General features: G+C 41.6%; 3 protein-coding genes and 1 long non-coding RNA gene across 12 annotated transcripts; 2 read left to right on the plus strand and 2 right to left on the minus strand.

Annotated features, from left to right (window-relative positions):
* Window positions 1-7,261: 7,261 nt before the first annotated feature.
* Window positions 7,262-16,901, plus strand: Ube2a (ubiquitin conjugating enzyme E2 A). Its single transcript, XM_003467610.5, has 6 exons — window positions 7,262-7,501; window positions 7,629-7,709; window positions 8,107-8,132; window positions 14,247-14,336; window positions 15,251-15,339; window positions 15,707-16,901. The coding sequence occupies exons 1-6, from the start codon at window positions 7,458-7,460 to the stop codon at window positions 15,833-15,835; spliced, it is 459 nt and encodes a 152-aa protein (XP_003467658.1). The 5' UTR covers window positions 7,262-7,457; the 3' UTR covers window positions 15,836-16,901.
* A 3,027-nt stretch (window positions 16,902-19,928) lies between these two features.
* Window positions 19,929-34,930, minus strand: Nkrf (NFKB repressing factor). Its single transcript, XM_063246327.1, has 4 exons — window positions 34,913-34,930; window positions 34,249-34,569; window positions 24,299-24,429; window positions 19,929-22,882 (listed from the first exon to the last, which is right to left on the minus strand). Exons 2-4 carry the CDS (start codon window positions 34,512-34,514, stop codon window positions 20,925-20,927), a joined length of 2,355 nt encoding a protein of 784 aa, XP_063102397.1. The 5' UTR covers window positions 34,515-34,569; window positions 34,913-34,930; the 3' UTR covers window positions 19,929-20,924.
* An 11,369-nt stretch (window positions 34,931-46,299) lies between these two features.
* On the minus strand, window positions 46,300-114,266 carry Septin6 (septin 6). Of its 9 annotated transcripts, none has more exons than XM_063246329.1 (11): window positions 113,479-113,769; window positions 98,025-98,139; window positions 88,124-88,319; window positions 75,963-76,149; window positions 72,378-72,539; window positions 65,557-65,653; window positions 62,841-63,009; window positions 59,729-59,861; window positions 56,713-56,903; window positions 54,449-54,493; window positions 46,300-47,385 (listed from the first exon to the last, which is right to left on the minus strand). In XM_063246329.1, exons 1-10 carry the CDS (start codon window positions 113,506-113,508, stop codon window positions 54,490-54,492), a joined length of 1,284 nt encoding a protein of 427 aa, XP_063102399.1. In that variant the 5' UTR covers window positions 113,509-113,769; the 3' UTR covers window positions 46,300-47,385; window positions 54,449-54,489. The 9 variants fall into 9 exon arrangements, with proteins under 9 accessions (XP_063102399.1, XP_005002755.1, XP_013005615.1 ...); XM_013150161.3 differs by lacking the exon at window positions 46,300-47,385 and adding an exon at window positions 47,581-49,438; XM_013150157.3 differs by lacking the exons at window positions 46,300-47,385; window positions 54,449-54,493 and adding exons at window positions 49,921-50,317; window positions 113,962-114,266 and having other exon boundaries at window positions 113,479-113,578.
* LOC134475488 (uncharacterized) lies at window positions 56,899-62,038 on the plus strand. Its single transcript, XR_010046637.1, has 2 exons — window positions 56,899-58,087; window positions 61,515-62,038. It is a non-coding gene; the product is annotated as an uncharacterized LOC134475488 (long non-coding RNA).
* Window positions 114,267-144,179: the final 29,913 nt, after the last annotated feature.

Below are 144,179 nucleotides of genomic sequence, written 5' to 3' on the forward strand. Positions count from 1 at the left end.
CAGGACTGGAAATTTAAAGCAGTCCACCAGCCCTTGAATGAACATGAATTTATAAGACTGTTCTTTTTGTTTTGACTTTTTCAGTGCAGGGGATTAAACCTAGCATCTTGCATGTACTAGGAAAGTACCATTGACTGCACCCCCTACCTTTTAGCATGTCCTTACATTGCAGATTAATCAACTCTGAATAAAGTTCAGCTGTACAGTTAAACAGATTTTTTTTTGAAATATATAAATTTTGGTACATTTACATCAATATCTGAAAAATGCTGCTGGAACTTTAATTCAGTGTGAAATTCCTATAATATATTCACAGCAGATGGGTATAGGAATGTAAATCTTGATTTTTACTTTAACTTTTGACAGTGCAAGAAACAAAGTTGACATGCAGTAGCTTGTAATTCAGTGTTGCTAAATGGAGTAATTTTACTGCAGTATAAATGTATATTTGCACTTTTGTTTTGTAATTTTAAGTTAAAACAATGAATAAACATTATCCCCAACGCTAATACCCAAAAACATTTGGTGTTCAATAATGTAGTTGAGGGTGGTTCTTACCCTTCAGAAATTTGAATAAACTTTGCCTTTGTTAAGCTATTGAACTACTATTGTAGGACAAGTCAAAAATATTCAACTTTATTATTCATGTGGATTGGGGGGGGTCATTTTTGATTTTTGTTATTTTGAGACAGGGTCTCTTACCATGTAGTTCAGACTGGATTTGGTTATGTAGCCCAGGCTGATCTCAAACTCACAATGATTCTCATCCTCCTGCCTCAGCCTCCTGATGCTGGGATTACAGGTGTACACAACCCCACCTGGCTTCTCAACATCTACTTCTGATAAAATTCATGGACCTGACAATGGTTCAGTCCATGAAAGTGAATGAAGCTCACTATTGACACTACTCATTCAATAGCAGAAGATAGAGCCAGGCATGGCGGTGCACACCTGTAACACCAACATTCTAGGAGTTTGAGGCAAGAGGATCCAAATTCGAGCCCAGTCTTGATGATTTAGTAAGACCCTGTCTCAAAATAAATAATAAAAAAATTAAAAGAACAGGGGAAGTAGTTCAGGGAGAGCTGAGGTAAATCCCTATTACTGCGGGGGGGGGGCATTTTAAACAATAACACAAGATAAGGTAGATTCAGTTATTTTCCTGCAAAAGACCTGCTGCTTAATACTGTAACAAACAGCCACGTGACCTAACTGATTTACATTCCACAGCCCATGTATATTTGCCCAACCAAGTCTTTCCCTGCTCCACACATATTTGTAATGCATCTTAGCAGATTCTGCCTCAGGCTGTAGACAGTGTTTTCTTGACTTCTTTGGAAATATTCTGACCTGCAGTTGTTTCACCCAGACTGTACATACAGCCCAGTTCTTCATTCCTTTGAAATTCAGTACTGGCTCCTTGGGCAAACCATTGATCAGTGTAGATCATATCTGTTAGCTCATCAAGTACCCCCCCATCCACTTGAAATCATTTGCCTTGTTTTGGTTTTGTTTTTGTTTAATGGGAGAAGTTAGTGTGGGGGATGGAGCCCAGGGGCTTGGCATGCTAAGCACATACTTTACCACTGAGCTGCGTTCCTAGCTCAGGCCTTCTTTTTAAATTGCCTATTGATCTTGATTCTAGTGTCCTCAACTCTTTGTGCCACTGTTTCTGCTGAAAGGCTAATATAATCTGAAACAACCTCAAGCATACATCTTTGACTTCAGCAACCAAATATGATTTAATGAACTCAGCAACAGTAAATGGCTCTTCTTGCTTAGCTAACAAATGAACCACTCAGAGTTACTTCAATGGCAGCCTCATTTTCATTTTTTATTTCCTTGAAAATTGTTGTTATCTAGGGGCTGGGGATTTAGCTCAGCAGCATAAGCACCTGCCTTGCAAGTGTGTGGTCCTGAGTTCGATCCCTGGTCCCGGTTTAAAAAAAAAAAAAAAAAGTTAAAGGAAGAAAAGTGTTGTTATTTTAAGATAGTCTATATTAACAAATTTTCTTTCTTAGCCTATTCAGCTTCTTTTTAAAAAATTTCTGGTTGTTCCAACCATTGCTGTCCTCTGAGGTGAGACTATTGTGGTGAGTACAAAATCTTGATTCAGCAATTCAACAAGTAGTGAATCCTGCTTTCTCGGCACTAACTTCCAGTGTCTTTAAACCTTGATACACCACACCTCATGTTCCAGTGTCTGTAGTTGGTAACAAACTGCTACTTGTGTTAAAAAGAGCACACATTGAAAATTGTTGCTTTTTACAAGTGGTCCTTTGAATTTATCTCCTGAGATTATTGGAGTCAAGAAAGACCTTTTGATTTTATGTTCTGCTTTTGTTACTTGAATAGCATTTGTGCAACATTTTATCAGTAGAAGTGGAAACAATTAGAACATAAACTGAGTGTGGTGACCTGAAATCCCAGCTACTTCAGAGGCAGAGGCAGAAAGACCAGGTTTGAGGCCAGCCTGGGAAATTTAGTGAGACCTTATTGTAAAATAAAATTTTAAAAAGTGCTAGGAGAGGGGCTGGAGGTTTAGCTCAGCGGCATAAGCGCCTGCTCTGCAAGCAGGCAGTCTGAGTTCGATCCCCGGTACCAATAAAAAGGAAACAGACAAAAAAAAAAAAAAGTCACAAAAAAAGTGCTAGGAGATAACTTAGTGAGCATTTGCCTAACATATGCAAGATCTCAAATCCCAGAGAGAGCAAGAGAGAAGAGAAAAGGGAAAACAATAGGGAGGGGAAGCGGGGGGGGGGGGGGGGGGGAGAAAGGGAAAGGAAAAGGGAGAGGAAGGGGAAGGGGAGGGCAAGAGGGATGGAAGGAAGCTAGGTGGGTAGGTCTGTGGGCTTCATTAGATAACAGAAATAAAAACTCACAGACTTATACTGTGAGACATGAAAGTTTATCTGGTATCTTCTACTGACTCAAAATAGTTTAGGAAAATTGAAATCTGTTCTGTATAATGAAATCTTCAGAATAAAATTTCATAATTTTCCTACTGAAATATTCCTATATTTCACAGTCTTTTAAGAATTCTCAAATCCTTGCCTATGGACAATTTGGAATTTCTTTTCTTCCATGGTGTTGCTAAGACCTGCAAAAGGTATGGGTACATTGCCAACACACTTCCTTTACATTTAACAGCTTCTCATTCCTCAAACCCTGCTCTTTGATGGGAGTGTGCCTGGTTATGAAGAGGGTATTATTTAAGACGACAAGGTGAGATGGGGACAGAAGAAATGCTTGGCCAGCTGTGCTATAGTTAGTATGTTCTAGCCTGACAATTATCTGTGCTGGAAAACTATCTTCTGTGTTACTGCTTGCTATGACAACCCTGCTTCTGATGAGGAGTATGAGGCACAATGTTCCCTGCAACATAGTTCCAATATACACAGAATGCTATTCCCAGATGGATGTCACAGGACCTACACATTGTTTTGATTCATGTTCTTGTTTGTGGAATTTTGGGGGGGGTACCAGGGAGCAAACTCATGACCTCGCACTTGCCAGGCAGGTGCTTATGTCACTGAGCTAAATCCCCAGCTGATTCATGTTCTTGAGTTGTCTTATTTATGTGGTCCCAGGAAGGGAGAAAGACAGGGTTTCAGAAAGAAATAAGCCCATAACAGAGTCAAATATGCCTAGATCTTGCAATGCATTTCTTTCTTTTTTTTTTTTTTTTTTTTTTGTCTTTTTCATTTTTATCGGTACCGGGGATCGAACTCACGACCGCCTGCTTGCAAGGCAGGTGCTTATGCCGCTGAGCTAAACCCCCAGCCCCTTGCATTTCTGATATTTATATCTAGTAGTAGGAGCTCCCTGGTTGTCTTAGTTACTTTTCTCATTGGTGAGACAATATAACCAATACCCAAAGTTACAAGAGGAAAGATTTATTTAGCTCACAATTTGTAGAGGTTTCAGTCCATAGTCAGCTGGCTCCAAGGCAAGGTGGCTTCACAGAGGAGAGCTGTTCATTGGTGGGCAGACTATAGCAAAGCAACAAAGAGGAACAAATCCATTTTTGTTCCTTATAAGCAGCCAGTCTACAAGGATTAGGGCAGGGCTGATCTAGTAATCACCACCCTTAATCTTAGCACCCTTAATCCTAGCATTACACCATGAATCAATCACAAACTCTATTTCAGCCACCTCTGAAAAAGCTCCACCTACGACTGCATGAGGCTTTGGCGGGGGGAATATCTAGACATAAACATAACACCGGTGCATTTCATACTTTCCAGGGCACTCAGTGCTCCTCAATGGGAGACACTCAGTACATCTCTCATGCTCAACATCCTGTAATCACTGATGACTGAGCCTAAATTGCCCACCCTTGCATTTGAGGGTATTTAATCAACTTCTGTCACCCTCGGGTTTTTTTCTTTCTTTTGTCTGTCTTTTTAAGACAATATTTCACTAAGCAGTTCAGGCTGGCCTTGAACTCACTTTGTAGGCCAGGCTGACCTCGAACTTGCAGTGATCCTCCTGCCTCAGCCTCCTGAGTGCTGGGACTACAGGTGTGAACCACCATGCCTTTCTTTCTTTTTTCCTTCCTTCATTCCTTTTCTTTCCTTTATATTTTCTGTTTTGAGAAAGAGCCTTGCAGTGTATGAAGCACAGGCTGGCCTTGAATCCACAATCCTCCTGTGGCAGCCTGAGTGCTAGATCACAGGTGTGCACCACCATGCTCAGCTCTCATGCTCACTATTTCAAGCTGAGGGCTCATTCCCCACTGAAGAACCTCTCAGTTAGCCAAGCTCACCTGGCTACTTCCCCAGACTATGAGTTAGCTCCATGTCCTTGTTCGCATTGTTCTTGCTCTTACTTAAAGTACTTGCATTTTTCTCTCTCAAGATAGGCTTTCATCAACTTGAAACAAAACAGAGATTGACCCATTTCAGGAACCTTGTCCTGACCCCATCATTCTGATGATTCTTCTGCTGTGCAGTACTTCAGCATTTGGGAGTTCATGTACTGTTTCTATATGCCCAGCTATTGCTGTGGTAGGCAGAATTCTAAGATGCCACCCTTCTCGATGATCCTGGTTTCTGTTGTATACATAAACCATCTCCCATTTATTAAAACAAATGCTAATTTAGGTTCTATTGTGAAGAAATTTAGTTTGTTTGCCTGTTTTTTTGGTGCGAGGCTGAAACCCAGGGCCTTGCGCGTGCTAAGCAAATTCTCTACCACTGAGCTACAACCTCAGTCCAAGTAGCAGATTTAATTATCTCAAATTAGGTAGTTGAAGATAGGAAGATTATTCAGGGTGTGACAAACCTAATTAGAGAAGTCCCTAAAGTGGACCGGTCATCTTCTGCAAAAAGATTAAACATGTGAGAAAGATTTGATAGAGTTTCTCTCTTGCTGACTTTGAAGACATAGTAGGCCAGGAATGTAGGTGGCCTCTAAGTTAGAGTGGTACTTGCTTGACAGGTAGCAATCAAATAGAGACCTCAGTCCTGCATCTACAAGGAAATGGACTTGGCCTACGTCTTGTGGTAATTTGTTTCTTGCCTGTTGTTAGTAACATGTCAAGCAATGATAGAGAATCAATGCACTTGTTTTTGAAGATCTTTTGTTGGTTTCATATTTGTATTAATATACTGGATTTTCCTAGATAGGAGGAAAGAAATGTTTGAAATTGAATTTTGTACCCTTTCCCCACCACAGCCATCACATGCTATTAGTGAGACTTGCCTTATCTGAGATGCTGGAGATAATAAGGAACAGAAATCCCTGGTCATGAAGGTACTTGTTGTTAAGCAGCAGCTAAAATCACTACCCATGTTAAGTGCCTTGTGCCTCCTATGTTAAAAACAAATCTCTGCACATCAAATACCTTCTGGACATCGTCACACAAATATCTCATCAGTTCCAAAACTGAGTAAGTCCCACTCAAAATTTACCCTTCCAAACTTGTCCCTTCCTCTGTATATCATAATGGTACCTTCAAATCCCCACTTAACTTGGAACTTAGTGCTTCAGCCTTTGTTGACTCCTGCCCTCTTGCCTCCACATCCAACCTGTTGCCAAGTCCTGTTCATCTTCTCCCTTCTGTCCTTTATTGACATTGCTGGTTCAGTATCTCTCACCTAGAATACCATGAGAGTCACCTACCTGCTCCCCTGGAACCAGTCTGTCATGAACATAGCTCTAATGATGTAACTTCCCTGCTTACTTACTTTTCAAGAATCCACTAGCTTGGCATTTAAAACTCTCTATGAGGGGCTAGTGATTTAGCTCAGCAGCATAAGCACCTGCCTTGTAAGTGTGCAGTCGTGAGTTTGATCCCTGGTACCGATAAAAATGAAAAAGACAAAATAAATAAATAAATAAAACCCTCTATGATTTAAACCTACCTTGCTCAGATTTTCTATAACTCTTAAAATAGGTACTTTATCTCCAGTTATTTTGGATTGACCTTTAAAAATTCTTCTTTCATATTGTTATTGTTTTTCAGGTTCACATACTGTGACTGACACAAGCAACTTTTCTTTGTGCACCTTACCGTCGCTTTGGCTTCAGACCCACTGTCCTACCAATTCTCTGCATTGGGGATATTCTCATACTTTGGACTCTTCAGCACGCATACTAGCCGCTTGGCTTGAACTGCCAAGGGGAAATGTGGTTCCAGAGCCAAATTGTGAGTGACTAGAGCTAAAAAAAAAAATCCTATTGTTTGCCTTAAACTCTCATTCCTTTCCCCAAGATATCCACCATTTTATTTATCACAGCTTTGGGGTGCTCACTGGCTCAAATGTTAGGCTCCAAATCTTTGACGTCATCCCACAAAAACCGGACTCAGCACCCTTTCCTAGTCAAGAGCAATTTACTCGGTTTGCTTTTTCGAGATTGTAATCAGTCACGTCCCTTCCCTAGTTTCTGGTGTCCGCAGCTGTGGGTACCCTAGAGTTCCCGCTTTTTGAGAACTAGTTTTGCCTCCTTCGGCTCCTTCTTGGATTAGTTTGGCACTTCCATCTTCCTGTCCCCTCTCTTGCTTCCCCCATCGCAGTCATAGTGTCCACATTAATAAGGGATCTGGTGTCAAAAGTAAAACAAGAGGGCAGAAAACTTCCCAGGCTTCTAGTAAGCTTTCCTTTGCTCTGAGACTTGCTTTTCACCCCTGGACCAGCCAGGCACCACTCCCTGCCAGCTTGCTGGGCTTTAATGACCTAAGCAACTTTTGCTCCCCTCCCCCGGCTCCGTCTTGGTTCGGCCAGTCCGACATTCTGCATTCCCCCCCCCCTTCCTTTCAGGTTGGTTCAGCCCCTGTCTACTCCGGGGTGGTGCTTAGCCGGCGCCAGACAGACCCTCGACTTCTGAGGGGTAGCGCTGTGCCTCTAGGGGCTTCCTCCTCACCTTCGGCTTCTCCATCCTCCTCAGCCACCTCACCGTTTGCGGGGACCCAAGACCCTGGTGTATGCCCCACCCTTGACCCTGCTAGAGATATGTCCACCCCGGCTCGGCGGCGCCTCATGAGGGACTTCAAGAGGTAAACCGTCGGGGCGAAGGAGGCCGGGGGCACAGGGCGGGTCCCCAGCGGACCCTGAGGGCGGGAGTGGGGGCGTCAGAGAGCGGCGGCGACTGTCGGACTGAGCGGCCTGTCTGTTTCTCTGAAGGCTGCAGGAAGATCCTCCAGCTGGAGTCAGTGGGGCTCCGTCAGAGAACAACATAATGGTTTGGAACGCGGTCATTTTTGGGTGAGTTTACGTTCAGGGCGGCGACGAGGGCTGCGGGACTGGAGCAGGCTCGGTCTGCCCTCTAGGGCAGGGGCCTGGCGAAAGCTGAGGTGGAAGGGAGAATGTTTGGGTTTGGCTGGGCCTAGGCGCCTCCCCGGAGCCTGTGCCTCGATTAGCTCAGTTCCCGTTGCCAGGGGAGCCCGTGGGGGCTCTAGGGGGGCGGAGTAGGGAGTGGTGGCGCTTGGGCGCGGCGGCCTACACCGGGTTCCCGAGCCTGACGTGCGCTGCCGGTGGCCTTTGGGCCAGGCCGCGGTGTGATCGGAGGTAGCGGTGGCGGCAGGGGAACAGCCCTCTCCAGAGGGGAGCCGAACAGAAAGGGTCTCTGTCCCCAGGAACTGATCATTTGTTTCTTTTGCAGGCCTGAAGGGACCCCATTTGAGGATGGTAAGAAAGAGTTTCTCTACCCGCCTTTCAGGAGCGTGACAATCTGGGGAAGGGGTTCCCATTCATCTTGCAAGTACCTCCTGCTTAGTAACCTGCTTCTGCCCAGCTTCTGCTTACTAAAGGCTTGAGTGGAATCCAGTGTGTAGCAGGTCGTTCTGTGTATTGTCTGCTTGACTAGAAAGGCACCTGTTTCTTTGGGTTTGTGAGTGTGTGTGTGTGTGTGTGTGTGTGTGTGTGTGTGTCTGTGATTTAACCATTCTTGATGGGGCAGTGACTTTCAAAAAGGAACATTGTAGCACTGGTGTTAAGGGTTCTTGAGGTTTGATCTGTGATGCTGCTAAACTCCCCACCCATTGAGATATTGAGTTAGGATGAAACCAACCAGTTCTTGACAATCAGCAGAGACCCCAGAGATCATCTGATTCAGAATTCTATCCCAAGGACAGGGATTGTGGTCAGCAGGTGCTTAGCAGGTGTTTACTGGGCACTAAATGGATGCAAGAGTCCCTTCCACACAACTAAATGGTTTCTACAGTCTGAAATTGAATGCCTGTTGGTTTCACTACTCTGAGGGTCTTAAATGCCTAATGTGAGTGTATATTATTTCTTGGTTTTAAATGAATTTTCAGTGTGTGCTTTCAAGACTTTATGATCAGTAATCTCAAAGAAGCTTTAGAATTGAGGTTTACAGCTTTCGACCAGTGTGCAACCTACTTGGTACTACAAATAACAGTAGGCATAGAAATTTTAGGTAATTTAGGTTTAACTTTTAAAACACACATTATTTGCTGTTCAGAAACTTTGTATTGTAGGGTAATTACAGATTCATGTGTAGTTGCAAGAAGTACTAGAAAGAGAGCCTGTATACCCTTTACTCATTCCCCCTCCCACATAACCTTTCCAACTTGGTAGCATCTTGGATGTCTACATTGAAGCACCACAACCAGAAAATTTACAGTAACTTAATTTTTAAATGCACTCGTTTGAGTGTGTGTTTAGTTGTCCATTATTTTTTGACAGTTTTATACATTTAAATGATGGTTAAAGGGATTTGAGCTCATAAAATTCTCTAATATTTGAAGTATTTAAAAAATAAAAAGATATTCCTGTTGTTTTTTCTCAATGATTTATCTTCTTTTGGTCACATGGAATTTTGCATATGTATATACACTCACTCCCTTGAGTTTGAAGGTGGGAACAAAAACAGTTTTGCAACTACTTAATATTTATGTTGCTGAGTTGGATTGCTTTTTGATGCTGTCAGTCCCCAAACTACTGTGCGGTAAGTAAAGATCAACCAATTCTTTTCTTTCTTTCTTTTTTTTTTTTTAGATCAACCAATTCTGTACTTTGTCTAAAATCCCCAGATCTCCTTAGGAAATTGTAGACCAGTGGTGGCAGGCCTGTGGCATGTGTGCTGCAGTAGGGTTAGTTATCACTGAAAACTAAAAAAATTGCCATCACTGTGGTAAACAATTCACCTGAATATCTTTGGTTTCCTCTCTGTTCCCCCTCTGGGTAAATATCACTACTCTTTGGTGCTGTAATAAAAAGAAACAATAGGAGAGAGTGATTCTAAGGGCATACCACTTTGGTATAGTGAATCATTTGAACTGATAGCAAGAGCTAGCTAGACTTACTTTTCCCTACTAGATTGGTGCTAATTCTTTATCACTAAACTCTATTAGTGCTGTAATTGCTGTAGCTCTAGTACACTTTGTTTTCATTGGCTTCTTTTTTCCTCAGACTATTTTTTGCTAGGTAGAGCTGTATTAACAGTATATCACTTTGCTAGAGGTTGGCTACTTAAAATTTCAAGGGTACTTGTCTTGTTCTGAGTGGCACAAATTGAAAAGGTACTTATGGAATCCATTATCTACCTGGACCTGTCCCCTTTGACATTACTGCTGGCTGTATTTTTGATGATGTGAGACTATTCTGGCATTACTAAAGAGAATTACTCAGGCTAAATAATAGTACCCTTCTCTGATTCATTTTGTCAAACAGTATGCTATCTATGGATGTTTCCCCAGGTCCCTGGAACTCTTACTGAGGCTACAAGAAATAGTTTGACCATTTTTTGAGTACTCATAGTTGTAGTTGAGGAATTTATTTATTTATTTATTTATTTATTTATTTTTTTTGTCTTTTTCCTTTTTATCGGTACCGGGGATCGAACTCACGACTGCCTGCTTGCAAGGCAGGCGCTTATGCCGCTGAGCTAAACCCCCAGCCCCTAGTTGAGGAATTTATAAGTTAAGGAAAAAATTGGTTTAGGAACAAACAACATAGGTAATGCTGCTGCTTTCATTGTATTGTTATAAATCAAGAGCCTTCTAACTACTTTTGCTTCTTCATTGTAAACGATTCATGGTACAGGTTTTGGACCTTATAGAGGGAATTTTGCTGGGAATTTAGCTCAGTGGTATAAGTACTTGCCTGGCAATCACAAGGTCATGAGTTCAATCCCTGGCATTAAAAAAAAGGGAAATTTTAGGAAAAGGAATTCTCAAAAGTAGTTTAAATTCATTTACTTGAAGTAAGAGGAATATATCCTGATGTGGTTATATTGCCAAAATGTGTATGTGTGTGTCTGTATGTGTATGCCAAAATGTGTATGTGTATGTGTATGCCAAAATGTTTATGTGTGTGTCCTTGTTAAAACATATTAGTATATATGCTGAATACAAAGGTTATAAGGAATATTACTCATAACATCTAAAAATTGTTAGTAGACATGGTAAGGTATTAATATTTGCTTTTTATAATAGATGTCTTCTTAAGAACTTAGAAGTGTAAATCTTTTCTGTTTTAAAAGGATTCAAAGTCCATTAAGGATGATCTTAAAGTAAATAAATCCTTTGAGTTTTGGTGCTGTCTTAGAAATCAGAATTTTCAGTTATCAAAAATTTATAAATTATATGTACTTTGCTTTTTCCTCAGGGGTCACAAAGTAGTAGCGCAATGGCAGAAAACACCTGCAAAGGGGATTTCTTTAGGCAGCACAATATTTTCAAAAATTTGAATTTGTGTATAACTTTAAGCAGAATATACATTGTCTAGTTCAATCACATCGGTTCTTATTGCCATGCACCAGCCATTTAACGTGTTATGTAATTACTCTGGTCTCTGTGGATAGGACTAATGTATACTCTTGTTACATTGGCCTCCTCAGGAAGATAAACAAAACCAGTAGAGATTGTGTACAACAATGGTGAGAGTTACATTTTTAGTTATTTTAGAGCTTAACTTCTCAAATACTTTGAGTGTAAACTCTAGTAGTAAATCGTATAATTTTTTATAACTTATTACTTGGTTAGATCTCAGAAATTGTATTATACTAAAGAGATTCTGATTGGTTAATGTGTCTAAAAGTATGAAATATTCCCTTTTTAATGTGTACATTGAATAAGGTTTGGCAAGTCTTAATTTATATTCGACTAGACATAGTTTGCTTTACTTCTAAAGATATTAAAAACTGTTTTAAAAGATTAACTTCATTAATTTTTGGTAGCTAGGAAATCATCTTGTTGAAGCTCTGGTCAAGTGTTAAGCAGAAAGCTCAAGTAAGCCACCAATATATATGCTAAGTTTATATTTAATCATGAGTATTTGATGTGTGCCAGAAATCAAGTGCTACTTGATATCTGAATTCACTAGTTGTATATTTCTTACCTGATAGTTAAGCTTTCATTATATTTGATTCCTTTTTAAGGAATAAGCTTTCATTATATTTGGTACCTTTTTCGGATCAAAAGGTGTGAGGTTTTAGAATTATAGCTAAAATAATTGCCCCTATTTATGGAGTATTCATTTTGTGACACTGTGTATGTGTCTCTCACTTAAGCCTTGTAACAATACTGTGGTGGGAATATTATTAACCTCACTTTACACATGAGGAACTTGAGGTGTGGTCATGTTGAGCACTTTTCCCAAGGTATCACAGCTAATAAGCAGCAAAGCAAGGATCTGACTGAGCCCTGGCCTAACTTCGAAGTTTGTATGCTTACCCAGCAGTGTTCTACTTTTTTTTTTTTTGCTGCTGCCCACCTTTATGTGTTGCTTTACAACTTTTACATTCTTAATGTTTTTAATTTAAGGTAGCTGGCATCTTGGTGTGTGATTAAGCCTGCCCAGTTATTTCTTGGTGATAAATCATGCACCTATAAATTTAATCATATTTTAAAAAGACAAAAAAAATTTAATCATATTGCAGCATTGGTCCCAATGTATTTACATTTGAGACTCATAAGGAAGCTCAAACTTTTGAACACTTTACCACTCCCATTTTTTCTTGCATATTAAAGTGTGAATAATAATGAAAAGGAAGAACTATGCTTTCTTCTCAACAAAGTTTTTGACCAGATGGTAAGGTGGAATATGTTCTGAGACTATAGTATAGTATGTTTATCCACTCCATAATATTTTACTTCTTTTCCTTAGATATGATATATAGTATCTGCAGATGTGGCTTCCCAAAAGAAAATAGTGTATAGAGTGCCAAGTTGGGGGAATATAACATGTCTCTACATTTTATTTTAAGCCGGGTATGGTGGCACATACCTGTAATCCCAGCACTCAGGAGGCTGAGGAAGGAGGATTTTTGCGAGTTCAAGACCAGCCTGGGCTTTAAAGTGAGCTCAAGTTAAGCCCAAACTGCATAGTGAGACCCTATCTCAAAAAGACAAAAAATTTATTTTATATTTATTTTGTGGTGCTGGAGAGGGAACCTGGCACCTTGTGTGTACCAAGTATACTCTGTAACATTTAGCTTAATCCCTAGCCCTGTGCCTCATTTTTAAATTAAAGTTTTGGACCACATGGTCATACTAGCTTTTAACTTTGTTAATAAATTGATCCTAGGAGTTTCATAGTAGGACAAAAACTTTTTAGTGTTATTATGTAACATAGTAGCAGGATGATTGCAGTATTCTTTTGTTTCTATACAGTAGTTAACTTAATGGCAACAAGGAAGAAACAAATTGCAAACTCTCAAAGAATCAGCAATAAATTATACTCTTATCAGATGTGTGCCCTATTGTATTACAATAAATAATTTATTAAATGACCAGAGTAATACAGTAGAACATGCATCACCTTATACCAGATAGTAACTGATTCCTTTCTTAGGTTTACTTGAAGAGATTTGAGTCAGGTAAAAGAATTGCTCAATTGTTTTTTTTTTTTTTCATTTATTTAACACAAACATTTTGAAGGACAGCATTCCCAGATCTCAACATCTGATGATCCCTGTATGAGATCCAGTTTCTCTATATCCCAGTATGCTTTATAGTCTCCTTGTTATCTTAATTGTCATTATGTTCAAGAAAAATAATTTTTTCAATAGCAGCCTAAACAAACATCATTAGAAACATAAATTTGGAGGAGTCATGAATACAATATAAGCTAAAAGTAGTTTTTAAAATTATTTTAATGATTAATTCCCTCCATTAGTGTAAATAATTGACAATTTTATAGTAAAGTACTTTGAGTCATACTTGGGGTTTTTTATCTCATTTAATTAGTTTGAATACTTAAGGGTTTTTAAGAGAGATTATTTTGTTTCTGGCTTACATTTTTTCATTATAAAATCTATTCCTTGAAAAAAATTGTGAACATTTTCATACTTCTACTTTAAAAATGTTATTGACTTATAGTCTAGGATTGGTTTTTGAACTTCTGTGCTTTTATGTCTACTTCCTTTAAAATCACCTGAGAGTTTAAGATGACAACTGACTGAAATAGGCCTTTGAAATCTTAGTCTCCTATAGGATGAAGGCCAGATTTTGGGACTATTGTATCATAAAGACATTTTCAAAATGCACAGTACCTAAAGTTATCCTAGAGGCAGTAATTTTGAGTTTATGATGGCTGCCTTTGTGTTTGGAGAACAATGTCAGAACAAAAAAAAATCACCTTCAGATGGTGGTTCTTAGAATATCTGTCCATCTTTAGAACAGTTCTAACATTTATTTCTTACCTGCTGTCTTTTCTCTCTGTGTTGTAGCTTTGCATTATTTCATTTAGTACTTGAAAAAACTCAAGTAGCATTAAAAACAAAATTACTAATAAAGTGGTAAATAACATTTTCTTAACGCTCTTTTCCAACTACAGGAACATTTAAACTTACAATAGAATTCACTGAAGAATATCCGAATAAACCACCTACAGTTAGATTTATCTCTAAGATGTTTCATCCAAATGGCAAGTATCACTTTTAATATAGTATTTTAAGCTGCTACCATATTTATTATGCTGGTATTCATACTTATTTATTTATATGTAGTACTTGAGTTTTTGCTTAGACATCTTGCTGTTTCCAGAAATGTGAAACTTGTTCATAGTGATTGTTGCCATCTTTATACTATAGTTTTAGGACTGAAGCAATAAAGATACTTTCCCTCTGCTTGGATTCAAAGCCTCCTGATTTTGATGATCTCTGTCACTTATTAAACAAAAAAAAAAGTACAAACAACATTTTTTTTAATGCTGTGCTAGATTGTAGTAGTCATATGTTGTAATTATCTTCACTAGCATTTAGAACAATAGTTTTCAGCTTTGCATGTAGATCAGAATTCCCATGGAATGTTTAAAAATTACAGATGCCTTGATCCCATTCTAGACCTGCCAAGTATCAGATTCTGTTATTAAGGGCCATGCATACAGTATGTTAGAAAAGTGCTATAGCTGTATAAGATTCTAAATTTTGCTTTTTTCTGCTTTTAATATTTCAAATAGGAGATAGTTTACAAATTGGGTGCACTGAATTTCTCACAATTGTATGAACAGGGACCCTGTTAGAAAATATGTATAAAAAAAGGAAATGTGTATAATTTTCTGGAAAATATGGTAGGTCTTTTTAAAAAAAATGAGCACTAGGTATCCTCCCGTTATATACTAATCACATTTCATATTCTCTGATCATCCTGATTATTTGACTAGTAACAGTTATGATCTATCTATCTTTTTAGGCAAGTACTGGGAAGCAGTACTTTTTTTAAAAAGATACAAAGTATCTTAAAACTTCAAATGCGAAGTATTGTTGACTATTTTTGTTTTGACTGTATTAAAATCTTAGCAATCTTGTTTTTAATATACCTACTTCTGTGCTCTTTCAGTCTACGCAGATGGTAGTATATGTCTGGATATACTTCAGAACCGTTGGAGTCCAACTTATGATGTGTCTTCCATTTTAACATCCATACAGGTGAATTTTCCTTAATGTGACTCTGGCCTTTGATATATTTACATAAATGATTATTTTTAAAGTGGTAACTAAGAACTTCTTATTTTTAGTCAGAGTGTTTTACAGATAGAAAGTGGTAGACATTATGACTCTAACCACCAGAATACAACCCAACCCAGACACACACATTGTGTGTGTCTTTGCCTAGCCACTTGCACCTAATGTAACTGTAGGTTAGCATAGTTAGCATATTAGTTTAATAGGCTAAAGACAGCAAATTTAAACTGTTACTTACAATTCTGTTGTCACTACCTGATTAAATAGGTGTTTGTCCCAAACATGTATTTTTTGCATTGGAGACATGACATTTAAATATTTTTCTCTGTAGTCTCTATTGGATGAACCCAATCCCAATAGTCCAGCAAACAGCCAGGCTGCTCAGCTGTACCAGGAGAACAAGAGGGAATATGAAAAACGCGTTTCTGCAATCGTAGAACAGAGCTGGCGTGATTGTTGACCTCAGGTGGAGCAGAAGAAGCTGGCTATAAGAAAAATATGAATTGATGTGTTTATCACCTTCTTATTCCTCAATGTTATTACATTTACTTTATTAAAAGCAAAATAGCTGTTGTGCTGTTTCCATCTTCCCTTGACGAGTTTTTCCTACCCCTTCTACCCTCTTGTTAAACATCAAAAAACACCCTCTGAAATCAAATGTACTGTACCTGGGTTACTTGCAAAAATTACTAATGCTTAATATTTTGTTGTGTAGCTCATCTCAGCTTTCAGGCAATTGTGTTACTATACTTTACACTAAATTTTAAAAAATGAATGTTATACAGTGGTTCTTATGCATACTTTGATGACCAGGATATTATTTTTAACAAAATAATTTGCTAAAGTGTGTTTTGTCCTGGCCGGTTTTCCCTTGTGTGGCAATTAGAAGTGACTGTGTGGCCTGTAGAAAACCAGGAAACAAATCGATATAAACATCCATTTTGAAAAGGTAATGGAGGCTAAAAAATTTCATGATACTAATTCCTAAGCAATACAAATGGCAAGATGGTATTTATTGGTAGGAAAGGAGAATGTTAAAGGATCCAGCAAAGGGAGTACAGCAAGAGTAACTGAGAGTTTCAGAATACTGGTCTTTTGAGTTTTTTGATTTTTAAAGAGGTGTGGGAGCAAGGAATGGAAACAATCATCAGTTTTTGAGTTAGGGGAAGTGGAAGAGATCCTTTCATTCTTTGAAGTATTGCCTGAGATAAACTTACAATCTTTCATTAGTTTTAATGAAGGAAGGGAACATATCTGGCAAACTTTTTCATTCAAATCCTGAGTTACTGTTGCATGCTTTAGTTTCTTCTTCCCCTTCTGTGTTATGAACTTTAAATCCAACAATTACAGTCTTTCTTTGGCTATTTATACTTTTAGCTATACAGTGTGAGACAAAGCTTGTAAATGTTTTGTCTAATTTTCATTGTTGCCTTTATGCATTTATCGCTCTTCTAACTTTGCACAAGTAACCCATGTAAAAAATGTACATTTTTCAAAAGTTGTAAATAAAAATAACCTTAAAATTTTGTAGTTGAAGTATAATTACATGTTAGCTGAGTATGAACTTTTTGGGGGTTCTCATACCTACTCATCTTCCCCCTTTAAATTAAAAAATTTTAAAAGTTTTAAGGCAAAAATACTGTTGCTGGGAGTGGAAGAGAAGCTAGTAAATACTATTGGAGAGAACTTTTTTTAGACTATTTATGATTTTTTAAAAATTTTTCAGAGTATAAAATTATTAAGTTACTTCAGTATACCTTGTGACCAATCAAGGGAATGAAGTTGAGATAAGGAGAAAAGAAAAAACCTAGGTATTTATCAGTGTCCTCAAAGTCCAAGATTTGTTGATCCTGACATTCCACTTCCTAAGAAGCCCTATCTGAAGTGGTACCAGACTATGATTTAAAATAGTGTTTTCAGTCCTATGCAAAGTTTGTGAGTACAGGTATCCTCTATTATCTTGCTTAATTTTAACTTCTGAGGAGCAACCCATCTCAATTTGGTTTTTGTTTGTTTGGAGACGGTCTCACTATGCAGCCCAGACTGGCACTGAACTCAAGAAATCATGCTGCCTCAGCCTCCTAAATGCTGAGATTACAGGCATGTGCCACTATGCCCAGCTCCCATCTTAAAGAGAGCAAAATAAAGAAAATTCTCATGTCTTGGTACTTGGGACACCAAATAAAATGAAGATACTCCATTGTCCTTTTAAGACATGAGTGCTTAAGCCTCAACCAGAGGAGTGGGGGTTCAATCTGTAACCAATACCACATTAACTGGATTATTTTACCTCAAGTGCTTTTCTGCTTCAAAATAAATCCCCATTAATTGAGTCTTCCTTTGGTGGACTGTTCTACGTTAATTTTTTTTATCCTGCTGTGGTGGGGTACCTGAAATAGGACAATCATACTTGAAGAAATTTAGGATGAGACTGCCAATGGGCAGACCGGCTAACATTTTAGTTTGTACACCTCAAACTATTCCCAGCCTTTCTCCCAAAAGATCCCTTGTCAAAAGTGCCATTAACTATCCCCTGGAACTCTTAATGCTAATTGACTTTTTCCACTTTACAATGTTTAGCAAACCCCACAGGCTGCCTATAGTAATAACTAAGAAAACTAAGGCAGCCACCTTCAATTCTGTACCTGCTTATGTGGGAGAGGGGGTTCACTGAAGGCTCAAAGTTGTAACTTGAGACTCCTCTACTTAGGACCCATCTCAAACCCTGGAGTTTACTCAATAAAGTGAATGCATTGCTCCTAAAAAACTCCAACAGAATGAGTGAGATTTCCATTCATTCTGCAGTCAAAGGGAAGGGAAAAAAATGCAAAAAAAAATAGATCTCTGAGATTCAATGTTTTATATATGTATTTTCCATTTCTTTGAAATAGCAATCATTGTTTTAAAATTTTGTTTTGTTTTTTGAGACCAGGTCTCACTATATATTTCAGGCTGGCCTAGAATTCACCAGGCTGGCCTTGAACTTGGTGGCGGTCCTGCCTCAGCCTCCCGAGTCCATATATACATGTATATATATATATATATATATATATATATATATATGTATATACATATACAAATGTATATCTATGTATGTATATATACATATATATATGCACACATGTGTATATATGTATAAAATTGAAGAGTTCCTCAGTATAATAATTTAAATGATCCAAATAAAACTTGAAACTATTTGTATACTGTATAGGTTTTATAGTAGATTGCTAGGCTAAAAATGACTGCTGTCAGGTGCAACAGTGCATGCCTATGCTGTGGACTCGGGAGGCTGAGGCAGGACAGCCACCAATTTCAAGGCCAGCCTGGTGAATTCTAGGCCAGCCTGAAATATATAGTGAGACCTGGTCTCAAAAAACAAAAATAAAATTGTAAAACAATGATTGCTATTTCAAAGAAATGGAAAATACAGCGACCAAAAACAAAATAGAATAAAGTTTTTAGTAGTGCATTCTTGCCAACCCCATTTCTTAAAATCATTTTATTCTCAAGTAGTTAAGTGACTGCTCTAATTTTGCATCTACCACAGCTGATCTGTGAAGTTAGGGAACATGGCCCCCTCAAAATCAGAAACCAAATTTGTACATACCTGACCTAATTATTTGAGAACCTTAACTACATTCATCTTCTGTTGGGCTCATTTAAAGAAATCTGATTTATATGTAACATTTCCCTACCTTTCTTCTAAAAAACCCAATTTGGGAAGGAAAAACCAAAGAGAGAAACAAATACAGCTTTCACATCCCATGATTTTCAAAGCCACTGTTAAGAGAATCAAAGACAGGTTTTACTAACTCACTAAATCACAGCTTCCCAAGGTTGGTGATAACCCTTGTAGGCTAAAAACAAATTATAAAGCAGATGTGGTGGCACATGCCTGTAAATCACAGTACTTAGGACTGAGGCAGGAGAAACATCAAGTTCAGGGGTGAGCCTGGGCTACATAGCAAGCTGAAGGCCATCCTGGACTACATATAAAACCCTGTGTCAAACAAGGACACATACTGTTGGAAGAAAGTAAATACCACACACTCTGTCAGTCACTGTAAGTGCCTATGGGAGATCCAAGTATAAAGGCTAATCCTTTCATATTTTTAAAAGTCATTTAACTATAGAATCTTAGTGTAAAATATTTTTAAAAAGAAAATTACTACATATTGTGGGCTACTTATTCATCAAGCACAGTGCTTAGTGTTTAAGACACTACAAACATAATCATCTTCAACATTATTCCATTGATGTTTAACTATCACTATTAATATTCATCAGTGCTGTTACAGGTGAGTTTACACTTGTTTACCTGAGATACAAAACCAAAATCACGTAACAGTGATCAGCTCGATTTGAAGCTGGCATGTAGATGCACAGGAAAAAATGTGATGGGTAACTGATAACTATTTTTTCCCATCTCCTAAATCATTATGCTGATACACATGTGCTCTGGGGTTGAGATATTTTCTGCAAATACCACTTCCCTTCTCCAAACGCCCGAAGTGTTTCTACTAGGCTGCTGCCCAGAAATGAGCACACCACCATTTTGATTAACTTTGGCTCTTTTTTATTCAGGAAGCATACACTAATTCTTTTTATACACTTTCTTTTTACATTCCAGAAATAAGCGAAAATAGCGGTTTTAAATATGTTACAAAGTTGGCTTTGGGGGCTTAATAAGCTTTTTGAGAGAGGGACCAGCCAACTGACCTTTTTTCATCAAAGCACCAATGTATCTTCAGTCTTTTACCAAGCTCCACCACAGCTGTGGTTGCCCTGGATGTGCTGTGTATCCAAACTGTGTGAAAGCTACAAGGAAGAGTTGCTGTGAGTCTCTCTGCAAGGCACCAAGAACAAACAGTTCCAGCTTCCTTTCTTCAGGTTGAATCAAAGTTTTTGAAACTTTTCAACCGCTCTCTCAAGTAGTGCTCTCTCAGCATGAAGACTAGAATTTGTTAAAACCCATATATCACAAGATACAGTAAATCACTTCCAATATTCTGGAAATCACATGTAGAAGTTATAAATAAAAGAACACTAAAATTACTTTAAGAAAGTTTTACATCATTTAGTTGTAAGGACATTTACACATATAGTTTACTGTTAAACATTCTATACTGGCTTCACACAAAGATGAAAATAGATAATACAAAATGATCTGACGTTTTCAGTAGGTGTGGAATTAAAACTGTTGTTTTACTGAAGTCAATAGCGACTTTACATATTGTAGCAGATTGCTGTGCTATGCCCTTTAACATGAATTTCTTGGGGTGAAATTCCATTTGGATGTGTTCTTACTTGTATGAACCTCTAAAATCTGAGGGGCACAGCAATGTCAAAGACACAAACAGTGACTGCACAATATCATCTGCTGGATTAAGCTAATACAAGTGGATAGAATTCTTTAGCTTCCACTATCTAATAGAGCACTATATGAAATGGACAAGGTGAAACAGTTTAAGAATATACTCTGCAACCAGAACATGTAGCATTTAATAAATCTGCCTCATTAGGCATTTACAAAATAAATTAGTAAGATCTCAATTTGCTTGGGGCATAACAAGCTCATAATGCCCTACTTGGCCTTCCTGTTTGAGTTGATCTAGTAGATCTTCCTTCCGTCTTTTTCTGCCTACTACCAGGTACCTATCATGGCCCACCCCATGAGACTTACTCTTGAGCCCATACTTCTGAGCAATCTGATGTATTTGCTTCCGCTCATCATTCGTCAGCTCTGTAGAAAAAGTCAAATCTGTGTGGCTCTCTGAGCGGGCATAATTTCTGATGATCTGTTCAATATCTCTCTTGGCAATTTTATTGACCCTCTCTACATCAAGACCAAGCCCTTCCCGCTTATGCTGCTCTTTGACTGAGATAGGCTCCCGTATGCCCTCGCCAGATTTCCCTAAACCACCACCCGTCCAACCCATCTTTCTCAGTAGTTGATTTCCTATGTTATCTTCTCTGATTTGTTGTTTGTAAGCCTCTTCAGCAGAGCGTCCCTGGATTTCATTTCTTGAGATCACATCTTCAACAGTTCCTTTCTTCAAGTTGTTAATGACAGTTGGCTGGGTCTTTTTGAGGGTTTTCACAGCTTCCCCAGCAGCTTCATATTTGACTGTTTTCTTCACCCCAACTGCTTCTGCAATGACTTCACTCTCTAGGATCACCTTGCATTTCCAACGGAGGCCTGTCATCCTTTCATAGACATATTCAACTGTCATTCGGTTAAACTGAGCTGTGTCATTCAGTGTGCACACAGGATTGGAAGAGTTCTCATAAACTACAAGATCCTTTATATCTTTCTTTTTCCCAGATCCTCTGGGTGAAGAGCCTGAATGGCACTGTGAACTTTTGACAGATGGGTAAGTAGGTTGTGTTTTTTGAAGAATTTTCAAAGCCTCATCAGCAGCTGCATGTTTACTTGTTTTCTTGGTTCCATAACCTTCAGCTAAGCAATGATCTTGCAAAAACACTCGGCAACGCCATGTGCGATTTGGCATCATCTCATATTTGTACTCAACTGACATTTTGTTGAACGAGGCAGAATTGTTAAGGATGCCAATCGCATCATTTGCGTTTTCTGTAATAACAAAATTGGTCCAGTGTTTGGCAGAGTTATTAAAAATGGGTTGCCCAGAAGCATCTTTGCCCATCACCGCCAGGTCTTCTGGTGGTTTCAGAGCTGGAGGAAATTCATAGGAAAGCACGCCAATCTGGCACACCACAAGGTCCTCTCCAATTGTGTGCTTGAATTTTCGCCGAATAACTCTAACCTCAATACGCTTTTGCAGGAGTTTTACAGCTAGCTCAGTAGCTCGATCCCTGGACCCATTCTTGCTGCCAGCATAACCTGTAGTTAAATAGATATTCTGGCATCTAACTTCACAAGCATAACCATCTGTCAAAAGTTTTTTATTTTTGGGGATGTCGGCAGGAGGGATTTCTTTTAAGGGAGCATATATATACTCGGGATTTGTCTTACATGCCTGAATACAACGAGTTAGCATATAGGTATAATTAATTTTATCAGATCCAGAAGTCATCTCTGGATTAGAAAGGTTCTTCCAGATAGTCGCTGTTAATTTTTCAATAAAATACTGCTTCTCGGCTACCACTGACTCAGGATATGTCTGTGATGGCGAAGGCTCAGGAGCTGTCTGAGAGTTTGCCTGCTGTGAAGTGCTGCTTGGGGCAGGGTTCCCACTGTCAAAATACATGTTGGTTGTTACAGGCTGGTCTTTCGTGAAAATAAATCCTGATGAATCACAGTACTGAGAATTCCCATCCTGGACACTGAAAGAGTCTTGTGTATAATCTTGGTACATGTTTCTTGGCACGCTGGCAAAATGGGTTTGTTCATTTACCTCCTTTGGTTGAGGGCCATAAGGATCTTCCTGTCTTTCATCTTTTGCACTACTAGCTACAAAGTGTACAGGCTCAAAACGAGGTCTCACATGGAATTTGGAACCGGCTTGCTTTTTAGGAGGATTCTGACCTATAGAATGAGTGAAATTTACAATTCATTAAAATGGAAATATTTCAAATGAGCCAAGCAGGAAAACAATACCAGCCCTATTATTTACAATATGCACCATTGGACAATGTGTCCATCACAAAAACTGCAAGTCACTTTGGTGAAAGGACTCACATCAATGTAAAAATCTACCATAATGCAGGAGGTTCCCTGTTCTTCCATGCATAAGGAAAGACCTTTGTACGAAATACACCTTGGAATCAGTTATGCGGGTAACCACCACACGTGACTGGTAGATTCCTTTACATAGTGAGCTAAAGAAAGCACAGGTGAAATGTACTCTGTACCTGTATTAGAAAAGGTCTTATTATCTGTGCAGAAAAGGTCATGGAAGGAATGTAAATGGTACAGATTCTAATGCAACAATAACCAGAAACATTTACAAAACCTTTCTCTTTTGTATGAGGTGAGCAACTCCATGATGGTGTTTTGCATAGTTGTGACTAAAAAATAAAAGGCAGTGTGTGGTGGCGTATGCCTGTAATCCCAGCACTCAGGAGGCTGAGGCAGAAGGATCACTGTGAGTTTGAGGCCAGACTAGACTAGTGAGTGAGTTGAAGGCCAGCCTGAACTACATAGTGAGACCCTGTCTCAAAAAAAAAAAAAAAAAAAAAAAAAATCAAAGGAAAAAACTATCAAAAAATTCCAACTATCTAGGCATGGTGGCGCACTTCTGCAATCCCAGCACTCAGGAGGCTGAGGGAGGTGGACTATTGCAGGTTCAAGACCAGCCTTGGGCTCCAAAGTGAGCCCAACGGCACCTTGAACAAAATAGTGAGACCCTCTTTCAAAAAAAGACTTAAACAAATTCCAACAATTTTCAAACTCAAAATGTTAGTTTTGTACTATTCTATATGAAAAGATATTTGCTATATTTTATTTCAAGAACATCCAGAAACCAATGATTTGTGGGGGAACGTCAAATCTAAAGAAGAACTTGCTGAGACTCTATCAGCCACTAGCACTTCCTTCCTCTAACATGGCTCAGTAGAAAACTGGTCTATCCTGGACCTATCTGAAGGAGTTGAATTACTGAGATACTCAAATGATCATAGTATAAGGTTTTTCTAGTTAAAGGGAGGTTCCATGGCACAGACTTTAAGGATAGCATTATAGTACAACTTCAGTATTCTTAGTGTTCAGTTCTGATTAGCATCCTCAAAAAAAAAACACTGTACCTTGTGAGCATTATGTATACCTAAAATTTACCAATAAACATAATTAATTAAAAAACCATACCCAAATTAAAAAAAAACTTTTGTCTGTGTGTAACAACCAATGTTACCAGTGTTATGAAAGCCATATACCAAACTCATATCATTTTAAAAAGGTGCACTGTTTCTTCAAATCCCACTTTACTAAAACAAGTATACTCACCGTCATATGTTGAAAGGTGGCGTTTTTGACCTTTGGAAGTTTTGGACAGCATCAGATCATATGAAGGCATCTCTCCAATATCAATACCTTCAGCCATTTGCATAATTTTTTCCATCAAGCGAGGGCTGTACCTATTTAAGTTAATATAACCTACAGTTAAAGCAGGTGAAGATGTAGTTTTTGAAAAAGCTTCTAAAAGAATAGTCTTATCGTTGCTTCCATAGGACCATCAGCAGGTTATCTTGGCTATAAAACTAAATAAGTCACTCTAAAATATTTACCTATCAAGTGAGTAATTATGTATTCATTAGCAATCAAGATTGATTGATTGATTGATTATGTATTTCTCAGTCAAGGTCTCATTATGTAGTTCAGGCTGGCCTTGAGCTCACTTTGTAGCACAGGCTTGGTCTCAAACTTGCAATGCTCCTCCTGCCTCACCTCCCAAGTGCTGGGATTATAGGCGTGCACCACCATGCCAGGCTGCAATCAAGATTTTTAAGCATAAGACATACAAAATATCAAAATCAAGAAATTTTACACGAGGCCTTATTTTTAGTATGAGCTGAAAATAACAGTATAAACTCGTGATTTACCTTTTCCTTTCACATACATACTATATATAAATAATTATATTTATATATTTGTAGAAATACTGAGAGTGTTAAATGCTCCTGAGTTGCTAAAATTCAGATTGTGGTCACCATTATTTCTTTTTTTTTTGTCTTTTTCATTTTTTTTTTTGTCTTTCTCATTTTTATTGGTACCAGGGACTGCCTGCTTGCAAGGCAGGCGCTTATGCCGCTGAGCTAAATCCCTAGCCCCCATTATTTCTTATGAAAAAGAATCAGGGCCCTTCAAGAAATCAGTCCTTTCAAACAGGGGTCAGGAAATGTCTAAGATGAGCCCAAAAGATCCTGAGCCTAGAATCAAGGAAGTTGTCAAAGATTATAGTACTTGTGTCAAATGGACGCAGAAGCTAATCTGAATAGACTTCTACTGGCAATGTGAGTCAATTGGAGTAGCAATAGACAGTAACCAAAATGAATTAAAACACGTCAAATAGATTGAAATCTAGTAGTTCATAATACTTACTAACCCATTATTGGTCACCTTTGGAGGATGAAGGAAATCAAGTCATTATTATGCAAGTAAGTAAATATTAAAGGAAGAAAGGAAGAATTTATACTGTCTATTCCCATACAAACTGTATCTCAAAGCAACCAAAGAGTCGAGGAAGATCTCTTTTCTTTTCTTTCTTTCTTTTATTAGTCTTTTTGAAAAATGGTCTCCTTGTACAGTTTAGGGTGCACTGGGCTCACTTCGTAGACCACGTTAGTCTCGAACTTATAAGGATCCTTCTGCCTCAGCCTCGAGAGTGCTGGGGTTACAGGAGTGCACCACCACACCAGCTTTAAAATCTCTTTTCTAGAAGCATTCCAGCTAATGAATGAATGATACACTATTACCATTTTGCAATCTATAGTCAAATAATAAATGGCTGCTAAATCTTGGGTGAGCTGGTATGGGGGTGCACACCTATAATCCCAGCACTTGGGAGGCTGAGGCAGGAGGATTGCTTAGAGTTAAAGGCCAGCCTGAACTGCATAGCAAGACCTTGTCTCAACCAAGAAACCCAGAAATAGATCTACACAAATATTCTCAAACTGATGGCTGACTATAAAGCACAAAAGTAATTCAATGGAGGAAGCATAGTTTTTGCAACAAATGGTCCTGGAGTAAGTGGGAAGTTATAGGCCAACCAAATCAAATCAACCAAACATAATCTCTCATACCTTGTACAAAGATGAACTCAAAATGCATCATGAGCTTAAATATAAACTTAGGAAACTTTTTATTTAAAAACGTAAGAGAAAATTTTCAGGATCTAGGGCTAGGCTAACAGTTCTTAGACTTAACACCATAAGTATGAACTATAAATGGAAATAGTAAATAATGGACCATATCAAAATTTAAAAAAGAAAAAAAACAGACTTCTGCTCTTGAAAGAATCTGCAAAAACACAAACTAAGACCAGGAGAAAATATTTGTAAACCACACACTTGACAAAAAAACTGGTCATCCCCAAACTGAATAAAACAAACTTTTGTATACGTGTGGTGCCACGGCTTGAAGTCAGTGCCCTGTACATGTAAACAAGTGCTCTAACACTAGGCTACAACCGCAGCCCCAAAACAAAATTTAAAATTTATATAACATTTCACCAAACAGTATATAGGCACTGCACATGGAAAGATGCTCAGTATCATTAGTCATCAGGGAAATCCAGTATAAAATCATCATGGACCTATCAGAATGGTCCAAATGAAAAACAGTGACAACATTAAATGCTGACAAGGATACAGAAAAACTGGATCCCTCAAGACACTGCCTATAGTAATATAGAATGGTACAGTTCAGTGATGGTGAACCTTTTAGAGCTTTCGATGACTAACAGCCTACTGTGGCATGCGTGCCATAGGTTGCCATCACTCTGAAAGCAATTTGTCACCATCTTATAAAATTAAACATCATTTACACACCTAGCAAGTGCATTTTGGACATTTCAGAGAAATGAACACTAAGGTTAAAACACGAACACTCATGACAACTTTGTCTAATAGGCCTCATCAAACTCAGCCCAGACATCCTTCAACGGTTCAGCTCTGATACACACACACACACACACACACACACACACACACACACACACATTGGAACACTAATCAGCAACAAGAAGGAATTATTGATACATACAACAGTGTGTATGAGTGTGGCAACAGACAGATATAGTCATAAAAGAACATTAGGGATCCGTGTGCTACAAGCAAAACCAAATCAAACAAACCAACCGCAATCTAACTCTTATACAAAAATTAACTCAAAAATGTAACACTGTAATGCTTAAATGTGAAAGTAGAAAACTTTTATTAAAAACATGGGAAAACATATTAAAAACAGGAATATTCAGTATCTTCACTATGGTGGTGGATACAATAATCTACACATGGCTGGGGAGGAACACATGTGTAATCCCACAGCACTCAGAAGGCTGAGGCAAGACAATCCTGAGTTCAAAGCTTCTAGACTGTACAGCAGAACCCTTTGTCAAAAATGAAAATTTATCCAGGTGTGGTGGCACATGCCGATAATTTCAGCACTCAGAAGTCTGAGGCATGAGGTAAGTTTGAGGCCATCCTGGACTTCATAGTGAGTTCAAGGCCACATTGAACTATCTAATGAGACCCTGTGCAACCCTAATCCTACACACTGTTTGGGGCTGTAGCTTAGTAGCAGTACTTGCTGGGGATGCATAAGGTCTTGAGTTTAATCCTTTGCATTACCCAAACAAACAAAGAAACGAACAACAAAAAGCCCTATAAAAATTACCAAAAATCTACGTATGATTAAATTGTTATAGAATGAAATGCACATGTATAAAATGCAAGAAACAGGAGTAAGATCAGTTGATGACAATGCTATTATCTTAGATGTGAAATTAGAATAATTTATACAAAATGTTACCACTGGGAAAATTGGGTAAAGAGTACTGAATATTTCTTTGTATTATATCATACAACTGCATATAAATCTATAACAATATCAATAAGATTTCAATTAAAATTTTGATGTCGGAAAGCTGAAATTATCTCAATATCACTGAAAATGGGACAACGAAACATGCATCCTCTGATGTGATACAAGGGAACATGCACAACAATATTTATAAAGTACTTTTGCCCTCCAAATAATTGAACCTGAATCCAGTCAAGTTCCTAACTTGCAGAAACATATTAAACATGATCACAAGAAAATAATCAGTCAAATCCAGAATGAGGTAACACTGTGAAAAACCTCTAACAATGCAGTATCTTTATCAACTAAGTAGTATGAAAATAAAGCACACGGGGAATGATTATAGGTTAAGAAATCAATCAAATTTAAGAGCAGACTTTGCTTAGATTGTGAATCAAACAAACCAACTATAAAAAGACATTTGAAACAAATGGAGAAAATTGAACATGAACTAGATATCTGGATGATTTTAAAGAAATTACTTCTGGGGGCTGGGGATTTAGCTCAGCGGCATAAGCGCCTGCCTTGCAAGCAGCCAGTCGTGAGTTCGATCCCCAGTACCGATAAAAACGAAAAAGACCAAAAAAAAAAAAAAAAAAAAGAAATTACTTCTAATTTTTTAGTATGAAAAATATTGACTATTTAAAAAACGCTTATGTAATATGGAAGCAAGATATTTATGTACTTATAGGTGAAATGATGTTAGGATTTTCTCTCATATACTCCAGACTAACGCCAACAAAACACTAGGAACACAAGAGGTGCAATGGGAAGGGTAGCATGACAGACTGCACCATTGCTGGGTGCTGGATAGATGGGTGCTGGATAGATGGAGATGTGTTAAACTCTACTTCTGTGTGTTTGAAATTTACCATAAGAAACTGCTTATATATACAATTTGTTTTTTAAAAAACAGCTCTTTATGAACAGATTGGCTGACAGGAACATTTTACTACAGAGAAACTAAAGCATGGGCTCAAGTGTGTTTTGTTATCCCAGGTAATGCTTCTTCTTCTTCTTCTTCTTTTTCTTTCTACCTTCTAACACTTCCCTGGCCTGGGAACAAAAAAAAAGATAGGGGTATGTATTGATTTAGTCTTGGGTTGCATTTGGGAAGTTGTGAAAAGAAAACCAAAACTTCACCTGAACAGGTTCTGAACTCAAAAGAAAGGTAACAGTTTGCATTTCCAGCACTATAATTTCCACAACCAGCAGACATCTTTCTTTGCAAAGGTGGCCTTAACTAACAGATTATCAGAAGCTGGCTCAGTAATAACCTGCACTTCCTACTAACTTCTGCTGCTAACATCAGCATTTAAATATCAAGAGTAATTTTATTCTCACTCTTATCTGAAAGTCAGAAAGTATAGTCTAAAACATCATACATTCTCCATATCACTTCCATTCAGATATGGGAGTCCAATTTCCAAAATAAGAGATGAAAGCAAAGGACTATGAAAATAAGATGAAGTGAATTCCAGTCAGTTTTCTAGAACCTCATTTAGAGACTCATTCCAAGTATGTAACTAAAAATAGTACAAATGCCACCTGGCACATAAGAATGATGCACTTGGTACTCGCTCCATTCATACTCTTCTCCCAAGTTTCTTCCAACACTGGTAATTGTTATATCTATGTATTGCTCTCTGTTCATTACAATTGTCTCCAAATATTTCCCATAGGCTATAAAAATAAATCTTTGCGTAGGCTGCCAACACAGTCAAATTCTGTCCTTTATTAGGAAGTCATGATACCAAAGCCCAGATACTAGGAACGAGAATGGAAAAGATCACACAGTGTCCAGCATTTAACTATTCAAAGACTTATGCAAATATTAAACTAGGGCCTTTAATAAGACCACTCAGATATCATCTCTATTTCTAAAATTATCCAGAGAATGACTGATCAAGGATAAAGTAGCTTTACAAATTTGAAATAAGCCAAGGCAGAAAACCTTTCATTAGTCATCCCCTTTGTTTTTTCCATAGTGTACTTAAAACTCCAGAAAAATATTTTTTAAGAAAGAAACCCACTAAGAAAGCATCTAAAAAATCAATTATTGATAACTAACACTATAGTTTTTTTTTAGTCCTTTTCCTGTATTTTTCCATACTTCCTCCCAACATCAATTGTTCATCTGTGATTTGCAATCTGGTGGTGGTGAGCATGTTGTTCTTAAATCTACTGTATCATATACATTTTTTCTTCACTCATTGCCATGAGTTTGGTTGTTTTGTTTTTGCAGTGCTGGGATTGAACTCAAGGATTTGAGCATGCTAGGCATGCTAGGCATGCTGTACCACTGAGCTATATCTTGAGATCACTACCACATGAGATTTTTTTCCTTTTTTATTTGAGACAGGGTCTTGCTATGTAGCTCAGGCTGGCCTTGAACTCACTATGTAACTCAGGTTGGCCTTGAACTCACTGTAATCCTTCTACCTTAGCCTCCCAAGTGCTGGGACTACAGGCATGCATCACCATGCATGCCTGGCTCCCACATGAGTTTGAATGGCTATACAGTGTTCAATATTATGGAATATAATACAAAGAATATTTAAGGCAAGTCTAATATAAGCATACAACATTATACAATGGCATTTGAATTTTTAACAAATATTCAATAATAGATCATTATAAACTATCTAACAAATCTATTAAACTACTGAAACTTGAAATCAAAGCAAAGGTTAGGGTTTTAAAGTATAAAATTATTTACTCAAAACTGTTCATAAAATTAAATATTTATAAAGATAGAGTAGGAAAGTTTGAAGGATTCATCAGTAATCTGGTTATGTTATTAAAGTATAATATTTAGAGTTTTATGAACAGTTTTGAGTAAATAATTGATGTATGCATGTACTATACAACTATGGGCAAAGTCAGTTTGATAACATAAACCCAATTTGCATCTACTTTCTAAACACTAGTCTTCTATCAATAAGGGAAAAAAAAGAAATAAATAATCAGGGGAGAAAAGATAATTTCATGTTAAGATACATTTTCTCTATTAAGCAACATTTCATCAAAGATAAACAGGCCATTTTTCTCCTAATCCTATTGGTCAACAATGGAAAACTGAATGCTCCGGGTAACCAAAGAGGGATGTAGTTCAGTGGTAGAGCACGCTCCAGCATGCATGAGGCCTGGGTTCAATATCCAGCACTACTGAGTAAACAAACATACTACGATTTGTAAGTAAAAATCATGTATATCCTCAGGCTTTCTATGGACTATTAAGTGTTGTATATGTAGTCGAATAGAAGACTACACTAATTATTCATTAGCTGTAAGACAGCATCATGGAGATTGCTTGCAGAAAAATTGTTCATTTTTATGAAACAAAAAGTGAAGAGAAATAATTTCAGTTGGATACTTGGACAATCAGGGAGGAAATTACTAAAATACAGCCTGGAAATAAATTTTATTTTAACCTATAGAGCAATGGGTTTCAGAGTGTCTTGTCTGGAGTAGCAGCAACACTAACACCCCCTGGGAACTACTTAGAAGTGCAAATTGTGGGGCCTTTCCTTGAACCTGAATCATACACCCTGGGGGTAGGCCCAGGCAACCTGTGTTTTAACAAGCCTAAGAGGTGATTCTGAGGCCTGCTAAGTGTGAGAACCACAATTATAAAGTCAAGAAGATACTCAAACTTGTTCCATAGAAACTGCCACTACTACCAACAAGAGTGAAATAACAGGGTCTTAAGATTTATAGCTCAGTGGCACAAGTGCCTGCCTGGTAAGCTTGAGGTCATGAGTTCAATTCCCAGTACCAAAACAAACAAAAAAACAAATTAACAATTTAAGTTTAGAAAGGATGATGTCATAATGCATTCTGCAGTTTGCTGGAGAGAAAAGTATTTCGACACAGAAAACAAGAGCCCTGCAAACATCAACACTAACACCAACCAGGAGAATATAGATTTTACTCATCTCCAAATGAGAATATGAAGTCTGAGAAAAGTGCAAGATTGCACTGTTTTTCTAGTTCCCAAGATTATCAGACCTTCTCTTTCTCCTATATCTTTTTTTTTAATCACTACCGGGGATCGAACTCACGACCGCCTGCTTGCAAGGCAGGTGCTTAGGCTGCTGAGCTAAATCTCCAGCCCCTCTTTCTCCTATATCTAAATTATCAATATAATGCAAACATTGCTTTTCAGTTGTGCTATATGATAATGTTATGGCAATCCTTGTACCAAATGAACTGACTTAGCTGCAATGTAATATGAAGTTAGTAGACATACTATCATGGATGCATAAGCATGCACACAAAAAACATCCGGATGCTTCAGTTTTTAATGCTAACAACCACTGGCTTGGTTTGTGTTGTTGCTCTAGCTGTCTGTAAGGCTGCTGTTCTTAGAATGAAATCCTGAGATAAAATGACGTGGTTTATGTCAGTACTTGCTTTCATTTCTGGTCCATCCTTCCCAAATATGGCAGCTGTGTCTCAGTGGAAAGAGTATCAGACAGGATATCAGAAGACCTGGTCCTAGTCCTAATTGTAGGACTTTGGACAAGTCAGTAAACTTTTTAGCTTCCATCGATTTAGCTAAAAAAATGAGATACCAAATTCTCAAGATTGCTGTTAAATGAAATCACAAATATTTAGAATGTATTCTATGTTATTAAGCTATATACATTTACGCCTATTTATTGTGTAGCTATTCTAGGCACTGAGGATGATGATGTGAACAAGAAAGTAAAATCCTTTTTTTCCTCGAAATTGTCATTCTAGAGGGAAGGTCAATTTTATTATCAGAACAAAGGGTGGTTATTCTCCTCTATTTAAGATTTAAGGACTCTGACCAGGCATGGTGGCACATCTAATCCTAGCACTTGCGAGGCTGAAGCAGGAGGATCATCGAGACCAGCCTGGGCTATAAAGTGAGCTCAAGGCCAGCCTGCACTGCATAGTGAGACCATCTCAAAAAGACAAAAAAATAAAAAATAAAAAAAGATTTAAGGACTCCAATTCCCCATGGTCTTCTGTAGTATTAAGTAGACTACCATTATCATAAAGGCACATTTTCAACTGTAAGAATACTGTTAGGTGAAGGTCAACTGGATTTAACTATTAATTACTGAGGCTTCCCCAACAGCAACCAGCTCCTCCATTGAAATGCTCATTATTTCTAGAAGTACAAATTATACTACTACTCTACAGCAGATAGGAAAAAATACATTTCTGTAATGAGATCAAAGTGTCACACTGGATGTTACCATATTCAACAATTAATTGTAGGTCTGGACAATCCTATTTTTCTGCATTTTTATAGTCATTCCCAGAATTGAACTGGATCTGATATTTTCCATACTTCCCAATAAAAAATGACCATTAGGCAGGAATGTAAAAAAAAAAAAAAAGGTCCTAGTCTGTCAAAGGAATGATTAATCAAGTGTAAAGGAAATTTGGGAGTTCTGAAGGACAGAGGTCCAAATAGCTTGTCCAAAAAGAAAAAAAAAAAACTGCGTTTGAACCATACTGCAGTCTCCATTGAAGGCTAAGAGCTTTCAAGGAGGCCTGTTCAGGAGCCACCAGGTTCCAGAAAAGGGGAAAACAAATACACGCACATACACATACGCACACACACTCCTCTAAAAACCTGACCAAATGCCAAATGTTAATCTTTCTTATTCCACTTACGGTAAAAAGAAAGCAATCTATGTTTTCAACAGATATATCCATTTCTTTGTTTGAGTCCAGACACATTATGCGCAAATCTACAAGCAAGGCTGGCACACAGCCTCAGAGACCTGATACATGCCACCTCCCCAGGAGCAGACAGACAGTAAGAAAGACCCAGCTGGGGAATTTCAAGTAGAGGGGTATGTTTTATCTAATGAAAGTGGAAGAAGATAGTGGCCAGAAGCCTAAGATTAGAACTGCGGGGTCCCCCTCCCCCGCAGCCCCATGGAATATTCTCTGCGGATGCTGCATCTTTGGAAGTTCCTACGCAGGTCTGAGGATTGCTATTCATTTCTCACGCCTTCTAATACCGTCACCAACCACAATGACTACCTCTTAATTACCGTCTCCCAAGAGCTGCTTTATCTCCATCCCTGGTCCAGGAGGGGCCGTTGATCTCTGCACCCTTCTAGCTGTTATGTGTCATTCCCTGCCACCACTTTCAGTCACTCTACCCCCCGGGCAGTAGTAAAGCGTTGGGTATCTTGAGCATCTTCAAATTTCCAGCCTCCAAACCATCATCTGCATCCCACTCCCTTCCTTACCCCAACCAGCATCACTGATCTCCCCCATCCCTATTCCTAACCCAGCCTCCATCCATCACCGATCCTTCACCTTCGTCCCTACCCCCCCCCCCAAAACCGATGCTTCTCCCTATCCCCTAACATCTTTCTCACCTGCAGCCCAGGAAAACGTGGTTGGTCCAGGCGGCGGAGAGCGCAAGGAGCTGGTCGAGGGCAGCCCCGGGATAGCTGTGCAGGTGCCGACAGATGAAGCTACGCCGCAGAGCCCACTGCCAGTCACTTTCGTGGCTATAGCGCCACTGCTCCAGCACAGGCTCGGGCGGGGGCGGCGGGAGAGGCGGCAGCGGCGGTGGCGGGAGGGGGGGCAGCGGCGGCGGCGACAGGAAGTCGCCCCCCAGCAGTAGACGTCCTCCAGCCATCTTCTCCGCCTCCAAGCAGGGACCTCAGGGACGAAGCTGACTGCCTGCGATAGAGCTAGCCAGCAGGAACCAGGATCAGTTGGGAGGGGCTGGATGAGGAGGGGCGCGCTTAGGCGCCAAGACCAACTCTAGGGGACTGGAGTGTGTGCGTGGGGGCTACCGTTAAAAGGCAAGGGAGCACAAGCTCACGTCCAGACACTGGGGTGCGCGACTGCTGCACTCCGCCAACTCGTGGAGGAGCGGCAAGGCTCCCTCCGCGGTTACACGCCAGCCGTGAAAGTCGAGTAAGGCTGGGCGCTCCGCACCTTCTCGGACCGGCAGACCCACGTACTGCTCGAGCAGCGGGAAGAAAAAAAAAGTCTCCAGCACGTTCCGCTCCCCCTCTGGGCTCTACCTACCCGCGTGCGGCCCTGAGGTGGTGAGACCAGTGCGCAGGCGCCCGGGCTGTTCCCTAACTTCGAAATCCCGTCGCAAAATCTCGCGATATCTACCTTTTTCCCTTCCTCTGACGGCTGCAGGCCTTTGATCAACTACCGTAATAAGCGGAGGGCGGGGACTCCGGGAAGGAAATTATGAGTGTTCTTTTAGGTTTGGGATCATGATCCCTTTAAGCGCCTAGAAGATTCCCTCAGATGCCTGGAAGATGCACTGATGGTAGCAGTGGTGAGCCTGACGGTTTTACCAGAAGTTCCTTCTGCCTTTATCCTTTGCGCCACTGGGGACAGCACCCGGGCCTCACGCAAACTAAGCAAGCGCTGCACCGCCGAGCTCCACCCACAGCTCTTCCTGGGTTCCTAAGAGGTAACGACGGTGACTCCCCCACACTGAGCTACGTGCCCGACTCTTTTAAAAAATGTTGAGACAAGGTCTTGCTAAATTGCCCAGGCTAGGCTCGATTTTGAAATCTTTCTGCCTCAGCCTCCCACAGCGCTGGAATTACAGGCATTCGCCATCACGCCAGGCTGTAGTCAACCTCATATCGTCTCTATTCCGTTCCCATTTTTACAGTTTTGGTCATGACTACAAATCTTTCTGCACTTTGTCAATTTAATTTGTGCAAAATATTACAAAATAAAAGAGGGGCCCAAAGATAAGGGTTAAAAGCTGCGCAGTAGTAAATAGCCAAATCGCTATGTAGGTTATAGTGTTGGTAGTGAAAAGTAGTCCTACATAAAGCTGAATGTTCTACCACAAGCTGGGTTACTGGATGCAGTGGCTTTGACTAATTGCCCTCTTTAATGACCTGTTTCTAACGATATGACACATCTTATGTGTAGAAGTGTATTGGAGTGACAAGAGAGGGGAATAAACTTTTCACACTATACCATCAATATTTGCACGTCTGTCTCCATGGTAAGCACTCATTTATGGAAGTAACGACATTCTTTGAACCATCCAGTCAATACCATACTAGGAAGGAAGCTTAGAAATGAAGTCATCATTGTATGAGTGGGGACAATAAAGCCAAGAGTAGTTACTTGCTGAAGGTAGTAGAGAGTTTTTGGCAATGAGATTAGATTTTAGGTCACCCAACTCGACCCAGTGTTCTTTCAGTAACTTCTCATTGCTTTGTTCTGTTTTTTCGAAGGATGTGCAAATTTTGAACTTTGTTTTAAAAACCACTTAACTTTCCCAAAATAGAATGTCAGCTCTGTGAGAGGAAATCTCCTGCCTCCTGTAGTCACCCTGTAGATAATTCGTTGAATTGAGTGAATAAGTGAATGAATGCTTTCCCCATTTTCTCAACCTAGTGAAATATATTTTCTTGGAGCCTACTTTTTAAACTGACTAGTTATTTTATAATTTCATTTACTTCACCCTGCTATAGTTATGTCTCTTTCAAAATTCAGATGTTGAAATTTAATGGCCACTATAATGGCATTGAGAGGTAGGGTCTTTAATTACAGTTTTTGGGAGGCAGAGACAGGAGGATTGCAAAATTCAAGGCCAGCCTAGGAACTTTAGTAAGACCTTGTCTCAAAGTAAAATTTTAAAAGGACTAGGAATGTACTTTAGTGGTAAAGCACTTGCCTAGCTTGCAGAACACTCTGAGTTCAGTCCCCAGTACTAGGGGGAAAAAAAGTAGATATTTCAATAGGTGATTAAGGCAGGAGTGATAAAACAGGCCTAATGCAGCATTTGGTCACTTTCCTTTCCACCTTATACCATGTGAGGACAGAGTATTCCTCCCCTCTAAAGGATGCAGCAACAAGAAATCATTTTGGAAGCGGAGAATATCCATTATCAGACAACCAAACCTGCTGGTGCCTTGAGCTTGGAATTCCCAGTCCCCAGAACTGTGAGAAATAAAGTTTTGCTCTTTATAAGTGATTTAGTCTCAGGTGTTTTGTTATAGTAGTAAAAATGGATTAAGATATAGCCTAAGCTGTTGTTAACTTTCATCAAAACCAGCATTGTAATTTCCTAGAAAATAATCTGAGAAAAACTACTTCCTGTCAGCTTGGCTTAAAAGTTGCCATCCATGTAGAAACAACCTGGCTTTTCAACTTGGATTACAAAATGAAAAGCAGTGAGGTGGTGCATTACCTGTAATACCAATCAATACTCTGGGAGACTGAGACAGGATGATTACAAGTTTTGAGCCTAACAGAGGCAACTGAGTGAGAACATGTCTCAAAACTTTGTAAATATCCAGGGATATAGCTCAGTGAGAAGACTGTGGGTTCTCTCCCCATCATACCAGGCCTACTCAGAGTTTTTGACCAGACTATGCTGCAACACAAGTGCCCTCGAGGAATGTTTACTGATGGATTAGAAGCAATAACTAGAGCTCTCCTTGGCCAAGCCTGGGTAATTTGAGCATCAAAATAATTAATGACAGTAATGAATTATAAACTCATTGAAAAAATAGGAAGTCATATATCCATGGTGATACCAAGTAAATAAAGAATAACTGAGAGAGAAGAAAGAGACTTTGCTTACACTAGAATACAATGTATTCAGTGGTAGACACAAAAGAGTGCTACAAATGGAAATCATCATTTTGTAGATTGGCTCTTGCAAGAATTATTAATAGATGCTAAATCCAGGGATTTTTTTTATTTTAAAGAGAAAAAAACCCCAAATGAAACAGTTTTTCAAATCAGGCTAGTAGATAACAATAATTAATGCATTGCATATTATTATCTTCATAGTAGTTATTCAAAGTACAAGATACAGGCAAGAAATATTGTCCAAATAATATTAGCTCAAATGTTTCTTTTCAGTGAACTAAGAGAAACTAGTTGTATGACTATCTTAACTATTTTGTGTACATTTTTTCTTTTCCCTTTTTTTCTTTCCCCTTTCCTCCATCCCAGTTTATCTTTTTTTTTTTTTTTTTTTGTCTTTTTGAGACCGTCTTGCTATGCAGTTCAGGCTGGCCTTGAGCTCACTTTGTAGCCCAGGCTAGTCTCAAACTTGCAAGGATCCTCCTGCCTCAGCCTGCTGGGATTACAGGCATGAGCCAGCACAACTGGAAATCCCAGTTTATCTTTTCTTTCTCTCTCTCTCTCTCTCTCTCTCTCTCTCTCTCTCTCTCTCTCTTTCTTTCTTTCTTTCTTTCTTTCTTTTTCTTGGTTCTGGGATCAAACTCATGACCTAGCACTTCCCAGACAGGCATTTATGCCACTGAGGTAAATCCTTGGCCTGTCTTTTCTTTTAAATAGTTTCTTCCCAATTTACAGTATCTGTTGTACATTTTGGATCTTATTTGCTTGTTCAGTTTTTCACACTAGTGAGACAATACAATGTTTACACATGTGGGTCTGTTTTATTTCACTTACGAGTAATCTCTCAAGTTGCATCCATCACCTATAAAAGTCTCAAGTTTATCCTTATTTATGGCTAAGTAAGTACTCTTATATGAAAAAAACCATATCTTTTTTTTATCCATTCCTCAGTTGATGGGCATTTGGGTTGTCTCCAAGATTAAGCAGCACAATTATAAATTTTGCTACTATAAACATTGGTGCACATATATCTCTGCGGTATGATGTTTTTAATTCTTCTGGAAAGACATCCAGAAGGGGAATAGTTGGGTCGAATGGAACCTAGTTTTAAAGGAATATCCATGCTGATTTCCACAGTGCTTGCACCAGTCTACACTCTCACCAGCCAACAGGGCAGAAGGGTTCCTTTTTTCTCACATCCCCACCAGTATTTGTTATTGGTTGATTTCTTTTTATTTATTTATTTATTTTTTTTTTTTTTTGTGGAACCTGGGATTGAACTCACAACCTTGTGCTTACCAGGCAGGCACTTAGGCCACTGAGCTAAATCTCCAGCCCCTATTGGTTGATTTCTTGATGATAGCCATTATTTCAGGAGTAAGATGGAATCTCAGTGTTGTTTTAATTTGCATGTATCCAAAGACCAGTGATGTCGAACATTTTTTCATGTATTTATTTGCCATTTGTGTTTTTTTTATCTGAGAACCATGTATCCATCTCAGATGTCCATTTTTGAATTGGGTCTTTGAATTTCGGGGTCCTGATTTTTTTCAATTCTTTATATGTTCTAGATATAAGTCCTGTGTCTGAAGGACATCTGGCTATATTTTTTCCCACCCTGTGTACTATAATCCCAAATAGTGAGGGTAGTAATCCAAGTATTGTAATCCTCTTTTTAGTTTTTCTCACAATCAAAAAGTTGTTGAGACATTATTGGGATCCCAGCAAGTTAATTTTAATCTACTACCACCAATGCAAACCATGGCGAGAGTAAAGACAGCAAGACATGTTCCAAGTCAAGGGCAGCCAAGGAGTCCTAAGTCTAATCCCAGTGAGGATGTGTGGACAAAGTCCCTGATCCTAGGCCTCTCCCAGAACTTATTACCTTGTGAAGAAGTGGAGTGGCTCAGGGGTGAGTGACAGTGAGGATGGTGGGAATTATGTGAGTAACGAGCTGGCTGGCCAGGTGGGAGAAAGGCATCTCTGTAAATTGCAGAGATAAAGATGTGTAGAAGAATCAATCTATACAATCGAATTAAGGTAGCAACTAAATTGTTTTGGGAGGCTGTCGCTTTGGTTTTTGATATGCAAACTCATGTGCCCTCCAGAGTCCTAGCCTTTTTACTTTGAGACTCCTACCCAGTTGACATTCCCGGAGCTATTAGCTCTAAAATCCCACTATCCTCATATCCTTTACAAGGAGAACACTAGCAAGGAGATAGTACTGTCCGTTGGCTTTAGAGATTACATACCAGCACCTCAACTAGCCTTATTTGCAATGGTTAAAGCCAATTGAGGAGAGAAGGAAATACCATAGCCAGCTCTCTATATATCAGTATAATGAAATAAGTCTCCAAATAATCAGAGGTGCAGTAATTGTTTTGCATTCAAGAGGAGTCACTAGAGTTGTCTCCCACACTGTGGGTTGTATTTTGACTCTGTTGTGATTGGTGATTTCTTTTGTTGTGCAAACACTTTTTAATATGGCAAGATCCTATTTGTTGATTCTCTTTGTATTTTTCATGTGGTTTGGCTTTTGTTCATATCTTCTCTGCCTACATACCTATATCTTCAAAATTTCTTCCTATTTTCTCTTCCAGTAAACTTAGTGTTTTTGTTTTAATATTTAGATCTTCAATTCATTTTGAGTTTAATGGATGATGATAGGCATGGGTCTAGTTTTAGTTTTCAGCAGGTAGAAAGCCAGTTTTTCCAGAACCATTTATTAAAGAGGCTATCTTTTTCCCAGTGAACATGTTTGGCCCCTTTGTCAAAGATAAGGTGGATAAGTATGTCTGGAGTTGTGTCTGCATCTTCTATTCTGTTCCATTGATCCTCAGGTCTTTTTTTATGAACACCATGCTGATTTTATCACAGTAGCTTTGAGGTATAATTTCAGATCAGAGATTGTGATGCCCCTTGACTTGCCTTTGTTGCCCAGAATTGCTTTTGCTATTCTAGGTCTCTTCTGGTTCCAAATGAATTTTAGGAATGTTTTCTCTATTTCTGTGAGGTATGTTTATTATATTTTGATTGGGATTGCATTAAATCTGTATAGTGGTTTGGGGAATATGGCCATTTTCACTATGTTGGTTCTTCCTACTCAAGAGCAAGGGATAACTTTCCATGTTCTGATATCCTTTTTGATGTCCTTTTTCAGAGAAGTGTAGTTTTCAATGTAGAGGTAGTTCAATTACCTCATTATATTGACTCCTAGGTATTTCATTTTTTTGGATGTTATTGTGAAGGATGTTTCCCTAATTTCTTTCTCAGTGAGTTTGTTATTTGTGTATAGGAATGCTATTGATTTTTGAGTGTTGACTTTGTATTCAACTATGCTACTAAATTTTGTTATTAAATTCAGAAGTCTTTTGGTGGGGTTTTTGGGGTCTTCTATATATAATATCATGTCATCTGCAAATAGTGATAATTTAACTTTTTCCTTTCCTATCTTTATTCCTTTTATTTTTTCTCTTGTCTGATTGCTCTGGCTAATGTTTACAGAACTATATTGAATAGGAGTGGTGATAATCTTGTTTCTAATTTTATTTTTATTTTTAAATTTTTAAGGAGAAATAGAAAAAAAAGAAAAAGGGTACAAGTTATACAGAATTTCAGAAAAAATAAACAGTAGGAAACCACTAGTGGATAGATTACATATTGTCATCTTAGAAATAGTTCTTCAAGTTACAAAATGAAAGCATACAAAGTGAACATTCAGTGAGACTGCAAACAGTTCTGTTCAATGGTCCAACAACTCAGTAATATATACACTTAAATATACATGCAGTTATAACCTTTAGAGCACTTTCTTTTCCTCTATTTGTACAATAAAAATTACACATTTTGGGTTTTATTACTCCTACAGTTCTTATTACTTTTTTTGAAGAGAGTAAAATCAAATGTGACATAACAAACCAGAGTCAGTCAAATCAAAAGGATGGACATAATACATAATGTAAAAACAAAATACAAGGTGATCAACAATGGTTACCATAATGCCTCTTGCTATCTTAAAAAGAATTGCCTATGTCATCGGTTATAATAAAATTGAACAGAACAGTAAAGAACAAAACCAATAAAACCAAAACATTGGAGACATTACAGGACTTCAAAAGAAGATAATAGTCAACCAGAATGGGCATCATAATGAATCTTATTGTCTTCACAGTTGTTGCCTATACTTTCGAACTTGGTACTATCAAGCAAAACAGAATAGAGGAAAATAAGTCAAAACAAGATGGTGAGAGCAATACAAGGTTTCAAATCAAGTTAATAGGAAATCAAAGTGGGTTACTATAATATATCCTGCTATTTTTTTGTCTTTTTGCTTTTTATCAGTACCAGGGATCGAACTCATGACTGCTTGCTTGCAAGGCAGGCACTTATGCCGCTGAGCTAAATCCCCAGCCCCTATCCTGCTATTTTTAATTTATTTTTCCCTTAATTAAAAAGATAAAAATAAAAAGTAAATAATAAAAGAGGAGAGTGAGATAAAAGAGGGCATAACAACAAAACAGCGCAGGTCAAAACATAACCATTTAAGCAAAATAGTGTTTTACCACAAGATATCCTGACATAAAAGTAGTTACCATAGTGTCTCTTTCCTTGAAATCTTTGAGTATAACTTCGTGTACTGTAGCATCAAACATATCAAGACAGTGTAAAACCATTCAAGAGAATGGCAGGATTACAGGGTATTTAGAATCAACTAACAAAAAATAAACAATGGTTTCTGTATAATCTCCTTGTCTATAAAAGTTTTTGTTTATATTATCACATATAATAAAATCCAATAAGATACAACATGTTAAGACCAATGGAGACAGAAGAGCAAAAGCTTGATAGGACTTCAAAGCAACATGATATTAAATCAACACTAGCTATTATGATGTCTTGTTTTCTCCAAAATAGCTGTTCCTACCATCCAATCTTCTCTGCCTCGTTTCTATTGAACTCTTTTTCTGTCATTAGTTGTCTGTTTGTCTTCTTCATTTTGCTTTATGCTCCATTCATTGTGGCCTCTCTGCCACTGTTTCTGGAATCTTGGTATTTTTCTTTTTTAGAATATCCTGCAGATTCTCTGTAGAGTTGAATTGGTGGTTGCAGATTCCCATAGTTCCTCTTTATCCTGGAAGCACCTTGTATTTCCATCAATTTCTAGGGACAGTTGTGCAGGATATATCAGTCTTGGCTGGAGGTTGTTATCTTTCAAGCTTGAATTATTTCCCCCCACGCTCTTTGTGATTTGATGGTTTGTGCCGAGAAGTCTGCTGTAGTTCTGATGGGTTTTCCCTTGTAAGTGATCTGTTTCTTGTCTCTGACGGCTTTTAATATTCTGTTCTTATATTGGATTTCTGGAATTTTGATTATTATATGCCTGGGTGTAGCTCTGTTTGGGTTGTAGGTGGCTAGGGTCCTGTATGCCTCATACATCTGAGTATCTTTACCTTTTGCTAAATTAGGGAAATTCTCTTGGATTATTTCTGTGAATAGCTTTTGGAGTCCATTTGTTTGTGTCCCTATTTCTTCTATGTTCTTAAGTTATAGATCCTCTTATCATCTTCTAGCCTTTGTATGATTGCTGTTTATTTCCTTGTTATTTTTAAGAGGTTTTTCATTTCATGCTTCCACTTTACAAATCTGTCCTCCTGTTCAGCTAATCTGTCCTTAGTTTCTTTCAAGCTGTTATGCCAGCTTTCAATAGAGTTTTTAGTTTCCTGGTAATCTCTTTGAACCTGCTTCACGTGTTCTATGTTTTCTCTCTTTTCTCCATCAAATAATTCTCCCCTTTTTTTCTGTTCTTCCATTCTATCATCTGTTTTTCTTGGGTGGTGCTTAGCATTTCTCTAACTATTCTACTTATATCTTGCCTTACTTCATTAAATACTTCACTTTTGAACTCATCTATGAGGCTCCAGAGATATCGCTTTATGTCTATTGGTGCCGTGTCTGATATTGCATGTTTTCTGTCCTCATTCTCCATTGCATTTACCTTTCCTGGATCAGTGTTCTCAGGATTGGGGATTGAGGACCCTTTCTTGTTGTTCCCTCTTCCCATACTTTTTGTTCTTCCATACAAGCATATATAGGAGGCCCATTTTCTTTCTTTGTCGGTTATATTTTGTTGGAATATACCGGCTAGGTGTTCCCGCCCACTGCAGTGTACCAGGGAGAGACAGACCTGGGCAGCCTCTGCTGGGCCCACCCCTCCAGGTCAACCTACTGATGGCTTCACTGCTAGAGTGCACCACCAGGTCCTGGGACCTGGTTTGGCTAGCCTACTGGATCTTGGTCAGGGCATCACCTAGGCCAAGTACTCCCCACCAATCCCGCTTGAAAGGGGAATATGCGACTAAAGTCACTGCAGCATCCTGTTCTGCCTAGTCTTCCCGGTCCCAGAATGTCCTCTGTTAGAGCCTCCTAGTCTATGGAAGGTCCCCATTCCTCTCACTTACTGCAGGTCAATGCACGGCTCCCTGCCAGTCCCACTCTCAACTCCGTTCGCTGATTCCCGCTCTCAGAGCTTTCATGGGTCTTTCTCCCTGCTGTGCTGCTTCAGATGCAGCAGCAGCAGCAGGAAATTCAAATCGTGGTTTTCAGAGGCGTGGGTTCCAGCTTCTATGCTGAGATTTTATCTGTTCCAGTTATAGCACCAGGATTGTATTTCCAGTTGGTTTCTTTCAGCTTAGTTCATTCCTGGGTAGGCAGCGTATATCTCCCCTTGCTTAGGACTCCCCAAACCGCAGCATTCCTGGATTCTATGCTGGCTGTCTCAGAAAGCCTCCGTAGCTGCTGTTATCTATCCATCATGTTCTCCTAGAAGGATTGTTCCTAATTTTAGAGTGAAAGTTTTCAGTTTTTGATAATTTGGTATGACATTAGCTATTGCTTTGTCATAGATGGCTTTTATCAGATTGCAGTTATGACCATCTATTCCAATTTTCTTTAGGGTTTTTATTTTTTCATGAATAGGCATTGGACTTTGTCAAATGCTTTTTCTGCATCTATTGAGATGATCATGTAATTTTTGTCTTTAGTTTTGTTAATATGGTGTATTACATGTATTGATTTGAATATGTTGAGCCTTCCCTGCATCCCTAGTATGAATTCTACTTGGTCAGGGGAAATTTTTGTGGACTAAGATATTTACATGGATTTACAACTTCTCCCTGAAGATTATTAGTAGCAAGGAAGCTGGTAATTGTATGGTGGAGAAATTGAGCAATACCTTGACCCAAAATGAGAACATTCATTTTTTTAAATAGGTCTTCTAAAAGATCAATGTTGTAAATGACCAAGTCTGTTCCAAATTAAAAGAAACTTTTAAAAAACAGGACACAATGCAAGATCCTACACTAACTAAGTCCTGTACTATTATGAAAAAATTCTATAAAGGATATCATTCAGTAGATCTCTTCTGCTATGCAGGACTGTTTTTCACACTTTTTAATGGTTGAAAAAATCTAAAGATTAATTTAAGATATATGAAAAATATATGAAATTTAAATTTCAGTGTCTAAAATCAAGTTTTATAGGTGCACAGCCATACCCTTTCATGTATTGTCTATGGCTGTTTTCACACCAGGGACAAGTTGAATGGTTGCTGAGATTGTAAGACCTACAAAGCTGAAAATATTACCAGTTGGTCCTTTACAGAAAAGTCTGCTGACCCCTGGATTCAAGTAATAGTTCTCAACATGGGCCGACTTTGCCCTCCAGGGGACATCTAGGTATTCTGAAAACATTTTTGGTTGTCACTCCTGTGTAGGATGGGAGCATGCTACTGACATCTAGTGAGTAGGCCAGGAATGCTACTACATACTTGATGTAAGACAACCCCACACATTTGGTCCAAATGTCCTCAGCGCTGAAGTAGAGAAACACTGGCCTCGAGGATCTTATTTTCTCAGGGAAAATTCCATCCTTCATAAGAGAGCCTATTTCTTCCACGCCCAGGCCTTATCCTTACTTACATTAGCTCAGGTTGTCTTAATAATGGCTTTGCAAAGGAGCCACTGTTAACACAAATTGTTCGTTAGTGCTTCAGGAGCAAGTCAGCCTGGGTCACGTCTGTTTTTCCCCTGCACTCAGCCTCAATCGGCTGCCCCCTAGTGTGCGAGCTGCATAGAGGCAGGCCAATGTCGTTTCCTCTGGTACCCGCAGAGGCTTGCAGGCTTCCGCACAGAGGCAGAGGAGGCGAACCACTCCTCCAGCCTTCAGCATCAGACTGTTAGGGAAATGAAGCCAAGGGAAGGAAACTCCACCTCTGCCACAATCAAGAGTTCTTAAAACTGACCATTCTTCCTCTTGCCCGCTTTAATGCTTGGGGGGGGGGTGGGAGACTTCCCTTTCTGGTGGACTCAAGGACACAACACTACTGTTTGGTAGCTATAGAATGTTTTTCGAGTCATAAAGTCTTTTCCATGAATCTGGGAGATGTTCACAGTACAGTATTAAACAAGGGAAGACATAGAGTGGCAGTTTTCATTTTTTCCAGCCAGAATTAAAACTCGCCTGAATCTTTTGTATGATCTACTACTACACTTCCTCAAGTCTGTTATGATAATTAGCTCAACTGATTAAACCCATTCTGATAAAGTAAAAGTTAGAGGACTTTCCACTCATACCTGCCCTGCCCCAGTGGGAACTTCAGGCCCAGACTGAGAAAAGAAAGGCACAAAGCCACTCACCTTGAAAGATTTCCTGGTTTGATGGTTTCCCTGAGCCCCCTCAATCACCCACATGGGAGGCAACCACACACTCCTGGTAAAACAAAGCCAAGCCGTAGGGAGCCGTTTCATGTAATGATTTATCATCAGACCACAGAGCCATTTAGTATTTCTTTTAATTTTATTGAAAATTGACACGGACATTAGAAAGGTTTCAAGCTAAACAGTGCTGGTTGTGGGATGTTTTTCATGGAAAATGAAAATCCCGGGAAGATCACATCTTTGAGGAAAGAGAACAGAGAAGAAAGGGGAAACAAACAGATTCTGGAAAACATGCAAAGAGGCTCTCTAGAGACACTGGGACAGCAGCAAGGTGGTGACGGTGGTAGAGATCTATCTCACATGGTATTTTGATGCAAGTTAAACTGCTAAAGTCAAGGCAGATTTATCCATATCAAAACTCTCCCCCCAGTTACCAGGTTGAACAGAAACCTAAAGTGGCCTTCAAAGTCTGAATGGGTAATTTTGCTCTAGGCGCCCTTCTCCACCTGAATGTTAAGAGTGGATCCATTTTCCCCCTTGCCAGAGATAGTCTTTTCTCCTGGGAATGCTGAAGGTCTGGGAATGCTGAAGATGCAAGGACCACTTAGCTTTCTCTTCCATATTCAGAAATGTTTAACAGTGGCCAAAGACAGTCAACACACTGAACCAGAGAATTGTTCTTTAAAGAAAAAAAGCGGGGCTGGAGATTTAGCTCAGCGGCATAAGCGCCTGCCTTGCAAGCAGGCAGTCGTGAGTTCGATCCCCGGTACCGATAAAAAGGAAAAAGACAAAAAAAAAAAGCATAAAACTCAAACAAAATCTTGTGAACAGCACTTCCACACCCACAGCTGAGGTCTCCTGCCCCAGTCACTTATACTTGGGTGAGTGGTCCTGTAGTTGTCTCTCTGAGGTTACATTTGGTCCATTTTCCAGCTCTGATGATTCTTTTCCTGCCTTGTTAGTTTGGGACAAGACACTTCATTTTAAAATACCATGTAAGTCAGAAAAGAGCTTCTTGCCTGGACACAGGGACACGTACATTTGTTGAGTGTGGTGTGTGTGTGTGTGTGTGTGTGTGTGTGCAGTTTGAGGGGAGTGGGAACTGGTTGGTTTCTGGTTTGAGACAATATGGAACCCTAGCTCTTCTATAATGGCAGTCTTCTTCTTTAGACTTAGTGCAGTTGCTGAAGATAAGATTAAAAAAAGCTGGAGAGGGCGAGAGAAAGAGAAAGAGAACATGAAATTAGCCAAAGGAAAAAGACATTCAAAGACAGGGAGGGGAGTGGGCAGTATGAGGTAGCAGAGATTATAACTTCAGAAGACAGGTTAGAAATGGGGTCATTGACGGGCCATCACCAACAGAAAATCTGCTGAGGAGAGTTGAAGAACACCACACACCAATTTAAAAGCTTCTTGTTTTAATAAAAACAAGCACATATCAACAGCCATATGTAAATGCCAAATGATTAAAACAAACAAACAAAGTGATCCGAACGGCAGCTGGAGAAAGCAAACTTCTTGGGTTGGGAGAGATGAAGGTGTGTGTGTGTGTGTGTGTGTGTGTGTGTGTGTGCGTGTGCGTGCGTATGTGTGTAAAACCATTCCAACCAGGGAAAATAAAAACACAGACCATTTCTAATGACTGGTTTTGTTTCACCAAAAGTAAACAGAGAACTTAGGGTATTTTTTAAAATGGTAACAACTGTACTAATTAAAAAGTCTTTTCAGTGAAGAAGGAAAAAAATCCTTTTGGTCTTCAGTGAGAAAAGCTAGACAGTGAAATAAGCACTTTGATTATTTTAATAGGCCTGATTGACATTTAAAGGCCTTATATCCTAGATTTTTGTTTACCAAACTTCCCCTGGCTACAAGGATCACCCAGGGCATCTATTAAATGCACATTAGCCTGGGCCCTCTCCAGACTGACAGGAAGGCGCCCTGGAGACTCCTCTCAACTGTACTACTTCGTTAAATTAAAGAGCGGGTCTGGAGCCTTCCCTGCCTAACTCTATCTGCCCCATCCTTGGATTTTTTTTTTCCTATGGGGAAAAATCCTCAAGGATCCTCTAATACTATTTAATTTTTTTGGTTGTTGTTGCTGTTTGTTTGGTAGTCCTACTGCCTCAGTCTCACAAGGGCTGGGATTATAGCCGTGATATGTGTCACCACACCCAGCAACTCACTGTCTGGTTTCATCAAAAGATCTTGCTTCTAGGCATATATACAAGTAGATGGATTCCACTGAGGAAATGGATTTGGTATCTAGCAATGTGGAATTTAGCGTGGCTTTGGACAAGTCCCTTCACTTATGTGGACCTGTTTCCTCTTACAGAGTAAGCAGACTCTGTCCTACTGAGCAAAATTTTTCCCTCTTATAGAAAATTCTTTACTATAAAATCTGAAGGCCTTTCATAAGCCATGTGGCTCTAATACTTTTGAAGTATTTTGAGATCATCAAGCCACAAGTAATCTGTAAACAAATACAAATAAGGGGCCTCCTGTTTGTAATGAAAGTAGTTATCTAGGGGTCTGGTGATTATTGGTTGGTAATCAGGGAAGGTAGATTTAGATACATCAAAACAGCAAACAAGGAGGCTTTTCCAACAGTCCTAATAGTCCTAACTTTCTGAGCCACTGGCTGAGTATCTGAAGGGTTTTTAGATTTGTTTTGGTTTTGGAGGGACTTGGTGGTACTGGTGGTTTGTTTTTACCTGCAAGCGTAGGATCTCCTCAAATGCTCCATGTTGACTTGGATTTTCCCAAGACACTGTCTTATGCTTTGGCCAGTAACCAAGCAGCGAAGCACCAATCAAGACATACCAGTATCAGAACTGTATTTGTGCTTTGCTGATGAGAAAAGAGAATGTGTGTGCATTTGTTTGCTTTTCACTTTTTATACTTTTTGCTTCCTAGTATTATCCATGATTGAAGAAAGTAATGCTTTCCCCTTTCCCAACACTTCAAAAAGGCCTGGGAATTTGGCATGGCCTCTTTGTGTTTTAAAAGGAAGTAATCACAAAACAACCTCAAAAAGAAAAATGAAGGTCATGGTCGGTGCCAGTGGGACTGGGAGGCAGAAGCAAGTCGCACAACTCAAAAAGAAGTGGGGCTTGAAGTACACAGCAGGGGTGGAGGACCCAGCTGCCTGACACCCCAAAGAAAAGCTGTCAAGTTAGAATAGGAACCTTCGCTTAAAAGGCTAAGTGAAGTCCAGTCCAGCTGTAGCAGGGGATACTATTCAGTACACAGCCATGGATTACTGCAAAGGAAGGGCAGAGAGACCGCTATTAGCCACAGATCATTGCCAGGTCGCCTCCGGCGCTCACTCTGTTGCTGGCCAAATGCCAAAGGCCATTGTGCACAACAGAGGGCTTTCTACTTCAAAGGGGCTCCCAAAGCCACTACCAGAGGGGACCCATTATGGAACTTAGGGCTGGGATATTTTTAAAATATCAAATCCCTAGACTACAGAAAAGATTAAAGACCTTTCAAGGCCTAACATCTCTTCCTCCCTCCAGTTGACAGTCACACCTCTTATTGGGGACACATGCAAAATACAGATTAAAATCATTATCACAGTCACTCAATAGACCAGAAGTCTCATTCCTGCAAATCCCAAGCACTGGATTCTTTGACCAGTCAGTTTGGTCCCACCTCATTAGTATGGCGAGGAGCCTCTGGAAAATGGCTAAGAAGATGTTGAAACCCCTCAGAATTCTGTAAGTTTATCACTCAAGACTCTAGGCTGGTAACAGTATTCAGCTTTATTCTCCCTTTTGCATCTGTGGGCTACCCAGAGATAGAGAGGGGGGAAATTTATGATATTTGCTTCAGCAATTATGTTTTATAGTAAAAGCTTGTATAAATAAACTTGTTACCAACTTTTAACACAGCTTAAGTATGATTACTGAGTGAATTAAAACTGGAAAGGGCTGAAGGAAAAAGCATCCTTTCAGAGCCCTCTGAGAAGAGGCTATGGCTCCTAGGATGAGCCTAGAGGTCAGGGAGGACCAGCGTCTGGGAGGCAGGCAACTAAGGAGACAGCCATGTTCACGGGTGCTTATCCAGCCACGATGGATGCAAATACCTCCAGGAACCAGGAAGCTGATGGTGAGAAGTAGCAGTGACATGCTTCCGTCTGGTAAGAGATGGGGATGGGGAAAGGTGTAGATAGCTTGAGGTGCTAGGAGAGAGACCCAGATGTGGGCTGTATCTCTAGCCATGTGACTGCTGGCCTCTTGACCAGAGGCCAGACACCATCCTCTGACTCTCAGGCTTCCATGAATTTTTTGCCAGAAAAGAGTAGAGGGCAGGGCTGATGTGCCCCTCTAGACATGTTAAGGGGGAATTAGGGAAAGGGAGGCCCAGCTCTGTTGCACAGGAAAGGGCGCATCTACAGGAAGCCCAAACTGAAAATGAAAAGAGAAGTTGGGTTAATAAATGGGCCGATTAATATTCTAAAAAATTTTTTTAGAAAACTATTTAGGTCATAGTGACTGATGGATAAATTAGAATATAGCTATGTTAGATGGTCTTAAGATTTTACTGAATTGGGGCTGGGGATTTAGCTCAGCGGCATAAGCGCCTGCCTTGCAAGCGCACAGTCATGAGTTTGATCCCCGGTACCAATTAAAAAAAAAAAAAAGATTTTACTGAATTGGCTCCTGGGAACATGTTTTCTCTCTCATTCACCCCCCCATTCCTAAATGGTAAATAAGGGAATTAAATTGCAAAATGTGACCAATGACCACAAAAATAATTTTTAAAATGTCTTCTTAATCACTAGGTTCTGACTAATATTCCCCAAACCCCAGATATCTGTGGCAGGAAGACTTTCAGCGAATCTCCAGCAGCCTTGGACCACAGCATAGAATACCACGCTCTTAGCCACTGTACTTCCTTGTCCCACAAGGAAAGCAGAAGAGGCTAGTTTCAACTCGGGCATCCTCTGGAGAAGGCCAAGGCAGCTAACTGGTATTCTGAGGCAAGAGCTGTTTGTCAAGTGTCTAGTAGATGCATCCAGACCCAGTCACCTGAACAGCTGAATTATAGAAACCTATTATTGGTTTGTGTCCACATAGCTCTTTGACCTCCTATTTAAACTCCATCTCTATGTTATAAATAAGGCAAGTAGTATTTCTATGAAGACACAGGAACAGAGAAATCAACTGACTTGCCTGTGGTCACCAAGAAAGTGTTACAACTAGGGTGACTGTAGTTTAATTATTTAACTAAGTCTCTCACCATCATACTAGTGTTCTAAGAATTCCTTGGCCATGGAGCTAAGCCCATTTATTACTTGGAGAATATATTTATCCCATTAAATAAAAGCTACTAAACATTTGGAGGGTTGTAGTTACTGGAAAGTATGTACATAAATGAAAATGTGATGCATTTCCTGTAAGTGAATACACCTACCCCTCAACACATACACACCTACCTACACTCCTACACACACACACACACACACACACACACACACAGAGTTTAGGGATAGACACACACATGCACCCATCAGGTGAATGCAGTTTATACCACAAACAAGAACTTCTATGTTCTGGTTGTAGTTCTGCCACTAGCTCACTGTGTGATCCTTAGTAAGTCCTTAAATCCTTCCCTCCTTTTTTAAAATTTTTGGTACTGAGGATTGGACTCACAACTGTGTATTTGCAAGGCAGGCACTTATGCCGCTGAGCTAAATCCCCAGCCCCCTCCCCTCCTTTTCTACCTCTCAGAACTGTGGTAAAGATGAGATGTTATATAGAAGAACATTTTGAAAAGAAATCAATAAATGTTATATGAATGCTTGCCTCTTCATTTTTTCTGTATCTACTTCCTAGGGGAAGATTAACCTAAAAAACACAGCAATGGCCTAACATTCTGGGCTCTGTGGGAAGGCAGTGGTGTTCTGATGTGTATACTGTCCATACACTGTGTACCCCAAAGACCATTAACCACCACTGCAACATAGTATCTACCACTGAATGGATGGCACAGAGGAATTTCTCTTACAATTACAAACAACTGCAAACAGTGCTTCATGGAGGATCCTCAAAGCTGGAGGGGAACAGTAAGCTTCACTGCCTGCATCAGAGGTGGTCCTTGTGACCCACTCCTCAGATGAGGGCTCTGGGGAGAAGATAACTGCCTCTGTTGTTCTCAGGTCCTGGGAAACCAATGCCTCCCCTGATTTTTTCTTTTAGAAATGCTTTTGTAGCCCACTAGGAGGAAGTTTGCCAGGAAAACTCAGTCTACTTGGGTTGGGGTTGATTGTTCAGTGGTCTACCAATTGCCTCTTACTTGTAAAGTGTGCCTTTAATTACAGTTTTTCTAGAATTTGTTTTAGGACTGGCCACTAACAATGATGTACTCAGAGAAACCCGAATGAATTCATGTCAAGCCATGCACAAAACCTAATTTAACTGAAGCCTAATTCACCAGGATACATCATTCCTGCTTCCCTCGATAAAACTGGGGCAACAATGAAAACCTGTAAGAAGTACACTCCTACTGTGTGTCATATGCTTTGCTAGGCACTGGGACTTCAGCAGTGCAAGGATTCTCTGGGAATTTATAGTATTCCTAAATGGAAAGCTGCTGTTTAATTCCAGTCAGCTAGCAGGGGCTCTGAGACTTGCCTGTGAGCCAGATAGTAAATCATCACATTATTCTTTTAGGATGTTTTCTTTTGGCCCAGTTTCATGGGCCTTCTGTTTCAGAAGCCTCTATGGATTCCTCTTTGGGATCTGCTTGAAAGTAGGATGTTTTGCCAGCTGTCCAATGTCCCCAGTGCAACAGCTGCAGCAATTAGTTTGGTGACTAACAGAAAGCTCTCAGTGCATAAACTGCTTGGGTGAGTGGGGAGAAGTCTTCTCGACAGTTCAGATTCTCCAACCCAAACAGACCAAATGTAAAAAGGTATTTATGAGACAACTGGGGCATTTCAAACACTGACTAGACATTTTATATTAACAAATTATTGTTAATTTTGTAGGTATGACAATAGCAGGTGGTTATTTTTTAAAAGTCATCTCAAAAAGATATACACAAGCATATTCACAGACGACATACACTAGCATATTCCAGCAGGTTGGGAGAAATTGATGGAACAGGTTGGCCATATATTTTTTTGTTTTGTTTTGTTTGTGGTACTGGGCACTGAACTACATCCCTAGCCATTTGTAATATTTTTTGAGACAGGTAAGTCACTAACTGCCCAGGCTACGCTCAAACTTGCAGTCCTCCTGCCTCAGCCTTTCAGAGTGCTCAAATAACAGGTGTGTGTCACTATGCCCAGCTGGACTGGATATGCATTGACAGCTATTTGGTGGCAGGGTTGTTGGTACATGGGGATGCATTGTACTATTTTTTATATTTGAAAGTTGCCATGGTAAAGTTTAAAAATAATAAATAAGCCCAATTATGTTAAATTTAAATCATGTATATTCCTTGTCTACTACCTGAATCTAGCAGAGTAGATAAAAGATACCTAATCGCCGTTTTCTCCCTGTAACTCCCTATAATCACTGCTTTCAGTCTCCTTACAAGCTGTGTGATGCCAGTAAGTGCTTTATTTACTTCTACAGACACAGCGTCTGGCTCTCTGCAATACTTCTTACCAAAGGCTATCTGCTTATCTCCTTAGCAGGTCTGCATGAAGCTGGCACTTGCAGAACTAAGTGGAAGACTTTATACCTGAAATCTCTTTATTTTCTTCCACTTTGATTATGGTTTTGGGAGGCACACAGCCAAAGGAAACAGGAAAACCTGAACCCCTCTGATAAGAAACAGCTACCAGAGGGAAAGAGAGATGCAAGTTTCCATTGGCTCTACCCACTCCCAAACTTGAGGATCAGGGCTGTCTGAGATACTACAGGAGCAGGCTTGTAAGTGCAGGATGGTTTCTGAGTCACTACAGTTAATTAATTTTGAAAGTAATGATTATTGTTCCTTAGGGGGTAAGACTGCCCAAATTGAAACCTGAAATATTGATCACAGGATTCACATTTGATACCTAGCTGTTCTAGCAACAGAAGTCTGCAAATTCTCCCTTTGATCAGGCAGGCAGGCAGGCATGCAGGCATGCAATCACCATGAACACTTGAAACCACACCAGGCTATTTCTTCATACCAGAAGTCATGAGAGGAAACCAGCTACCCCAGGGAAGCCATTTCTTTTATGATTAGATTTGTGCATAGGGCACACAAGGTTTGGGGAGATAAATTCTAAAAGCCATTGCCAGTTCTATTTAGAGTTAATAAAGCTTACCAGGACCCTGGGTCTCATGCAGCATGCAGCAAACAGCAGAGTTAACTGTAAAACAGTAAGAGCTGATGAAGATGGAGTAAGCATGAGGAGAAATAAAATATTATGAATTGACACAAACGATGAAGAGTTAGAGGTCAAGAGAGATTAGCAGTAGCAGGAAGGGGAGGAGGGAAGAGGGACTGGTAGGAACCCCTGAAACACTGTATACTTTCTTAATCTAGTAAGGCCAGCCAAAGGACATTCTGAGTATGTCACTATTAGATCCAACCACCATCTCTCAAGAACTGCTCTCCCCACCATTTCTACACTGAAAGCCCACCACTGTCACTATGGGTGCAGAGTGGCACAGGTTTAACCATGGTTCTTCCAGAAGTTCACTGATTCTTCAGGGAATACACATGGACCCCAGACCTGGAGTCACTTGTGCATCTGGAAGTATGGAACAGGCCAGGCTATTTTGTTAGGTACTTATGGCTAATAATGTGAGATGCTACATTTCAGCAAGGATTTTACCTATCTCAGAACTGGGCACTATCACTGATCCCAAATATTTCTGGAGAATGGAGAATGATGTAACCCTATACAGGGTCCTCTGGCTGGAGTCAGTGAGGAGAAGTCAATCGATTTGAAGCAACAAGGGGAAAGTTTGGTCTGAGAGGAGCTTTCACTGAACATCTCAAAGAGGGAATGTTTATACCTTAGTGTTAGTGTTGTCTAAACAACTATATAATCTAACTCCTGCAAGCAGGCTGTGAAATTGCCCCAGGGATTGAGTTAACAAATGGACTATAACAACAGCAGAATAGGGCTGGAAGATAAATTTAGATTTTTCTGATCCACAGCACCACCAAAAAAAATCAAATTTACATTTTTCTGATCTTAAAAATAGGAACCTATTCCTGCTGGTATGGGTCATACACTGAGACAGATAAACTAATACATGATGTATTCAAAGAGACTTTCATTTGCTAGTTGAATTTTATCCATCAGATAATATCAAAAGAGTTAATCAGTGAAGTTGACATTTAGTGTTAAGATTCCGTAATAAAAATTTCTGGAGCAGTTAGTGAAAATGTTCGCATTACACATTTGTTAGTCAAATGTGAATAACTGGATTGCAAAACTGAGTGCTTTCAAATGTAAAATATTTTATAGTGTACAAAAGCACTGTGTTACTTGTAAGTGATAAGCCAGGCATCGATGAAAGGAAGGTGTTTCTTCCTTCTGGCAAGTATCCAAAAGCTGTCCACAAACAAGTGGCTAAAAACAGAAGGCAAAGCCCACAGACAACTTTTGGATCCAAAGAACCCTTCAGTAAGGACACTGCTAAATCTTCCATCTGGGAGTTTTGTGAGTCATAGTGTGCAAACAACTACAGGGTTCCAGGAAGCCCCTGGACATTTTCTTGGTGTTGTGCAGGTCTGGACAGAAGTGCTTTTCTCCTCTCTGTTTCTGGGATGAGGAATGGGTAATTTCAGTGAGCAGAAATGGGGGTGGAAGCCAGGCTACAAAGCCGGTGGTAACCAGGATCTTATGCTGTCTTGCCTGACCAAATACCTGGGGAGATAGATCGGTTTTCAAATCATTCCTCTGGCTTAAGGATGGGGTACTGGGAAGACACTGGCATGTGAAGGCTCCGCAGTTAAGTCCTCAGTTCCCCAGGCTGGGCACAATTAAGCAGCCAGCAGGGACAGACAGTAAAGAGGTGGGAGGTCAGGGCCAGGCTGCAGCCTTCAGTGGTAGCAGCTAAATTCTGTTGGCTGCACCTAGTGACAACTGAGGTACAGCGAGTGCTGGGAGAGGTGACACAGGACAGGCAGGCAAGCCTGTATGCCACATCAGGGCCAGCTCCAGCTCCAGGGGCTTCTGTGAAAGGACAGTCTTTCTCTTCTACTACCTTCTCTCTGTCCTTCCATTTGTCCCTCTCTTTCTTATGCCTCTGCACCCCTCATTTCCTCCTTCATGTCCTCTCCCATTCCCGCTACCACCCCTTGATGTTTGTAGAACTTTCCTAAGTAAGCCAGACAGAGGGGCTGGGCCTTGCAGACCAAGTATCTCCTCCACTCTCAACAACCCTAACTCAAGGAATCCAAAGGTCCTGTGGGGACACCGAGACTAGATACAGGTCCTCAAACTAGTCTAACAGCCCACAGCTTACACCTGGCCATCAGCCCTCAGTGCCCTCAGCCTCCAGGTCCTGCCCCAGGGGGATGAGCAGCAGGAGGAGCAAGAAGCCCATCACTCCATAGCAGCCCATTACTTACTTTTTCTTCTCTTTGTCTCTTTTCAGAGTCTGTGAGCCTCCAGCCTGGGAACCCTGAGACTGGAGGAGCTCAGCCGCCGTCTTTCTCTGTTTGAAAGCATTCACTTCATCATCCAGAGATTTCTTCTTGTCCTCCAGCTTCTTCTTCTCATCCTGGTGCAGTTTCTTTAGACAGTCAAACTTCTCATGCAGCTGACAGGAAAGCCAAAAAACACTGCAGAGTTCTCCCTAAACAGCCCCCAGTCTGACCCAGCCCAGGGTTGGAGAAATGGCAGGGTTGCAACCCTGCAGGACCCCAGGACCTCAGGACACATTTCTGCTAGGGAATACCATGACAGTGCCAAAGGGCACCGTGCTATGGGCACTTCTGCCTATCACTATCTCAAAATGTTTGCACCTGAAGTAGTAAAGGAACAATATGTTCTATCTAGTCAAATACTTTTTAAACAAATCCCCATGGTTTTTTTTACATGGTAAATAATAATATTGCTTATAATATTGAAACATTTACCAAGTGCTTATGACAGGACAAACACTGACTTAAAAATTTTTGTAATTACTTTTTTTTGCAGTGCTAGAATGGAGCCCAGGGCTTTGTGCATGCTAGACAAGCAGTCTACTACTGAGCTACAGCCCAACACTTATTTTTACCAGCACCTCATATGTATTAATTCATTTAATTGTTATAACAGTCTTAACAATAGGTTCTGCTATTATGTCCTTTTTCATTTTCAATCTTTTTTTTTTTTTTGCTGGCATGGATTGAACACGGGGTTTCACACATGCTAGGCAAATATTCTACCACTGAGCTATATCCCCAGTACTTTTTATTTTCTTATTTTGAAATAAGATCTTATTAAGTTGCTCAGGGTGGCCTTGAACTTGTGATCCTCTGCCTCAAACTCCCAAGTACTGAAATTGTAAGTGTGTACCACAGTACTTGGCCATGATGTTCATTTTTATGAGGAAACATAAGACATGAGAAATTAAGGCATTTGTCCAAGGTCAAACTGGTCTTTACAGGATTATATAATGGCATTTCCAACATGGAAGCAGTTCTTGCCTATTTTTCCTATCTTTGTGTGTGTTGTGTGTGTATGTATAGTAGTGGGAATTCATAGAGCCTTTACACATACCAGCTTGCTTCCATTTCCTCCTTCCTCCCTTTTATCTTTCCTTCCTTCCTTCCTTTCTTTCCCATTTTGAAATAAGGTCTCACTAAGTTGCTAAATTGCTCAGGCTGAGCTTGAACTTGTGATCCTCATGCTTCAGCTTCCTGCAGTTTCCTGCCCATTCTTATTCCCTGCGATCAGGAAGACTCATAATGGATCACAGAGAAAACTACAGTAATAGCAAAGCTGGTCAAGGGAAATGGAGTAAGTGTGGAAACCTCAACTTTAGCCAAAGGGAAGGCCTAACTTGTCCTGAAAAATCCAGAGACCTAAAGCACAGCAAGTGTGTTCTGGCACTCACTGTGATGTATCAGAGAGCAAGAGGCATAGATGGTCACTAACTAGAATGTGTAAACTCCCCTGACCAGAAAGAGCAGACCATGCATAGTTTTACCTTTTCTGAGGATACAAGAGAGAATTTAGGATTCTGTAACACAGTGCACAAAAAGGAGGTCAATTCTCTGATTCCTACGGATATCTGGGACTGTCATTTAGTAAGGTAGGGGGAACCACAGGCTTGTCGTCCAAACCAGCTTTTATGAGTCATGTGCGGTTGGGGTATCACTTGGGCTGCCCATCAGTAGCTTTTAGATTTCTTTGCTTCCCTGCAACTTTGCTCACTTATCTTTAAGACCCCCATGGCCTCTCCTCCTAAAGGTGCTGGCTGATGGTTTTCTCCTTAAAAGTGAAACGGAAATAAAGTCAATAATCTTGTCACAGGCCTTGGTGATAACCATCAAAAGTCACAGCAGATTAAAGGTGGAGGAGACTTGGGAAGTAATTAAGTGCTTCCTTTCTTTGTGGTTGAATATTTTGAGGCTCGAGAGATAAAACAGCAGCTGGCATGACCAAAATTATACTTTATGCCAATTGATCTGAAACCTTGGGAGCAAGGTCATGGGTAGAGGACTAACTGCATGTATTTAATCAGACCCATCAAACCTCATTTTGAAACTTCACTAGAGCTGCACAGACGATGTTTCCTTAACTCTGAAATGGAACTGCACATCCAGGTAAATGGCAAATGCCCCAACTGCTGCTGTTTTAGGTTTCAGCAAACGACCCAGGATTGCCCTGAACTAGCTTTCCTCATGGCCATCACAGAAGATGGAATGGGACAGGTCAGCCTAGAAAGTCATCAATAACCTCTACAGAATTCCAGATTTCTAGGGTAGGGAAACTAAACCATCCTGCAACTGCCTGCAAGGGCCTGACTCTAGCGGTGTTGACTTACAGAACTTTCTGTGTTACTGGAAATGTTCTGTATTTGTGCTGTTCAATACAGCAGCCACTTGCTACATGAGGAGTGAGCAGTGAAATGTACCTAATAAGAGTGAGGAACTTTATTGTATATTAGCTGGCAGTGGTGATGCATGCCTATAATCCCAGAACTCTGGGGGGCACCTGGTGTAGGAGAATCTTAAATTGAAACCCAGCCTGGGCAACTTGGTGACTTAGTGTAATCCAGTCTCAAATTAAAAACAAAAGAGGGCTGGGGATATAGCTCCGTGTTACAGAATCATTTAAACATTTGGCCCTGGATTCAACTCCCTTTCTACAAATAATAAATTTATTTTATTATATTTGAAATTGCTAAAATAGACTTTAAATGTTTCTACCACAAACATGTTAAGCACATGAAGTGACAGATTTGTTAACTAGCTTCATTTAATCATTCTGCAGTGTTAACATATATGCAAACATCGTGTGGTACTCCATAAATACATACAATTATTATTTGTCAATTTTAAATACTTTAAAATCTCACAATTTAGCCACACACAGCAACTGGCTATTGGATCTGATGGAGAGTCTCTAGAAAATTAATACAAAGTTCATATTTACCTCTTTCTCTGCCTCTTTAAGCTCTGCTTCCTTCTCTTTGACTCTCTGGACAAACATCTGTCTCATCTCCTCTTCTTTTTTCTGGAGCTCCCCTAGGAACTCATTCCTCTTGGCCTCATATGTCTCCTGTAAACTGCAAACACAGTCAGGTTAATTCCTTTACCCTCACAGACTCCTCCTCAATGAAAACTGGCCAGGTACCCACCCTTGAGTTCCACCATCCTCCTTTCCCCACTTCAGACAGAGATGGCGAAAACAGAATGCCAAAGTGGTGGGCAATCACTTTGGCACATGAGAGCAGGATCACAGGGCTATTTGGGGGGGTATGAGGTAACCCTGGTGAACTGGTGAGACTTAAAAATCTGGATCTATACCCTCACTTTACACATGAGAAACCTGAGGCCCATAGAGGTCAAGCGACTCATTTAAGATCATATAGTTAATTAGAGGCAGCACTGGGACCAGAAGCTGTGTCTCCTGTTTCTTTATATGGGCTTCCACTGTGCTATGTCACCGGGCCCTGACTCTGAAACCGCCTGCATGAGCTCACCACTCCAACCAACATGTTCTGAGTCTCCACCCCGTGACAGACACAGTACTGATGCTATTCTAGTCACTCAGCACTTATAGCCAACAGCTTCCCCGCCTGCCCTTGAACTCACAGTCTGGTGGGAGCTTCCTGGGCTGAGCCCCCTGCCCCTGTCCTGAACTTACATTTCAAAAAACAAGAGTTAGCCTGGTGAGGAAGAGGAGGAACAGAACTGCAGGAAGGGTGGCTTGTGTGAACGTGCACGTGGAGACAAAATGGCATTCCTGGGGAGTCCGCATAGCCTCACAGGCCGGAGAGCACTAAGCTGAAGAGGAGTGGGAGGGAGGTCCCAGAGTTTGTCAGGGGAAGGCAAGGCTCTAGATGCCCTATGAAGGAGATGAGCATGGACCCATTGCATGGTTTAAGCAGGACTGACTGGATCCAATCAGAAAGTGAGAAACAGTGCCCTGGCTGTTTGGGGAAAAAGATACTTTGCAATGACTCAGGTACAAAACTGAGGGATCCCCACATGAAGGGATGACAGGGAGTAGAGGGAGCTGCAGAAGCAGGACTGGGGAGGAGGCAAAGACGATCCTGGCTTTTGGCTTGGACAACCAAGTAGATGGTGGTACTGTCAGGTACAATGGAAAACCCTGGAGGAGGAGAACACTTAAGGGGGAAGAAGATGAATCTGACTGTGAACAGCTCAAGTTTAAGGTGGGGCCTCTATGGGATGTCTGAGTGGAAATGGCTAGTATATAGATGGATCAATGAGTTCACAGCTCGCAAGTAAGATTTTAGCTTGCGAGCTACCTACTTTCAGGTGATAATTAGGGCTATGAAAGGAGAAAGAACAAACTGCAAAGAGAATAGAGGGAGAGGAGCAGAGACCCTAAGAACATTTAAAGAACTTGAAGAAAATGAACTGCAAACAAGGCTGAGAAGAATCAATGAGAGGAAGAGAGAGAAGGATAAAGCCAGCCAGGCCAGTACTAGAAAAATCAAAGCCAGATAGCAGTGCAAGGAGGAAGCAATGGGGATTAGTATGACGTGCAGTACATTAAGATCAAAGAGGATGGGACTCAAAAGTTGCAATGAGATTGGCCCAAAGAGAGAGAAGCACTTCCATGGAGAGCTCTTGGAGAGGCACTTCCATGGAGAGCTGGGGGCAGAAGGCAGCCGTACTGGGCTGAAGAAGTAAATGAGAGGAGAAAGGAGGCTGGTAAACATAGAACAACTCTTTCTCTTTCTGCTCAGGGCCTGGCTTCCTGACAATGCACTGTAAAGGGTTCTTGGAAGAAGAGCGAAGAGGATAAGAGTCAGGAACACAGGTATACAGGATGGAGCAAAGGACAATGGGACAGGACTGATCGACCAGTTAGAGGCTAACCTCCTCCTCCACAGAAGCATGAAAAGCTGCCAGAGGCAAGGAGAGGATCAGCTAAGTAAGGGAGCTCCCACCAGTAGATTGCATGCCTTCCTCCAGCCCAGGTGGTCCTTGCAGTGACATGAGGCTGCCTGGCTGAAGCAACAGCCCTGAAGGATGGACTGTGCTTTGCTCCAGGCCAGCTTTCCACTTTGATCAGGTAGTGTGGGACCTCAAGACCATGTGAAATCCCTCTGTGTCCACAAACATCCTCTTCACTTGCTTACTGATACCTGACATTTCCTGAAAGGAGACCAAGCCACGAAATGTAGGGCTACATAAGCACATAGAGATCAGACACACTTCAACTTGATCTGTCGCCCCCATCTGCTTAAATAAACTGATTCTAAAAACATTTTCTGGGCTACGGGTTTAGATCAATGGCACAAGAGCCTGCCTGGCAAGCACAAGGTCATAAGTTCAATCTCTGGTACCAAGAAAAAAATTTTCCCTTCTCCAAAAGCATCTTAGACTCTGATTTGAGAAATACGTCAATGAGATTCCTATCCTGTGGCAAGAACAAAACTTGCACTTGAATTGCAGACACTAGGGACAGTGAATGAGGAGACTGTATGCATCAACATGGGGAAAGTAACTCCTACCTACTTGGTCCCAAAGTGGCTGCTACCTGGCTTTTTCTTGTTTTTTTTTTTTTTTTTATTTATTTGCCTGTTTGTTGTTCCTGCAGTGCTTGGGGAGGAACCCAGGGCCTCACATAGGCTAGGGAAGTACTGTACCACTGAGTCACTCTTCAGCCCTCCTATCTGGTTTTGAGAATGGGGTCAAGGGTAAAGAACAGACTAGAAGAAACCTGTCTGTGCAGCAGGAGCCTGATGAAGGAAATGGGGCACAGGACAGTTATTAACTGCCACTCTGTGGAACTGAGTCCCCTCCCGGCCCTCCCCTCCAGCACAGCTGATTCGAACTGGCATGTGTGGGGAGAGATCCACCATGCTGCTTCTCTAGGTCTCCTCCCCACCCTCGCTACCCACCCACACAGTGCTCCCGGCAGGTGTGTGAGGCTGACAGAAGGGGCAGCAGAATCAACTAGCTCATGCCCTCGCCTAGCCCCGCTTCCCCTGTGCATTCGCGGAAGAAAAGGCGTCCACACCACAGCTTAGCCAAGCTGGCCTGGCCTGGCCTGGCAGGAGCAGTACCTGAAGGGTTTGCTGTCAGGGTCAGTGTCCTTGAAGCCCATCTCCTCCAGCTTACAGCGGCGGTACAACTCATAGTGCCGGGTGTGGGTCTGCTCCCGCAGATCCTCCATGTTGACACGAATCAGCATCTCCCGCAGCTTCACAAAATCGCAGTGGGCCTCATTTTCAACTGCACAGCAGGGGTTGGGATATTGAAAGTACAGTGAATGGAAGGCCAGCAATGGATGACATGAGGCAAAAGTCTAACAGGGACATCACCTTGTCACTGGCCATACAGAGCCTGGGAATTTACCTCCTTACTCACTTTTCTACTGAAAATGGAAACGAAAAGTTATAAAAATGATAGTAGTGAAAAACCACAATATTATAAATATTATCTAAAGATCTTCAAAAGCCTCTAAACCCACAATTACTAATCAGATCCTCATAGGAATGTCTGATCTGTGCCTCTTTGTGGACAAATAGTGCATGTGTTTCCAAGCATCCATCCAACCATCCAATAAATATTTGTGCAACCTGTGTTCCCAGTATTGTATGGGGGCCCTGGGAATTCAGAAACAAAGTCATGAAGTCTTGCTCTCAGAAGCTTACAGTTGCATGGAATAGATGTAAATAGGTAAATGCAATACAATGCAAAAATTACAAAAGGAGGGATAGCTGAGGTCAGTGAAAGCCCAGAAGAGGGACTACAAACTCAAAACTCCTGGGAGACTAGAGGCCTCATCAAAGAGACAGCCTCTAGGATGACTCTGGAAAGAACAGACACTTACCAGGCTGATCTCTGTGAGACAAGGCAGGGTTATATGGCTAGTGAGTTGCCGAGTTAAGGCTGGAAGCCAGGCAATATAGGAGAGGTATAATGGCTAGGACCAGGTGACCGAGTCTCCAAAGGATAGGGGGAAAGAACTAGGATATAAATGACAGTGACAAGAGGGTTGCCCGTCTGGACAGTAAAGGCTGAGAGGTCAGCAGAGGGTTGACAATGGTCTAACAGCAGCAGTGATGCACAGGAGAAAGTGGACCCTACTTTCCATTGTGAATAAATAAGCTTCCATCTCATGAGAGCATGGCAACGGTCTGTATTTTGGGCAGTGGTCAAGAATGACAGAGATGTGGACTAAATCACAGAAAAGCAGATTTCTAGCCAAAACAGATCATAAGCAGGGCTCTATGAGGGTGCCCTCAGGCATGTGCTATTGATGGCATCTGGCCTGACCAAATCAGAAATGATAAATAAGTGGCATCTGAAATGATAAATAAGATCAGCCACCCCAGATTTCACCTTGCAGGGGAGAGGGTAGTGAGGTTAGAAAGGGGGTGAGTGAGATGACAGGACTGGGCATGCCTGGAGTAGATGGCTTGTAGTCATCAGAAGAATCTTTCTAAAGCCCAAATGAGCCCACATAACCCCTCTGTATAATCCCCACTGCATTAGGATACCCCCCTTCTTGCTGTCGTAGAACTGTTAATATTAAAAATCCCATCAGAAGGTTACTTCTCAGGACCATGCTAGGTGCTATTAGCTCCTCCATCTCTGGATGGTGATCCCTGGTGGTCAGTCAAAAGGTGATTACAAGGCCTCTGCAGGCTGTCCAAGAAATACACAACTTCTTCCTTCAAAATGAACAGTCAATTCAAATTTGTAAGAACACCCTTCAAAAAAGCCAGCTGGGGGACGTCACTGGAACCACATGCTGGCTTCTGTCCTCTCACCTTAGGTTGCTGTCTCTTAGCCCACAAATTCATTCCCTGAGTGAAACTGGTGGTCTGGGAAGCATTTACCAATGTTCCTAGCGGAGCATCCCTAGTCCCAAGTGGCAGAGAAGAGCTGAAGTTATCACAGCTCTGTAACTAACCTTGCTCTGCCTATAAATAGTTCAAGCTTAAGGACTGCTCAGTGTAAACTGTGAAGTAATCATACATATGGAAAAAGTGCATAAAATGTGTATATGCTACTTAAAGAATTTTTAAAAATTAGCACTGGTGTTTCTACAACCCAGGTGAAATATTCCTAGGACTTTAGAAGCCCCTTCACGCCCCTTTCCAATCTCATACGCACGTCTCCTGGCAATGAATCTTAACCACTAGCCTGACTTTGGGACTCATCATTCATTTTCTTTCCTTTACAGTTTTACCACTTATGTTTAGATTTCTAAAAATACATACAGGATCTTATTTAGTTTTGCCTACTTTTGGAATTCATAAAATTCAATCCTACATTATATTATTCTTCTCTGATTTATTGAGCTCTACATTATGTTTCTGAGACTCATGGAGATGTAATTGTAGTTTATTAATTTGCTATTTGATATCTCATTTATGACTATTTCACAATTTACTCAGTCTATTTTCAGCAGCTTCCTGAGTTGTTTCTAATTACTTGTCATGTTGAACAACACTGCTATGAACATTCTCGTACATCTCCTGTGCTGTCAAGCAAATACACTTACTTTCTTGTACACTCCTTCCTTGCTTTAAATCCACTTGCTTATGTTTTATGAGCGCTTTCTCTACTAGAGACAAAGGAGTGGGCTCCCATTAGAGGACACAGGTAGGGAGCCAGAGTTTGCCTGCTAGTCACCTCTGTAGCCATTTGAGACCAAAGCTGAATGAACAGTGGCCGGGACAAATTAGGGATTTGTCATACAGTGGCTGGGAGAGGCAAAAAGGAAAGCAGAAGGGGCTCTAGAGTGCATCCCATCTGGTAGGGACTCACCCTGAACAGTGCCCCAAGGATACTGCCGTGCCTTCATCATCTTGTTGCCTATCTTCAGTTCTTCCGTGCTGCCAATGACAGCAAACGGTAGGTGTGCCTGAAACAGAAGGAAAACAAATGCTCAGAACTGCAAAGGAAAGGCACTACACATCCCATAACGCAACCGCTGCTCATCTCTGGGGCCTTGGGCCCTCACTGTGCAATGTCACTCACTGCTGTCAATCAGCTAGAGGCACTGATAAGGTTTCTGAGCCAATCATGTGGGGATAGGAAATCTACTCCTAGCTCCTGCTGCTCAGAAATTCACAGTAGATAAGAATGACATGGTCAAAGGCATAGGGAGCAGACAGAAAATAAGCAGAATAATAAGCAGACACACAGATTAGCAAAACTGTTCCCTCGGCAGAGCTGCAATGAGGGGAAGAGCTTTGGGAAGGGGATGGGAAGTGGTGTGGACAGAGATGATAAGGGAGACAGAGAGGGCTGTGATCAATAGCCCTTCCTCCTCCCACAGCTCGAGATCCTTGAGAATGAGCCACAAGGCTGGCTGAGTCATGTTATCCTTGCTCTAGTCCTTCCCTGGAACAAGAGCTCACATTGAGGTGAGATGCCTTGCAGGCAAGTCACCAAGTATCGCCCACATGCTGTGCCATTGCTGATTTCCATCAGCTTCACCCATGTGACACAAAAAAGCTAAGAGGCAGAGATGGCAGAGGGCTGGACCGAGGGAGGAGGCGAGGAAGAGAAGCTGTGTTGTGCTGCCACTCATCCTGGGCTCTCGGATCTAAGGGATGAGGAGGAGGCGGGTAAAGTAGGAGGCACTTCTCTGAGCTCAAGAAAAAGGAGGAAAAAAACCCAAAGAAAATAAAGGCATACAAAATGCCAGTCTTCCCTGGGGCTGTTATTTTCAACATCAAGAGACATTGTTAAAATGACAGGGTCACTTGTTTCCTCTCATTCTCAAACTGCTGTCATTTGACTCCTCCAGCTCTCTCTTGTTCTCAGCACACAGCCCCACCAAGCTGAACTCAGGGGCCTTCAAGACCTCCCAACTCCACTCACCTTTGAAACCCACATCTTCGGGATCTGTTCTGACAAATGTATGAGAGCAGGTCGCTGCTGCTCTCAGCACTGGACCACTCCTATTTCATCTGATTCTCACTACAGCCTTACAGGTCCTCATTCATGGTGGGACAGAACTGGGACACAGAGGTTAAATAGGGTACCCTGGGCTGGGGATTTAGCTCAGCGGCATAAGTGCCTGCCTGGCAAGCGGGAGGTCGTTGAAAGGATTTTTCCCTTGATGGGAAGCTGCAGCGGTGGGAGGTTGGGAGGCAGAACCAAGAGGCTCTATCTTGAGGTCACCTTCCCCGCCCCCAAGCAATTTACCTGGGACGCGAAATGAATTCCAATGGGCTACCTGTGCGTCAGTAATGCCCCTTGGCTCCACCCCAAACCTAGCTACATGTATGTCCCTACACCACATGTGGGGCAGAGAGAAAGCCAGGCACCGGAGGTCATGGAGTCTCTCTCCACATTCTTCAAATAAAGGCCACTTTTATTTCATACTTCTTATCTTTTTAGCCACGCCCAAAAAATCTGTCAGTCGTGAGTTCAATCTCTAGTACCAAAACAAAAAAGATAAATAGGGCACCCAACCCCAATCCCCCATGCCTAGGTCTTCCCAGGGAGCACTGAGGCCAGTGCGTTTTGCCAGTCTGCCCCAGCCACTTAGGGTGGCCTGTGCTCTGCTTCCTGGCTAGATGGCATCTGCCAGAAGTCAGCTAACTGTGCTAGGCAGGAGATCACAGAGACCAGGCTCTGACCCTATCTCCTGCTGCTTTTGAGAGACATAGACACACGGCTATGGCAACCAGAATGGAGTCAAGCAGGACAGGGAGAAGACAAACTTCCAACCACACTCCCAGGTCCTACCCAGGGGACCTAAATCCAAGGTCAAGCATTCTCTTCTTTCTCCCAGGTCTCTGCAGGAGACTGATGGGTGACATTTGTATGTGTGAACCCAGGAAGGAGCCTGGCAGCTGCAAGTCAGTACAGCTGCTGACAGCCAAATCTCTAAGGAGGTGGCCTCAGGGGTCAGCTCTGCCAGCCACAGGGAGCTCCAATGAGACACCTTCAAACTTCCCCTGGTGCATCTGCTCCTAGACCCACTACCTTCTCAATCTACCCCATCCTGCTACAACAAAACAGCTCCGGCTGGGTCATGTATAGAGAACAAAAATGTATTTCTTATAGTTCTAGAGGCTGAAAAGTCCAAGATCAAGGCACAGGCATATTTGGTTGTCTGGAAGGGGCTGCATGATACCTTTTAAAAATTTTATTTACTTATTTATTTATTTATACAGGGTCTCTCTATGCAGTTGAGCCTGGCCTTGAGCTCACTTTGTAGCCCAGGCTGGTCTCAAACTCACAGTGATCCTCCTGCCTCAGCCTCCCAAGTGCTGGGATTACAGGTGAGTCACCATACCCTGCAAAGGCTTTTTTTGAAATTAGAATTTTAATCCCATATCCTAATCCATAAATTAGGATTTTAATTCCTCATTGAGGAAGCAGCCCCCATGGACTTGTCTCCTAATACTATCACATGGGTGTCACTTGGATTTTGCAGGGGACACATTCAAAACATAGCACTAGCTACACTATCACATGTCTTTCTTAAATTCTTCTTGGTACATTTTAAAGTTTCTGATGCTCCAAGTGGTGTGATGTATTCTATTCTCATTCCACCACAACCAATATGCTTGGGAGAAAACATGAACATTTATTTTTTCCCTTGGCACTAGGGAGTGAGCCCGGGGCTTTTACACTGAACTGTATTCCCAGTCCTTTTTATTTTTGAGATAGGGTTTCGCTAAGTCACTAAGTTTCACAGGCTAGGCTCAAATTTATGATCCTCCTGCCTCAGCCTCCCAGAGTGCTAGGAAAATATTCTCTTTAGTTCTGTGAAATACTGTCTAGATCTCGTCTGGTAAGAATAGCTCTACTGGGCTTGGCTTCTTCCAGGGCAGTGTTTCCCAGCTGTAGCTGGCTATGCTCACCCCTATATTCAGGCTCCTATTGGAAGCTGAACAAAGCCATTGCCCAATGTGTTCTCCAGTGGACATGCAAACAATGGTAACACCACTGCTGTCTCAGGAGAAGGAATAGACTTGAGCCTGGGGCTCTCCCTGTGACCCCATTGGTCAGTCATGTGCTCGCACTGTGCTCAAGTGCCAAATTCCCTTCTGGGAACCAAACCCAGCACCTTACAAATGGCCAACCATCTAACCACAGTCAAGTACTCGAACTGCATCTGTTCCTTGGTCCTTGGCTATAATTTGAGCCATTCCAAGAATAGTATGAAAGTTAAACATAACACTTTTTAGTATAGAAGTCTACAATGTTTTTGTTTGTTTGTAGCATGGCGGATTAAACACAAGAACTCAAGCCTGCTAGGGAAACACTCTACCACTGAGCTACATTCCCAGCCCATTTTACATTTTCTTTTGAGACAAGGTCTTGCTAAATTGTCCAGGCTAGGCTCAAACTTGGGATTCTCCTGCCTTAGCCTCCCGAGTAGCTGGGATTACAGGCATGCGACAATGAGCCTGGGTAAAGTCTTCGACCTAGAGAGAGATAAGAATGTGGGTTAGAAGTAATGGGCAACAAGATTTTTCTCTTTCTCTCTCTCTATTCTTTTAACACCTTGATCTAAAATAAGGTTCTCCAGAGCTGGCCATAAACCAAGGAGAGACCGAGGCCTCATCACTTTTACTTTGGACAGGAAAGCCCGGGGTGGGGTTGGGGTGAGCAATAGGACGGCTGTGCAATCTTCCCTGCAAAGGGTTTCTTCCACTTTTTCCAATCTGGGCCCCATGGCAGTGGGCTAGGGAGCCTGAGGCCTGGGCCCTAGAAACAAATCCAGACTCAAAAGGCTGGGACCCATCCCTCCTCCTACCAAAGCCCAGGTCTCTATGATGCAGCTTCAGACACGACGGTGTGTCCAAAGACTCTGCAGCCTTTGAACACGGGTATTCCGGGAGGAGGCAGGCTATGCAATCCTGCGTATTTATTTGCTAGCCATGGCTTTCCCTCCTTCCCCCACCCCAGCACAGCAACACAGAGGATTCCCAGTCAGGCTCAATCCCATGCCAATGGAATGAGAGGCTGAGGCTATCTTTCTAGCTCAGCAAAGCACAGTAGAATGCGGGCGAGTGAGTGGCCAGCCTTATTCTAGGGATAACCCTGAATGCATTCAAATTTAGTTTTCCAAAGTGAAATAATGGGCAATGTCAGGCTGTTCTGAGTAACACAACCCATAACCCCTCACAGCCCTAACAGTGCAGTTGAAAGTTGCTGCTTCATAGCATGGGGTTTCCCACCTCAAGGGTGATACTACCGTAGGCTCAAGCAGGAGGCCAGAACAGAGCTGAGCCCAGGATGATTGCTGCTCCAAATCCACAATGCAGTGAGATATGCTTTTATGTGACACCTTGACTGCCGAGAAACCACCATGTTTTTTGTCCTGAGCAAAGCAAACCATAAGCCTGAATGCTGCTGGGTGACTCAGGGAACTGGATTTTGAAAGATAGCTGGTGCATAGTGTCCTGAGATGACTGAGTCTGGACTCTGATGCCAGAGACACCAGGCGACACTTCTCCACAGGCTGGTGTGTTTCTGCACATGAGGCACCTTTCAGGCTTGCTTCTCATCACAGAACCTGTCTCCATCAAAATGCTTTGACTGCTGGGAGGACAAGGACTGATCTTTTCCATTTTTTCCATGCCCACATCAGATCACCGAGGATGTAGCTCCAGCTACCACAATCCAAATAACCTTACCCTTGAGCCAGATTTGTCAAAGTTGACAATGGACTTCTAATAACAAGCCTATCTCTGTGGACAGATGGGCAGGAAGTCAAGCCTGAGACAATGACTTGCTGCCCTGCTATGCTAATTTGTTGGCCAATTCACAGGAGGTGGCAGCTGATGCCCTAATGATAACTTAGAGGCCAGTGGCAGCAGGAAAATTTTCTAAAAATGGCTTTTATTATGAGGCGTTCTTGAGTTTGGCTACCCCCAAGCATTATGTCATTAGGAAAAACTGATGCCTCTCAACAGAGAAAAAGAAATCTGTTCCCAAAGCAGAGGCTTTCTGAAAGCTATTAGCTGTCTCCCTGAAATCACAACATTGAGGCTTTTGCAGCACCAGCATCAACACATTGTAAAAAAGCATGAGGAGATGTTTGACTCTCTGCCTTCCCTATTACTCACTCCTCTAGTAGGGAGAAGTGGGGGAGGAAAGAAAAGAGGACTTTAAAAAATCCATTCATACTTAATAAAGCAAAGCACAACCTTGATACTTAAGGTTGTGCCTCTAGTCACCAGCAAATAGGAGACTATATATCACTGCTCCTTCCAGGGTCATGGGGCTGGGTTATTTGAGTATGGATTAATCCCCAGTTTACGAAGCCTGGTATCTTTTTCAGCCTTTTCATCTTTCAGTGCATCCATTGTCCTGGCACTGTTCCGCCTTTCCTGCATTCTCACAGGGGCTGCCTGGTCTGGCCTAAGGCAGATCAGAAAGGTGGCTAGAAAGAGAAGGCTGAATTTCCTGCTTCACTCTGTGCCTAAAGTCTGTCTTTCCCTTGGGTTTTGCAACTGATTGCTGCATTTCTAGTCTTTGTGGCAGCCACCACTAGGAGAGAGGAGCTGTTTTAATTCTGGATTTTCTCTCATCAGGTAACCAAGAATCAACTACAGCCAGGTGTGATGGTACATGCCTCTAATGCCAGCACTTGGGAGGCTGAGGCAGAAGGATTGCCATGAGTTCAAGGCCAGGCTGAAATGCATAGCGAGACCCTGTCTCAAAAAGAAAAAGAAAAAGAAAAAGAGTCAACTACAAGCCAGACTGAGTTGTGCATGCCTGTAATCCTAACTAGTCAGGAGGCTGCTGAGGTAGGAAGATTGCAAGTATAAGGCCAGCTGGGCAACCTAATTAACAAGTTCCTGTCTCAAAACAACAAAATTGAAAGGGCTGGGGATGTTTTTTAGTACTAGAGTGTGCCTAGGTTTGATCCCAGTACTACAAAAAAGCAAAATAAAAAAAGTCAGTCACCCTAAGATGGCTGGTGAAGGTATGTCAATGCTAAGCTATTTTGTGAAATACTACAGAGCAGAAGCAAGCACCTCCCCTCCTCGGTAAGCGGTGGTGGTCTGGCAAACTGCGGCCCTTCCAGGGAGAGAATCAGCAGCAGCTCCTGAGATCCACACCATGTTGGAACTTAGGACGCTGTGAAACCAAACAACCAGCCTATCTCCCTGCTAAGCAATAGTGAACCTACTGATGCACAGCCTAGAGTCAAATATCCCATTCCCCTATCCCCCTTCTCCCCCCCCCCCGCCCCCGCCGCCCATTAGCAAATGGGAACCAGAAATCTGAGTGTCTCCTGGGAGGTTGACCATAGCAAATAAGGGGGACTTCCTTCTACCATCTATTTGAAGACAAATATTTTTATTACTGTTTTGCTCTTTTCTGATTAATGGTACTGCTCTATTCAATATTCTGTTTTAATAAGTTCTATATTTCATCTCATTTTGATATACGTGATTGAAAGAACAACTATTATAAAGATAACAAAATATACTGTGATGCCTATTACTGTTATCCCGGTAACCTGCTGTGAAGTTCTGTACCAATTTCACTGTACGATCTTAGTTGGCTTTATTCGGTCTCATTCTGTTGTATACTTTTAAAATAAAGTTAAAAAAATACTACAGAGCAAATGGCCAGAAAGTTGAGTCCCCAATGCTCCAACTCACGTTCATGGTTCCATTGATCTCTGCCACCGATTCATCATCTGTAGGGAACTGATAGATCTGGACTCCATTGCTGACAAGTTCGCTGGTGATTTTGATTTTGAACTTTGTTAGCTCGCTCTTAGAAATAGCATCTGATTTGGCAATGATGGGTATGATGTTCACCTAGGGGAAGGAGGAAGAAAGCGGGAACACTGGGTAAATGGCACCTGATAGCAGCCTGTCTTGTTACTTCCTCCTTATCACTGGGACAAAATATCCGACACCCACAATTTAAGGGATGGGAAATTTATTTTGGTTCATGGTTTCAATCCATGGTTTAAGACAGAAACAGGATCACAGAGTGCATGGTGGAGAAGGCATTCAACCTGTGCTGGCCAAGAAGCAGAGACAGAAGGGAGGAGCCTGAGAGGGAGATGATTCCTTCCAGGTCATGCACCTGGAATCCCAGTCCCCCTGACCAGAGCCCAGCTCCAAACAGCATATTGAGCTATGAACACACCAATGGACTAACCCACTGATGAGAACCGTGCCCCGTGATTCAATCACCTTCTTAATACAGGAGGATTTAGGGGGACATTTTAGATCTAAATGAAAAGCAGCATGTCCTAGGATTTCTACCACTGTTCACTGGTCTAGGAGTGGCCAATTCTGCAGCTAAATAACCTGCTAATAAACAGTAATGAGTACTTATTATATGCTGGGCACTGAACTAAATACTTTATATGGCTCAACATAATCTTGACAATAACTTTCTCAGGAGTTCATCATTAGCACTGTTTCACCAGTTGAGGCATTGAGAGGTTAATTAAGCAACTTGTCCAAGGTCACAGAGCAGATAAATAGCAGAACTGAGATTCAAATCCAAGTTTAGCCCTATTCCTAATTTCATGGTGCTAACCATGAGTCTCTATCAGTTCAGAGCCAAGGTGATGAGCTGTGTTGTATCTTGGTGTCAAGGTCACTACTGAGCTGTCTGCAGCAGAAAGGTGACACTTGGCAATCTGCAGCTGACAAGGGGAGAGGTGACTGACTACTCCTTGCTAATGGTGAACCGTTCCATCAATCCAGTGCAGCTGGGCTGGGCCCAGCCAAGCATGCTATGGACTTGCAGGGGGAATTCAAGAAAGGGAGGCACAGGCTGTGCTCAGGGAGGACACACAGAGTCAGAGTCAAGAGTCAGAGACAGAGACAGAGACAGAGACAGAGACAGACAGACTGTTTGAGTCCCATCATGAATTTATAGGTAAAGAAAACAGGTGTGCTGCTACTTGGAAGACTGAAATTATCCCAAAATTAAAAAAAAAAAAATTAAAAGGGCTCCATAAACCAGGCAAGGTGGTGCTCAACTGTATCCCAACACTTGGGAAGCTGAGGCAAGAGGATTGCCATGACTTCAAGGCCAGCCAGGGCCACATATTGAGTTCAAGGCCAGGTTGGAATACATAGTGAGACCTTGCCTCAAAAAAAAAAAAAGGAGGGTAGGACCTGTGGATATAGTTCATTACTCCATGAATTCAATCCTCAGTACTCACCTTAAAAGAAATTAGGTATGAATGCCCAATTTCAGACGAGAAAGGCCACCCCAAGATTTACCCCACTGGAACCCCAATCCTTGAAATTCCTCTAACAAAGAAGAGATGAGGCTTTTACAGTCAGAGGTAAAGAAAGTTGACATACACATGGCTTTGAGAAGCAGAGCACCCCCTGTCATGGTTTATATCTGTGTCCCCCAGGCCTCATGAGTTTGCACTGTCCATTTGTGATGGTTTATTGTCTAGTGCTTGGATTGATGGTATCATTGCTCCACATAGGGGTGGAGCCAGGATGTGATGTAATGGCAGGAAGAAGGTGTGTCTTGCTCTTTGTTGGTTTGAGCTCGCTGTTTGCAGCCGCCATGAACTGCGGTCCAGCCATGCCCACCTGCCTTGGAGCTAACTAAGTGTAGACTGAAACCTCCAAAAAAACTGTAAGAAATAAACCTTTCCTTTCCCAACTTTGGGCATCAGGTATTTTGTCTCAGCGATGAGCATAAAGTGACTAAGACACCCCCTAAGCTCAGGTTCCCACACTGAGCACAGCCATTCCTGCTAGGAGACCCTAGTAGGGCGGTGTGAGTGGTGCTCAGGCACTGGGCTCTAAAATGGGGAACTGGGAGCTCTAGAGTGGGAAGAGAAGCCCTGTTCCTTGATGCTTTGGCTTAGGAATGCCGCTGGGTACTGACACCATGTGGTGCTTTAGGATGAGGTCAGAGAAAGATTGGGCCTTGGAGTCATCTCCTTTGAATTCTCTGGGGGAGTACGAGGTGTCAACACTCTCCCTAAGGTGGAAAAACATGAATTCAGTTCTCCTTGTTGCTTTTTGCCAAGTGTACTATTAAACATATATTAAAGCTGCTTACTTAATGCAGCCCACCCATCAGGCCACTAGCAACATGGCTCTCTGCTGTCCTATGCAGAAACATGCCAGGCATGGTGACATTTTAAGAGCAGTCTATTACTCATGAGAACTAAGCTCAGTGCTGTGAAAAACGAAAAAAACCCTATTTTGATTATAGCTAAAATTCAGTTTATATAATGGATATGCTACCAAATGACTATGTATAAACATCAGATATTTGTAAATACTTTGGAGTGAGAGAGAGCTGGGACCAAATTCCAGATCCATTATGAGTTGTCTGGCCTTGAGTAACCTACTTGCCTCTATGGCCCTCTTTTTTCGCTTACAAAAAATGGAAATAATAATAACAGTACCCACCACACTAGATTACAGGGAGGAAAATAAAATAATGCATACAAAGTGCTCATCACAGTGTCTGCTACAGATTAAATGTTATAGCAAAAAGTGCTCATAATTAGGCTTTTAAAAGAATCCCATGGTCAATTTGTACAGCACATCATCCTTTAATTTATCTAATTTAATTATTTATCTAATTTAAATAATCCTTTAATCTGTCTAATTTATATATGGTATGGGATTTACATTTTTCAGTTTCTCTTAAAGCAGGATGTGCCTAATAGAAACAGATCTATGTTCAAATCTAGATTCTTCCCAGCTAGCTATAGACAACAGGCATGTCACTGAACCTCTCAGTCTCAGTTTTCTCCTCTGTAAAATGGGGATCATCATAGTGTTTAGCTCACAGGGGTGTGAGGGTTCAATGAAATATTCTATGAGGTACTTAACTCAGTAGTGGTTTCTAATGAGGGTTTAACAGATGGTATCTGCTATTATGAAAATTAGCAATAACTTTCCAAATCAGATTTGCAGATGCGATTCATTAATAAGCCAGTTAATATCAGAACAGAAAAAACTTTTCTATAGTCAAAGCCCATGCCTTTGGAGCTGGCTGACCATCTTATATGCATCCACCTTTATTTTCAAGAGGAATCAGTGCACAAAGACATCTCAGGGCAAACCCACCCCCAGTACTGGGAAAGCAGATGACAAAGCATGTGACATAAGTACTTGGCTCAACAACACTGCCTTTGGAGGGAGACAGGGAATGAGGAGAGAATGAGGATGCCATGAAACCTCTACTAGAATCCAACACCTGATCTCCCATCAGCTCCACCCCTACCTCCATACCTTACTGTCCAGCTTCTTCATCGTCACCAGGTCTAGAGACTTCAGGGAATGCCCTGTGGGGGCAATGAAGTACAAGCAGGCATGGATTCGGGAGTCATGGTACGTGTGCAGCACCCTCCGGATCTTCAGCTCCTCCTGCAAGTAGGCCTCAAACTGCGCGTCGATGAATTCCACGATGGGTTTGTAGCTAGAAGGGACGATGGGGAGATGATTGGACTCCTTGAAGAACCTAGACTGTGATACAGTCCCTTCTATAAATGTAAAGTGCCTCCCATAATCTGACTCTTATTCATCCAACTGGGTTTCTTTGTCGACCCTCAGTGGGCTTCCAATTCTGTCAGCCAAGGCCACCTTTTTGGCCTTCATATGAATCTCACTTACACTCATCTGTGTACCTTCACACCGGAATACTCATTTCTCTCTGCTCAGTCCAGTCCTCCTCATCCACAGGTCAGGACTCAGTTGTCCTTCCTCTAACCTTCCCCATTTATGCCAGAAACCTTCTATGACATGGGAGTGCAAAGAAAACTATGCCCAGGTGTGGGGCACATGTCTGTAATCCCAGCACTCAGGAGACTGAGGCAGGAGGATCATTTTGAGTTTAAGAGTAGCCTGGGTTACAAAGTGAGCTCGAGGCCAGCGTGAACTACACGGCAAGACCCTGTTTCAAAAAGACCAAAAAAAATTTGTGTGTGTGTGTGTGTGTGTGTATATATAAAATAAAGAAAACTGTGATATAAACACTTGTGTTTGATTGGGGTCCTCCTGAAGGGGAGGGCCTGCTCAGGACACTTCCTATTCTCCATGGGGCCCTAAGGCAATGTGGAGCCCACCTGCAAGATCTGCCATTGGGCTAATTTTCCTCCACACTGGGGCCTTGTCCACTTCCTGTGTCATGGCTGCTCTGCCTTTGATGGAAGCTGGGTACACAAGACCTCTCCTCGATCCTGCTGGGGAATCCTGTCAGAACGCTGTGGGGTCTTTGCTCATTCTTGCTAGGTCGAGTTAAGTACCCTACTCAGTTCTCCTAAGGTCCACGTATTTTTCAAGTTCTCATTTCCTCCATGATCTTCACTTTTATTGTTAGTTTGTATATATATCTCCATCATGCTTGCATGCAATACTAGGGATGGAATCCATGGCCTCTGCACTGAGCTACATCCCCAGCCCTTCTGTTATTTTTTATTCTGAAACTGGGTCTTATTAAGTCCCAGCCTCCCCAAGTGCTGGGATTACAGGTGTGTACTACTGTGCCTGCGCGAATTGTGACTTTTAAATATAATTATTCAGACAATATTTGGTAAATATACCACCTCCACCATCTGCACACATACTCGTGTGCCCCAGCCTGCTGAGTCACCATGCACAGCTTCCCCAAGTGGTTCCCAAGTCTCACGATGACTTCTTTACCAATTGTCAGTCCTCTGCTGTACCCTGGCCTAGGCTTCCCTGGAGAGCTTCCATTTTCCCTGCTCTGTCGGGTCTCTGCCTGGGCCATCCCTGCTGCCCCTCCGGCCTCTTTCTGCCCTAAGTAGGTCAGCTCAGCTTCCACCTGCCTCTGTTCTCGCTCCCCCACACCCATCCGTCCGCTGCATCTCCATCCAAGGGGTTGTCTCCCTTCAGGGAAAAAGAGGTTTGCCCCGTGAGTGCAGAGCAAGGGGCTCTGCATCTACCACTGCCAGAGGGGAACACGACCAAAGAAGAAGCTGAGCCCAACAAATGCCACCCGCTTGCAGCAGCCCCATCCTGAGCCTTTTTGAAAGAGCCCCCTAGTAGAGAAAAGGAAAACAGCATTTAAAAAAAGAACCACAGAATCCTAGATTCTGAGAGCTACACACAGAGAAGAGATCCAGGTGCAGGAGCCTCAAAGAAAATCTAAAAATATAGTCCTAACTTTCTTCTTTTGATTCCTCTCAGCCAGCACTTTTCTGAAAGGTAACAGCATCAAAGGATCTCTTGGTTTCAAAGTCTTTAGAAGGTTCACAAAAAACTGGGGGGGGGGGGGAATGCAGCATCTCCTTGGTTTATATGAGTTTTGGACAAGAGGCTGGTTTGAATGATTTGATCTTGACACTGCTGCTTTTTTATTTTTTATTCATTATATAACTTTTTCCCTTTGTGTTTTTCCTTTGCAAAAGGGAACAGAAGAAAGAAGACAGTGGGATTTTTTAGCTTCCCCCACCCTGAGTTTCCAATATACCTTCTGTCCATCTTATTGCTGCTGCCTCTGGCAGTGACTCCGAAGAGATGCACAAATCAGACCAGCCAGAGCAGCCAATCAGCTAAACGAGATTTGGTTCTGGGAACCGGAAATGTGTGACTCATCTCTGTCTTAGTCATCTTTGGAACCTCAGTGTCTGGCCTGCTGTCTGGAATACAGTAAGAGTTCTGCCTACCACTTGTGCTCTCCCAATCCCTGTCCCTGTGGCCCATCTTCTCATGGTGGCTATCTTTGTCCCACTCTCTGGCTCACTGGACCCCAATCTGCAGGCTACAAAACCCTTACTTGCACCGGCCACCTCCTCACCAACTGCTGCCTTACTGGAAGTGATACCTGACAGTCTTTCAAAGGTACAGTGTTTCTCAACCACGCACTGCTATGTGTTCCACACTCAAATTCCATGGGGAGCAGGAGCAGGCAGCTTTCTTCTGGCCCTTTCTTCCCTGGGTACTATGATCTCTTCCATCTCCAGCAAAAGCCTGATCCAATGGACTCCGCCCTCCTCATCGCCACTGCTAGTCTTTTTCCACTTCAAACCTGAATTCTTAACCTGAGGTACTCAGACTTCCAAGAAGTTGGATAGAATTCAGAGGCTTCATAAGAAGTCTATGGTTTTCTGGATGTTTATTTTGAAATTGGTCACTCTACTCAACTAGGAGCTTAAGTAGAAAATAATGCATCACTATCACTGATCTTGGACTGAACTTCAACAGTTTCTTCAGCTACAAATGTAGGTGATGATCTACAGGAATGTTTGTAGTATCTGTGCTTTCACAGCCAACAGAAATCACTGATATTTTTGTTTCCTACTGTAATGGTTGCAAGTATCACGATACTGCATTCATGCCCATGACAACTTCCAAACTCTGATAATTATTAAGCCTGCATATAGACACTGTTATTTCAGGAATTAGAAGAGAAACATATGGATTATTAAACCATGATATTTCAATAATTTGTTAGCTCTATTTTTGGTAAAAAATCAGTGTATTTGGGCATTTAAAACTATTATTTTAAAAGTAAGCCTATAGGCCGTGCTAGATTGCTAAAGGGGCCAATGGCACAAAGCAAACACTGGTCTAGATAATTTTTTTTCTTACAGTACTGGTGACTAAATGCAGGGCCTTCACACTGGGCTATACCTCCAGCCCTTTGGATTTTTTTTTGAGACAGAGTCTCACTAAGTCAGTAAGTTGCCCAGGTTGGGGTCAGTACATGCCTCAGCCTCCCATCATGATAGAATTAAACATGTTTGCTACCATGCCTGGCTTAGATAACACTTCTTCATTTCTTCATGTTTAAATACCTTCTTATTACATGTACTATGAAGATAGTAAAATATAATAATAGGACAAAAGTTATTGGGGTTCAGCTACTTTAAATCAGTGATTAGGTGAAGTTTCTCTGAGGACATGATATCTGAACTGTAAGGATGCAAATGATACAGCCAAAAAAGTTGGGAGATGGGGATAATTCCAGCACTCTGGGAGGCTAAGGCAGAGAGACTGCAAGTTCAAGGCCAGCCTGAGGAACTTAGCAATTTAGTGAGACTGTCTTTTAAAAGTAAAAATTAAAAATGGGTTAGGAATGTAGCTTAGTGCAAAGGCCCTGGGTTTAATTCCCAGTACCAGAGATTATCTATGAGGAGAGCATTTCAAGGTGATTGAACAACAAAGAAAGTAATGATCCTGAAGCAAAAGGCAGCTTGACAAGTTTGAACAATAGGAAGGGAGCCAGGGAGCTGCGATTTAGTACATAAAGAAGAAGAATAAACTATTTATAATGGCTAAAGAATAGAAACAGCCCAAATGCCCATCAACTAAGGACTAGATAAAGAAAATATGCACCATCCATACAAAGGTATGTCCTCAGCCATAAAAAAGGCAATTCTGATACATGCTGCCACATGGATGAGCTCCAAAAGCATCACAATAAGTGAAAGAACCTGGACACAAATATTGTACGGGGCATCTTCTATGAGATACCTAGAAAGTAAGATTTACATAGACAAACAGAGGATTAGTGGTGGCCAGGGTCTGAGGGGAGAGGGAAATGGGGAGTTTTTGTTTAATGAGCTTTCTTTCAGGGTGACAGGAATATTCTGGAACTAGATGGAGGTAGAGCTTGTACAACAGGTAGTGGCGGAGACTGTCAATGTATTACATGCCAGTGGACTGCCCCCTTTAGTAGTTAATTTTGTTATGTGAATTTCACCTCAACAAAGACAAAAAGAATACCAACAGATGAAACAAGTAAGGTAGCAAAGCTAGATAATGTAGGGCCTTGTGGGTAGGGCATATTAAGGGAGCTTTTCTTTTTTGTCTTTTTCCTTTTTATTGGTACCGGGGATCGAACCCACGACTGCCTGCTTGCAAGGCAGGTGCTTATGCCGCTGAGCTAAATCCCCAGCCCCCTTAAGGGAGCTTTTTAATGTGAATGGAATGGAATTTTCTCTTCCATAGTACTTTCTACTTGGTTATTGTTGGTTCATAAGAAGTCTATGGTTTTCTGGATGTTTATTTTGAAATTGGCCACTCTACTCAACTATTTGTCACAATTGTCTTTGAGCTAATTACTGTGGTCTCCTCTATTTGCTATTTGGATCTGTACTGTCCCTCAAATGCTTATGTGCTAAAGGCTTGCTCACCAACCTGTGGCACTACTGAGAGGTGATGTGGCCTTTAGGAGGCAGAGCCCAGCGGAAGGAAGGTAGGTCATCTTCCTAGAGTCCTCTTTCTTCTAAACCATTCCTTCTGTGCCCTCTGAAATCCCTGCATCATTGATAAACAAAATTGTCTTTGGGCCAGCAGCACCCACATTGCATGAGTGCTAGTTAGAAATGTAGAATCTTGAGTCCTGAACTCAGAACTATAGGGTCAGAGCCTGCATTTTATCAAGAGCCTCAGTGGCTGGAATGTACATTAAAGTTTGAGAAAGGCTGGCCTATGTCACCTGCCTCTTCACGCTGACAGAAACCCCCTTCTCGTGTCGTCGCAGCCACCGCCAGTGCAGGCTCCTCATTCTCCCACTACCTGTGCACCCTAAGGTGGGGAGCAATAAGAAGGCTCGTAGCTCCTCAGTGCTCCACTAGACTATGACTCTCCACCTCATTCTAAAAAACTTTCTGTATCAGAGACCTACCTCATCTCCTTCTGGCAGCCCTAGACTCACAATCTCTCTCCCCATTCTGGGTAACCACAATATGCCTGAGGACAACCTGTCAAGTTCTGTTTCTTTCTTCTTTGGTTGCATCAACTTCATACCCTTCAGCCCCCTCCATTTCAGCAATTTTCTCATCTTATTGTTAACCAGACAGCTCTACACAAGAAATCCTAGTCTAATATTCTCCGATCACAACCGCACATGTTTCCTGCTCTTGTGCATCTTCAACCCTCCCAAATTAATCTTTCACTCCATAGACTCCTCTAAAACCTCGCCCATTCCACTATCTCTCAGGACAGCTGCAGTGTCCTTGTCTAATTTCTCTCTCTACCTAAACTGAATCCCATGATTGAGCACATTATGGCTTAGATCTAAAATAACCCCCACCCCAGACTCTCACAAGTTGAAGCGAGGTTTGGTTGGAAAGGCCAGGTCAACTTGGAAGAGTACATTCTTGTCCCTGGCTCCTCCTCTACTTTCTTGTTGCCATGTGGTGAGCACTTTTCCTCCACCATGCCATTCTGTTATGCAGTTTCTGCCTTGGAGCTAGCTAACCATGAACTGGACCCACTGAAATCATGAGCCAAAATAACCGACTCCTCCTTTAAGATGTAGATGTTGGATATTTTGTGGCAGGAACATTAAAGTGACTAATACAAATAATCTGAACTGTTTTTGTTCTGTTTTGTTTTTAGTACTACTAGTAGTGATTGAACCAAGGCCTCAAACATGCTAAGCAAACATTCTATCACCGAGCTACATTCACAGAACTTTTTCTGGGTTGCCCAGGCTGGCCTCATGTGATCTTCCTACCCAATCTCCCAAGTAGCTGGGATTATAGGTATCTGTCACTGTGCTCTTTTGAGGGGAGTGTTGCTAGGGAATGAATAACCTTGGGCCTTGTGCTCTATCACTGTGCTTCATCTCTAGTTGTTTTTTGTTTTGTTTTTCTTTTGTTTTGGATGCAGTCTTAGGATGTTGTCCAAACTCCTAGGCTCAACCCATCCTGCTGCCTCAGGTGTCTGAGTAGCTGGGTTTACAGAGAAGCACCACCATGCCATCTCTTCTTAACACATTTATCTCCATTCCACTCCTGCCCTTCCACCCTATTTGACTAGTATCATTTTTACCCTGAATACATTTCAGGACCTGCTTTCTTGCTCTTATACCTCTGCTACTGATGTTGCTTAGAAACAATCACAAAATGAGGTCTTGATACCATTTCAAGATTTATGGCCTCAACCACACAAGGGCCTCTAGAGCAAAAGTACAGCCCCTTTACTTGGACTTCATTGCCTTCCCACTGCCTTCACTGACTGTTCCAAACTGTCACCTGTTCTGCAAGCTCCCAAATTTTCATGACCCCTTTTCTCCACTTTCCAACAAATAAGCCACCACGCTTACACTACCTCAACTTCCTGTCTCGCCCCCATTCTCTACAAACAAACCTACCACTCCTTGCCTCCTAGTCTGTGAGGATGAAATAGTCTCATCTGCCTCAAGGCTTGTTGTCCCTGTGCACTTGATGTCACCCCTTTAGGCTCCTTGAGATGATCACTTCATTATCACCATCTTACTTCCTAGTGATTCTTTTCCTTTAGCCTGTAAACTTCTGTGTGTCTTCTCTCCTCATGAAACAAGCTCCTCAATCTAATCCTCCCAAATGACTCAAGAGTCCCAAATACTTGCTATGTCTTTGCTTCCCTGATGGCTCATGTTGGTCTTCTGGATCTAGTATGGTGTCTGGTGTATAACAGATACCCAATAAATAGATATGTTTTGAAGGAATAATCTACTGGATTTTTCAAAATGTTTTCATTCTCTCCAACAAATTACAGACTGTTTTCTGTCCACAACAGCATACTAACATATCAGATAAATATTTTTGGTATTAAATGATAAAAACTTACAGGTATTATCTTTATTTTTCCACCAATGTTTACTTATTTTCAACAAATATGTACTGACGTTCTACAGTATGTCATTCAGCTAACTCGTATTATCCTGCAAGACTTCAAGACCTAGCACAGCTGTTCCTAACCATCTGCTTTCAGCCACCTCTGCCCTATTCCATTACCACCAAGCTTGGCCAATTGCTGCCCTTCCTATTCCCACAATTCCTCTCCACAGAACTCTGTCACTGAACTTACCATGTTATGAAGAAACTGTATACATATTGGTCCCTTTCACTAAGCCATAAGCTCCTTAATTAAAGACTGTGCCTTATTTACTAATGTCTCTGGTACCTCACACTGTACTTAGCACAAAGTAGACATTTAGCAGTTGATAAACTGAACCAGGTCCCACACCAACTTAGTTACTAAGTCTTACTGATTTTCTTTTCAAATGTGTCCCCTCCTGTCTCTTCTGGAAACGTCTGCTTCTGTTTAAACCCTCATCACTTCTCCTTATTCTTAAGAATTGCCTCGATCTCCTTGTCACCTCTGCCTTACCTAATCTCTCTTTCCCAGTTCAGACAAGCTTTCTAAGCCAGTGGTCTAATGCCTACTTTATCAGCTTCTTTTTCTAAAACTTCACTCTTTTACATGTATATTTAATTATACAACCAACACACGTATATATTCTCCATGTCTCAGAGGTGATCTGTTTTCAGTCTGCTGATTATCATTCCCCATCTTTTCTACGTATTTACATATAGAAATAGAGAGAAGTGTTTGTTGCTTCACTGGGCAAAGGGGGCAGATTTACACAAATGGCACTGTGGTCTGTATGTCATTCTGCAACTTCTTTTTTTCACATAACAAAACAACTTGGTGCTCTATCCAGATGAGCCCATATCAATCTACCTCATTCTTTTAATCTGCCAAATATAATTCCATAGTATGCTTGTATCACAGTTCATTTCACTGTTAATTGATGGAAATTCTCATTACTTTTTTATTCAATAGCCAATGGTGCAATAAACATCCTTTCTGTATGCTTCTCACAAACATGTGCAATTGTTTCTCTAGGCTGTATATTTTAAAATGAAACTGCTGGGTCATGAATCATTCGCATTTAAAATTATAAGAGATGCTGCCAAATTTGTCCTCCTGAAACACTCTGTATCAATTTACACTCCCACCAACATGAATGAAATTACCCTGTGTTAGTGGATATTATGCCATCTTTTATTTTTGCAAATATGATGGACAGAAAATATTTCACTGTTTCATTTTGCATTTCCCTTAATCATCGAGGAAATTGAGCATCGTTTCATATGTTGATTGGTCATTTGTATCTCCCTTTTGTCCATTATGTTTATTTCTCAATGCATTACAGAGGCTTTTTATACATTTTAGAAAAATCCTTTGTCTGTTACATAGGTTGCAAATATTTTTGCTCCATCTATAGCTTATGTTTGTTTACGACATCTTTCAATATATAAGTATTTTTATTTTGATGAATTTAAATGTTACTCTTTTCTTTTATAACTTGGATTTTGATTCATGAGTAGAAAAGCCTTCCCCTGCCCCTAAAGTTATAAAAATACTCTCCAACATTTCCTCCTTATATTTTTAGAATTTGTTTTTAGTCCAACAGGAATCTATTTTGGGGAGTGGTATTTGTGTGAGAGGGTCTCATTTTACTTTTTTCCTAAATGGATGGCCTATTTTCCCAGCATCATTTCCTAAATAGTTCATTCTTTCCCTGCTGAATTACATATACTAAATTTCCATGTAAACATGAATCTGATAGACTCACTTTTTTGTTCTAGTGCTCTTTCTGAGGTTCTGGTGCTTTTACATCCTTGGCTTTCATTCACAGAGCAATTATGGCAATCTAGGCTCTACTCACAATTCCCCTGGAATTATTCCTAAATCTATTAATGACTTTCATGTTACCAAACTCAAAGGCTGTTCTTGAGTTCTCATTTTCCTGGATGCTATTTATCATTTCTTCTCATATACTAGATGATACAACTCTGTCTTCATTCTTGTATCAATAAAAACTATGGCTATAATAATACCTTCTATTTATTGGGTACTTACTCTGTGTGAGGCATTGTTTACGTATTTCATATGCCATATGTATCAAGTGTGCTTTATCACAGCCCTCTACAGTAAAGATTATTGCAATCATTATCCTCATTTTCCAGGTAATTTGAAAACTGAGCCACAGAGTAGTTAAGTATCTCCCTTATGGTTCCTGGTCTACTAAATGGCAAGGTGACATTTGAATCCAAGTCTGTCTGAAACCAAAGCCTAAGTCCCCAGGCACTTCCCTCTTCAGACTGTTTTTTCACAGTCTCCCCCTTAGGGTCCATTTCTCCCAGAATTCTTGAAGGGAGCTTTCCACAAGGCCCAGTCTGAGTTGCTGTTCTTCCCGGTTGAAGCACGTGCCCTGGATAAAGCAGGGCATTCTGATGCCCTCACTCAAGGCAGCTGCGCTGCTCTGTGTGTGCTTAAGTAGCCCTGGTAGCATGTAGAGACCACTGTTTTCCATTACAGTTCCCTGCAGCCCAGCCTAGTTTCCAGGAAGCTTCTCATTCCCACTTACTACAGTTTGTTATTATTTTATACTTTATGAATAAGTATCATGTTTGTAATCAGGAAAAAATAAGAACGTTTTAAAAATATAATAGGAATAGATTAGCCTCTAGGGGCAGTATCTATTCAGTCCTTCTAAATCATAATTATTAAGGTGTTGCCCATTGTTAGTTATGTTTAATGTATGTGACTGAAAGAACTGTGCAAAATTTAATTGAGGAGTTCCTGAAAAAGCTGTAGCTGAGATTAAGCATTCAGACTGTGACCAAACTAGCCCTTTCCCCAGACCCTAATTCATTCTCCACCAAATAAGATTAGCACAATAAACAAGCCTATATAAAAACAGAAGTGTCTTTCTTCTAGAATTTCACATGGAGAACAATTCAATTCATTATTAAGAAGCTACATCTATTTAGTCGTTGTTAAGACGGGCGTACTACTGCTGTGGCTTTAAGGGAGAAATAGCAGAACTGGAGATTCAGTCCATCTGAGAAGCAAGAGACATCTTAAGGGATAAGCAGACAAAATGATGCATGGTCCTTTCTGAGATGGGCGTGTGTGACACCCACGTAACTTCGAGTTATATGCAGAGAGTGCCAGACCTGCACTCCTTCCCACACCCCAGCCCTCACCACAGCCTCATCGCTCAGCTTCACTCCACCCCTCACTCATGCATTTTTCAAACCGCCTGTGTCTCCCACTCAGTCCCTTTCCGGATACCAGCCTCAATTTGCCGATTTCACATACTGAAGTTTTTGTCTTCAGTCCACTCTCTGCGATTCCTAGACAATCTTACCTGTGTCCAGTATCGGAACATATCTCTATCTCATAACCCAAAGCTGTATTTCTCATTTAGACCCTCTTCAGGCCTCCAATCTGTCTACTTAGCTGCCTACCACTGAAAGCCATCTTTGCTCCTGATATTCTAGAGACAGCTGGACCACAACATGTCCAAAACAGAGGTTATCATCTTTTTTGTTTTTTGTTTTTGTCTTTTTTTTTTAAATCAGTACCGAGGATTGAACTCACGGCCACACACTTGCAAGGCAGGCGCTTATGCCGCTGAGCTAAATCCCTAGCCCCAGAGGTTATCATCTTAAAATGTGGTTCTTAACTATGGGAGGCCACTACTCTTTGTCCACTCTCCAAAGTCAGAAATTCAGGCCTCATTCTAGATTACTTTTTTGCCTTTACAATTACATATCCACTATCTAATAAGACCTATTGGTTTTACCTACTCGATAGTTATCAAATCTCTGTCTTCTATACCAGCAGCTACTTTATCTCTTGCCTCAATCTAATGGGTCCAATAGTCTCTTCATTGGACTTCTTGCTTTTCTAGTGTATTTTAATGCCATACCACAGGACATTATTCAAAGGACAGTCAGACCACACCACTGTCTTTCTTAAAATCATTCAGTGGCTTCATATCTGCATACTTTATAAATCACTCCAAGATCTGGCTCCCACTCCAGGCTTACGCCCCCTGACTTTTCCCTTAGCTCATTCTAGTCACTGGTCCAGAGACAGATCCAGGTTTTATGGAATCTGGGAGAGTCCACAGGGTCTTCCAAAAAAAATAATACAAACTTATGAATAAAAATCAGTTACAGGATCTTGGAAGGTACCTATGCCCATGATAGCCTTAAGTTTCATCAGCTTCTCAGTAACCCTACCTCTGAATAGCAAAAAAAGGAGCAACCTGCAGCTCCTTAGAACAGGCCAGATTCCACCATGCTACTATGCCCTATAATAAGCAGTCACCTCCTGTCCCCCATCTGTTGGCAAAGTAGTTGTCCTTTAGGATTCAGCTCAGGGGGCACATGCTCCATCACAGCTTCCCTGACCTTCCCACAGGGAACTGTTTTCATTTTTGTGTTCTAATTGTAACTGTCCTTTAACTCCTTACACTTTGTCCTTCACAGAACATACCACTATGGAAATTATTTGCTTAAAACCAGTCTTACACATGAGTGCCTCAAGGGCAGAGACTAGAATGTCAGAGCCTGGCAGCTCCTGGCACAAGACAGAGGCTCCAGAAGTGTTTGCTGAATGGAACTGAGACCCCACCCAGGTGTACTGAAAAACAAGTCTCTTTTGGAAAAGTGGATGAAATAAAATAGTTGCTATAAACAGGGACTCTGGGCAGGCGCCTGTGAGGGACCTGGTGCCTGCCCATACCATTCTGGGGGGACACCCCGGGCCTCAGCATCAGTGCTTCCTCTGACACCTCACAGAAAACTCCTCCCTGTGACCCTCCACCCGTCCCACCCCACTGCCTTCTTTACCTGTCCTCCTTGTTGATCTGGTCCCCAAAGCCCACCGTGCTAACAATTGTGAGCTTCAGCCCCACGTTGCTCTCTTGGAGGTCATAGGTATTGGACCGGAGCTGGACACCTGGCTGTGTGTGGGTGGCTGGCTCCCCCTCAAACTTGGTGTTGAACAGGGTATCCATGAGGGTGGACTTGCCCAAACCTGTCTCTCCTGAAAAACAAAAGGATAAATTAGGGTCCAGGTATACTTTGACCGTGCAGCTATCACACGTCATGATTCAGATGTGTACCTACCAACAGAAGAAATGTGCTTTGAAACCTTACAATGTTTTCATTCATTAATTGGAATGGTTTTATTCTGGGTTGTTTGATTTTATTGTCTGTGATGTCATGAACAGCTATTTTTTTAAAATATCAGTACCAGGGATCGAACTCATGACCATGCGCTTGCAAGGCAGGCGCTTATGCCACTGAACTAAATCCCCAGCCCTGAACAGCTACTTTGAAGAAAGAAAGACATCATAATAGCTAGTGCTGATTTAATATCATCTTGTTTTGAAGTCCCATCAAACTGTTGTTCTTCTGTCTCCATCGGTCTTAACATGTTGTATCTTACTGGATTTTATTATATGTGATAGTATAAACAAAAACTTTTATAGACAAGGAGATAATATAGAAACCATTGTTCATTTTCTGTTAGTTGGTTCTAAATACCCTGTAATACTTTCATTCTCCTGAATGGTTTTACATTGTCTTGATATGTTTGATGCTATAGTATACAAAGTTATACTCAAATATTTCAAGGTAAGAGACATTATGGTAACTACTGTTATGTCGGGTTGTCTTGTGATGAAACACTATGTTGCTTAAATTGTTCTGTTCTGACATGTGCTGTTCTGTTGTTATGTCCTTTTTTATCTCAATCTCCTTTATTTATTGATTTATTTTTTAATTAAGGGAAAATAAATTTAAAAATAGCAGGATATATTATAGTAACCATTTTGGTTTCCTATTAACTTGATTTGAAGCCCTGTATTGCTCTCACTATCTTGTTTTGACTGATTTTACTCTGTTTTGCTTGATAGTATCAAGCCTGAGGGTATAGGCAACTACTTTGAAGACAATAAGATTCAGAATGATGCCCATTCTAGTTTAACTATTATCTTCTTTTGAAGTCTTGTAATGTCTCCAATGTTTTGGTTTTATTGGTTTTGTTCTGTACTGTTTTGTTCAATTTTATTATAAATGATCATATAGGCAATTCTTTTTAAGATAGCAAGAGGCTGGGGCTGAGGATTTAGCTCAGCGGCATAAGCGCCTGCCTTGCAAGCAGGCAGTCATGAGTTCAATCCCTGGTACTGATAAAAAGGAAAAAGGCAAAAAACAAAACAAAACAAAAGATAGCAAGAGGCATTATGGTAACCATTGTCGGTCACCTTGTATTCTGTTTTTACAATATGTGCTATGTCCATCCTTTTGATTTGACTGATTCTGTTTTGTTTTGTCACATTTGGTTTTATTCTCTTTAAAAAAAGTAATAAGAACTGTGGGAGTAATAAAACCCAAAATGTGTAATTGTTATTGTAAAAAAGGAAAAGAAAGTGCTCTAACGGATATAACTGCATGTATATTGAAGTGTATAAGATAGACAACCAAATTACTGAGTTTTTGTTGGATCATTGAACAGAACTGTTTGTAGTCTCACTGAAGGTCCACTCTATGTGCTTTAATTTTGTAACTTGAACAACTATTTCTAAGATGACAATACGTAATCTATTAACTAGTGATTTCTTACTGTTTATTTTTTTGAAATTCTGTATAACTTGTACTCTTTTTCTGTTTTTTTTTCTTTTTCTCTTTAAATAAAATTTTAAAAAAAGAAAATACTGAGGCTGGGGATTTAGCTCAGCGGCATAAGCGCCTGCCTTGCAAGCAGGCAGTCGTGAGTTCGATCCCCGGTACCGATAAAAAGGAAAAAGACAAAAAAAAAAAAAAAAAAAAAAAGAAAAGTGAAAAGCGCAGCACACATGATGTAATCTTGTTTAAATGAAAACTATCAAAAGGGAACACAATAACATAAGTATAGTCATCTCACAATAGTGGAATTGGAATAATTTTCATTTTACTCTTTGAATTTTTCCTGTTATTTGACAGTTTCACCTTGAGTATGCATTGCTTTTATAATCAAAAAAAAGAAATTATTTTACAGGCAGTGATGGAGAGATATAATTATTCCTATAAAAAACTAGAAGGAAATAAAACACTCTTAACAATGGTCATCACCGAGTGGTGGGACTATATATGGTTTTCAATTCTTTTTTGTGTTTTCCAAATTTTTTTAAGTATGTACAACGTAATATAGCTTTAAAAAAGATATACAACTTTTGTAATAACATTTAAAAGGCTGCTTTAAAATTTTAGAAACACTAATGGCTTGTCAAACAAATAACCTCCCATCCCAGTCGTCCCATTTCCCACCCCAACCCCACTCCCGGCCAGGCCCAAACAGCACTCAATAGCTATCCTAGATGTGTCTCCCAGTGGGGAGACTGTGTGGACCCTATGTGTCCCGGATTTGTATACTAGAAGGAAGACTAGGTAGGCCTTAGGCTTCTCTCAGCCTAACTGAACTTTCAGTGAGACCATTTTTTAGTAATGGGGAAGCAAATTAACAAGCCACAAATTACTATTCTCCTTAAATTTTAAACAAACTAGCCATTTGTTTGTTTAACTCATTGGCTGCAGGATACTAATAAATTAAACTTGGAATTTCAAAAGTCTTGAATTTCACGCTAGAGGTGGATAGGGGAGGGTGGTGGAGGACTCCTAAAGGTTTAGGGAAGTTGTTCCTGGGAGACCAGGAAATAGTAAGCCGCTGTCTGGAGCTAAGGAGTCTTTAGGGAATGAAACAGCACAAGAATTCATGAATTAGAGCAAAGTTGGCGACATGGTAGCTAGGCAGAAATCTGATATGAAGCTACAAGCTGGGCTAGGCACTAAAACCATTTACAATCTCCATGAATAGACTGTATCTGCACACGTGTAAACACACACACACACACACACACACACATTATACCCTGAGTGATTCAGGAATGCCAGGAATAAAAGTCAGTAGTTAAAGATCCTGGGCTGCCTTTTGAATGCCTAAGACTATTATTTTGCTAGTATTATCCCTCTCTTACCCACCCAATGGTCCAATCCCCAGGAAGTGAGCTTTGACTTCTCCCAGTTGGAGTAGGTTTACACTGGACAAATTCTGTCTGGTAAATCTCCCCTTGGGACTCAGTACTTACTTGCAAGGCATTCCAGAGCTTGGGTTAGAGCTGCATGACTGGAAACCAAAATTGTTCTATCTCCCCTTCACCCACTGGGCGTATCTAGCTGTACATCTTTGGGGCCTCTTTTATCCTGAATAATGAGCTATGAATGCAAGAGATGCTTTTAAAACTATGATGAGATCTTTCTATGTGTGGAGTAGAGACAGAGACGCCCAGAGATATTGACGAAAACATTCAATTCTACCTGGCTACTGGATCTCCTGGCCCTATTTCATAGCCAGCTGTAACACAGTGGATTGGCAGGGTATGCAGACATGGTTCCTCAGACAGATCATATTTCCAGGCAGGGTCTGCTATAACTATTAGCAGCAAGACTGCAGAAAAAGGCTCCTGGGTCTTTCCAACAGGAGGTGACAGACTGGGGCAAGCAGCGGAAGATATCCCCACCCCACTCCACCCAAGGGTATGTCTCAATTACAAATGGGGTCAGCATCTCTGAAGTTGCAAACACAAGACGTACTGAGGTTTAAACTCCTTTGTATATGCTCAATGGATTTTCCAAAGTCCACATACCCACCTCTCTTTTCCCGAAGATCTTTGCTCAATTTCCTGTGGCTCTGGGAGAGGGGCAGCTTGGCTGGCTCCCTGTCCTAAGAATTCCCTGAGAATCGCCCTGTACTCCAAAGTGCCCAGCACCCACTTTACACAGAAGGCCTCAGGAGCACACTGCAGAGGGAGGGCCCCACCCTGTTTGCACAGCTGGAGAAATGGGGACTGGACTGGGCAGGGCAGGGCAGGCAGCAGGGCAGGCCAGCTGGGAAAATGACCACCCAGATGCTTGTCAGCACAGAAGGACTGTGGCAATTATGAGGCAAATACTGAAGGTCTGGAAGAAAAGAACTTGCGGCTGTCCAGGGAATTATAATACATGCAGACTGGAAGAGAGCAGAAAACCAAGCCAGTTTTCTATAGTTATGGAGTGTTCCCACCCCAGGTTACCATCTGTATGGAGCCTGGTGACAGGGGAGGCTCTCTCTCAAAAGCAAGCCTAGGCCTAGGATGCTGTCCCCTCCCATGGCTACCCTGGGCCAAGCACACATGGCCTAATGGGATAGATCAACACATCCCACGCCCCTGCAGGAGGTGGGGTCTTGGCAATTAGGTTCCAGCAGGAAACCTAAGAGATTCCCAGGGGTCTATTTCCCTCTTCTCCTGCCCAACCCTTCCAGAGCATCTCAGTGGGCCGTAGGCTTTCTTAGTCCTTTATAAACTTTTGTTTTGTTTTGAGACATGATCTTACTATGCTGGCCTCAAACTCACAATCCTTCTGCCTCTACCTCCTGAGTGCTGGATTACAGGCATGGGGCCAGTACACCTAGCTTCTTGCCTCTTTTTAATCATACTGCAACCATCCAAGAGTATTTCATCTCACCTTGTTTTATGTAGCTAGTATCTTAGAAAAACCAGTTTTTTAAAATGTACCATTTCAAACTATATTCACTGGAACAGTCTAATATTGACCTCCTAACCCAGGCTTAAAAACCACTGAGCCAAAGCAAAATTTAGCACTTTTCCTTATTTACAGTTAATACCCACATCCTCTAGCATCCCATGCAGTTGAATCCTTGCAAGTTATGAAATGAAGACTCCAAGCCAGGTTACCACTAAATTATTGTGTGACCAAAGCTGAGACTTTCCCCTCTCTGGGTCTCAGTTTATTTTCCTATAAAAGGAGAAGGAGGGAGTAAAAACAATAACTTTGGTTTATGGTGAGTTTACAATAGGCATTACTGTAAGCAAAAATATATATTTTCTTTTCATGATGCTGGAGATAGAACCCAAAACCTCACATATACAAGGCAAGAACTCTAAAATAGCACTGCAACACTGCCCCCATATATTTTCTTATTTATTTCTCACGACAAGCCAATGGTAGATCCCACTTTTTTGGCAGCACAAGAGATGGAACCCAGAGTTTCACATATGCTAAGCAAGTGCTCTACCACTGAACTACACTCCTGGCCCATATATACTACAATCTGTCCATGAATTATAGTTGAGTCCGAAGCCACATACTAGTTGTGTGAATTTACAATTTCTCTTCCTCTTTGCACCTTATTTTCCTCATCTATACAACATGGAGGAAGTAACAGTCCAAAGTCAAAAACTAGTAAGTTGCAGATCCAGCATTTACATCTAGGCATGTTGACACTTGGAACTCATGGTATGTGTGTGTGTATTACTGGGGATGGAACTCAGGGGCACTCTGCCACTGATCTGCACCCTAATCCTTTATGTTTTGTCCATTTATTGATTTGGAACAGGGTCTTGCTAAACTGTCTAGGTTGGCCTCAAACTTCTGATCCCCCTGCTTTAAATTTAGCTTTCCAAATAGCTGAGATAATAGGTGTGATCACCATACCATTTTGGAGCCCAAATTGCTTTTGTTTTGTTTTGTTATGAGAAAGTATCTCTATCATTTAGTTAGGCTGACTTTGCACTTACTTATGTAACCCAAGCTGGCCTCAAACTCAAGTGATCCTCCTGCCTCTGCCTCCAAAGTACCGGGATTAAACGTATGCACTATCATGTCCATGTTTTTAACCAATATGCAATAGCAAGCGCCATACATATGACATGCTTGCTTATTTAGTCATCCTACAAGTATTTATGAAATTTCCAACAGGAGCCAGGCAGTTCCAACAGCTGCGGGTAAGGCAATGAACAAGATAGCCACAATCCTTGTTCTCATGGACCTAAAGACTCTTCCAGCTCTAAATACTGGAATAAACCAAGAGAAATGTTTTTGAATTTAATAGGGAGGTGTCGAAAAGGAAATGCTCCAGGAACTCCAGTTGGCCAAGGGAACCTAGGGACAGGCACAAGGTCCTGCCTGGCTGTGTGACCTTGCCCTTTCTCCTTCCTGATCTTGCAAAAGCCTGGCAGACTTTGGTGTACAGCAGCCAGCTCATACAGTTTCCTGTATTTCTTCCCAAACCTGTGTGCAATGATGTCATGTTGCTTGCTTAAAATCAGCTATGGTGGGGGTAATGACACCACAAAAATCAGTGGCTGCTACAAACCATGGGAAGTTTCCTCCTATTAAGGTTTATTAGACTTTGACCACTGCTGGCAACCTGCCTTAGATAAGTGAGCAGCTAGCTGCACTTCCCAGAGACAGAGGGGTGAAACGATTGGGCCCTGACCTTGACAGAATGCTAGCTGCCCTTTTTCCTCCTGCAGTAAGCCTCAATCATGCTTGTGTGTGTCTTTGTCCAAGTTCAACAGAACCCAGTTGAGCCTGGAATTCAGAGCAGCTTCAAAATAAATATTATCATTATGATCCTTTGTGCTCCTCCCAGCCGTTAGTGTTGCTGGCACATTTGGATGGATACATCTTTTGGGGGCTCTCATCCAAAAATGCAAAGCAACAGGCCCCAGAATATTTGTACTGCTGATCTGGGTGGCCCCTCTGAGGCCTCCTACACTTTATCCATAATCACTGGATCCTCAGAATCTCCAAAGCAAAGGGACTAGAGTATTATTTCTGATTAAGGAAAATGGAAGGAATCTCTTGGAGAGGAATCTTAATATGCTGATGTCTATGTGCCTACCTAAAAGGTCCCATTCACTGGGACCTTTATATACAAATTAGAATCTAGATTTATAAAATTATCTCTTCTTTCTCAATCCCAACATACACACACATATGCACACATGTATGTAGGATACTTAACTCTGATGGGCATGGGCCTATAATCAGTAGCCAAGCAGCAAGATAAACAATAAGGTGAAAAAAATATCCTATGTTTCAGTTAATAATTGAAGCTAGCACTACTATCGTTGTACACTGAAAATGCCTATCAGAAAAGAAAAAAATATTTGGTGGGAACATATTCCATGAGCAAACAGAATCATTTTAAACAGCCATTAATAAAGTAAACTTGACAATCATACCCAGGCAATAGGCATGAAAACACAGTCCCTGAAAGTCTTGCAAGAGAAAAAGATAACCTTCGGCAGTCAAGCTAGAGATTCTTCGCCAGTCAGTATAGGATCTGGCACCATAGCCAAACTTAGACTGCGGCCTCAGAGCAAGCCTCAGCTGCTCATGACCTTGGTCCAAATTATAGGTTCTCTGAGCAATGACAGGGTTACAAGCACAGCAAGAGGCATGAGTTGTAGATTTTTTTGGATTGGGGATAGAGAATGAAATGAACCCAGTGCCAGCTGATATATCCAGTGGCTACACCAGCAATCTAAGAGGCAAGCCCTCAGGGTGGCCAAATGTGGCTCCTTGGGGGTGGGAGGGTCTCCTTCCTATCCTTCCCCTCTTGGAGAGACTGTGCCAGGCTCTTGAGCAATCCTATCCCAGCGGCAGGTGTATACTGCAGCTGTACAATGTCAGGGTGGGAAGTAGAGGGCAAGAGTTTACATTTTCTCTCACTCACTGCCTTGAGCTTGGCAGCTTCTTCTTCTGGGCCCTAGGGAAGCCTGTGATCCACATGTCAAATTTCCTCACACTTCCGCCCTCAGAAAACCATCGTGACTCACAGGGCCTCCCCCTACGCAAAACTTTACTAGTCTGCCCAATTGGCTGACAGGTGGTGTAGTCTGGTCTGCCATTTGACCTCTTGTCTCCTTCATTTCAGCACAGGTCACATGGAACTCTAGGAGGGACACCACGGGAATCTGAGATATTTGTGCTGAAATATTTTGGTTATCAAGTATTATGTGAAATAAGTTGGCTATCAGCCAAAAATTAGAGATCATGTTAGTTAAAATAGAGATTCAGCAGTACTAAAATTATATGTGATAGCATTTGTTCTTGATGTTGAGCACTCCAACGTCTATGTATTTCATATCCCTCTCCTAATAGCACCTAAACATAACCATGATTTAGACTTTCAGCATTTAAAGAGTTAAGTGTCTCAATCTAGACTCTAAAGCCCCTGATGTGTAATACTGTGAAGCACATATTTTTATCTTGTAAATTCCAAAACTGATACATTGGAATGAGTCATTCACCTAGTGAGTGAGCCTAGCTTAGTGTCTGGCATCCATATTTAGAAGTGGCTTTGTTGTTTTTCATTTGTCCTTAGTGTGCAGTGATTCTCTTATAGAAAATGACCCAGAAAAAAACGACTAGGAATACAGAAGAAAAAACAAGGAACTCGAGAAAATGACCTTTGTGAGACAACAGAACTTTTGAACGTATTGAAGGGTACAATATCCAGTTCAGTGTTGGTTCAGACCTGCAAGTGGTGTGAGTCCCCCCGCCACGCTATACAAAAATAAGAAAAGGCAATTAGCGTAAGTGTTTGAGTGCTCTAGCCAGTGTGAAAGCTGGTTTTATTATGGCACTTATATAAGCATTAACGTTCAGAAGGAGGTCGCTGAAAATACGAAGGTATGCTTTCCTACATGGTAGGGTGAAAATTATACGCTATGATTGTGTTTGTAAATTGGATTTTTAAGGGCTAAGGTGAAACCCTTAAAGAGCCACTGTCCTGCATGTTGGGAGAGTGTTTAACAGCTTCCAAAAGCTTTCCTGTTCTCAAGAGGTGCTGCTGCCAGCAGTTACAGGAGCAGTGGGAGGGACAAGGAGTCAAAGAGGCAGGGCCCCCTTTATGGCTCTGCTACTTTTCCTGGGCTGCTTCAGGTAAATCCCTCATCCTCCCTAAGCTTCTGTGTCACCATGTGTTCTGTGAGGACAGAGATACTACTCACTGAGATCACTTTGCAAAATAAGGACCAAAAAGGCTTATGTAAGAAACAGTTGGAAAACTAGAATGAGTGGCTCCTGGGTGATTAACTCAGTCATTTCATTTTATTTCATTTCATTAACATTTTCCAATTGTTTTTGTGCCATTATGAGCAAATAGAGGTACAAAGATGTGGTTCCCACAGTGGAGATTAAAGGTCTAGGCAGAGATGCAGGTAAAGGGAAACAAAAAACCTTTGCACACAGCTGTGTGATCCCCAAACTGGAGCTCAAATGGTAGCAAAATGCAGTGAAGCTGCAGAGGGAACCAACAGACCAATCCCTGTCCCTGGCGCACAGGCATCTTCCTTTCTTCACCTATCACCTGTCTCCCTTTTGTGTCCTGGCTCCTGTCTTTTGCAATCAAAATGAACCTGACAGCTGCAGTTAAGCCAGCCAATCTGCCCCCAAGATTTCCATAGGGTCTCACACAGCTCCATTTCCCCCAGCATATGGCCCTAGAGTCTGGCTGGTCTGACCAAGGAAAAAAGTAATCACAACTGGCTGCTTTCAAAATATACAGTGAGGGATAGAAGAAAAAGGAAGGGGAAGGAGAGCTAGACATAGTGACACATGCTATAATCTCAGCATTCTGGGGGGCTGGGGCAGAAGGATCACAGGCTCAAGCCCAACCTGGGCAACTTACATCTTTAGGGAGATCCTGTCTCAAAATAAAAATAAAAAAGTGACTAGGGTGCAGCTCAGTGTGAAGGTCCTGGGTTCAGTTCCCAGTGTACTGAAAAATGGAGGGGGGGGATTCTTGCAGTTTGATCAGAACAACACACCAATTAACCTAATTACCTGCAAAGCTACATCCAGCCATCAAGGATCCATATTCTGTAATAGAATTTCCTGCTATGGAAATACTCACCCACACACAGGATGTTGAAGCAGAAGCCCTGGCTCACTGACTTATTCACCAGCTGGTCAGGCAAGCTGTCAAACCCTACATGTCCAGCCAGGGGGACAGTTCGGCAACCTTCACCCTATATTGGGAAGAGAGGGAGGGGAAAAAATGAAAGTGTGCTTAAAAGCATTCTGGGTCTCAATTCTCCATCCAGCACCCATGCTCCTCTCTCTCCTCAGTCACTCTCTTGTACAAAGCAAAATGGCCCATCAGCTTGGAAGCCATGGATTCTTGGGCACAGGCACCCTTTAGGCTCAATGACAATGTTCGTGCAGTTCTAGACAGCAAACTACAGAGGAGGCATATCACAGATGGGAGAGCAGGGTCAGTGGAGGCGATCGGGTTATATTTCAACTTGATCACTTAAGAGCTAACTAAGTATACAAGCTGGTAACTTCTCTGAAACTCCATCTCTTCCATGTCTATCATATAAGATAATACAATCTATCATAGAGGTGACTTGGAAACTCAAATGTTTTAATATATGTAATGAGCTTAATACACGCTTAGGTGTTGAGTAAATATTCCCAAAAAACAATTAATCTTCCCTCTAGGACATTTTGGGGATCTACAAAGACCACAAAGCATAAAAATTAAGAGGACAGGTTGGAAATCTAACATGTCACTGGGCGTAGTAGCACACACCTGCAGTCCTAGCACTTGGGAGGAGGATCACCTTAATTTGAGTCCCACCTCTGCCAACTTCTAGCTGTCTGACCTCTGACAAGTTACTTAACTTTTCAAAATTTCCCCATCCTAAAATCAGGAAAGTAGCTAGTGGTTAGATCATACAGGACAACACAGCTGACGCACTTACCATAGCATCTAGCATGCAGTAAGCATTTGATCAATAGTAGCTGTGAACCTATCCTGAGACCCATTATGCCACAGCACACTTGTGGCTCCTTGTGACTGCTCCCAGCTTCCCCTGGTTCTTTGGACTCCACAGGAATCAACCAAGACACTCCCAGCCCTGGAAAGCAGAGGGCCTTTGCTTTACCTACAGGATCCAAAGCTTCTTAGAGTTAATGGTTTTACAAAACAGTGAGAGTCTTAAACTAGGGTAGGCTTCCAAGTAGCCGGGGCAGGTGGGGGAGGACAAAAAGGGCTGGCATGCACTCCAGAAATGTGTCAACTGCCAATGGTCCTGGTAGAAGGGAGGGAAAGAGAGAACGGAAAAGAAGATGGTTTGCAGATGGCTGACCTCGATGAGAATGGACCATGAAAGGAGTCAGAATTTCTGTTGGGTGGGGTTGTACCATGCTTCCCACAGCAAGAAAGATGCCAAAAGCAATCCAAAAGGGCATGTTTAGCACCAGAAGCCCATGCCAGAATCCCAGAGCACCCATAGGCAGCTCTGACACTGGCTGCACCTGCTGGTGCACTGGGTCCACAGGAAGCACAGGAAAGGGACCAACTTTGGTGCCGGAGGGGCCTCTCAGCCACCAGCATCATCGGAAACGGCTCTCACACAGCCCCTTCACCCCGCTCCAGATCCCATTCCCACTGGTGTCAGCAGATCCTCCAAGAGCCAGGGCTGGTGACTGCCATCTGGCAAGTTCATTACCTCACACATACCACCCCACACACTCCCAGGGGAGCATTCTTGACAGACGACCATATGCCATCGATCAGTCAGGTGGGCGTGCTCTGGGGACAGCTGAGTTCCATGTGGAACCCACTTCACTCAGGGCTTTGTTCTGCATTCACATCTTCCACGGCCCCTCCCTTTTCCCCCTGCTTCTTTTTTCCCCATTAAAGTGAACAGTAAGTTTCCCACTGTCAGCTCCTCTGCTCGTCCCTCCCTGTGGGGGACAGGACTTGAGAGGCAACATGCTTTCCCAACGGAGCCTCCCACATAGCAGGCCTCCAAAATTGGGGACTCTGAGTTGGGGTTTCCTGAAACATATTTTATCACCTCTGGCTGCCTCTTCCTGTGTCCAATTCAGCGCCATGAAATGTCGAGTGTTCCAAAGACTCTGGCCTAATGCCAAAAGGAAAGGAATTCTAAAACTTATATGGCAAAGGGCAGTGAGAAGAGCTCCCCAACCTGTTCTTAAAGATTTACTGCACTACTGAATGACCGAACACCTCCCATGGGCCCACCATTATCTATACCCCGCCCCCCAGTATGGTGCTATAAAGAGCCCTGAAAAGTAAAAGGAGTGTGGGCCCTATTTCCCAGGCCAGCGAAGGCAAACCTTTTAGAGACCATGTGCCCAAACTGCAGCCCAAACTGCAACCCAAACCCACTGATTTATCTCAAAGTACCAACTCTGCAATTGAACCCGAATACTGAGGTTTTAGTTTAGAAAAAATAGCTGTTATATGATGCCTGGCTGCCGGGGCAGCTTGGCTCATGTGCTGACAAGAGGGGGCCCTGCATGTCCACTGTGGCACTCATGATATAGGTTTGCTACCACTTCCCTAAGCAATGGAGGTTGGGGGATTTGAGTGGTTTGAGCAGGACGGCTATGGCACAAATGGGTTTTACTGTTGTTGTATTGAGACAGGGTCTCCTAGAAGGCCTTAAACTTTTGATTCTCCTGCCTTGGCCTCTAGAGTGCTGGGATCACAGGTGTGCACCACCACATCAGGCACAAATAGTGTTCTCAAAGCGCATTCCAGCTGCAGAATGCTTGACTAACTGGAAAACAAGAGACTAGACTCACAAAGACATATTACCGGTAGTTCCAATAGTGTTAAATTGGCAGAATGACACCAACAGTGTGATGGCACATGTTGACTAAAGTGAACTGACTTGATCTGGGACTCAAAAGCACTGGGGTTGTGGGTGTAGCTCAGTGGTACTGCCTGTGCTTTGCACGTATGAGGCTCTGCGCTAGATCCCCAACACTGACAGGAAAAAAAAAGGAACAAACTTGAGAGATGTCCTAAACAAGGAATAACAGTTAATAAGTAACTGGCTAGAGGGAGTGAAAGTGCAATCAAAGCCAATTGCATAGTCTAAACCAGGACCTAGGTTGACAGCACCTTGGGTGGAAAGAGGCCAGGAAAGAGAGCTTAGTTATGAGGCAGGAGGATCATTGTGCGTTCAAGACCAGCGGGGCTACAAAGTGAGCTCAAGAGCAGCCTGAACTGCACAAAGAGACTCTGTCTCAAAAAGACAAAAAGAGAGAGCGAGCTTAGTTATAGGAATGTCAGAAGAATCTGCTTTCAAATAAGCCATTACTAAAAACATTATGCTTATCAGGTTCTGTTTTATAAAAGTAATCAATGTTCAATGCAGAAATTTTAGAACATATAGAAATTATAAAGAAGAAAATACCCTGGTACCGATAAAAAGGAAAAAGACAAAAAAAATAATAATAATAAAATAAAAATCGCTCATTATTCTCCAAAGATAATCACTTAATATTTATATGTATTTCCCTCTTATCTGTACCTTTTCTTGTTTGATACTGGGTATTGAACCCAGGGCCTTTGCACTGAGCCACATCCCAGTCCTTTAAAATTCTTCATGTTAAGAAAAGGCCTCAAGGGCTGGGGATTTAGCTCAGCGGCATAAGCGCCTGCCTTGCAAGCAGGCAGTCGTGAGTTCGATCCCCAGTACCGATTTAAAAAAAAAAAAAAAAAGGCTTCTCTCAGTCACTAAATTGCCGAGATGGGACTCAAACCTGTAATCACTCTGCCTCAGCCTCTTCGAATGCTGGGGTTACAGGTGCGTGCCACCACGCCCAGCTGAGCCTGTACCTTCTTTTAACAAAATAGCAGTATTCTTGCATAATCTTCTTTATAACCTGATTTAATAACCTCATAATATAGTTTAGATGTTTTCCTGAGTAATGAAGTATACTTCTAAAACATTTTGTGATACTAGGCATTGAACCTCTGCACTGAACCACATCCATAATCCTTTTTAAATTTTTAGCTCTAAGACAGGGTCTCACTAAGCTGCCTAAAACACCAGTTTTAGTGGCCATATAGCATTCCGGTGTAGAAATCTGCCCTATTTTTCTAACCCATATCATACTGCTAGACACACAGTATGTCTCCAAGTTCTCAACATAATAATTCTTTTTCTTACACGTATCTCTTATATTTATTTACATATATCTCTGAGTATTTCTGAGTATTGAAGCCTACTGGATCAGAAAGTAGATACATACTGAAGACACTAACACATCATTTAACAGAGAAAAGTGTTTCTAGTGATGTTTCATTTAACAGAGAAAAGTGTTTCTAGTTTCCATCACTAGTATCTGAGGGTGTGCCTATCTCCCCATAAACACTGGCTTTTTAGCCATTAAAAACCAAATCACAGAAAAAATGGCATCAGGTTAATTTGCATTTTATCAGTGAAAGTGAACATTTTTTCATTGTTTAGCCATACATGTGTATTATGTGTGTACACGTGAACTACCTACTCATGTCTTTGTCCATTTAAAAAATGGGTGTTTATATTCCTCTTGTATTTGTAAAAACATATTAAATATTAAGGAAAATAAGATTGTTTTGAGTTCATGGTGAGATATCCAAGAGAATAACTTCAATAAGTAGTTAGCAATATGGGAATGTAGGTTCAGAGTGAATTCAGGATTAATATAAATGTAGGAGTGAGAGGTATGAAACTGGATGTGAGAGAGAGCACAGAGAGAAAAGCAAAGAGCTAAAGACTAAATATAGAAAACATCCATAAGTAAGGAACAGAAAGATAAAGAGGATTCTCCCAAGAGAAAATGATCAGAAAAGTAAGAGATGACCCAATACAGTAGTTTTCCATTTTTTTCCCTTATGCTGCTGAGCTAAATCTCCAGCCCAAGAAATACATATAAATATTAAGTGATTATCTCTGGAGAATGATGAGCGATTTTTATTTTCTTCTTTATAATTTCTATATGTTCTAAAAATTCTGCATTGAACATTGATTACTTTTATAAAACAGAACCTGATAAGCATAATGTTTTTAGTAATGGCTTATGTACTCTAGGCTAGCCTCAAACTCATGTTGATCTTCCTTAGCCTCCTGAGTGCTGGGATTCCAAATGTATACCACCATGGCCCAATATAGTAGTTTTCTATTCCCAGAAGCCACAGGGAAAGCCAAGAAAAACAATCATTGATTTGGATTTGGTGAAGGTCATTGGTGAATATTAGAATCTTTCTTTCTTCTTGAGGTTTTTACTCAGCATTCAATACATAAATTAGCTTAAGAGCCTGAGGACTAGGGAACATGAGGCCTAGTTAATGAGTTTTGCTTTTTAACTACTGAAGATTTAAGCAGCAAACTTTCTATCTCCATCACTCTAGTTAAGAAACCTTTAAAAATGAACTTGTAGGTGGGCATGGTGGCACACACCTGTACTCTAGCACTCAAGAGGCTAAGACAGGGGGCTGGGGATTTAGCTCAGCGGCATAAGTGCCTGCCTTGCAAGCAGGCAGTCGTGAGTTCGATCCCTGGTACCGATAAAAACGAAAAAGACAAAAAAAATAAATAAATAAATAAATAAATAAAGAGGCTAAGACAGGAAGATCATGAGTTTCAGCCAGCATGGGTTACACAGTAAGACCCCGTCTCAAAAAAGCAAGACACACAAAAACGCCTAAAATGTACTTACATAGTTCCTGCTTCCTGAGATCCTGTCTAATGTGTACTGCATGCTCTTGCTTTGATTATCTTATAAGCTATCAAGGTCATCATTATGAATATCATTCTGCTTTGTTCAGACTTAAGTATGTAAAGGTAAAAACGACAAGACACTACACTGAATGTACAGCGACACCTTGGGCAGCCTCTGGAAATTTCCTTCTTCTCTCACTAACTCTCTGATAATTTATTTCTTTTCCCTACGGTGGCCTGATTGAGGTCATGATTACTTTGATTGCAGTTAATTAAATGCTCCCTTGACTACAATGTACACAAGAGCACATACAACTGGCAACCTGGCCCAGGATATCATGACATTAAAATCTCAAGTTGTCACCTTGAGTTACAGGTGATGCTATGTTTAAGGCTTGACCTGTGAGGCCAGAAAAGCCAGAGCTACCAAAATTATAAATTATACATCTCCCACAGCCTTGCAGCCTGCTCTTATGCAACGTTCATATATCCTATACAAAGACCTCATTACAGCATTGTTTATGTGCTGAAAAACTGGAAAAATACTGTAAGCCCGGTAATAACAATAATGACAAAGTAACTAAATTATGGTACATGCATATTCTGGAACATTCTACAGCCATTAACAGGAATGGGTGGTTCTGTGAGCACTGACATCACTACCTCCAAGGCATAGCGTAAGGTAGAAAACAGAAGGAACAGAACAATAAGCACAGTATGAGACTGTATATGCACAAAAGCCTAAGTATATTTGGACACAAATATATGATCATACATAGAAGACAAAAAGCCACTCCTCAGGGAGTGGTTTCCTCAGAGAAGGGGAATGGAATAGGGGCCCAGTTAGGGGGTAGTCAGTGTGCTTTTGTAGTGTTGGATTCTTTTATAGCATGAATGTATTCACGCATCACCCGCATAAATTTAAAAGGTTTTAATATAAGAAAGAAGAGCTCTTGCTCTGCAGGTTTTATAGCAGGGGTAATTACAATGCAGAGAGTCTAAGAGCTAAAAGGAAGGCGAAATGAAAGAGTGCTCCTGAGAATGAGAGCCTCCTCTCGCGTCCCCAGTTCCATTTCCTGTTTTCTCTTCATCTGCAGTCACCTGCGGTTTTGAAATACGTTATACCACATTTGAGATCACAGCCGAAATACTGCTCTCATTGTTCTCTTCCACCTTCTCCCCAGAGGACACACCGATTTCATTTTTTAATCAAATGGTCATAAGGTTCATATTAAGAAAAACAAGTTACAGGGCCTCTGGCTGTGCATCTTTCTCCCATTGCTATTATTTGGAAAATAAAAACAGTTCCCAGAAGCACCCAAATAGGCAACTGCTGTCCCCTGCTGCCCCTGCCCTTCTTGGATCATCTGTAATAGAATAAGCAAGCAGGATGGGAGGCCTTTGGGAACTGAGGGTCCATCTGTGTCAATAGAGAATTTCCTGCCTCCGTGGACAGCCAGGGTGGCTATGGTAGTCGCTGTTTGGAACCCATTACCCAAGGCTTGGCTTTTCCTCAACTTTCTCCTCTGACTTTCTGCATCCACATGCTAGTGAAGGACAGAGGCGCTGAAGTGGAATTCTCCTCATCCATCATTTGGTAATCAGCTCAGTCTTCACACCTTCCCTTTCTCCAAGCCCATTCCTCACCCTGAATACTGACCTCTGATAGATCATGCAAACCCCCAAGACATTCGAAATCAATTCATTCAGTTCACTGATATAAGATGGAATATTCAGTAGCTGATCAAAATGTTTTCTGAGACTATTTAATGACATGAAGAAATGCTCACTTAATACTATCAGGCAAAGCAAAGACAAACAAAACCCTGCAGCATCATCCCAGTGATGGAGGAATGCCTGAGGAGAGTGGTTACTTTTAAATAGAAAACTTATACATGATGCTTTTCGGTGTTTTTCACATGTTCTACAATAGGCATGTTTTTATCTTGTGATCTGGAAAAAATTACCTGTTGTGGTTTAGACACAATGTCTTGTTATATCATCTAATTTGCTCATCCCTCAGCCTGCAGAGTGGATGTGACCACAAACATGCACCACTGTGCCTGGCTTAAATGTTTTGTTTTAAGATTCTATGATGATACTTTCCTGGGCAGGAAAGTGCCTCAGATATTTCATGAAAATCTTCAACTAGAACCAGAAAGTGCTCTACATACACACAACCAGAAAATTTGATTAAGTAGAGCTTTTAGCTTCCAGGCAGCTTTACTGCATATAAGACATTTATTTTACCAGTGATAAAATAAAGTCTATTATTCTCCTTATTGTAACTTATTGTTACATATATAACTTATAATTATATGGTAGTATTTATAAAGATTCATGTAAACCAGAAATTAAACCATATATCCTGAAACATGCAGTAAAAAGTCCTGATAAAATGACTGGGTGGCTTATGATAGGTCCATCTGCTGCATGCAGTGTGGTCATAAAAACTACAAAAGCACCAATAAGTTCCCAGAAGTTTAAAAGAATAAAGTAAAAACCTCCAATGCACCCAAGACATCAAACATCAGCATTTCCCTTGTGCTGAAGTAAGCTGAGTTAAGAGGAAGCAGGGCAGTTACAATGCTCTGTACTGGGAGAGGGGAATGTCGGAGGCATCCCGAGGAGGAACAAGGCAGGGGGAGCGGGGCAGTGTTCCAAAGGGGATTCAGAAATGCCTCAGTGGAGAAGCAGCTCAGGGGACCATCCCTACCATCCAGGGGGAAGGCCCATTTTTAGCAAGTCAATAGATGAAACTGATTTAAATACACAAGATAAATTCCAGAGTGGCTTTTCATTCTATAAAAGGATCCACAGCAGGATTCCATTAAATAGGCAGCTCTCCTAGTGCATTTAAAGTGAGATTCAATAACAAACATTCAGCTGTCATATACCTTTATAGGAAGACGACAGCTATATATACCTACACAGACAGATAATATCGGAAGGGTCCTTTCTATTCCACTATGGAAACCCTGCTGAGCTAAAAGCATGGGCTTGCCTTCTCCACAACTCCCTCCCCACCTAGCTCAAGGAAGGAGTCAAAATGCAGGGAAGGGGTGGAGTTCAATTTTGCCACCTCATTAGGAAGCAGAAACAGGCAAAGACCTAAAAGACATTAGATTGGAGAACAAGGAAACACGAGAACTATCCAGTGGAAACGCCCTAAAAGGTCACTTAATTCAACCCACTGTTTTTACAAAAGGGGAAATGGAGACACACAAAGAGGAAGTGACTAGCCCTGAATGATAGAGTGGTGCTAGGATCCAGGACCTTGTCAAGCAGACTGTCACTCTCAAATGGAAAAACTGACTTAAGTGGCAGATGTATTTATGCTGGTAAAATTCCAGGGCTGTGGCTCGTGGCTTGATGCTCATTGAGAGTGGGAAAGGACAAGGAACATGACCAAGAGCCTACAGGCTCACCAAGGTGGCTCTGGTCAACAGAAGGAAACTGAGGCAGTTGATGCCCCAGAGGACCTTGCTCTTCCTTTCCACACTCTTTCTTTCTCTCTGTATGTCTGTCTGTCTCTCTCTGTCTGTCTCTCTCTCCCTCCCTCTGTCTGTCCCTCTCTTTTGATTCCTACGTCTGCCTTAGCCTGGCCAGCTGCCAAACTCTACTCAAGAGCCCCAGGGCTAACAAGCCTAGTAACTGAACAAGCCACTGTCTGGATAAAACATCTTTACCTCAGGCCAGGGGTGACCCCCCGCTCAGCATTAGTCAACTGTCCAACAAAAGCCAGGAATATTCATTTCAAGTCAGGCTGTTTCTGGGTTTTCTAGGTGTGCTAGCTATTGTTACCTCCAAACTATTTTTTTAAAAAAGAAAAGGTTTACCCATAGGCCTCTGGGTGAATGCCCAACTGCCCTCTGGGGAGCTCGAATTTGCCTCTGCCTCCATCTGTTCTCATTTAATGGGGATGTGAAAAAAACCAGTTCCTGCCTCAGCGCCAGTGTTCGGAGCTGGAGGCCCCTGGATGGAAGGAAACCAAACACCACCTCACACCTCATCAGGGCTGTGAAAGTGGAGTTCTACTCCTGTTACCTCAGGGCCTACACTAGGGGTCAGAGAGAGCCCTGGCAGGGGAAACCGGAACCCTCTGAGGCCTGTTCCTGAGAAGGCCTGCAAATTTTTTCCTGGTCAAAGAGATGACCCAACTCCAGGGCCAGTGGAGAGCGTCCCACATAATTCAGCAGATGGCTGACTCTAATTAGAAGACACTGGAGAAGAGGATAACATTGTTTCTCACCCTCCTGAGCATGTGGCCTCCTTCCTCTGCGCAGGCAGCCGAGAAACCCACGATTTCGAATCCTGGCAGCAAAAGCCTCCTCCTGCCAAACCGAGGAGGAAGGGTCTGTGTTTCTAATTTATTCTCCCCCCCTCCAGTTGTTACTTAAAATAATCCATCATTACATGGCTGGTGGCTCCAAGATTTTTATTTAAAGCAGTATGGAGAGAAAAAAGAAAACCCACACAACCTGTGACTGTGCTATCTTGGATTTAAGCTGAGAATCTTTTTAACATCAGAGAGTCTCCAAACTATCCAAGTATACTCTTTACTGACCCTGGTAAGGATGCTAGAGGATGCATGGAGAAGAAAGGGAAGAGGCAGAATTTTAATTTCCTAGAAGCATTTTGAAAAGGCCAGCATTTTAAAAGAAGGAAATCTGTATCATCTGGTCGATGTTCCACTGACCAGTGATAACACTCTGGATTAAATCACTTGGTCTCCTACATGAATAAAATGAAGAGACCAATATGTGTCCATAGCCAGGAATGGTTGTGCACACCAAGAATGCCAGCACTTGGGAGGCCAAGGCACAAGAATGGTAAATACAAGCCCAGCCTGGGCAACTCTATGAGACCTGTCTCAAAACAAACAGCAAAAACTTGTCCAGGAAGCTATTGAGCAAAATGAAATCATACAGTATTTTTAAATAATGAAAAAAACATGTTACATATATCCATCATCCTATGCCTTTCTTTTCTTTCCCTCTTTTTTTTCCATCTTGAAAGTGATCATAACATACATGCAACTCAAAACTCTTCTCAATTGTTCACGCTAACATTAAACCATGGCTCTGATAATCCAGAAACCGAGGGAAGTTCAGAAATTACTCCTATTGCATTTTGGAATACCTTTTTCCAGAGGATTCCTTTTCCTAATTAGTTTTGCACAGGCAACTACAATGAGTTTGTTTTTTTATAGCACACACACAAAAGGAGGGAGGGATATGTTGGGTAACAAAGCCAGAAATTAATAGAAAATTTAAAGCAGGGACTGACTCCACAAAGTAAATGCTATGCATATGACTGCAGATTGAAATCTCATTTTACTATGTAGACAAATCGCTCTGGTATGATACAGCTTTGTAAGAAACACACCACTAACACATTTCCAGGATTTACACCATGAAGAAGAAAGAGGGTTATTCCTGCCTCTCATCTGGAAGCTCCAAGAGGACACAGTCCTTGCATGCCCTCGCCACCATTATACCCCAAGAACCTGGCAGAACCCGATGGCAGAAGTAAGTTCTCACTCTTGCCCACACCTACCCATTTCCCATTTGAAGCTCTCAGGAAACCTTTCCTGTCACCTACCACCACCATCCTCTGCTGGATTAGGTCCCCTTGTCATGAATTCTCATGGCAAGCAGGAACTCTGTGTGTCACACAGAGCACAATGATAATGACATGAGGATTTGTGTCTACTTCCAGCACTAATCTGCACACTCCTTGAGGGATGGCGTTACGTGAATTTGGGGGGTACTGTCATGCTCCTCCAACTTTTTATTTTGAAAAAATCTCAAACACAGAAAAGTTGGAATATTGTTCAGATGCCCTCAACTCGGAGTCAACTATTTTTAATCTCTGGAGCCATGTAAACTTTCTTCAATAAGTATATCCCCAGGAGAATTACAACTAATATTGGGGTTTTATTTTCCTTGCCTGGAATATAACATTACCTTTAGTGAGCAGGGTCAGCTGAGACAGGGCCGTTCACAGGGAAGGTAACTACCACTTGCTAGGAAGACCAGACTTCAGCAGCAATCTTCCTCTCAAAGGTGTGCAGTTTCTCTAACATAGATGCCCTAAGCCAACCCAACTAACTTTGTTTGCTTTTTAATTTTTTAAATTTTTATTGTTTTTTTATCTTTTTGAGGCAAGGTCTCACTATGGAGTTCAGGCTGGCATTGGCCTCACTCTGTAACCCAGGCTGGCCTCACACTCATGGCAATCCTCCTGCCTCAGCCTCCAATGCTGGGATTACAAACATACACTACCACGCCCAGCTCCCAGCTAATTTTGTATGGCAAAGTTAGTCCTTGCAAATTTTTTTTTAGCTGAGAGAATAACCATTAACTGGAAAGCCTCTGGAGAAACCAACAGGGTTTACTTTGTGGAACTGGATCAAGCCAGACTCAACCAGACTGTTCCTTTTGGGAGCCAGCACTGACAATATGCACCCCAAAACAGCTCAGTGTAAGAGGTAACGGATGTGGTTTTTAGACCTGCCATGTGCCTTGCAAGGTTATCTGGGATGAGTCATATAACCTTCAGAATACATATTAATAGCAGCTCAAGGCATCTCAGAGTTAGTTAAGTAGGTGGTGGGGCACCCCATTGATCTTTGGTAGTTTTCTGATTATCTCAGTGTGCACAATTTGTCTCTCCAATTGGACTGGAAACTTAAAAGTCACGAACTAAGTCTACTACTTTTTTTCATATACTTGATCTTATGGCTTGGGTCTAGAGGTCCCCCCAAAGCCTCATGCAATTATAGGTGGGGCTTTTTTAGAGGTGGCTGGATCTAGGCTGTGATGCTGGGACTGAGGATGCTGGAATTGATTCATGGTGCAATGCTAGAATTAAGGGTGCCCCACCCTGTGTGTGAGTGCTACCTGCCTTAAGGGTGGGCAGCCGAGATTAAATATAAGGGACAGAAAAAGGACTACTGCTTTTGTTTGCTACTTCATGGCCTTCCTGCTTTCTTCTTGCCATGAATTGTTTTTCCACTGATATCCCTCTGCCAAGCCACCCTGCCTTTGAAGCCAGCTGATTACGGAAGCCTCTACAAACCAAGAGCTAAATAAACTTTTTCTCCCTCAACTCTGAGTGTTTTATATTTTGTCTCAGCAATGAGAGAAAGTAACTAAAGCAGTTGACAAAGGCTACCCATAATGCTGGACATATCTGTCAAACAAATAAATGCCTATGGACATGACGGTAAAACAGGGCAATCATACAGAACCCTTTGCAGTGTTCATTCAAATAGGATGGAAATGAATTAGGCACACAAGAATTGAACTTCCAAATTTCATCCATGCCCAAATATAGGCCCAACCCAATGACTTTCTGGCCTGTATAATCACAAAGGATATTTAGCCACAGTGACTTGACTGCATTGGGCACACATGAACACACACACACACACACACACACACACACACACACACACTGGGGTGCTACTTGCATGACACCATGTCTCAGAGATTATTAAAAAGAACTCCTAAACTAGCCATACTTAGGCTTATTCACAAGTTTCTTTCCAAACCCTAGATGCATGTTCCTTGGAAGAAATCAGCAGCAACCAGCCATTCAAGGTCTCCTGAGTTAATTTCATCTTCCCTTAGTGAATTATAACTTCTTGCAGACACAAAAGAGAACAGAGAGACAAATGACACATAAATAAGAGCTTCACTGGCTTGGGGGGAAGGAGGCATGAACAGTGACGTCAGTTTTCCCAGAAACCCATTTATCATCATAACAAGGTCTCAAGTGCTTGGGCTGCTCTTTCAGCTTTAAAATCTGGCATACAGTTATGTTTCTCAGTGTACTGTACGGCAAGGCCAGCAAGAGCCTACTGGTGCCATGCAAAACAAAGTGGCCCTGAACCACCCTCCAGCCCTCATCTTCAGAACAAAAGGGATCTCTGGATTGTCTAAACTATGCCTAAGGGGAGATAACCTTCTGGAATGATCCCCTTGACAACATCTGTCCTGAAATCCTAATCTAGGCAATGGAGACCGATGAGACTCTATGGGCAGGTCGATGCAAATTCATTATCTGATGAGAAAAATCATTAGTGTCATTTTTGGTCACTGGAGATAAAGCAAGCATAATCCAGGAGATGAACTCCTACACTAAAGTATGCCATCTCTAAAATGCAGGTAACAAGGAGCTGAAACATTCTGAGCAGCCCTCAGAACACTAAAGCAATGGATATCACAGTACCAATCTTAGGGGTGAAGAGAATTCTTACATATTGCATCATTACAGGGACTGGCTCCCACCTACAACTTGTCCTTCCACATTGCATAAAGATCTCTCTGCTGGGTATGCAGGTAGTGCGGGAGGTTCCAAAGAAATGAGCCTGACCTTCTCCTAGACTGGGACAGGAGATGGAATAAACTCCTCCACCCCACAGAGAGAAAATACTGTCAGACTCTAAATTCAGATTTTGAAAACAAATCAATTGCAATTACATCAAATACCTACAGGCATTTGTTTGTTTGTTCTGCACAGGAATTGCACTGCATGGACTATTTCTCTAAATAAGTAAGCTATAAAGTTTAACATTATTTTTTTGTGGCTTGCAGATTTTCACAAAGCAGTATTTGGTGTAACAGGATTTAACCTACCTCTACCTCACTCTCCTGTCTCAACTTAGGATGTTGGTGTACTTCTTAAAACCCCAGGTGCCCATGGATGAATAGAAAAACTAGACTGCCCCCCCCCCAATCATCTCTCTTTGTAACCAAAGTTCTGGCATGAGGAAACAAACACGGAGCCTCAGGTCAATTCAGCATGATTTCTCTGTATACCCGAGGCTGGAAAACTTCAGTTTTTTAAATGAATGTTTTTTTCCAGAGTTGGTCGCCAACAAAGAGAGACGACATTGCTTTTGCAAGTTTCTCTTTTATATTCCTCAGTCCCCATAAAAAGAAGTTGGCTCCACAGAATTTAGCACACATGCCCACTTACACTGAACACACACTCAAGACGGACCCCCAGAGGTCCGCTCTGAAATATGCCAAAATACACAGCCAGCCACCTATAGACGAGTAAGCTGCACTCTACACAGAGGCACATACGGGACCCAGAAGCACACAACAGGAGCAGAGACCGCGGCATTCAGATGCGCCCATATACACTATAGCGGTGAACATACTCTAGGGTCACAGACACAACCAGAGCGCCACTACCGCCCGCCAAGGGAAGGCAGGAGGGCGCACGCGTGCACATATACGCGCATACACTGATAGACAGACGCAGTCACATATGTAATGCATATGGAGAAACCCTACTCCAACCAGTCACCTCCCAGCACCCCTCACACTCTCTACCTTCAGCCCCAGGCTAAGCCTAGCCCTGTGTCCCTCTTCTAGTACTAGCCACTAGCCGGAGTCTCAGCCCGCAGCTGTGCGCAGGGCCGCGGCAAGGCCAGGGGGCCCGGGACTGGGGCGGGGAGGAGGTCGAGGTTTGTGCGGCCATTCATTCGGCAACGCCCCTGCAGCGGGGCCGCAGCTGCAGCGGGGGAGGTGGTGGCGCTTACTGCAGCTCTCTGGCTAGGCAAGTTGAGTTGCCCGCTCGCAGGTTTTGCCAGAGCCCCCCCGACTGCCCGCCTGCCCGCCTGCCCGCCTGCCCGCCACTACAGTTCTCCACGATTGGCCGGGGGACCCAGCCGCCGACCCCGAGAGCCAAAGTCCCGCCATGCCTAGGCTCCTGCATGCTGCCCATTGTACCGCTCACGGTGGCCGTAAAGGCGGAGAAGTCTCTTGGGTACTCCTCCAACCCCTAGCCCAGGTTCTAATATCCAAGCCCCGCACTCACCACCTGGCGAGCTATATCGGTCGCTGCCATCGCTCCTGCGTCCGCCAGGGCTGCCACGGGTGCCGCCGCAGTGCGAGCTACTGCACAGGAAACAGAGGAGCTCCTCGACAAAGAGAAAGTGTTACACTTCGGGCGCGACCAAGTCCGGTGGGGGGAGGTGCAAGGGAGGGGCCCCCTTGCCGAGGCTCCAACCCCAACCTCTCTTCTATTGCCCACCCCCTCGGAAGGAGGGTGTGGGGAGGGGGCGGGTTTGCACAGCCTCCCCTTACAGGGAGCCCAGTTCCAAATCTTGCAACCCCAGCCGTAGGCCTCTACGAAGGGGGGCGGGGGCTCCCCTCGGTGACCACGTCCTCTGCCCCCACCCGCCACTGGGCTCCGTGGTACGTCCCGACCTCAGCTGAATTGTCACACCCCCCAGCTCTCCCTAGTAGCCCTAAATCCCCAGACCCCCGGACTGGGAGCCCCCGCCCCTCCCCCTCCCACCTCAGCTCTGTGGCTGAGCACTGCAGTCCTCTTCTCCCTCCGCCAGGATCCCCGGACCCACTCCTGCTCTCCACCGAGATCCCACGGCGTTTGGATGCTAGCGCTGGCGGCCGGCTGGAGTCTCAAAGCTCCACTGTGGTCCACCTACCCTCCTCCGCCCAAGGGCTTTACTGAGGCTGGGGGAGGGGGGGTGCGGCACCTGCAGCTTCACATTGGAGGTTAGAAAAGAGGCGGTTGGGGGAGGGGGCTGTGGCCCCATTAACTGAGCTGCGACTTGTGGAGCCTGAGGACAGGGGTCCTAAAATATCCCTGCTGCCCTGGGGTTTCCAAGCTTCGGGTACTGTAATTTCGTGAAGCCGAGCTCGCCACCATTGGGTACTTAATACAAACAGACTTCACACATGCTCTCTTCAACCCAGCTGTAGATGATTGGCGTGAGCACAGGCTCAGACTAACCACCCTTCTAGCTTGGGTCCACCGGCCAGACTCAGGAGACAAGGCAGGTCCGCAACTCTGCGGCACTGTAGGACAGGATGGAGGAGCAGGGGACAAGGAGCGGCCGAGGTGTGATTCTTTCAGTCTCAGTCTCTGTCTCTGAGCCTCTCTCTCTCTCCTCTCTTCCCTCTTATTCTCTCATTCCCGCTTAATTCTAATGCCACCCGGGACTATGTGGCCGGCATTGCGCATAAGAACTCCCCGAAGGCTAGGACTTTGCTCCCCTGTCTCCTTTGCTCCTGAACTTCTGCACCTCTCCAACCCTGGCGACCTCCCTTTTCCCCTGAGATTGGCCTCTTGCTGGCTCCCCTGTGACAGGCGAATCCAAGCAAATTTGGCTTGCCCCAGCTCCAAGCCGGCAGGACACTGCACTCTCCAAAAGGGTAGGATCCCTGGTCTCAGAGAAGGACCTGGGAATGGGGGGTGCAGACCTGTGGAAGGAACCCTGCTGGGAGCCCCCCCCCCCAAGATACAAAGATACCCAGCGAGGGAGCCGAGGGAGCCCTTGAGATGGTGGCAGGAGAGAGGAGAAGGAACCCCCCAGGAAAGAGGGAGAAAAAGGAGATCCAAGGAAATTGAGTGGCCACGTCGAAGCTTCCCTGGTCCTGGATTCCACTGGCAAGGCTTCTCACTCATTCAGGTGGCTCTGTATGTTCCTTGTGCACCTTGAGAAAAAGGACTCCCTGAAACCTGTCCTCAGTGCCAAATGCAGAACCTGGTATTCAGGAAGTGCTCCATTAAGTGTTTCCTGAGCTGAAGAGAGAGATTTTGGATGGGGAAAGAGTCCAGAAGAAAGAAGAGATACCAGGAGAGGGAAGCTATAGGGACTGTCCGGAAGAACCAAGTATTCAGTTGGTGTCCACTGGGCCTCATCATTGCTCTGCAGACCCAAGAGTAGCCTAAAAGAAAGCTTAGCACAAGCAGGGACCAGTATAGGGAAGTTCTGTGGGACAGATGGCACAGGCCCACAGGACAGATGGCGTAGGCAAGAAAGAGGGGTGGCTGGAGTTTCTGAGACCCTCTAGAGTGCTGAGACACAGCCTGAGAGAGGGACTGGGCCCTGCACTGGAATGGCAGCGACACTTGGAACCAGAGCTACATTTAAGGAACTGCAGTGAGGTTTGGCCCCCAACCGGATGGGGCGGGGAGTCAAGAGGTGACTGGCAGCTTCCCTCTCTGTAGTAGGGAGACACATCATCTCCAGCTAGGGCTGGAGTGAGGTGGTTGGGAAAGGGCCCCAGGAGGAGCTCTGTTGGTGCAAGGGGTTCAGATGGGGGCAAGATTAGAGCTGCTACCTGGAGAGATGGGCAGGTGGTAGCCCAAGACTGTGGGGCTCCCCAGGAATCCTACCTGCCTTCCATATCCCTTCACCCTTAGTTTCCTGCTTACAAAGCCCCTTACATTTTCTCCTAGCACTGAGACACCTTAACAGGGAATCCTTGGTGTCCTACCCTCTTGTCCCACACTCCAGCCTGTCCTTGGAGACTATCAGAACCTTGCAGAGGCTTCTTCCTCCAAAATGTGGGACTACACAGACCAAGACCAAGTGACTTGTCCCACAACTCTAAGACCTGCCATCTGCCTCTGCAAGCCTCTCCTGGGGCCTCAGCCTCCTGGTTTCCACTGGGTGCTGAGCACTGTGAGTGTTGGTGTTGATATGGAAGTAGACATGCATTTGTGAGTGTGTGTGTGTAAGCTGTATGTTTGCATGTTTATCTGTGTCAATGTGTGTCTTGGCTTATTCACCAGCTTATTTATGTGTGAGTATTTTCTGTGTATGTCTGCATATGAGGATAGGTGTGGATATATGCCAGTGTGCATATGTTGATGTGTTTCAGTGGTGTCTACATAAAGGTTTGTGTGACCGTAGTGTGTGATGGTATATTGGTGTATGTGCATGTACACATGTATGTCAAAGTATAGAGAGGTTTTAACTCACTGTATTCTGTATTTTACATACCTTACCTCAACCAAGGCAGTGGCCCAATTACTGTAGGATGTGAATTATAAAGTTCACTTCAATAAAGAGGTTTGGAAACTCCTCGGGTCCATGATTGCCAGTCTTTAGTCCCAGATCACCTCCACAGGTGCAGGGTACATGGAAGGGCTCAGAAAGTAAGAAGCCTCATCTGTGATGAATCGGTAGATTTTCTTCCTTGACTGTCTGTCCCCACTAGTGAGAAAAGTGGCAAGGTAACTTTTATGAAAAGGCATTTTGAAACTCAGCACTGCCATGAACACGCACGCATATTTAATGTGTCCTTGTGAGATCTCTTGGGCCCAGCACAGAGCCCAGGACGTGCTAGATCAGTGTTTGCTGAGTGAAGGAATGTACTGAAGCATGCAAATGGATCATTTTCAGTATTTCCACTGGGCTTAAGGAAGCTGGAGCAAGCCACAACTTCCCTAGGCCCAGCAGGTGACTGTCATTAGCATGCTAATGTTTGTGGAACCATACTCCCCCGCCTGTGAGGGGAAGTGGCTAACCTACCTAGATTAGACTGGGCCCTACTGGGAGCCAAACTTTACAAAGGTCATTCTGACAGCTGAAGCAGGCAGGGGCACTAACACCAGATAAAATGGAGCTGAGAGCTTGGAAAAAGTCTTTTTCCTAAAGCCAGTGGCTGTATAAAAGGAGAAAGAAAAGAACAATAGAGCTAGTCTCAAGTGGACAAGCCCAGAGAACATTGTGAAAAGTAAGGTCAGCAAGTTGGAGGAAAAAGATAAGGCAAGGCAGAAGAAAAATGATGTGGGATTAACCAAATTCAGACAGCAACAACTGAGTCAGAAACCCAGCTAAGGGGCAGAGTAAAGATGAACTGAAGATTACTTTTGTACCTTGTCACCTGCTGCCCCCTGTCTTACATTAGTTTATTTCAATGGCTCTCAAAATGGGGTCTTTGTCCAACAGCATCAGCTTCACTTGGGAAGTTAAAAGAAATTCAAATTCTCAGCCTCTCCTTCTCCTAGATCTACTGAATCACAGTCTCTAGGACAGGGACCCAGCAAAGTGTTTTTTATCAAGCCCACCAAGGGATTCTAATTTATTCTAAAGCTTTTGAATTTCTGGTTCATCTGAAACATCTAGCCCTGGTAAGATAGGACACGTGACTGGAGAGGATGGCAGGCTATCAAGGGAAGAATCTGAAACCTGGGCCATTGCTATCAGTAGCAATCCTGATGAATTTGCAAGGTAGGCTGCAGGAGAATGTGGAGTGCTTAGGGTTGGGGAAGGGTTGCTTAAAAAGGAGTATGGCACTTTGAACTATCTAATTTTTTGTTTTTGTCTTTTTCCTTTTTATCGGTACTAGGGATTGAACTCATGACTGCCTGCTTGCAAGGCAGGCGCTTATGCCACTGTGCTAAATCCCCAGCCCCTTGAGTATGGCACTTTGAGACCATAATGTTAAGTGAAATAAATCAGACACACAAGCTTAGATATTATATGGCTTCTCCTGTATGAGAAACCCAGAGTAAAAATAAAGAGCAAAATAAAAAATAGATAATAGGGGCTAGGGGGTCAGCTCAGCAGTATAAGTGCCTGCTTGGCAAACACGAGGTCATGAGTTCCATCACTGGTACCCCCCCAAAAAAAGATAATAGGAAGCAGGGAAATAGATGGTTCTCAGCAGTAAAAATGATCAAGAGATGGAGAGAGGATAGGAGGACAGAAAGGGGTAAGGGATGAAAAAATGAATTGGAGAGTATTATATTCATGTACCTACACCACACAAAGAACGTAAATATTATGGACTGCAAACATACCAAAAAAGGAAGGGGCTCAAGGAATGAGGGGTGGAGAGGAGGGAGGGAAGGGAAAGGGAATTAATGTGTTATTTGCATGTACAAGCAATGTAAACATGTACTACACATGTACTAATGAACTAAATAGATAAATAATATGCATACCCATTGTAAAGGAAAAGAAAGGAAGGTAGGGGACCTCTGTAGAGAGTAGAGGGGTTCTGAAGATACTTTTCTTTAGTTTTACATTCACTCCACAAATATTTGCTGTGTCTCAACTGCATATTAGTGACTGTACCGAGTGCCCGAGGACCAAAGAAGGAACCCCTATCTCAACCTTCAGGTCAGTTGCCAGATAGCTCCAGAGATAACCAGAAATGTGATACGGAAAATAATTGGTCAGGAGCAAAACCCTGGGGAAGAAGAGGCCCAAAGAGGTGAGGGAAGTCACCTCAAAGAAGTCATTTGGACTGAGTCTTCAAGAAGGAGTAGTGGTTTGTCTGGCAGGCAAGGAGAGAGTAGAGGAACAGCATGTGTAAGATTACAGAAAGGGCAGGGCTAGGACATAGCCTAGTGGTAGAGCACTTGCTTCGCATGCATGAGGCCTTGGATTCTACCCCCAGTACCCTGAGAAGGGGAGAAACAGGGACTATTTGGGGATTTCCAAGTCTTGGCCAGAAGGAATGGTAAAAGGAGAAAACACTGAGTGTAAGTGATACAGGACCAGAAGATAAGCTGGGGCCAGATCTTGAAAGGACATGTTGGCTGTAGCAAGTTGCTTAGGGTTTTTGCTCCAGAAGAGCGATTCTCAAACTGCTCTGCAGTGACGATGCCTACTCAGCCAGTGCCTGGAACTGTGCCCAGTGCAAATGGGATGCTCACAGTGAAAAATAAATCAGTTAATGGGTAGAAGTTTCTCTATTTTAACTTTTTTTAATTATAAAGTTTCCTTAAATCTTTGACAGATGCTCTTGCTTATCTACTAGGAAGCAACAAAATGAGTGAAGAATATTAAACAGACAATTCCAGTATTGATCATGCTTAATTCAACAGTTTATTTTTTCATGGACATCTGTGCTTGTGGCTATGACTTTATATTGCACACACATAATGTAGACATATTTTCTGCTAGCAGAAGTGTTCTTTTGAAAAGCATTTTTATTTCATATGTTAGGATTTAAATATCAATTATTTCATGACACTCTGGAAAGAGCACCATGATAACCACATGTTGTGCCACCTGAATCAGGAGAAACTAGTGAGGAGCTGCTGAGCACTTTTGAGCAAGGGAGTGGCATGAACATATTTGCAATTTTGAAAGGTTACTTTGGCTCTAGCTTGGGAAAAAGGTTGGAGCAGAGAGTGATGACTTGGGACTCAGTTCACTATATGGTTTGACCATATAGTGGTCAAATATGGTTTGACCTACCCAGAAACTCATGTTGAAATGAAATTCCCTTTGTGAGGTGCTGAGAAGGTAGAAATGTTATCTGACTTGTGTATAGAGGTGGGACCTTTGGAAGATGATTAGCATTAGATAAAATCACCAAGGTGGAGCCCCCATGGTCGAATTATCATGGCTGTATAAGGAGAAGGACCAGAACACATGTGTGCTCCTTGTCTCTCACCATGTAACACCCTGCACTACCTAGAGACTAGGCCAACAAGAAGACCATCACCATGGTTTCAATTCCCAACACCACAAAAAGAGGAGGAGGAGGAGGAGGAAGAGGAAGAGGAAGAGGAAGAGGAAGAGGAAGAAGAAGAAGAAGAAAAGAAGAAGAAGAAAAGAAGAAGAAGAAGAAGAAGAAGAAGAAGAAGAAGAAGAAGAAGAAGAAGAAGAAAGCAACCATCACTAAATGAGACCCCTTGACCTTGCACCTCCACAACTAGATCCCAAATAAAACTCTTTTCTTTATAACTCAGCCAGTCTGAAGTCTTGTGTTTTTAGCAACAGAGAATGGGCTAAGTAAGACATTGTTGACTGTTGTAGAAGTTCAAGCAAGAGATTATGGCACCATGGAAGGAATAAAATCAGCATTAAAGGGGGCTACTTTAGCTGGGTGTGGTGGTGCATACCTGTAATTCCAGCACTCTGGGAGGCTGAGGCAAGAGCTTCACAAGTTCAAACCTAGCCTACACTTAGTGAAACCTGGTCTAAAAAAAATAAATAAAGAGCCAGGGAATTAGCTCAGTGTAAAGGCCCTCATTTCAACCTCCAGTACAATAAGGGTAGAGGGTACCCTTATAGCCTGTGTGCTATCCTAAGGATGCTGAAGTTTCAATCTATAGGAAATAAAGAGCTTTTGAAGTCATGTTTTTTGTTTTTGTTTTGAGATTGGATCTTGCTTTGCAGCCCAGGCTGACCTTGAACTTGTGGCGAATCTCCTGCCTCAGTTTCCCAAATGCTAGGCTTTCAGGCATGTGCATAGTTCTTAATGAGTGTTTCTTAACATGCCCCAGAAGAGGAATGGAAAAAGGTTGGTCAATGGGTACTAATTTATAGTTAGATATAAATAAATTCTGGAGGTGGGGGCATAGCTCAGGGGTAGACCACTTGCCTAGTATGCACATAGGACTTGAATTTGATCAATTCCCAACACTACAAACAAAAACTGCAAATCAAACCTCCAAGAAAAAAATAGTACCACAATCATTTTTTAAAAAGATGATCTTATTTAAAACAGGTAGGGTCTAGTCACAGGTCTTTAGGTTACTGGGGCGTGGCCTCATGGACCATGGAACCCTGGCCTCTTCATCTTTCTTTGTTCTCTGACTCACATGAAGTGAACAGTTTTTCTTTATTACGCATTCTGGCCATGATGTACCGCCTCACCACAGGCCCAAAAACAATAGGACAAACTGATCAAGGACCAAAACCTACAAAAAGTATGAGGCAAAATAAATATTTTCTCCTTTATAAATTGATTATTTCAGGTATTTTTATGGTAACAGAAAGATTCCTAACACATGCATAAATATGTACAATTTTTATCTTATGTATTCATTTAAAAATTTAAAAAAAGAATTACCTATGTTGCTTTTTACACCTAAACCTCACCTCAGATCTGCTAAACCACAATCTCTGTAGGGGAGAAAAATTGTGGGTTTGTAACAGTCTCTCCAGGTGGCTCTGTGATACATCGAAGTCGGAAAAGGACTGCAAGAAAGCATTGAGCAGTAGGATGACAGACACATCTGTTTATACAGATTACTTGAGTCACCAAATGAGGAACTGATTGAAAAGGCAAGCCAGGAGGCAGGGAGAACAGTTAAAGGGATACTACAGGACCCAGCATGGTGACATACATATAATCTCAGGGCTCAGGAGGATAAGGAGAGAGTTCAAAGCCAGCCTGGGATGCATAATGAGTTCAAGGCTGACCTGGACTACACAATGAGACCTTGTCACAAACAAACAAACAAACGATGCTGCAATAGTCCTAGGCAGGAGCCAGAACTTAAGAGAATGTTGGGTTTTCCACCCACATCATGATCTGCTCATTATCCTCATACCTGCTTTGTACACATTGACTTAGACAAATGATATAATTTTGTATTTCCCCAATGCTTCTCATTTGACAAAATTAGTCCTCAGCAGTCTTCCCAGAGTCTTACACTACAATCATGTAAACTGTATTAAGCACCTGCCATATCTAGAGCACTACACTGGGCACTATGGGCTTTATAAAGAAATAAAGGGTGGTTTCGCATATATTCACACAGAAATATAAAGTATTGGTTTATGTCTATATATACACACAGATACATATATACAGAAACGCAAAGTATGTTTATAATCAAACACAAAATCAGTCATAAGGCATCTGAGATGTAAAGTATATAGGCAATAAAACCAATGTTTACTTTCTTGACTTGGTGGCAGTTACGTGGACTTTATAAACATTGATTCTGCTCTATATTCATTTTTTTTTTTTTTTTGGTACCAGGGATCAAACTCACGACCTCGTGCTTGCCAGGCAGGTGCTTATGCTGCTGAGCTAAATCCCCAGCCCTATCTTCATGTTTTAAGAAACTTCTGGATGCATGTTATATTCCAAAAGAAAAAAGCATTAGAAAAGATAAGTTCTTGAGTTAGTAAACAGCCCACAGATATGATACAGAATCTGGAGAAACAAGGTCTCAACCAATAAATGGCCTTGTAGTCTTGCACAGTAAAGTCACCAAGGCAATGGACTGAAATAAAAAGACACAGAGATGGAAAAGATAGTGATGACACCTTGGCGAGACACTGGTTTCACCATCACCACCACTAGTCGTCTCATACCAAAACAAATTTATGGGTCAGTAAATTAGATATGACACACAAGTATCGAAGGACAAGTCAAATACACTACTGTTACGATGTTCATATTTGCTGTGATTAAGCTTGGTATTAGTCTGGATTCTCCAGAGAAACAGAAGCAACAGAGTTACATGTAGACACACAGACCCCTTAATGCTGTTTCATCAACCACACATCTGACATAGTCCTGTAAGATTGCTGTGGAGCTGAAAAGTTCCATCGCCTAATGACAATATGGCCATTATAATGTCACAGTATGATACATTTATTCACACTGGTGGTGATGCTGGTGTAAACAAACCTACTGCACTGATGGCTGTACAGCATATATTACTATGTACACCACATAATACTTGATAATAATAATGACTTAAGTTACTGGTTTATGGATTTACTATACTATATTTTTAATCATTGTTTTAGTGTGTACTTCCACTTACGTAAATTTACTGGGCTAAAGATATAGATTAGTTGTAGAATAACATTCACAAGGGCTGGGTTTGATCCCCAGTGTGTGTGCATACATACACACACACACACACACACACACACACACACACACACACACACACAAAATTACTACAAAACAATCTACAGTTAGACAGGTGTAATGGCACATGCTTGTAATTCCAGCACTCTGGGAGGCTTACACAGGACAATTACAACTTATAGCCAATCCTAGGAAACTTAGCTAGACCATATTTCAAAATAAAAAATTAAAAACACAGGAGAGTAGCTCATTGCAAAGGCTCTGAGTTCAATCCCCAGCACCAGAAATAATGGTCTACAACATTATCCCAACAGCAGACTCATATATCTTGTGTTTATTGTGTCTCTTGATTGCATCATACTTCCATGCTTAATTTACTCTCATGTAGAGTAAATGGCCCTTATAGTAATAGGCTATAATGTATATATACAGTAGATAGATAGATACATAGACCATACAGTCTAGATACATAAGACACAATACCATCTAGGTTTGTGTAAGTATGTTTTATAATGCCTCTACAAAGATGAAATCATTTAGCCATGCATTTCTCAGAACATAACTCTATCATTAATATACATGTCATTAACAGGCACATCCTGTATGTATATATAGAGATAATAATACAGGAAATTTATTATAAGGAATTGACTAACATGATCATCGAGACTTAAAACGCTTAATAATCTACTCTTGTCTGTAACCTAGAGATGCAAGAAAGCCAATGGTATAAAACTCTAGCTGAGAACCAGGGGACTCAATGGTACAAGTCCCAACCCAAGGGGAGGGGAAGACTAATTCTCAGCTCAGCAAGCAGGCACAGGGAGTCAATGCAATCTTTCTTGGCCATTTTGATCTATTACGGCCCTCAACTCCCATTAGGGATTCCCATCTTCTTCATTCAGTCTACCAATTTAAATGCTCCTCTCTCCCAGAAGCATCCTCACATAAATACCCTATTTTTGGGTATCCCTTGTCCCAGTAAAGGTGATATAAAAAGAACTACTACAGGCTGCAGATGTAGTTTAGTGGTAAAACTCTTATCATGTGTGAGGTTTGGAGTTAGAGTCCCAGCATTAAAAAAAAATCTCAGGTTTGTAATTCTTAGTTTTCTAGAAGCCATATCAAAAGGAGAAATACTAGTTGGCATAGTTGTGTGTATTTCTTATACACAAAGATCACTGCATGATTCATTAATCTTTCCGGTATTTATTGAGCACCTATTGTATGTTATGTATTAGACTATGTGCCAAATATTAATGACAAGCAAAAAGACTGGGTCTCTGCCTCATTGTGTATGGTCTAGTAGGAAAGACAGTCAACAATCAAATAACTCACAAAGAAATACAAAAATAATACTTCAGTGAAAGCAATTCAGGAGATATTTGTTGTACCTGAAGTTCAAATGGCAGGGGAGGGCCTGGAGGCAAACGTTACTTCATTTACCAGTTTATTGTCAGTATTGTGACTTCAAGGAAATGAACTGATATCTGAAAATTAACTAGGAACCCACAAGTGTTTTGGTTAATTTTTGCTCATTGCTGGGACAAAATACCCTGCACTTCAAGTGGAGGAAGGAAAAGTTTATTTAGCTCACTATGGAAGTTTCAGTCCATAATCAGCTGGCTCCAGGCAGATTGGTATAGCACTGAGGCAACACTCTAAGGCAGCAGCCAGCAAAAGCAGACAGAGCAAAAGAGAGGAAGTGCAAGCCTCTTTTCCTTATAGTGTACACAGCTCCCCACCTTCCAGGGAGAGTGTAGCACTTACAAAATCTTCTTGCCCACCTCTTCCACAAGTGGAGGATGTTTACAAAGTAAGAACCATGTCTCCCTGCTGAGTCTCTCAGTTAAATTCCTCAACTTCTCAAGTTGACACAGTGTATCAACCATAGCAACAAGGTAAAGGAACAAGGAAGGGGGCAGAGCATTCCAGGGAAAAGGAAAAGCATATGTGAAATCTCTGCTTAAGAAACAGAACTAATACTGCTGTGGCTAAAGTGCCAGGGGACTGTTGGGATATGAAATGAGACTGGGATGGCAGACACAGCAAAGCCATGAAGGGCCCCAGGTAACTGCACTGGGTTTATTTTTATCCTAAAAGAAATGGGAAGTATATTGGTCGATTTTGTCCTTCCTGGGACAAACCACCTGACACTTGCTGCTTAAAGGAGGAGAGGTTTAATTTGGTTCATGGCTTCAGGGGATTCAGTTTATGTTCAGCCAGCTCCAAGATGGGAACATTCTGGTGGAAGAGTGTATCAGAGCAAAGCTGCTTAGGTCATGATGACTGGGAAGCTGAGCAGGGGAACAGCTCCAGAGAGGGAGAGAGCAGAGGCCAGATAGAGTACCCAAGGTCATGCCCTGTTACCCTCTAGACATACCCTGAAATGTGCTCCACCAATCCCCTCAGTGCCTCACAAGTCAATCAAATTGATATATGTGCACCCATGTTTATATCAGCACAATTTGTAACACTTAGATCTTGGAAACAACCTAAGTGTCCATCAACTGAGGGATGGGTAAAAAAGATGTGGTATTTTTATACAATGGAGTACTACTCAGCTATAAAGAAGGATCACATTGAGATATTTATAAATAAATGGACACAACTTGAGACCATACTCATTAGCGAAATAAATCAAACTCACATGTATAAATACCAAATAGTCTCCCTAGTGTAAAAAATGGTAAGAGTACATAAAATTTTATAGTAATCATGATTCCCTATTACATTGCTCTGAAGCCTTATAATGTCTGCATTCATTAGTTGGAATGGTTTTATCCTGGTTTGTTTGATTTTATTATCTGTGATAGTATAAATAGCTATTTTAAAGAAAAGACATTAGAATAGCCAGAGCTGATTTAGTATCATCTTACTCTGAAGTCCTACTATGCTTTTGTTTTTCTGTTGCCTGTGGTTCTATCCTGTTATATCTTATTGGATATTATTATGTATGATAGTATAAATCAATTTTCTATGGAAAATGAGATAATATAGTAGCCATTGTTTGTTCTCTGCTATTTGGTTCTGAAAGCCCCGTAATGCTTTCATTCTCTTGACTGGTTTTATACTGTTTTGTTATGCTTGATACTATCGTATATGAAGCTATGCTTAACTATTTCAAAGAAACACTATGGTAGTTAGTGTTAATTATGGGTTGTCTTGTGCTAAAATGCTGTGTTACTTGCATTGTCCTGATCTAATCTGCTTTGTTACGTCCTCTTTTGTCTTAATCTCTTTAAAATAAAAAAAAATTTAAAAAAACAAATTGACACTCCAACTGTCACAGGAAGGTACTGAGGGCTTAAAACAGGAGTGAGCATAATACCACATTCATGTTTTGAAAGCCTCCCTTGGCCTTAGAGAGTGTATTGAAAAGAAGAAAGGTGGTCTGGAGATTGCTTAGGAAGCTGAGAGGTTATGGAGGCTTGTGTGAGGATGGTAGAAGTGGAAATGAAGAGAAGACTCATGTAGAAGATATTTAAAAGATAAAGACAACTCAGACTTGGTGATGGGGGCGTGAGGAAGACAAAAATGCCAAGAATGACACCTGGGTTTCAGGCAAATCTGTAGTTACATTTTGTTGAGATACTAAAAACACTGGAGAATCTTTGATTTGGGGAAAAGGACAAAGTTTTGGGCTCTAGTTTAATATATATTGAGCTTGAGATGATTTTGAGACATGTAGGGGTAGACGATAAATTAGCAAGTGTACGTCAAAGATGAGATATAAATATAAAACTCATTGGTGATATTTAAACCCATCGGAATGGATGAAATTAACAAAGGAGAGAAAAGGATTCAAGACTAATCCCTGGAAAATCCCTAGACCTGGGAAATGGGAGGAAAGTCTGAAAAGGTAACTAAAGAAAAGCTGGAAAAATTAGAGAATAATCTGGATCATATGTCAGTGAAGCTCAAGGACAAGAAGATTTTAAGAGAAAGTAATGATTGACAGAACTAAATAGTGTCAAGAGATCAAGGAGGGCACAATGTTGGTTAGTGGTAGAGTACTTGCCTAGCATGCACAAAGCCCTGAATTCCTTGTGCTATGGCTTGAATCAAAATGTTCCCCCAAAGCCTGTGACTTGTTGCCCTGCCTTACAGCTAGTCACCCATGGACTAAAACCTCCACAAATTGTGAGCTAAAATAAACCTTTCATCCTTTAACTTGTGATTATTGGGTATTTTGTCCCAGCAATGAGAAAGTAACTAAGACATCCAGTATTGTTTAAGAGGTATTTATATAGGGATATTAATAATTTTTCATTAAGTTTATTTATAGTGAATTTTTATGTATGGAAATTTTAAATATTTAACCACTCAAATCTGTCAATATTTCCCTTTATGATTTTTGTTCTATATTTCAAGTTGCTAAACTGGATCCCTGCCTTGATCAGTGTGAATTTGAGATGTTTTATTTCTTGTGGATGCTGGGGATTTATCCCAGGGCCTTGTGCTCGTTGGGTAAGTGTTCTACTGCTGAGCTCTACCTCCCAGCCAGAATTTGAGGTGCTTTAAATTTCAAAGGTGAAGAACTGACAGCAGATCTTAGTAAACTCACCAAGGAGCTACCATCACATGAGATCTCTTGTTAGCCCTTACTTCACCTTTATCAATGTGACATTTCAAATATCATAGGATATAGAGCCCTTGCAAACACTCTGCCACTTTCGTCTCAAAACCTCTACTTCAAAAATATTCACTTGGACAAATTCTCTCCTTGTAATAGCAAATACAATGCAGGCACTTTATAGTAAACTGGTGACATGTTTGTATCATTATCTTCCAGGGAGGACCTCAAAAGATAATTGGTCATGGTATTTTTCTCCTGTAAGAAGTCATTAAAATAATGTTGAAACCATTGATTTTGGAGCATATTTTTTGTAACTCAAATCGTCAATATTAAATAACTTTACAAAATAGGTTTGGTCACCTGGGGACATATTGACCTGCAGCTAACTCACCCAGCCAACTCATGGGAAAGTCATGTTACTTAAAATCAGCCATTCTGCGGGGGAGAACTAGCAGTGTCTCCTGAGATCCACGCCATGTTGGAACTTAGGACTCTGGGAAGCCAAGCCAGCATCTCCCCTCCCTGGTAAGCGGCGGTAGTTTAGCCCACTTCAGCCCTTCCAGGGGGAGAACTAGCAGTGTCTCCTGAGATCCACGCCATGTTGGAACTTAGGACTCTGGGAAGCCAAGCCAGCATCTCCCCTCCCTGGTAAGCGGCGGTAGTTTAGCCCACTTCAGCCCTTCCAGGGGGAGAACTAGCAGTGTCTCCTGAGATCCACGCCATGTTGGAACTTAGGACTCTGGGAAGCCAAGCCAGCATCTCCCCTCCCTGGTAAGTGGAGGCAGGGTGGCAGACTGCAGCCCTTCCAGGGGGAGAACTAGCAATGTCCCCTGAGATCCACGTCATGTTGGAACTGAGGACGCTGTGAAAACAAATGACCATTCTGCCTCCCTGCCTAGCAATAGTGAACCTACTGCTACATGGCCTAGAGTCAAATATCCCACTTCCCCTGTCCTCCCCCCCCCCCCCGCCCATTAGCAAGTGGGAACCAGAAATCTGAGCATCTCCTGGGAGGTTGACCATAGCAAATAAGGGGGACTTCCTTCTACAATTTCTTTGAAGGCAAATATTTTTATTACTGTTTTGTTCTTTTCTGATTATTGGTACTGCTCTATTCAATATTCTGTTTTGATAAGTTCTATAGTGTTCTATATTTCATCTCATTTTGATATACGGGATTGAAAGAACAACTATTATAAAGATAACAAAATATACTGTGATACCTATTACTGTTATCCCGGTAACATGCTGTGAAGTTCTGTACCAATTTCACTGTACAATCTTAGTTGGCTTTATTCTGACTTGTTCTGTTGTATACTTTCAAAATAAAAATTTTAAAAGAAACATATTTCTTTTATGGAAAAAAAATCAGCCATTCTGTAGTGTCGGACTCCAACTGAGGAGTAAGTCAAGGATACAGCCTGCGTTTAAGGGATGGATTAGCTGATGGGATGAATTTGCCTACTTACTGATTTGATAAAGTTTTCCAGAGCACTTTTTTTGTGCTGAGCACTATATGCGAAATTTGGGATACAGCAGTAAGCCAGTGCTGCTATGTACCTTACTATCTAGGTGAGTGTGGGGGACAGAAAGATAAACAGGCCATTACAGCTCAGTGATAAAGAGAAGATGCTCTAGAACCTTTGGAGATGGGAACCTAATTCAGACTCAGATAATCAAGTAAGGTTTTACAGTTGTAATGATAGCTCAATTGATGTCTGAATGATAAGAGGAGACAGTTGGGTAAAACATACAGAAGAAAGTGTCATATTATTAGAGGGAAGTCTAGAAACAAAAACACTGTACCCAGGCCAGACATAGTATGCTTATAGTGCCAGTGCTTTAGTGGGCTGAGGCAGAAAGTTCCCAAATTAGAGCCAAACCTGTGCAATTCAGTGACTTAGCAAGACCCTTTCTCAAAAAATAAAAAGGGCTGGGGGGATGTTGTTCAGTGTGAAAGCCCTCAATTTAATGTCCAGAATGGCCATAAATATAATAAAAAACAAATAGTGACAGATTCCATTTGGCATGACTCTATTATCTTGACCTAGAGTCAAACTCTGAGGATGTGTATGTGGGGGGTCACGAGGGGTAGATTCCCAAACTAAGACCCTTTTACTCTCCCTGCAAAGACACAGGACAGAGATTTTGAAGAGCTCTTGAAAGCAAGCCAGTGAGAACTACCTCATCTCAAGTGCAGATGGGATCTTGTCCGTTAAGATAAACACCCTTCACCTAAGTTTGCTTTCGAACAGTATGCACCACTCCATGTCTGTGAAGGATCCTTATGTGGTCATCGTGGCGCTGGAAGAGTGTTGAGGTGTTTCTATGACCACACAAGTGACTGGTTCATGCCATGCTCCGTATTGAGGAACTTGGGGACTTCAGGGATGCGCTTTTGGCATGGCAACAGAGAGCCAAAGTGCTTCCAGAAGAAGACCTGAGGATTGCTGCAAGTAACTTGATGGCCCACCTACCTCCATGAGAGGTTCTGTGACTTCTCATTCAGGGAAGGCCAGATTTCAAGTTTCTCAATATTCATGACACAATAGCTGCAAGCACCTTCTCTCCAGATTTCCAAAATAAATGTGCTAGCCCTCAAAAGCAATCGAGACAAAAGTACCAGTTCTCTAAGCTCTTGTCAGAAATTATAATTTTAAAAAACTGCCATGGAGTTCTGATCACAAATCTAGCCAAAACAGCTCACATTTTAGGAAAGTTTACTTAAGGCACAGCATTTGTATTTTTTTCCCCATTGTAGGTCAATGTAATAAAAGGCCGATCTGTAGAGACTGCATAAATTGATAATGAAATGTGGCTTGTTATCTATGCAACAGCATGTATTGTGCGAGCAGTAATACAAAAGCATGCCCTGAAAGCCCAATCAAATGTATTGACTCAAAACTGCATATTTATAGGCCTAGTAGATCAATATTGATTGACCCAATAATAAAAATAGGACATTGGTATTTTTAACAAAATGAACTGGGGAGCAGGAGCTATTCTGTCTATGTCTGTTTCATGCTTATTCCAGAGATAAAATCAATTTTGACACCTTTAAGGAAAATTACGCATTTTCCACTGCATCAGGAAGACGCCTACCTTGTCTAGAGCTTGCCCACCCACCCAAAGAGCTTGGGATTACATTCATCTGTAAATCCTAAGGATGATGTACATCTTGGTAGATCCAATACACAGAGTGGAAGGCTAACACACACTGATATAGTGTTTTATCATTTAGTCCCAGGCAGGCTATAAACAAAATGTGTGTACTCCTAAGGCAATGAGAAAAATGTCTTTAAATTTGTATTTTGCTTGGTTATGGAGATAAAGAATTGTTTGTACTCATCAGAACCTATGGATGAGGTGAATTGCACTGATATGTGAGTTATATTGCAATAAAGCAGTTATATTACAAGAAAAAAACCAGTTTGGTGTTGTGGCGATGACCTGTAATCCCTGAATTCCAAGACACTGAGGCAAGAGAATCACACATTCAAGCCCAGCCTGGGCAACTTCTTGACTTACTGAGATTATGTCTCAAATTAAAAATAAAACAGGCCGGGGGGGGGGTGTAGCTCAATATAGAGGTCCGAGGTTCAATTCCCACTAGTAGAAAAAAGAAGAGAGATGACAATGGATGAAGGGAAGGAAGGGGAGAGGAGGAAAGATGAAATGAGACAAGATCTATAAACTGTAGCTGGGCTCTCTGTACCCTATCAAGGCTGTTATGTGAAAGGCAGGACAATCAGCCATGCCCGGCTTCTGCCAAACCGGCCTGAGCCTAGAGCTTGGCTCTGACTCTGCTGCTACTGTGCTAGTCCTTTTGATCTGCAGGTTCCTGGATCTGCATGTCTAGCCTATGGTAAAAGACTTTCCTCTGGTCCTGGACTCTTAGGACCCTATGAGTAAACCCTTTTCCCCCTGTGTCTAGAGAAGGGAATCCTCATGCAGTTGTGTCTTGTTTTCACTAAATATAATGCAGCATTCTTCAAAAATCTATGAATGCATTGAACTCAAGACAGCTCGACAATAGAAAATGAGAGGTTTCTAGTCACCATCTGTCCAATCCACATGTCCAGTTGGAGTCCGCCTTTCTTTGAGCAAATCAACAGAGCTTTGGCTTGTCCCCTGCAGTTTTGAATTCAATATGTTCAGATGTATTGTCACATCTATAATGCAGTGTTGTCGATCACGGGTCTAACAAAATGTTTTTGGGGCTCTTTTATTTCAAAAAAAGTCCTTGATTGACAATGACAAATTTAGTGTATCTCTATACCTGGTGTCAGTGTCTTCCAAATAGCCATAAACTGGTCATGGTTGAGGCAGAGTGCAGAGAAAATGCATAATCATTACTGCTTTCTCAAGACATCATGTGGTAAATCGGACCTGCGAAGTTCATGGTGTGAGGCATGAGATGGTGACAGCTGCACTCGCCAAATTTCTCTTGGCTTGAATACACTGTTTAAAGCTTGTTTGCTTTTCCAATGCCCACCCTCCACATACAGTAAGTGAACTTTCCATGTTTAGAACTTTTCATGAAGTCCTTACATTGAGCTGATTGGAAACAACTAACTCACATGGGTTGCATCACAAGGCAGGGACTCAAACCAGACTCCTCATATTTAAAGCTTCATATCTCTTGCTCTTTATGTGATATTAGGCAAACTACTCATTGTCTTTGTGCCTCTGTTCCTTTCCCTGTAGAATTCAGATAACAATAGTAAGAGTATCTATGTTATAGAGTTCTCAAAAGAATTAAATGTGTCAAAATTGGTATACTGCTTAGAACAGTACTAGCTCATAGTAAGAGCTATGTTAATTGTTAAGTAACAGGGTTGGGGGTTTAGCTCAGCTGCACAAGTGCCTGCCTGGCAAGCTTGAGGTTGTGAGTTCGACCCCTGGTACCAAAAAAAAAAAAAAAAAAAAAGAAAAGAAAAGAAAAGAAAAAAAAGAGGAAGGGTTCATTATTAAGTAACCTAGCTTAGTGAGTTATTAGGCATCAAAGCTTTGTGTTTCTCCTAAATTCATATGTTGAAAGCTAATCTTCATTGTGATGGTATTTGGAGGTGAGACATTTGGGAGGAAATTACGTCACAAGAGTAATATAATATCCTCATGAGTGGGATGAGTGTCCTTAAAACACAAAATCAGAGAGCTGCCTTGCTGTATTTTCTGCTGAAGGAGGATAAAAGACACCCGCAGTCTGTAATCTGGGAAAGGGTGCTTACCAGAGCTTGAAAATTTTGGCACCCTAGTTTTGGATGCCCAGCCTCCAGAATTAAATTTCTGGTGTTTCTAACTCACCCTGCCTGTGATATTTTGTTATAGCAACTTGAACTAAGACAGTAATTTTTCCTAAAAATCTTAGGCAGACATAAGTAGTCCTTTCCATTTTCCCAAGTCGTGTTTGGCTTCATGTTGGACATTCTGGGTTAAGCACATTACCCTTCCACTCTTCCTAGGCACTGTAATTTCCACTCTTCAGTCAAATTATAACGTTGGAAACCTGAATATAAAGCCACCTGTGCAAAACCACCTTTTCTGAGTTTTACTTTTAGTGCTAGGCTTTTAACATTTTTCAAAGGTCACTACAATAATCATCTGAAAGAGCAGTTACTTTATTTTATAAAAAAGCTTAAAGAATCATGTGAAATGCATTTATTCACTGCCTGTAAAACTTATTACCAAGAACAGTGCCCAATATAGTACATGTTTGCACTTCCATCTCAAGGGCCCTCTCTGAGCTCCAGCCTCCTATATCCAGCTGCCAGTCTGACATCTGCACTTGAATATTTCAAAAGAAACAACAAATACAAGATCTCCTCTCCATCCTGACACCAACCTGATTTTCACACTCGGCCCCACTTCGCAGAGAACAGTGCTGTCATAGGAGTCACACAGGTGCAAATCATAGGAGTCAGCCTTGAACTCTCCTTGCCTCTCAACCTGTATTATCAATCCACTGTCAAAACTAGTTGATTTTGAATCTCTCTCAAATATCCAAAACCTACATGTGTTTGATAGAACTATGGCGAGTGTATGCAAACTATTCTTCTGCGTTTTCATATAAGCAGTATCACATACTCATTGATGTGTGGAACCCAGACACTTGTCTGTCTGTTCAGTAAAACCTGACACTCCCTGTCTTTGCTCAGCCCTGTGACAGGTGCTGGAGAAATAGGCATCATCCAGATCGGTTCCTTCTTTCAGGGAGCTCCCAGGCTGGTGAGGGAAAAAGCCAAATTTCTCATTCTTTTTTTAAGGGAGAGGTGCTGTGCAGTAAACCCTGGTCAGTAAGTCCTGAGAGCACAGAAATGCAACAAGTTACTCAGCATGGGTTGAAAAAGACTTCCTAGGCTTTGAAGGATGAGTGAGAGTTAGCCGGAGAAGAAGTTGAGATTAGAGGTAAACTAGGAAAAGGGAAAGGTATGTAAAAAGGCTAGAGGGAAGAAAACCAACAGTGTGCTCAAAGAACTCTAAGATATTCAGTGTGGCTGGAAGCCAGAGTTTGAGGAGACTAGAGATTTCCAGGAGTCAGATCACTGCCTTGAGTGCCATATCAAAGAGCCTTCTTGAACCTGTGATAGATGAGAATCCAGCATACCCAAACACAGAAGGAACACAGTCAGATATGAATGTTAAAACATCTCTGTGTGTGCCTAACAATAAACCCCTCAAAGGGATGGGCTGAACAAAGAAATGATTTTACAAAGGAAATAAAAGGCCTCCACAAGACCATAGACTAACTAAACCTAACAGACACGTATTAACACTCCACTGAGCAGCAGAGGCAGGCACATTTGTCTCAAGTGCCCATGGAACATTCCACATAATAGAAAATAAAGTAAGTCTCAACAAACATAAAAGGATTGGAATCATGCAAAGTGTGTATCCAACCAAAATGGAGTGAAATTAGAAATGAGTAAGAGAACCTTTTGAGAAATTCACAAATATATAGAAACAGGAAAACATATTCTTACTGATACAATGGTCCAAAGAAAGAAACCACAACATAAGTTAGAACAAGTCTTTTTGAGACAGGTCTCGCTATGCAATTCAGACTGGCCTTGCGCTCACTGTGTAGCCAGGCTGGTCTCAAACTCGCAACAATCCTCCCACCTCAGCTTCCCGAGTGCTGGGATTACAGGCGTGAGCCACTATGCCCGGCTCTAGAACAAGTCTTATGATGAATGAAAATGATGACATATTAGTCCAACATTTAGGAATGAAAATAAGCCAGTGTCTAGAGGGAAGCATGTAGCCATAAATACTTATATTTAAACCAGAAGAAAAGAAAGACCTCAAGTCAAGAGCCTAAATATTCAACTTAAGAAATTGGAAAAAGAAGAGCAAACTGAACCCAAATGATTCAAGAGAAAATTAACAAAGATCATAGTACAAATTAAGGAGAGAGAGAGAGAGCAGGAAACCATGGAGAAAATCAATGAAAACTAACACCTGATTCTTAACTGAGAATGGTGGTACACACCAGTAATCCCAGCTCTTGAGAGGCCAAGGCAGGAGGACCACAGTGAGTTCCAGGCCACCTGTCTCCAAAGAAATAAAAAATGATTCTTTAAAAAATCAACAAAATTAACTTTTAGCTAGACTAAGAAAAAGCACTCAAATTACTAAAATAATGAATAAAAAAGAGAATATTGCTAACTTCACAGAAATAAAAAGATCATTAAAAATACTAGCAGGGTATGTTGCCAAATGCCTGTCTTCTCAGCACCTTGGGAAGCTGAGGTAAGCGGATTGAAAGTTTGAGCCCACAGCCTGAGCAATTTAGCAAGTTAGAATTCTTGACTTTAAATTAAAAAAATTAAAATTAAAAAAAAAAAAAGGTTGAGGTTGTATCTAGGTGTGAGGGCCCTAGATTTAATCCTTAGTGCCACAAAAATAAAAAATAGAAGTAAAAAAGCAAATAAAACAACTGTATTATGAATAACCATATGTTAATAACTAATAAAATGGAAAATTACAATTAAGATGCAAATTATAGGCTTACTCAAAAAGAAATAGGAAATTAAAGATATAATATCAAGATTTTCAATCAGTCATTACCAAAAACATTTATTCTTTCAAAAACTATTCTGTGGCTTTTGGCATATGAACCTTGCACTTCTGGAATCGGGGATGGAACTCACAATAAGTGCAAGGCAGGTACTTATGCTGCTGAGCTGAGTCTCCAGCCCTGCACTTCTTCTGCTAAATGTAATTGAACTATTATTAAGACATAATGCTATTAAATAGACAATAATACCCAAACCAATCTTCAGATTCAATGCAATCTTTATCAAAGTCAATCTTTCTTTTCTCCAGAATTTGATGAGTAAAAATTTTAAAGACCAAGAATAGTCTTGAAAAACAAAAACAAAATTGGAGGACAGTCTCTTTCTCTATTTGAAAACTCATTACAAAGCTACACTAATCAAGACAATGTGGAGCCGGGCATGGTGGCTCACACCTGTAATCCCGGCACTCAGGAGGCTGAGGCAAGAGGATCCTTGCGAGTTTGAGACCAGCCTAGGCTACAAAGTGAGCTCAAGGCCAGCCTGAACTGCACAGCAAGACCCTGTCTCAAAAAGACAAAAAAAAATGTGGTTCTAGTATAAGAATAGACATGTAGAACAATGGAATTGATTTAAGAGTCCAGAAAAAAATCCTTGGTTTATAGTCAATTGATTTTCTTTTTTGTTCTCTCTCTGTCTCTTTCTCTCTCTCTCTCTCTCTCTCTCTGTCTATCTCTGTCTGTCTTTCTGTCTCTCTGTCTGTCTGTCTCTGTCTCTCTGTCTCTGTCTGTCTGTCTCTGTCTCTCTGTCTGTCTGTCTCTGTCTCTCTGTCTCTGTCTCTGTCTCTCTCTCTCAGTTAAGGTCTCACTATGTAATGCAGGCTGGCCTTGAACTCACTTACATAGCCCAGGCTGGCCTCAAACTCACAGCAATTGTTATCATTTGTGTCTAGATGTCCCCCACCCCCACAAAGCATCATGCAGTCATAGAGATTTTTCAGAGGTGACTAAATCTAGAGTGTGTGATTGATTCATAATGCAATGCTGAGATTAAGAGTGCTGGAATTAAGGCTGGGTGATTTTTGAATAGGTTTACCGATCTAATTGGCATTGCCCTAATTCTGGTAGACTGGATACAATATAAGGGATAGAGAGAGACTTATCTTACTCTTATTGCTTTTGTTGTCTTCCACAGCCTGAACTGTTGCCCGTCTGCCATATGCTATCCTGCCTTGAAACCAACCAATTATGGACTGAAACCTCTACAAACTGTGAGATAAATAAACCTTTCCCTTTTAACCTTGGCTGTCCCATAGATTTTGTCTTAACAATGAGAAAAGTAACTAAAACTGCAAACTTACTGCCCTAGCTTCCCAAGAGCTGGGATTACAGGAATGTGCCACCATGCCTGGCATAGTCAATTGATTTGCAATGACAATGTTGGTCATTCAGGTTGCTATTAAAAAATACCATACACTAAGTAGCTTATACACAACAGAAATTATTTTTCATAGTTCTAGAAGCTGGGAAGTCTATAGCCAAAAGTGTTGGCAGTCATTTTATGGCAGGGGTCCACTTTTGGGTTCACAGATGACACTTTGTTATTATGTGTTCGCATAGTGTAAGGGGCCACCTAGATCTTTTGGGTCCTCCTAATATCCTTATCCTGTGAGTTTAGGATATTACTTTATGGATTGGTGCGGGTGACAGGTAGATATAAATGTTCATATAATAGCAAGTGTCAAGATAATTCAATGGTAGAAAAATAGTCTTTCTAGCAAATAATGCTGAGACAAGCAGATATCCCCATGCAAAAAAAAAGTTGGACCCCTGCCACAGCATATATAAAAAATTAAGCATATCAAACAAATGTGAAAACTAAAATCATAAAAACATAGAAGAAAATTAGTAAATATTTATGACCTTGTATTAGGCAATAGCTTCTTAGATATGACACCAAAAGCACAAGCAGAAAAGAGATAAATTAGACTTTGTCAAAATTTAAAAATTTTGTGCTTTACAAGATACCAACAAGAAAGTGAAGCTAGCTCACAGAATGGGGGAAGGATTTGCAAATCATATATCTGACAAGAGACTTGTGACTAAAATATAAGCAAAATTATTACAAATCAATTTTAAAAATTAGTAAAAGATCTGAAAAGACACATCTCCAAGGGAAATAGGCAGGTGGCCAAGAAACTTATTATAAAATGTTTAATATCTATTTTTTATATACATACGCATATACGTATGGTTTTTCTTGCAGTTTGTCACACTAACGGAATGATACGGTTTACACATGTGTGTTTAATTAGTATGTTCTGAAGGTGCATCCATTTATGGCATGTAAATTATATATCAAGAAAAGATTTTTTTTAAATCTCTGTGGTGGAAGATGAAGGAAAGAAACTGGAGGAGGCAAAACCAGAAGCCACAGAAGTGACTGGCGTATGGTGCAGCAGCAGGAGCGCCTAAGACGGATCAGGATTTGTGGAATAGATTTGAGAGAGGTGCAGAACAGAGACAGGCCAAGACTCGGTGACAGTCTTTGGCTTCACTCCTGGCTCCATAGTTCCTGTCCTGATACCACTAGAGACTGTATCTGTGTGCTGGTGTCCATCTGCAAGACCACCACCCTGGTCCAAGGCCCCACCTCCACTCTTCTAACCACTGGCCTTCTTGAGTGCTTTTGCTGTATTCACTCAAGTTACTTCTCAATTTGTTTACACCAGAGCCATGGAGATCTTTTCATACTTGAAGTCTGATCATGACATTCCCCTGTTTTAAGTTCTTTAATGATGTCCTTGGGCTCTTAGGTAAAGACCAAACTCCTTAGCCCAATTGACCAGCCCTGACATTTCAGTGCACTGGACTGCTTTTAACCACCTTGCTATGCTCATTTCCTACCACAGGATCTTTGCACATGCTGCTCCCCCATGGACTACTCCCTTCTCTGCCTCACCTGATTGCACCAAATCTCCCTTTGGTTATTTGCTTAGTCACTAAGGGAAGCCAACCTTGATAGTCCAAGTTCTATTTGATGCTCTCAGACCTGTCTGCCTTTCTCCTTCACTGTCCTTGTTACAGTTGCAGTTTTACCTCTATGTATGGTATCATTTCATTGTTGTTTGCCTCTTTCATCATATTGTAAGTGCTGTAAGATCAACATCACAAGCCATTTTCCTTCACCATTGTCTCTCTGATGTCTACTACAGTGTTTGGCACACAGAAAGCTCTGAATTATATGTGTTAAATAAATGAATAAATGTCAGGAACAATTTTAAATGCTAATTAAAGCAACAATGACCTATCATTGTGCCCACAGATTGGCAAAGATTGAAAATATCCAGCATGGGCAAGGATTGAAGAAAATGAACACTCTCATTCTGCAAGTGGTGGGTGTGGAGACTGATAGTTTCTTTGTGGAGGCCAATTGGACCTTCAAATATTCACACTGCTTGATCCCACAGTTCTACCCATGGGAATTTATTACAAGAAAATGATCACTCATGTGAATAATGGTATACACAGGAGGACATTGATTGAAGCACTATATGTAATAGGAGAGTGTTGGAAGCAACCTAAATGTTCAACAATAAGATTACTTAAGTAAATCACAGTATATTCATAAACTTCTGTGTGACCTTTTAAAAAGATAATGTAAATTACATTTATTGATACGATGTTTATGATATAATCTTGAGTTACAAATAATTACGAAAATGTATGATGGTAGGACCTTTGGTTATCTAGTTGAATACTATGTCATATAAATAGCTAAATGCTTAAAAAAAAAGAATGCAGCAGGGCATGGTGGCCCAAGCCTGCAATCTCAGCACCCTGAGAGGCTAGGCAGGAGAACAGCAAATCCGAGCCCACATTGGGCAGTTCAGTGACTTAGTGTGACCCTGTCTCAAAATTAAAAAAATGTAAAAGGGGCCAGAGATGCAGCTCAGTGTGAATATCCTGGGTTCAACCAAGAGTTAGAAAGAGAGAGAGAGAGAGGCAGAAAGAGAGATAAAGAGACAGAGACACAGACACAGTGGGGAGAGAGAGAGGAGAGGAAATACAAAGATAAATAAGTTATTTTCTATAAGTTTTCTGCAATCTTTCACATTTTACCATATATGATTCTATATTGTGTTAAAATGCTTTATGAAAAGGCATTCGTGTAACATTTGCATAATTGAAAAAGTTTTTAAACAACATAGGAAAATAAAGATAGACTACTAAAGGTAAATTTGCATATGACCATATGTATGTGCTGTAGATAAACAGATACATTAAAAAAATCTGAACTAATACAAAATCCTAGCAGTAGATGCTCTGGGTTGTAGGATTATGAATGATATTTATGTTCCCTTTTAGCTTGCCTACATTTTTTGGTAATTAGTGCATGTTATTTTTGTAGTAAGAGAACATAATCATGTATCTTTCCATTTGAAAAAAAGCAGTACAACTTTTGAAATAAAGGTCCAGGATAAAAGACTACTCGTGCTGGCTGGCCTGCTGCTTGGATCCCAGTATGCAGATGTATGGGGGAGGGTTCTACTCAGGAGGTTATTCAGCGACCACAGAAACAGAGTGAGGGACTTCGCTGGATAGCTCTAATGTCTGAGATAGTAAGCAGTGAGAGCCTGATATGTCGTCTCTGCTGCAGTGGTAAACTGCTTGCTTTGAACGCAGCCGCTGCCATCTATCTATCTATCTGCATTAGTGGAGATTGAACCAATATGCTAGCCAAGTGCTCCGCCACTAAGCTATCCCTCTAGTACAGATACAGCCTCTTAAAAAGCCTGATACACCTGGCATCCTAAGAAGCCACTCCAAGATTGTTTGATGCCACTGCCTTGAACTGTCCTTGCTTGTGTACGAGATATACCCTCACCTGGCTGTGTCTCTGGCTAACAGCGCATGCTTGCTCCACAGTCCACTCACTCAGCCATTTGTGGCCTGGGGTCTGAATCCTTTTTTAACACTGGCCTTCGATCTTCTTGAAGCTTAATGTACAGCTTCTCCCTGGTGCGTTTTAGTTTGGACTTGTTCCTTCACTGATCTCACTGAACTTCTCTAGTTATAGAACCTTCCATAAGGGTCTGGCTTCCCCTTGTCCCTCTCCCAGGGTGGGGATTCAGACACACACTTGCCAAAGTCAATCTTGACATTTTAATAAGCTAAGTGAGGCCCGCAGGCTTGATTGCACTGGGTGAGTCCTGTCAACACTTTTTCTCTTGATTGCCTGTGTCTCCAGGTCTCATGTTGACTACCGTGCCTGAGGCACATAGTCTTTCTCTAACTTGTAACTTTCAGTTTAGGTATGATCAATTTCTTATTCTTTCTACTTTGTTCCTTGGAAATATTTTGCTTCTCAACTATTTTGCTATATCTATTCTTTTTTTTTTTTTTTCTGGTACCAGGGATCTAACTCACAACTGCCTGCTTGCAAGGCAGGCGCTTATGCCACTGAGCTAAATCCCCAGCCCCGCTATATCTGTTCTTATCCATCATATGTTATAAGTTTGTTACTTTGAGGGAGAATTGCCCAGTAATTCTCCCACACAGAATGAAAACTGATAATCAGCTGATCCAAACTGTATTTTAAATTTCTGTTTACAAACCATCAGCATCTAATGCAATGTATTGTATGTGGTAAGTGCTTCATAGTGAAAGAATGGATTGAATAAATGCAGGTACAAAGGGTATGTAGACAAGAAAGTGAGAACGTGGAATGAATGACTCTGTGGAAGTTCAAGCACCAGTATATAAACTTACTACTAATTGTACAAATTCATGAATTCATTTTATATATTGTTTTGATTTTTTTAAGAGAGTCTTGCTATGTAGCCTAGGGTGACCTTGAACCTGTCATTCCCCTATCTCAGCCTCCCAAGCACTGCTGTTATAGGCATGCCTCACCTCACCTGAATATTAATCTATTAATATAAGATAGAATATAAGAATATTATATATAAGAATATTAATCTATTCTTTTTTTTGAGACAGGGTCTTGCTATGCAGTTCAGGCTGGCCTTGAGCTCACTTTGTAGCCCAGGCTGGTCTCAAACTTGCAAGGATCCTCCCACCTCAGCCTCCTGAGTGCTGGGATTACAGGCATGAGCCACCACGCCCGGCTTTATTAATTTACTTTTATAAGAAAGATACAAAAATAAAGTAAAAGTTCTTTTTTGTCCCATCTCCAAACCTAATTACTCCCTAGAGGTAGCCATTACAGGGCAAATATCTTTCTAAAATACTTCTTTCAATTTGTATATATACTGGACTAAACCCAAAGGTATACTATCTGTGGTGGATCAACTAATGGTCAACTTGTAACACCCAGCTGAACTCAGTGTGTTGCTTAGTGTGGAAGGCCCACCTGCGGATTGCTGCCAACAGCATAAAAAGAGAACTGGTGGGGAAGATAGTATACTTTGGATTCTCCTGGAGAAACTTGTCATACTGGTTTGTCTGATATGAACTAGCTGTTCTTTGTTGGAGGCGCTCAAGTCCTCGCTATTGCTGGGAATTGCTGTGGTTCTCTTTGGGGGAGCACTGGTCCTTACCTTGAGTGTCATCTCCTGGCTCCAGTGCAGATTCCTCAGTCTACTGGCACAGATCCTTTACCCTACTGGCTCCGAGTTTCTAGCTTCCAGCACTGACTTTTGGGCCTTCCCAGTGTAGATCCTAGATAAAGACTTTCATGAGTCACTGTCATGGGTTCTAGGCCTCCAGTTGGGCTTGTGGAGCACATTGCCATGGGTTCTAGGTCTTTACCTGGACTCATGGAGGACATTACTGTGGGACCCATGTCATCACCTAGATTCTTTGGGTCTCTAGTGTGTGGATCGACTTGCACTCTTTTTTTATTTGACTCTTTGGATGAATATTACAAAACAATGCTATAAATTATGTGTCCTGTATTAAATCTTTTCCTTGTAAATCTTGACTATCACAGTGTCAAATGAGAAAAACATTGCAAATCACTGCAGTTAGGCACTGCATGTATTTGTTTGTAAAAACCCTCATTGATTATGAATGTTATAGGCCTCAAAAGACATCTTTATTATGCTGAGTCTTTCCATTCTAGAGAAGAGTGTGTTTCTCCACCTAGGAAAGTTCTCTTTTATATCTCTCCATAACAGCACAAGTCTTCACCATGATTAATAAATGTCTTCTAAATAACCGGCACACGATAAAGATTTATGATGATTTGGTAAGGATATACTTAGAATTGGAGATCAGGGAAGCCCAGTCTACTTTATATAAAAGTGGGTCCTACTCAAGGCAAATTTCTGTTTGAAATTTTGGTGTTTCTCTTCTAAATCCTCTTCCTCAACTCAGTGTCCAATCTATATTCATGTTCCCTTGCCTGCAACCCCCAAGCCGAGTGCAGAAGTGTTGAAGTTGGATGTGCTAAATAAACACATGGTGGTGGATTTCATGTGTCTGTAAAGATCCAGGAACAGCAGCCTTCTACTGAGTCCACTTGAGGGCTGCTTTCTGGGGATCTATCACAGAGACTTAAGAGCTCGCTCTGCACGAGAGTGACTGCCTGAGAACTTCTCTGGGTGGGCGCCTGCCCAGCATGATGGTTGCTCCTTAGGTATCTGTTTCTTCCCTTCCCTGGGACAGCTCCTGTCCTCGCAAGGAAGTGCCTGAGCATTCACTTCCTAAGGCTGCTGTAACATAGTATCACCAGCCAGGCAACTGAAAACAGCGGAAATATTTTATATCAATTCTGGAGGTTAAAATCCCAAAATCAAGGTGACAGCAGGCTCATGTCCTGACTGAAATCTTGTTTTGTGCCAGCTTCAGGTGCTTTGCCATTAACCTTTGGCACTCCTTGGCTTATAGATGCATCGATCCCCCATCTTCACATGGCCCTCTTCTCCCTATTTCCCCTCTGTGAATGTTTGTCTCTGTGTCCAAGTTTCTCTATGTGATGATACCAGTCATATTGCATGAGGACTGTGTTAGTTCGCTTTCTATGACCATGACAAAATACCCCAAAATATCAATTTAAAAGAGGAAAGTTCCTCTTTTGGTTCATGGTTTCAGAGGCTTCAGTCCATGGTTATCTAGTTCCATTGCCTTTAGGCCTGTGGTGAGGCAGAAACATCATGACAAAAAGGCATGGTAAGGAAAGCTACTCACCTCACAGTGGCCAGGAAACAGAAAGAGGGAGGAAGAAGCCAGAGACAAGATACAGTCTTGGTGGGTATGCCTACAAAGACCTATTTCCTCCAACTAGCACCCAACTGCTAAGTTTCTTCTACTTTCCAGCAGCCCATTAGATTATCATCACTGATGAGGTCACAGCCTTCATGGTCAAATCGTTTTCTAAAAGCATCATATCTGAAATACAGATGCATTTCAATATATGAGCCTTTGGGAGATATTTCATATCCAAACCGTAACAAACGTCCATCTTATTGACTTCATTTTAACTTGATTGTCTCTGTAAAGATTCTGGCTCCAAATTTTGGGGGGACATGGTTCAACTCATAGTAGGTCCCCAGACCACATTTAGATTGCTGGGCTTCACCTTACTTTCCTTCCGCTTCTCTCCACCATGGCTCATGACACC

This window comes from Cavia porcellus, unplaced genomic scaffold (assembly GCF_034190915.1).
Source record: "Cavia porcellus strain 051 isolate PalLab524CR breed Dunkin Hartley unplaced genomic scaffold, mCavPor4.1 scaffold_3, whole genome shotgun sequence".
NCBI lineage: Eukaryota > Metazoa > Chordata > Mammalia > Rodentia > Caviidae > Cavia > Cavia porcellus.

Excerpts from the sequence above, each read along its gene's own strand:
- Nkrf (XM_063246327.1), bottom strand. The coding sequence starts at position 34,514 with ATGGCTGGAGGACGTCTACTGCTGGGGGGCGACTTCCTGTCGCCGCCG. Across the intron at positions 24,430-34,248 it reads CACGTTTTCCTGGGCTGCAG|GTACAGCCCTCGCTTGATGG; the intron begins GTGAGAAAGATG and ends TAACTTAAATAG. Across the intron at positions 22,883-24,298 it reads CCACCTTTCAACATATGACG|GTCAGAATCCTCCTAAAAAG; the intron begins GTGAGTATACTT and ends CTCATTCTATAG.
- Septin6 (XM_013150157.3), bottom strand. The coding sequence starts at position 113,508 with ATGGCAGCGACCGATATAGCTCGCCAGGTG. Across the intron at positions 76,150-88,123 it reads CAGATCAACAAGGAGGACAG|CTACAAACCCATCGTGGAAT; the intron begins GTAAAGAAGGCA and ends CGTCCCTTCTAG. Across the intron at positions 65,654-72,377 it reads AGATCAATGGAACCATGAAC|GCACACCTACCGTTTGCTGT; the intron begins GTGAGTTGGAGC and ends CTTCTGTTTCAG.
- Ube2a (XM_003467610.5), top strand. The coding sequence starts at position 7,458 with ATGTCCACCCCGGCTCGGCGGCGCCTCATGAGGGACTTCAAGAG. Across the intron at positions 8,133-14,246 it reads AGGGACCCCATTTGAGGATG|GAACATTTAAACTTACAATA; the intron begins GTAAGAAAGAGT and ends TTCCAACTACAG. Across the intron at positions 15,340-15,706 it reads CCATTTTAACATCCATACAG|TCTCTATTGGATGAACCCAA; the intron begins GTGAATTTTCCT and ends TTTTCTCTGTAG.